At 47.8% G+C, this 123,276-nt stretch overlaps 2 protein-coding genes and 3 long non-coding RNA genes across 10 annotated transcripts; 2 read left to right on the top strand and 3 right to left on the bottom strand.

Moving 5' to 3' along the window:
- Nucleotides 1-12,301: 12,301 nt before the first annotated feature.
- LOC134736775 (uncharacterized) lies at nucleotides 12,302-16,441 on the bottom strand. The gene is made up of 2 exons (XR_010121020.1): nucleotides 16,343-16,441; nucleotides 12,302-14,268 (listed from the first exon to the last, which is right to left on the bottom strand). It is a non-coding gene; the product is annotated as an uncharacterized lncRNA (long non-coding RNA).
- Nucleotides 16,442-16,528: 87 nt separating this feature from the next.
- Nucleotides 16,529-38,076, top strand: IDH3A (isocitrate dehydrogenase (NAD(+)) 3 catalytic subunit alpha). 2 transcript variants are annotated; one of them, XM_055277586.2, is made up of 11 exons: nucleotides 16,529-16,665; nucleotides 22,486-22,548; nucleotides 24,824-24,907; nucleotides 27,335-27,449; nucleotides 28,827-29,014; nucleotides 29,478-29,611; nucleotides 30,745-30,847; nucleotides 30,954-31,018; nucleotides 32,665-32,749; nucleotides 33,828-33,980; nucleotides 36,623-38,076. In XM_055277586.2, the coding sequence occupies exons 1-11, from the start codon at nucleotides 16,639-16,641 to the stop codon at nucleotides 36,704-36,706; spliced, it is 1,101 nt and encodes a 366-aa protein (XP_055133561.1). In that variant the 5' UTR covers nucleotides 16,529-16,638; the 3' UTR covers nucleotides 36,707-38,076. The 2 variants fall into 2 exon arrangements, with proteins under 2 accessions (XP_055133561.1, XP_055133562.1); XM_055277587.2 differs by having other exon boundaries at nucleotides 16,532-16,665; nucleotides 28,932-29,014.
- A 301-nt stretch (nucleotides 38,077-38,377) lies between these two features.
- On the bottom strand, nucleotides 38,378-99,999 carry ACSBG1 (acyl-CoA synthetase bubblegum family member 1). 4 transcript variants are annotated; one of them, XM_055277582.2, is made up of 14 exons: nucleotides 98,623-99,999; nucleotides 75,024-75,124; nucleotides 60,678-60,898; nucleotides 60,106-60,194; nucleotides 59,680-59,800; nucleotides 50,538-50,618; nucleotides 50,299-50,448; nucleotides 49,800-49,976; nucleotides 48,583-48,764; nucleotides 47,086-47,316; nucleotides 46,136-46,353; nucleotides 41,890-42,029; nucleotides 41,098-41,344; nucleotides 38,378-39,065 (listed from the first exon to the last, which is right to left on the bottom strand). In XM_055277582.2, the coding sequence occupies exons 1-14, from the start codon at nucleotides 98,751-98,753 to the stop codon at nucleotides 38,980-38,982; spliced, it is 2,175 nt and encodes a 724-aa protein (XP_055133557.1). In that variant the 5' UTR covers nucleotides 98,754-99,999; the 3' UTR covers nucleotides 38,378-38,979. The 4 variants fall into 4 exon arrangements, with proteins under 4 accessions (XP_055133557.1, XP_055133558.1, XP_055133559.2 ...); XM_055277583.2 differs by having other exon boundaries at nucleotides 60,106-60,182; nucleotides 98,623-99,298; XM_055277584.2 differs by lacking the exon at nucleotides 75,024-75,124 and having other exon boundaries at nucleotides 60,106-60,142; nucleotides 98,623-99,145.
- Nucleotides 94,933-99,370, top strand: LOC134736774 (uncharacterized). Of its 2 annotated transcripts, none has more exons than XR_010121018.1 (3): nucleotides 94,933-95,003; nucleotides 95,191-95,296; nucleotides 99,244-99,370. It is a non-coding gene; the product is annotated as an uncharacterized lncRNA (long non-coding RNA). The 2 variants fall into 2 exon arrangements; XR_010121019.1 differs by having other exon boundaries at nucleotides 94,991-95,003; nucleotides 95,187-95,296.
- A 7,965-nt stretch (nucleotides 100,000-107,964) lies between the features above and the next one.
- LOC129481965 (uncharacterized) lies at nucleotides 107,965-109,391 on the bottom strand. Its single transcript, XR_008657557.1, has 3 exons — nucleotides 109,341-109,391; nucleotides 109,176-109,257; nucleotides 107,965-107,988 (listed from the first exon to the last, which is right to left on the bottom strand). It is a non-coding gene; the product is annotated as an uncharacterized lncRNA (long non-coding RNA).
- Between the last annotated feature and the right edge of the window lie 13,885 nt (nucleotides 109,392-123,276).

Raw genomic sequence — 123,276 nt, 5'->3', positions numbered from 1 at the left:
ATCAAGAGTGCCCTTCTTGCATCTGCTATTTTTCAAGTGCCTTTAACTCAAATACTCAATATGCCAGAGCAGCATATGTTGTGATGGCATGTTCTGAACTCCTTCCCCATCCACCAAATGGAGTCACCGCTATCTTTTTGGGGTCCAGCCCATACAACTGTTATTTCTAAACTCAAGACAACTGAATCAGTAGGTATTATCTCCATATTATAGGCAAAGAGATGGGCTGAGAGAGGTTCAGTAACTTGCCCAGGGTCCCACAGCTGAGAATTAGTAGAACCTGGACTGGACCCAGGCACTGGCTCAACATACCATTCCACAACTGCCAGTGGACTTTAAAGAGATCAGAATTTTTAAAAAATTTATATATATATAAAAAAATAGAGATGGAGTCTCACTATGTTGCCCAGGCTGGTCTCCAACTCCCAGGTTCAAGTGATCCTCCTGCCTTGGCCTCCCAAAGTACTAGGATTACAGGCATGAGCCACCATGCCTGGGCGAGATCAAGACTTTATGCTTTAAAATGCTTGGTTTGCTACTTTAGGATAGTGGTTCTGAAACCACCTGGGAGCATGTATCAAAATTACTTGGGAGGCTGCACCCCTAGAGTTTCTGATTTAGAAGGTCTGGGGTGGCTAAGAATGTGGGTATCAAAAGGGTTCCTGGGTGACGCTGATGCAGCTGGTCTTGGAACCATAATTTGAGAATGATTGCTTAGGCTGCTGAAGCTTGTGGGTTCTGATGGGAACAGGTCTCCATGTTTGGCAGATGATCCCTCGTGCTCTTAGTTTTCTTTTATATCTGAGGCTACTGGTTGGGGTTTTCCAATCTTATTTTGCTACTCCCTGGTGAGAACAGCAGCCATCAGCTAAACAGACATGTCACCCTGTTGAAATCACAAGAGTCTTCAGAGGCACCATCAATTGCTATCAGAGGGGTAAGAAGCAATTCATTAGCCTGGGGATTGGTGACCAACCTTCAGGGGTCACCTCACCATCTTTTCATCATTGTGGACACATGCAATAGGGGCCTCACCCATGGGAAAGAAGGCAGGATGTGTCCCCAGAGATTCGGAGAATGTGGAATTTTAGAGCAGAGAAGGCACATTTAAAAGATTCTCTCTTCTGTACCTCCCCTTTTTCCTGTGTTGGAGTTGGGGAAGAGGAAACCCTTTTGAAACCACATAACCACTATTACACAAGTTTTCCTTCTTCCCATCTTAGATTCCACATTGTGCATGAACAAGCCAGAATTCTGTGTGTTCAGATCCTGCTCTGGCGCATTCTTGTACAATTGCTAACATGCTGCTTATTTGCATACCAGGTGTTCCAGGTAGAAAATCTGGAACCTCTACAAAGAGGACTGTGTTTTTAGTCCTGGGAGCCCTTCCTCTCATAGGAGAGAAGTAGAGGCAACCAACTGGACTAGAAAATTCCTCTCAAAAATCCTTTTAGGCCAGGTGCGGTGGCTCGCACCTGTAATCCCAACACTTTGGGAGGCCGACACAGACAGATCACCTGAGGTCAGGAGTTTGAGACCAGCCTGGTCAACATGGCAAAACCCTGTCTCTGCTAAAAATACAAAAAGTTGGCCTGGCGTGGTGGCGTGCCTGTAGTCCCAGCTACTCAGGAGGCTGAGGCAGGAGGATCGCTTGAACCCGAGAGAGGCAGAGGTTGCTGTGAGCCAAGATCGTGCCTTTGCACTCCAGCCGGGGCGACAAGAGCGAAACTCCATCTCAAAAAAAAAAATCTTTTTAGATCATTATTACCATTGCCTATCTGAAGCTCTCTCTCATGAGCAATGTTGTGAGGAGGGGCAAGGGACACAATTCCCATGTTACAGATAAGAAACCTGGGGCTCAGAGAGGCCAAATGACTTGCCTGATGCCACCCAGCTGGGAAGTGGCAAAGCAAAGCTCTAACCTCGTTCTCTGATTCCAAATCTTGTGCTTTAGCTGCTCCCTGATGTTGAGTGTGGTCCCCGAGGAGCAGAGTGTGTGTGTTTGCTGGGAGGGAGGATGGGCTGAGGGAGAAGAATAAAACATTACTGATTACTTATCTAGTGCCCAGAATTGTATTGGATGTGCTATATTTACTGAATTTGATTATTCCACAATAGTCTTCTCAGTCTGTAGAGTTTCATATTATTATCCCATTTCACAGATGAAGAAATAGTTTCAGAGAAGGTGACTTGCCCAAATTCATATAGCTGGTAATAGGTAGATTTAAATCTGGGCTCTGACTCTTTTCTTTTCTTTTTTTTTTTTTTGAGACAGTCTTACTCTGTCGCCCAGGGGCATGATCTCAGCTCACTGCAACCTCTGCCTCCCAGGTTCAAGTGATTCTTCTGCCTCAGCCTCCTGAGTAGCTGGGACTACAGGTGGGAGCCACCACCCCCGGCTAATTTTTGTATTTTTAATAGACACGGGGTTTCACCATGTTGGCCAGGCTGGTCTCGAACTCCTGACCTCCTCAGCCTCCCAAAGTGTTGGGATTACAGGCGTGAGTCACCGTGCCTTGCCGGACTCTTCTCTTAATCACACAGTCTAGGACAGGGAAAGGTGGTTACCACTATTTAAAGGGGGCTGACTCCTTGTCAATTGCAGTCTTGTAAATAACATAACAGGAAAAGGCAGCAGGGGTGCCAGATACTCATTAAATGTTAGTTTTTTTTTTTTCATTTCTGATTCACACAATGAAGTTTATTTTAAAATTTGGAAGGAAAACAGGAATAAATGCCACCAAGTGCTTCTCTGGGGTGAGAGGTCATCTCGACCTGCTGCCCAAGTGCTTGTTTGTGATGATGATGCACTTTGTGATCAAGATGACCTCTCATCCCAAAGAAGAACTTGGTAGCATTTATTGCAGAACAACTCGATCTGCAAGTTGTTCTTCTAAGACTTAGAATCTAGGTAGATCTTTTTGTTTGTTTTTGTTTTGTTTTGTTTTGTTTTTTTGAGACGGAGTCTCGCTCTGACTGGAGTGCAGTGGCGCGATCTTGGCTCACTGCAACCTCCGCCTCCTGGGTTCATGCCATTCTCCTGCCTCAGCCTCTTAAGTACCTGGGACTACAGGCGCCCGCCACCATGCCCAGCTATTTTTTTGTATTTTTAGTAGAGACAGGGTTTCACTGTGTTAGCCAGGATGGTCTCGATCTCCTGACCTTGTGATCCGCCCATTTCAGCCTGAATCTAGGTAGATCTTAATGACAGAGATGGAAGATCCTTCAGCCCAAGGTCTGGGTGGGACCATCTCTTAAAGTAAATGAAGTCTGCAGCCTGTCTTCTAGTAGCCCTGTGGGCCCTGTGAGTCATTCCCCAGTCCTCCACTCAAATCCTTTACTATCCCACCTCTACTTTTTATCAGCTCAGGACCCCACCTGCTATCTTGGCTCATGAGAGTCTTCTCTATCTTCGGGGCAATTCAAATCTTACTCTTATCTTTACCTATAAAGCATTGTCATCTTGGCGTCTTCCCTGACATGGCTGTGATTTATAGTGTGTGAGCAGTTACTAGGTCTGCCTCAGTCTCTCTCTCTTTCTCTCTCTGTCACACACACACACACACACACACACACACACCCTGCAACCCCTTGTTTAACCTGACCTATATCCTAGCACTGAACAGCTTGTTTCTGTTTCTCCAGCATTTCGCACATAGTAGGTTCTTAATGAATATTTGGTGGATAAATAAATACACACCCTGGGACTATTTTTTTTTTTTTTTTGTCCTGAGGAGGATTATTTTTCCCTCTCAAACACTAAGAAACAGGAGGGCTGGGACCACATGTTTGTCTGTATCCCCAGACACAGAGGAATCTCCCAGGGTCTAGCACATGGTCTTAGCAAATGTAAAATCAACACCCTTTAAAAGAGTACATTTTTCTGGACCTGTTCATACATTTAATCAACTAGATCCCCAAATATTCTGACTTGAAAAAGATTTTCTTACTGGAGGATTTAGTGACCAGTCCTTTAGTGCAGAGCCAACAGAATGAAACCCCTTTCTCCCTTCCGGGAGCCTGACCTGCCCTAGAGCCTTCCCTAGAAGCTACTCTGGATGTGAGAAGTTATTGGCTCAAATGGGACCCCAACTGGATGGTGACTGTCTTGTTGAGGGAGGAGTGGGTCAATTTCCTCCACAAATCTGCTTCTTCTGGATCCTGTCCCACCCACCCTTTTGGGTGCCTTTGACATCTTTGGAGGCACCCTTGATTTCTCTCCTTTCCTCAGACCTCTCAGTCCATTGGCACAGCCGGTCATATCTAGAAGCCAGCCACTTCTTAGCACTCCATTGCTATCACTGTGGTCCAAGCCCCGCTCACCTCTCTCCTGTTATGGCCATATCTATCATGAAATGACCTAAACCAATTCATCCACGACTAGGTTCATTTTACTGCAGTAATCTCCAGTAATGAGTGGTAGGTAAGGGTGTTGTGTTTCCTTCCACAAACCTTGCTATGAGGGGGTCTGAGGCAAGCAAGTCTCAGACTGAAGTCCACACCTTGTACCATCACTTATCAGCAAACAGGTCCCCAACAGTCATATAACCTTCTCTATGAGCTCAGTGAAGGCCTAGCTCCCTGACCTTTTGCATATTTCAATAAGCTTCCCTCTTGAAAGATTTAGTTCAGGCTAGGTGCAGTGCTCATGCCTATAATCCCAGTACCTTGGGAGGCTGAGGCAGGAGGATCACTTGAGCTCAGGAGTTTGAGACCAGCCTGGGCAACATAGTGAGACCCCCATCTCTAAAAAGAGTACAAAAAATAGCTGGGCATGGTGGCATATGCCTATAGTCCCAACTACTCGGGAGGCTGAGGTGGGAGGATCACTTGAGCCTGACGGGTTGAGGCTGCAGTGAGCTGAGACTGCACCACTGCACTCCAGCCTGGGCAACAGAGTGATACTCTGTCTCAGAAAAAAGCGGGGAGGGATTTCATTCAAGGAAGATGCAAACAATATTTAAGGAGCAAGATTTGAACAACCTTCAATTTGGGATCAGGCAACTGCATCCTTACTCAGAAGCTTGAACCTGAGACCAGACGGACTCCTAAGATCAGACGGATTCCTAAGACCTAGACCCCATCAAAACTCCCTAGGTTTTTATGTCCTATCTGTCTGTATAAGGGCAGAGGTACTTGGACAACCCTTCACGTATTTAAATACCACTCATTTGATCAATGGACAATTATTTCCGCCATCCATTTTGCTAATGAACAGACCCTCTGCTGCTAGAATGGCATCAAGACAGTTGAAGCCCTTGTGGAAGGGTCTCTGGAGTGTTGGCTTCTGGGTAAAGTCCCAACTGCTTCTAGAATGGCCTCTCTCAAAGTGTGATCGTGGGTCTCCTGGGGTCTCTGGGATCTTTTCAGAGAGTCTGCAAGAGCAACAATATCTCATAATAATACTGAGACATTATTTGCCTTTTTCATTCTCATTTTCTCACAAGTGTAGAGTGAAGATTTCCAGAAGTTATATGGGTGTGTGATATTGCAACAGGTTGAATGAAGAAGCAAATGTGAGAATCCAGCAGTTTTCTATTTTGTTTTTGTTTTTGTTTTTTTGAGACAGAATCTTGCTCTGTTGCCCAGGCTGGAGTGCAGTGGTGTGATCTCTGCTCCCTGCAAGCTCCACCTCCCGGATTCACGCCATCATCCTGCCTCAGACTCCTGCCCGGCTAATTTTTTTGTATTTTTAGTAGAGACAGGGTTTCACCATGTTAGCCAGGATCGTCTCGATCTCCTGACCTCGTGATCCGCCCGCCTCGGCCTCCCAAAGTGCTGGGATTACAGGCGTGAGCCACTGCGCCCAGCCTGAGCAGTTTTCTATTAAGCCAAGCTATAAAGACATTTGCAAGCATGTAAAAACAATGCCACTCTTCTCACTAAATATTTTTGTCTTCAAATATATGATTGTTTTTCATAAAAGTCTGTTAACTAAGCCAACATATAATGGTTTTATCTTTGCAGTGGGTAGGAAGAACCCATCGGGTGATTACACTTGCCAAGCTTTCAGTATCAGAGAGGAAGGTGGGGGTGTCCGCAGGGTGAAAATAGCACCCCAAATGTCTTAGATCCTCATACTTTTTTTTTGAGGTGGAGTCTCACTCTGCCGCCCAGGCTGGAGTGCAGTGATGTAATCTCGGCTCACTGCAACCTTGGTCTCTCAGGTTCAAGCAATTCTTATGCCTCAGCCTCCTCAGTAGCTGGGACTACAGGCGCCCACCACCACGCCCAGCTAATTTTATTTTTTTGTAGAGATGGGGTTTCACCACGTTGTCCAAGCTGGTCTTGAACTCCTTACCTCAGGTGATCCGCCCACCTCGCCTCCCAAAGTGCTGGGATTACAGGCGTGAGCCACCGCACCTGGCCAGATCCTCATACTTTTTAAGAACAGGCTGCTTTCATTATCGAGAGGAGCTCTTCATCACACTTAAGGTGGTTTTGCAAGACCTCTGGGAGAATCCCAGTGAGCTGGGGTTCCTGTGTCTGTAGAGGCCTGGCATCATGGTTTACACAAAAGGAACAAAAGAAACTACCTGGGAATCCCTTAACCCTTCCCAAGCTCTATCAAGTCAGGTCACATTGATGTCTCTGAAGCATCTTGTCATAACATGAACTGTCTTCCAGAGCTATCTATGTGGCTCTGCCAGGCTACTATGGGTTCCTCAGAGGCAGGCCCTGAATGATTAGATGTTCATTTCTGTGTTTGGAGGATTGTTGGGAAGTTTGTGTAGGGAGGGTTCTCATTTAATCAATTTCCCTGCATCTTCTGATCTGATCAGCCCAGGAGAATGGGAGCTTCAGCAGGTCTGTGTGACCGCAACCATTCTTGCGTTGCTATAAAGAAATACCTGAGACTGGGTAATTTATAAAGATAAGAGGTTTAATTGGTTCACGGTTCTGCAGGCTGTGCAGGAAACATGGCTTCTGATGAGGCCTCAGGAAGCTTTTATTCTCGGTAGAAGGTGAAACAGGAGCTTGCGTAACACAGGTGGAAAGCAGGAGCAAGGGGGAGGTGCCATACACTTTTAAATGACCAGATCGCACTATAACTCACTATCACAAAGACAGCACCAAGCCATGGGGGATCTGGCCCCAAACACCTTCCACCAGGCCCCACCTCCAGCATTGGGGATTACACTTCAACATGAGATTTGGGCGGGGACAAATATCCAAAGTGTATCAAAGTCTTTTGTCATTCTATTAGCTTCAGCTTACTCAAACATCTTTAAAGATGTTATAAGGTGTCACATTAATCAGAGAGTCTTCTGAATTCTCTGTGGGAGTGTTAATAACTCCATTTTACAGGTGAGAGAATGGAAGGTAAAATTCACACATCTGGAGAGTGTCAATGTGAGAACTGGGACCCAGGTTTGCCTGGAGGATCTTCCACTATTGCCCTGGCACCTACACTGAGAATAAATGTTGTCCCTTTGAAAGGGGCAGCTAGTTCCTCTGTTCACCCCAGAGACTATGAGAATAGGCTTTCAAGTATTTACTCCATTAACCTTGCAGCCCAAGGCTCAGCTACTCTAGGAAGAGAGATGGACTGGGAGTCAGTATCTGCTTTGAGGGAAGTTTTATCACTGTTTTTATAGTGTCCTCTGAACTTGACCCATGGACTTAGGCAGATAGAGCAAAGCCAGTCCCTGCAGTATAAACAGATGGGAGATAAGTCAGGTCAATTTGATTTTATCAACACCCCGATTGCATTTATTTCCTTATTTCTGGGCTGGCTCCAGAGATGCTATCCCCAAATGGGCCTCCGGAGGACAAATCTTTGGGTGAACATTCACTAAGCAAAATAGTGCACTTATGAGTAAAGCACATGGTGACTTGGATGGCGTGCCATTACCTCCCCAGGACAGAGTCCAAACTGCTTGCCATGATAAGTGCATGTGGTCTGGATCCTGCCTTTCTCCACTTCTTCCCACCTGACCCTTTGTTCCTGGTATCCCTTCTGCCTGGCACTCCTTTTCCTTCCCTTCTTTCTGTTTTGAAAATTGGCCTCCCTTAAGTCTTGTCTGCTTGTAACAATCTCTGCTTTAACCCCCATGACACTCTCATCTCCCCTAGTTCTTGAGGTACCCCAGGCTTAGAGGACCCACAGACCCTGGAATCCATATTACAGCATTTGTTTCAGTGGATTGATATCAACTGTTTGAATATTTACCCTCTAAATCAGTGTTCTTATGGGAGGGATACTGCTCCCTAAGGAATGTTTTGAACTGTATGGGTGTTTTGTGGATGCAATGACAAGAGGGTACTATTTCCACTTAGTGCCTGGGTTTTGGGGATGCTGATGTTCTGTAATGCCGGGACAATCCTGCCCAGTGGAGAGTGTCTCATGTCCTGCAGGACCTTGAGGAGATCAACCAGATACTCCTGTAGGAAACAAACCTGTTTATAATGACCTGAGCTTGGAACCCAACTCTGTTTTATAAATAAACTCCTTTTTGTGTGATCTTAACATATGTTCAATTATCCAGGAATGCAAATCAAGGGAAGACTAAAACTTACTTGGTTCAAAACTTTAACAAGACTTGATCACCATTTTGGAGGTAACATCGGAGATGGCAACATGACTTGTGATTGAGAAAGAAGAAATTAACCCAGATGCCTGTGGCAACTAAGAATTTTGCTTGACCTGGCCTGGTGCAGCGGCTCATGCCTGTAATCCCAACACTTTAGGAGGCTGAGGCGGGAGGATTGCTTGAGCCCAGGAGTTCCAGACTAGCTTGAGCAACATAGCAAGACCCTATTTCTACAAAAAATTAAAAACTTAGCTGGGAGTGGTGGCTCATGACTGCATTCCCAACTACTTGGGAGGCTGAAGTAGGAGGATTGCTTGACCCTGTCTCAAAAAAAAAAAAAGAATTTTGCTTGACCCCATACAACACACCTGTATTCATCTGCATTTGTGAATGTCACCATCACTGTGATTCATGGTCTATTAAGATCTACTTTTTTAGCTCTTATTTTTAAATGTCAAAGATAAAAACTGTGGCCTGAATATTATCATACCTCTCTGAAATCCAAACTTACTTGTTATAAGTAGGTGCAAGCATGTGACTGCTTCATAATGTCTTTTAGAGTATTAGGCCTGAGCATTTATGTATTGAAACCCATTATTTTATTACAGTATTCCTTTTATTTCTCTTTCATATTACAGTAGCAGCATTATATTGATTTTGTTTTTTCATTATGTGTATAAGTGGTTTAGATTATCCATAAATTTCATTTCAGGATGGTAAAGAGGATATTCAAAATATTTGTTATAAAAAGGGAGCATCTGGCAGCATTGAGAACCACTCTAAGGTTCAGGAGGCAGGGACTATGCCTCCCCTGGGTCACTCCATTCTTCTTTGTGCCTAGCGTAGGGCCTGGATTATCACAGATACACAAAGAATCTTTTCTGAATGAGTGATGAAGGAATTGAGGCTGATACTCTGGTTCGGTAACCACCTAGGTAGGTGATGAAGCCCTCTGCTGAGATGGGAACACAGGAGAGAGGGCAGGTTTTGGGGAGAGTAATGAGCTCAGTTTTCACTGTGAAAGTTTGGAGAGCCCTGGAATTTCTAGGTGGAGGGGCCTGAGGGCCAGGGCTGTGCAGGCCTTAATTTCTCTCTCGAGGGCATGGAAGAGTGGAAAGTGCAAAGTCATAGTAACAGTTCATCTCTTTAATCAGTAATCATTGCCGAGTCTCTCCATGCAGGATGAATAGACCAGTGAGAGCTGCCCATGAAGTGTCTTCCTACTCCTGTGGTGATCTGTGTACCTGCCCAGACCCTCAGAGGCTAGGAGCTCCTCCAAGGTAGGGGATAGAAATCCTTTATCTCTAGCCCCTCTGACTTCCCGCCCCATCCTGACACAGTAGGTGGCTCGGCAATGATAGCTGGAGGGACCACACAGTAAAACCCATCTGTGGAAACGTAAGTATTCAGAGCAACTTTTTTTGGCCTGAAGGCACTGCAGTGGAACATTTGGGAGCAAGTTTCCCCAGGGCTCAGCTCCTTCCCGCTAGGCTCTGCCATGTCTCCTGTTTATTAACAGGGAGGCGTGACAAAGGGAAAAATCTCTTGATTGAAGACTCATCTCAGACATCTTTTCACTCCTCTAGGGAAGGGTGCAATTCTGGGCTTTAATGACGTATGACAGGGGGCGGGCAGTGGAGGTGTTGTGCATTTTAGGCAATACATGTGCTGCTAGAAAGTTGAGGTATAGGGACTTTTTAGGAACACAATTTTTACTGACAAGTAACATTTCAAGAACAATAAAGGAAATCAGAAAGAAAACCTATGTTCATAGCAGCATCATTCATAATAGCGAAAACAACTCAAACGGCCATCAGCTGACGAATGTATGAATAAAATGTGGTCTATTCATGTGATGGAATATAACTTGACCATCATGAGGAACGAAGGACTGACGCATGCTACAATATAGATAAGTCTTGAAAACATCATGCTAAACGAAAGAAGCCAGACACAGGAGACCAGATATTGTATGACTCTGTTTATATGAAATGCCCAGAGTAGGTGAATACATTGGGATGTAAAATAGATTGGTGGTTGCCAGGGACTGGGAGAGGGGAGATGGGGAGTGGCTGACAGAATAAGCCATATGGAAAAGCATTCCAGGCAATGGGAACAGTAAGTGCAAAGGCCCTGCAGTGGGAGGAAGCACGGCCTGATTAAAGAACAGCAAGGAGGTGGGTCGGCTTCAAGGCAGACAGTGGTGGGGGAGAGGCTCAGAGAGGGGCTAGCAGGACTAGACCCTTTAGGGCTTTATGGGGCACTGCCAGGACATTGCCTTTTACTTGGAGACAGAAAAGATGTCGCTGGCAGTTTTGGGCAGAGAAGGATGTATCTGTCTTATGTTTGAACACAATCCCTCTGGCAGGAGATGGATTTTAAGGGGTAGAAGCAGGGAAGCCAGTTTGGGGGCCACTGCGTTGGTTCAGCCAAGAGATGACTCTGACTTGGACCCTGGTGGCAGCAGCTGCCAAGGGGAAAAGTGTCCAAAACTGAACCTATTTTGAAAACAGCTGATCTTCAAGCTTTTGGCCTCAGCAACTAGAAGGCTGGAGTTGAATTTTATTGGGTGGGGGAATTCTGTGGGAGGGAGCAGGTTTCCTTCTACTCTTTGTTCACATACAAAAAGAAGTTATAAGAGAACATAGATAATAGTTTAAATTTTGATTTTTTTCTGAACATTCAACCATAAACATTTACCAAGATGCTAAAGTCTTCATAATAATCACTTTAAAAATGTTTTTTTTGGCCAGGCGCGGTCACTCATGCCTGTAATCCCAGCACTTTGGGAGGCCGAGGCAGGCAGATCACGAGGTCAGGAGATCAAGACCATCCTGGCTAACATGGTGAAACCCCGTCTCTACTAAAAATACAAAAAATTAGCTGGGCGTGGTGGCGGGCGCCTGTAGTTCCAGCTACTTGAGAGGCTGAGGCAGGAGAATGGCATGAACGCAGGAGAATGGCATGAACCCAGGAGGCGGAGCTTGCAGTGAGCCAAGACAGTGCCACTGCACTCCAGCCTGGGTGACAGAGCCAGACTCCGTCTCAAAAAATATATATATTTTTTTAATTTTATTTTTAAATTTTATTTTTAGAGATAGGGTCTTCCTCTGTCATCCAGGCTGGGGTGCAGTGGTGCAATCATGGCTCACTGTAGCCTCTAACTCCTAGGCTCAAGCAAGCCTTCCACCTCAGCCTCCCAAGTGGCTGGGACTACAGGTACATGCCACCATGCCTGGCTAAATTTTTATATTTTGTAGAGACTATGTCTTGCTATGTTGCCCAGGCTGGTCTTGAACTCCTGGCCTCAAGTGATCACCTCGCCCTCCCAAAGTGCTGGGATTGCTCATGTGAACCACCATGCCAGGCCATTGATCACTTTTGAAGGCTGCATGATGGTCCATTTCATTCATTTCCCCTAAATTACATAACTATTCTGTTAATCATTTAGACTGTTTTTTTTTCTTTTTAGTTTTCAAAATTAAGGATAATTGTATAATGAATATCTTTGTGTTGATGGCTTTTTCTTTCTGGATTTTTTTCCCCCAAGAGTTTAATTCTCAGGAATGGATTTACTAGGTGAAAGAGTAAGAACAGTTAATGTCTCTCTTGAGACACATTGCTAAACTGTTTTCCAAACAGATTGTGGAAATGTATAAGGCCAGCCAAGCAGTGCGCCATAAATTGGATGGTATAAGGCATTGCATTTTATTAATATTTTTAAATAAAAATAAATTTTTTTTTAGAAATTTGCATGCATTTGACTATTGTTAAGGTTGAACATTTATTTAAAAGTTTCTTTGGCTGTGAATTGATTATTCAGGTCCTTTTCCCATTTTGTTCTGTTTTATTTCCCCGAGACGGAGTCTTACTCAGTCACCCAAGGCTGGAGTGCAGTGGTGTGATCTCGCCTCACTGCAACTTCCACCTTCCAGGTTCAAGTGATTCTCCTGCCTCAGGCTCCCCAGTAACTGGGACTACAGGTGTGCACCACCATGCCTGGCTAATTTTTGTATTTTAGTAGAGAGGGGGTTTTACTATGTTAACCAGGCTGGTCTTGACCTCCTGACTTTGTGATCTGCCCGCCTCGGCCTCCAAAAGTGCTGGGATTACAGGAATGAGCCACCATGCCCGGCCTATGTTTTTTGTTTTGTTTTGTTTGAGATGGAGTCTTGCTCTGTCGCCCAGGCTGGAGTGCAGTGGCACGATCTCGGCTCACTGCAACCTCCGCCTCCCGGGTTCAAGCAGTTCTCTGCCTCAGCCTCCTTTGTAGCTGGGATTACAGGTGCCCGCCACCATGCCCGGCTAATTTTTTGTATTTTCAGTAGAGACAGGCTTTCACCATCTTGGCCAGGCTGGTCTTGAACTCCGGACCTCGTGATCCACCCATCTCTGCCTCCCAAAGTGCTGGGATTACAGGCGTGAGCCACCGTGCCCAGTCCCCTTTTCCCATTTATTTACTAAAGTCCTAATACCTTCTTTACCAATTTGTTGGATCTTTTCCTAACTTAGAGATAGGGATGAACCCTTTGCCAATCATATCTTTAATGAAAATAATATTTTAAATAAAGTAGTAAAACTGTTGAAATGAATGTTTCTTTTGTAACAAAAAATAAACATTTGGTATGTGAATAATTTATATTCTGTTTTGCTGATTTATTCACTTAAAAATTGCTATCTTGATTTTATTATTTATTTACTTATTTGAGACAGAGTCTCGCTCTGTCACCCAGGTTGGAGTGCAGTGGCGCGATCTTGGATCACTGCAATCTCCGCCTCCCAGGTTCAAGTGATTCTCCTGCCTCAGCGTCCTGAGTAGCTGGGACTACAGATGCACACCACCACGCCTGGCTAATTTTTGTTACTTTTGGTAGAGATGGGGTTTCACCATATTGGCCAGGCTGGTCTCAAACTCCTGACCTCAGGCGATCCACCTGCCTCGGCCTCCCAAAGTGCTGGGATTACAGGAGTGAGCCACCGCACCTGGCCTCTTGATTTTAAAATCTTTTTTTTTCCTTAGAGTGAAGCACACCTGGATTGGATAGTGCTTGTTGTTACAGGTAAGGGTGCACTTTCTAGATTCTTCTCCTGAGTGGCAAAGTTTTCCCACCGTCTTGTCCAAACATACTTTGCTGATGGTATCTCTGGGCACTACACAGTGCAAGGGACAAGGAAAAAGGGCTTTTCCAGAGGAGAGTGACCTGCATCTTGGAGGAACTCTAGAACATGTTCGAGGAATGGTGACTGGGGCTTCTGGAGCCAAGGGCTGACTCCGGGAACAGATCTCAGCTCAAGGTGAGGTCATTTCTGTTTCCTGCATGTCCCTCCAGCTGCTGACATTTTACCTCTTCAAGGACTGACTCAAATGCCATCTCCATTGTGGAATCTTCTTTGATCACCCCCCAACTTCCATCTGAGTCTTCTGAGTTTCTCCTTCGCTAGATCTGGAGGGTAGGAGTGGGTCTTGTTCATTTTTTGTTCTCACAGTGCACTTGCTAGAGACTGGCTTGGGAAGCCTTTGTAGATTGGACTGGCCCTCAGAGGAAGTTCAGCAGTTAGGAGAACTGCCTTAGTACTTAGGAAGCTTCCTAGTGTGAATGCCAGCATCATCACTTACTAGCTGTACTTCAGTTTTCTCATAGGGTTGTTGTGAAGATTAAATGAAGATTGGACAAAGTCAGTCAATGTTTATTTCACAATCACTGAGCAGCAAGTATTCCTTGTGTACCAGTCTCTGTTCCAGAAACAAAGTCATAAGAGATCATCAAGATTATCTCTGGACTTAAGGCATATCTTCTCTCTCTCTCTCTCTATTTTATTTTTTTGAGACAGAGTCTCGCTCTGTCACCCAGACTGGAGTGCAGTGGCATGATCTCAGCTCGCTGCAACCTCTGCCTCGTGGGTTCAAGTGATTCTGATGCCTCAGTCTCCTGAGTCACTGGGATTATAGGCATGTGCCAACACGCCCAACTAATTTTTGTATTTTTAGTAGAGACAGGGTTTCGCCATGTTGGCCAGGCTGGTCTCCAACTCCCGACTTCAAGTGATCCACCTGCGTTGGCCACCCAAAGTGCTGGGATTACAGGCGTGAGCCACCACAACTGGCCCAAAGCCTATCTTCTCAACGGCACACAGCAGAAGAGAATGTGATGTTTCCCAGGAGAGGTGGGAGCCAAGTGCTAGAGGGCTCTGAGTAGGGAGAGGGGGACACATTTGTGGGTCTTGGGGGCTTTTACAACTTTTACTACTTCCCAACATGTAAGCTGAGTCTTGACAAGGAGCTAGAATTTCAGCCAATAGAAGTGGGGCAAGAGGGCATTGAGGCTGAGGGAATGGCATGACCATAGGCATGGAGAGGTAAAATATGGGAAGCATTTGGGGGCTGGCCAGCAGTCCTAGTTGGCAGGTGCTCCAGGTCTTTGGGGCTGGAAGGAGTGGTGGGAAATCAGGCTGAAAAAAGACAGTGGTGTGAGAGGAGAGTGCAAGGGAGAGCCAGGAGGTTTCAGAGCCGGGGCGAGCCCTGGTCAGAGCTGTGCCTGAAGGGGAGGGCAGGTTGGCAGGTGAAGAGGCTGTTGTAAGAGCCTGCGCCTGAGGTGGTCTGGCCTGAAGGAACAGGGGTGACATTGGGGATGGAGGAACTGTGGGAGAACACTTCAGGATGGGACTACCAGGGCCTGATGAGGGGAAGGGTCCCAATGAAAAGGGGTTGATAAAAGCCCTCCTTCCTGACAAGGCCACAGACTTAGCTGCAGTTTATTATTTAGGTCATAAAAGCCCTTGGGATCACTTCTCTACTGCACTCATCACCTCTCTGGGTGGGTGGGCAGCTCCTCTCTGGATAGAACCCTTCCCAGGGTAGGGTAGCAGAGACCTGGTTTAAACACCTGACCTCCCCTGGCACCCAGCTAGAGGCCTGGCCATTAGCAGGAACTCAGGAGTTTGTGATGGACAGGGAGAGGACAAGGGGAAAGGTGAGTATGGATGTTATTTCTTCAGAGAAGCATTCCCTGACCTCCAGGTTAGGTTTGAATCAGGTCGCCTGATTTTGCCTTGCCATAGCTCCTTGCTCTTTTGCTTCTTGGCACAACAGTTTTAATGACATACGTGTGTGACACTTGATTGATGCCTGTCTTTCCTACTGGACACTAAGCCCCAGCACTTGAAACAGTGCCTGGCATCTAGTTGACCCTCAGAAATATTTGTTGAGCTAAATAGACAGATTAGTAGTTGCCTGGGATTGAGGACAGGAGCGGGATTGACTATAAACGGACACAAGGAACATTTTCATATGCTCAAAAACTGGATTGTGGTGATGGTTGTGCAACTGTTTACATTTACTAAAAATCATCAAACTGTACACTTAACAGTGAGTAAATGTTATGATATATAAATTACACTTCAATAAAGCTGGTAAAAAATAAAATTCGGCCAGTTGCAGTGGCTCACTTTGTGAGCCTGGGGCAAGCAGATCGCTTGAACTCTGGAGTTCGAGACCAGCCTGAGCAACATAGCGAGGCCCCATCTCTACGAAAAAAAAAAAGAAAAGAAAAAAAAAAAAGTTGGGCTGGGCTTAGTAATTACTTGATCCCAAGAGGTCGAGGCTTTGTAGTGAACCTGTTTGCGCTACTGCACTCCAGCCTGGGCGACAGAGCGAGACCCGGTCTCAAAAAAAAAAAAAAATCAAAATTTGTGGAATAAGAAAATTATGTGTCTTTCTCCATGGGATTGTAAACTGTATGAGGAGCGCTATATCCCCAAGATCCTAGAAGATTAATCAGCACCTAGTAGGTGTGGAACAAACGTCTTACCTTAACGGCGAGTCAATGAACTAGGGAGGGGAGGAGGAAGCTTTCCCGGAGATCCCGGCCCCGCAGTTTCCGGGTGCGCCTGGCGCTCAGCCGGGCCAGTCACAGAGAGACGAGCCCGGCGATTGGCCAGCGAAATGTCCAGGGGCGGGGCAGCGAGCGAGCGCGAAGCAATCCTGAGGCGGTCTCGGGGGCGGGGCGTTCAGGGGGCGTGGCCGTGCAGGGGCCGGCTCCGAGCGTGGGGTGGGCGCTTGCGCACTGCTGCTGCAGCTGCAGCTGCGGAGCCAGGAGGGGAAGCGATGGCTGGGCCCGCGTGGATCTCCAAGGTGAGCGCTGGCAGGCCGGCGTGTGGCAGGCAGGCTGGCCGCGAGAGCTGGCAGGAGAGCCGGTCGCGTGCCGGGTGTGGGCGGGCGCGCGGGCCAGACAGGGAGGCGGTGGCGGCCCGCGGGGACAGCTTGGGAGCCGGTCCTGGTCGCCCGTGCCCCGCGCTCCGTGGCCGGCTTGCAGTGTATGGGCCGCCCCGGGCCGGGTCAGCAGCGCAGAGGCGGGGACGGCGTTAAGGTCAAGGCGGGGGGCGCCGGCCCTGCTCCGGCCGAGACCCGGCTGCCGTCACCCGCATCCGTCCCGGCCAGAGCCCAGGCTTCGCGCCGAGCCGGGCAAGGTCACGGGAGCCTCTGTCCCGGCTCCGCCATCCGGGCCGCTTCCCCGGCTGCGGCCCTGCTGCCGGACTGATCCCCTCAGCACCGCCCAGACCTCTCATCCGCTGTCTGCGCGGCCCTTGGCCGGGGAACCGCAGGTGCCACGGGCACTGGCGTTGAGCTTGGGAGGTTTTGCCAGGTGAGAGAATCCTGGGGCCCTTTTCCCTATCAGATTGTTTTCCCTTTGGCGCTCTTCCCAGTCAGACCTCTAGTGCTCTTGTAGCTATTTCCCCTTCATAGGACATAGGGCATCTTACACCTTGGAATTACTGTCTGAACCTTCGGAGAGAGAGACCAGCAGAGCCTTCCTTTTACCTTTCGTTGGTGGGAATCCTGCAATCTGGAACGCTTTAGCTCTCCTTGGCAGCTCAGATGCCAGAGCTGGAAAGGGTTTCAGATCATCTATGAAGTTCCGTAGCTTCTCAATGGAACTAACCTGTGCCTGAAGAAGAATTTGCTCAAGGTCACACAGGAGGTCGGTGTCAGAGCTGGGAGAGGAACCTAGGTGTCTTGATTCCCATTTCCCAAGGTCACATAGCAAATGATGGGTACAGGCCATCAGGCCTCAAGTCTCCTGTTGCTATGAAAGGGTGGTCCCGAAATCTATAAACAATTTAACGTTTTTCTATAAGTTTGATACTACTTTTCTCCCCTTTTTTCGGTTTAAAGAGAGGTCCAGAGATGCACTGTTATTTAAGGAAAAGATCTCTGTACTGGAATTTAGGAGTCTCAGATTTAAATCCTAGCAATGCCACTGATTGGCTGTGTGACCCTAAGCAAATTACTAAACATCTCTAAGCCTTAATATGCCCATCTGTGAATATCTATACTTACATCACAGAGTATTTGAGTATTATGTAAAATAATGTATGTGAAAGCACTTGGTATGTACAGAAGGAACACAAAAATCTGAAGCTTTCTTAGTGTCTTAGAAGACAGTGGTTTTCATGGGCATCATTAACTGGTTTTTTTTTGTTCAATAACTAGATTCTACTTTGTCACCCTCTTCAGACCCAGATTTGCTTGTGATGATAACTCTTATGTCACATTTGCTCCTAAAAGTAAAGCAACTTCTGTGTCACTGTGAAAACTGAACTCAGTCCTTTAATCTCTGAACTTACATTTAACACCCAATTCATCTTGGTAGGTACATTTGCCTTCACAGTGAGGCACTAAAGCAACACTTGATAATGATTGTGCTGGTAAATTTGTTTTGCCTTTAGTGTGATCTGCATGAAAAAACTCTCATAGTAGGTATTCAGAAAGTGTTGGGTTGTGGAGTCAGAAGATGAGGTTCTCTGACATGCACTCCCTGTGTGACCTTTGGCAGAGTCATTTGACTTCTGGGCCAGCTTCTCACTTTAGGGATTGGAGCAGAAGGTGGCTCAGAGGCTGACCCCAGGATGGTGGAGGTGCTGAGCTGGATGTCGGTTTCAATCAGGGCAGTTCCTCTGTTGAGTTTCCATTTAAGATTGTTTGTGGCCAGGCATGATGGCTCATGCCTGTAATTCTAGCACTTTGGGAGGCCAAAGCGGGCGGATCACTTGAGGTCGGGAGTTCAAGACCAGCCTGGCCAACATGGCGAAACCCCATCTCTATTAAAAATACAAAAATTTGCTGGGTGTGCTGGCACATGCCTGAAATCCCAGCTACTCGGGAGTCTGAGGCAGGAGAGTCACTTGAACCCAGGAGGTGGAGGCTGCGGTGAGAGGAGACCATGCTCCTACCTGGGTAACAGCAGACTCTGTCTCAAAAAAAAAAGATTTTTTTTTTAAAAACCCATCTCAGAACCCGTGTACAACACTATTTACATGTTTTTAAGTTAAAAAGGAAATGAGTTGTGGATTAAGATGGCCCACGACCTGAAGTCCAAAGTTCAGGGTTTTGGTCCAGGCTTCATGAACCTGGCCTTAGTTTCCTCATCTGAAAAGTGCCACTAATGCCTATCTCTACAGGTTTTATATAAATAAAATGATGTGAGATATATATCTATATCTATGCGTATATATGTGTATATATATACGCATATATATATGTGTATGCATATATATATGCATATGAGTATTCTATAAAGTAGACGTCCTGCCATCTCAGCCTTTCATGTAGCTGGGACTACTGGTGTGTGCCCTACCATACCTGGCTAATATTTAAAATTTTTTTGTAGAGGTGGGGGTCTCACTCTGTTGTCTGGGCTGATTGGGCAGGTCTTCTGTCACAGAGACATAAGCTAGTTTTGTGTGAATGTCTTTTCCCTCTTTTTTGGGCTGGGAGAGGAGAAAGGACTGATGTCAATTTTTTTTTTTTTTTTTTTTTTTGGATACAGTTTCGCTCCTGTTGCCCAGGCTAGAGTGGAATGGTGAGATCTTGGCTCACTGCAGCCTCCACCTCTTGGGTTCAAGCAATTCTCCTGCCTGAGCCTCCCAAGTAGCTAGGATTACAGGCACCCACCATCACACCCGGCTGATTTTTGTATTTTTAGTAGAGACAGGGTTTCACCACATTGGCCAGGCTGGTCTTGAACTCCTGACCTCAGGTGATCCACTCACCTCGGCCTCCCAAAGTGCTGGGATTACAAGCATGAGCCACTGCGCCCGGCCTTTTTTTTTTTTTTTTTTTTTTTGAGATGGAGTTTCGTTCTTGTCACCCAGGCTGGAGTGCAATGGTGCGATCTTGGCTCACCACAACCTCTGCCTCCCGGGTTCAAGTGATTCTCCTCCCTCAGCCTCCTGAGTAGCTGGGATTACAGGCATGTGCCACCACGCCTGGCTAATTTTGTATTTTTAGTAGAGACAGAGTTTCTCCATGTTGGTCAGGCTGGTCTTGAACTCCTGACCTCAGGTGATCTGCCTGCCTCAGCCTCCCAAAAAGTGCTGGGATTACAGGCGTGAGCCATCGCACCCGGCCTCATGTCAGTTTTATGCTCTGCTTGTCACAAAGTAACCTTTAAATGGTGCTTTGGAAAATTTTATTTTACTTAAAGTTCTGGGTGGTTGTGATGACTTAGGTACAGTACTACTTTATTCTAAGATCATGCAAGAGAGATGACAAACATGGAAAAGACTGGTCATTAAAGAAGATCATTGCAAGTATTAAGGCTACTTGTTGGGTTGGAAACTCTTCAGATAAGATGTGACTGAGGCTGCACTCAGTTTTGTTTGTTTCTTTGTTTGTTTTTTTAAATGATTGAATACCTTCTATGAGCCAGGGACTGTTCTAGACACTAGCTACAACAGTGAACAAAACACAAATCCTTACACTCCTGGGTTTACATTGCTGCCCCCAGCATATGCAGGTAGGATGGGTTTACATTTTAAAATCAGTTGTTTGGGTCGGGTCTTTTTCATTCTTTCTTTCTTTTTTTTTTGTCCGTTACCTAGGCTGGAATGCAGTGGCATAATCGTAGCTCACAGAAGCCTCAAACTCCTGGGCTCAAGCAGTCCTGAGCTCAAGCCGACTTAGCCTCCCACGTAGCTGAGACCATTGGTGTGCACCACCATACCTGGCTAATTTTGTAGAGACAGGTTCTCACTTTGTTGCCCAGGCTGGTTGGTTGGGTCTTCTGTCACAAGGACATGAGTTTTGTGTGAATGTCTTTTCCTTCTTTTTTGTTCAGGGAGAGAAGAAAGGACACATGTCAATTTTCTTGTCACAAAGTAGCCTTTAAATGGCCTCCCTTCCAATAGCCCACTCGCTGGTGGATGAATCATGCCGTAGGATTAACATTTTGGCCAATGGTTTTGGCATTCTTTTGGATTTGGCCCTGTCTTATTTTCAGTGCAGAGTCATGACTATAGATACCAGAAGATTAGAGAATAAAATTCATTCATACCTTTCTTGGCTGTTGGTTGTTACATGCCAGTAAATATTTCAGCAAAGGTTCAGACCCCAGAAAAACATATCAAGCTAGGATATAACAAATGTGTCTTGCCCATGTATCTAGCAGGAGAAAAAGTTACTTTTTAAAAAATTTAATGCAGCCGGGTGCGGTGGCTCATGCCTGTAATCCCAGCACTTTCGGTGTCCAAGGCTGGTGGATCACCTGAGGTCAGGAGTTTGAGACCAGCCTGGCCAACATGGAGAAACCCTGTCTCTACTAAAAATACAAAAAGATTAGCCGGGCGTGGTGGTGCATGCCTGTAATCCCAGCTACTTTCGGGAGGCTGAGGCAAACCCAGGAGGTGGTGGTTGCAGGGAGCCGAGATTGCACCATTGCACTCCAGCCTGGGCAACAAGAGTGAAACTCTGTCTCAAAAAAAAAAAATTTAATGCATTTTAATATATTTGGTCTGTCTACCCAGATTCTTTTTTTATATTGTTTATAATAATGTAGTATGACTTTGTACCAGTTCTCAAGGACTAAGTTATTAAAGTTTATAATAAACCTTTAAAATTTATATTTCTGGTATATGATAATGTTAATTGGAGAGAGAAAAAAAAAACATGTAGCAGTGGTAATATCTTGGTGTGGTGGGATTACTGGGTAACTTTTATTTTTTGTATCTTTTCCTAGTCCCAGCAAACTGACAGTAATGACCACATTACCTATATTATCAGAAGAAGCAATAACTTATTTAAAATCTTTATTCTGTATGGCATGGGCATCAGATGGTATTAAATAAACTTTCTTAGATTTTACTATAAAGTGTAATTTCTTAATATTCGCAGAATAGATATAATGTATAATTGAAGGAGCACTGGACCAGGAGTCAGAAGACCTGTATGTGGGTTTCCATTTTGCCGATTATTCGCTGTGTGACCTTAGGCAAATCCTTTTCTTTGGGACCAGCGTCTCCACTTATGAAATAAGCAAGTTGCCAGGTGTCGTGGTGCACACGTGTAATCCCACCTACTCAGGAGGCTGAGGCAAGAGGGTCACTTGAGCCCAGGAGTTGGAGGCTGCGGTGAGTTATGATTGTGCCTTTGAATAGTCACTGCACTCCATCCTGGGCAACCTAGGGAGACCCCATCTCAAAAAGCCTAAAACAACAACAAGAAATACGTGAGTTGTGCTCTGAATTTCATGAGGAACATCCTGGCTCTAAAATTAATGGTAGTTTTCTTAGAATATATGTTACCCCTAAATTGACCTAATGGTCAAGAATGTTGGCACAAAATGATCCATTCATCTGAGAAAAATCTGTATGTTTGAGCTGAAAAAGTAGTTTTATTCTACCTTCAACATCTTTTGACAACTTATATTCGTTAAATTGACTTTGAAAATATACAGTACTTAAGTTCTCAATCTAAAGTAAAAATCTGAGTATTTAGGCTTTCAAATCTGAGATAGCCTGCCACATTGAGCTAATACATGAGATTTGTATTCCTGGGAAGCTACTGAATATATCTGTGCCAAGTTGCAGCATTACCAACCATCAGGACTTCCTCACTCTTGTTTACTGTATGTGGTTTAATTCTGTGTGTGATATTTCTCTGTTGATATTAATATAGGTCTCTCGGCTGCTGGGGGCATTCCACAACCCAAAACAGGTGACCAGAGGTTTTACTGGTGGTGTGAGTATAATTATGTCTTTTATTTTTTCCTTTTAGAAGTTTCTCAAGAAACATGCTCTAAAATATTTATTATATAGCATTTTATCTCCGTTCATTTAGAATTAGGGAAAGTTGGCCATATTTATAATGTATGCTGAAATTATTGGCTGACATGCACAAATCTGTTAGGTTACTTGCACATTTGAAAGAATTATCTTACAGCTGGCTATGTAAGTTTGTCACATTAATATCTTGAGGGAGCCTTGTTAAAAATAGAAAGTACTCTTGAGCCTGTTATTTTATTTCACAATCTCGTTTTGGTGAGACAGCTTTTTTCAAAACTAGTACAAGTTGAGAGAAAATTGTTGAGAAGCTTCAAAACCTGCTTTGCATTTTTATTTTATGAGCTTCCCTAAACCCAGTAGATCGAGTGCCAATTAGGAATGCCTCGAACGTCTATAAGCCTTGTAGGCTTATACTTTCCTTATATAGGCTTTGTAGACCATCACAGTAGTAGATCATCTATTGTTCATTAAATCTGCTGCTTTTAGAATTCCCAGCATCAGATTTCAGTGCTTTAAAAGCTGATACCACATTTTTAGAACATTCTAAGACTGTGGGTCAGTAACTTCCTATTTGTTTTTATCCCCACCCTGCCTTTTATGGAATCTGATTTGGATTTCATAATTCCTATACTCCCATATAACATCTATGCCGTGAAAGATTTATAAGACCATAGTACATTTTTTCCTCCATTTACTTTCTGTATTGTGGAAGAAAAGTAGATTTTCTGGTGACTTGATGACATTTATTATTACATGTTGGGAGAACAGGAAGAAGTAGCCAAAGCGTTCTTTTGGCTCTGCTTATGCCAGAAATGCAGGATGGGGCTTGCACTTCAAGCTCAAGGATAGCCATGCTAGCATTTCAAACGCATTCTGAAAGCTAATAAGATGATCATTGCTTTCTGCTATTATTTAATTTTCAGGCTATTTATTTGAAAAAAAAAATTAGCTTGATGGAGGAGGTTATTTTTGAAGAAATAAGAGGATATATTAATTTTTTTAAAGATTTCTTCAACCCGAGAATACTGGTATGAGCCTTAGCCCTGGCTAAGACTGAGGTGGGAGACTTGCTTAAGGCCAGGAGTTCGAGGCTGCAGTGAGCTGTGATCACACCTGTGAGTAGCCACTGCGCTCCTGCCTGGCAACATAGTGAGTCCTCATCTCTAACAAATAAAAATTGAAAATTAGAAAAATGAAAAAAATAAAAATGTTTCTTCAGTTGTACAGAAACTAATCAGAAATAATTAGTCCACGTATCTGGGCAGACATCATTGGAAGGCAAAGGACCAAGGAAACTTGAATTAGTGACTTTTTAAAAATGCAGTTCAAACAACTAGAATTGAAGAAAAGCCAAGCCCCTAGGTGGGGTAAAGTCCCAAGATGATAAAATATATGGTTCCCAAATGGAAAAAGAGGTGCTGATCTTCTCCCTTACATATTTTTATTTCTGCGTTTGAAATGCTGGCTTCGTTTTGCCTGAAGCCTCAGAATAAATCATTGCTGTTACATTATAAAAACAATAATTGTCATTCTAAGTGTGACTCAGGCTTTGCAGGTATGGTGACATATACTATTCTTTTTGGTTGCAGATCAACTTTGCCAAGCTTATGTAGATTACTCTTAGATTTAAGCAGACAGTTTTATAGAGGAACTAAGAAAAAAATGGAAGCTCTCTTGATAAAAAGTCTGATTTTCCCTGAGTACCAAAACAGACCTCAGTAATATTTTGGAAATGTGTCTGAAAGTGTTTTTGCAAGACTGAAGAAGTTGCGTGAGAAGCTTTCCAGGATCACAATGGAAAGGAAAGGAAAACACTTGCCTTCATGAGAAACCCTCTAAATTTTAGTGAGAGAACATTGTTAAATTTTTGTTGTTGTTGTCTTTCGTTTTAAAGGTTTGAATTAATTGGTCTCTTTACAGCTTGTCTGAAAAGAAATATCAATTAGGAAATCTACTTGGTAGTTTAATTTATTTTCGTTTTATGTAAAGAGTATCATTTGGGTTCTTTTTAAAACCTCTGAACTCAGGTAAAGAGTAGGATTGCAGAGTCTCTGGTCTGTTGATTCCCGCCTCCCCTTTGATGACCCTGGGGGAGGTATGTTTGTTTTCTTAACAGCATTTGAATCTTCCTGAGACATCTCATAAAGTAGATTTCTCTGTCAAAATATTCTTTTTTAAGCCTTCAAAAACAAAAATTCTTACTGTCTTCTTTGATGATTTCTTATGTTCAGGTTCAGACAGTAACTTTAATTCCAGGAGATGGTATTGGCCCAGAAATTTCAGCTGCAGTTATGAAGATTTTTGATGCTGCCAAAGTAAGTGGGCTTAAAAAATACATTTAATGATGATTCACTGAAAAGTTTTCTTAGCCAGTTGGATTCTGTGAACTTTTAGGATGCATTGTACCCATTTCTATGAAATTTAGTAAGGTCTGTTGTTAGTCTCCACAGATTGTCACTTTAACAGTGTGTGTCTCAGTGTTTGCTACTGCCATTATTTCTTTCTTTTTTTTTTTTTTTTTAAATTTAGAGACAAGGTCTCACTCTACTCCCCAGGCTGGTCTTGAACTCTGGGGCTCAAGCGATCCTCCCACCTTCACCTCCCAAAGTGCTTGGATTATAGGCGTGAGCCACCGCACCTGGCTGGCTGCTCCTGTTGTTGATAGTTTAAACTCCTTCATTGGCATCAGTTATATGTAATCAAAGTAGTACTGCAGTATTTGTGGATCTTTAAGTCCTGCTTGGGTTTAAGATCTTTTAAGCCCTGCCAAATCACCCACCTTTTTGCAAAAAATAAAATAAAGTAAAATAAGACTAGAATTGCTGTTTCAAAAATTTATATAGGCGCTTTTGAAATAATCTCTTTAAAATAAAATTTCTGATGTGTTATCAAGAATGGAGTGTTATTACTTCTAACAGCTGAGCCTTTGATACAGGTAGATAATTTAAAAATTCTGTAAGTGGATCCAGCTGTAGGCTGCTTGTGACCAGCACCGTGTCTGACTGAGCTTCTGTCCTAGGACGTGTTCAGTGTGCTAGCTGTACACACATGAAGGATGTAGGTAGAGAGAAAGGGATGTTTGTTTATACCTTCAACTGGTACATTCATAGGTTATGTAATACATACATATATATAGTTTTTTTTTTTTTTGAGATAGAGTTTTGCTCTTGTTGCCCAGGCTGAAGTGCAATGGAGCAATCTTGGCTCACTGCAACCTCTGCCTCCCGGGTTCAAGCGATTCTCCTGTCTCAACCTCCCAAGTAGCTGGGATTACAGGCGCATGCCACCACGCCTGGCTAATTTTTGTATTTTTAGTAGAGACAGGGTTTCATCATATTGGTCAGGCTGGTCTCAAACTCCTGACCTCAGGTGATCTGCCCACCTTGGCCTCTGCACCGGGCCTGGCCTATATTTTAAACAATGTAATATTGTTTTTTAAAAACAGCTTTATGGAGATATAATTCATCCTTTTATTTATTTTTTATTTTTATGTTTCATTTGTTTTGAGACATTGTTTCATTCTTGTTGCACAGGCTGGAGTGCAATGGCGTGATCTTGGCTCACTGCAACCTCCGTCTCCCAGGTTCAAGCTATTCTCCTGCCTCAGCTTCCTGAGTAGCTGGGATTACAGGTGCCCGCCACCACGCCCAGCTAATTTTTGTATTTTTAGTAGAGGCGGGGTTCCACCGTGTTGGCCAGGCTGGGCTGGAACTCCTGACCTCAGGTGATCCACCCACCTTGGCATCCCAAAGTGCAGGGATTACAGGCGTGAGCCACCACGCCGGGCCTAATTCATCCTTTTAAAGTGTACCTTTCAATCCAGTGGTTTTTAGTACATTCACAGAGTTATGCAACCATCACCACAGTCTAATTTTGGACCATTTTCCTCACCAAAAAAGAAATCCCATACCCTATGCAGTCACTCCCCATTTCGTCTCTCTCCCTCCCTACCCCCTCCCCCTTTTTCTTCGCCCATCCTAGGTACCCAACCGCTCATCTACTTTCTGTATCTGTAGGTTTGCCTATTTGGGACATTTCATGTAAATAGAATCTTATAATATACGGTCTTTTATGATTGGCTTCTTTCACTTAGCATGATGTTTTTAAGTTTCATCCATGTATCAGTACTATATAATGTTTCTGTGAACCATATTCCTCTGCTACTTATGATATTCTAATTATAGCCACAAGAGCCCTTGTGAAAAAAAATAAGTGGGCAGGTGGTAGCTGGGAGTGATGACTGGGCACAGATAATGTAGAGAATCCCTCTGGGCCTGCTAGAGAATGACATCACTTCTTGCATGCCAGGAACTTTCTGGACCTTTACTGTTTTTAGCGGTCGCATCCAAAGTTGAAAAAGGGCTGGGCGCGGTAGCTCACGTCTGTAATCCCAGCACTTTGGGAGGCTGAAGTGGGCAGATCACCTGAGGTCAGTAGTTCGAGACCAGCCTGGCCAACATGGTGAGACCCTGTCTCTACAAAAAAAATACAAAAAAATTAGCTGGGTGTGGTGGCACGTGCCTGTAATCCCAGCTACTCAGGAGGCTGAGGCAAGAGAATCGCTAGAACCTGGGAGGCAGAGGTTACACTGAGCCAAGATCGTGCCACTGCACTCTAGCCTAGGCGAAAGAGCAGGACTTATCTCAAAAACAAAGTTGAAAAAGTTTGTTCATCATTGCAGTACGAATGTCAGTTTCCTTTAAGTCTCTCCAGCTCACTGTGCTCTGTGATGTGGCATCTAGGCGCCTATTCAGTGGGAGGAGCGGAACGTCACTGCCATTCAAGGACCTGGAGGAAAGTGGATGATCCCTTCAGAGGCTAAAGAGTCCATGGATAAGAACAAGATGGGCTTGAAAGGTAGCACTGAAGTAGAGACGGGGGTTTTTACAGATTTCCGCTACGGGGGTTACACAGTTTTGAAAATTTATGCATTTAAACTGAATAAGGCCTGGCCATCTGTGAAGGTAAAGCCATTCTTTTATGAAGTAACTACTCATAGTAAGATGTTTTATTCATTTGGGACATTTTTTTCCCCCAGTAAAAACATTAAAGTATTACTGGATGATGCCAAATAACAGTATCTCTATTTAATCTTCAACTATGTATATCTTTTGCTTAATTTTTACATTTGTATATTTATTTACTTTAATTATTTTTTTGTGACAGAGTCTCGCTCTGTCGCCCAGGCTGGAGTGCAGTGGTGTGATCACAGCTCACTGCAGCCTTGACCTCCTGAGCTCAAGCAATCCTCCCACCTCAGCCGCCCGAGTAGCTAGGACTACAGGTGTGCTACCATGCCCAACTAATTTTTAAAAAAGTTTTTTGTAGAGATGGGGTCTCACTATGTTTCCCAGGCTGATCTGGAATACCTAAGCTCAAGCAATCCTTCTGCCTCTGTCTCCCAAAGTGCTGGGATTACAGGCCTAACTGAGCCACTGTGCCTGGCCTACATTTTTATCATTATTTTAATTAATACATGTTTAAGGTCATGATTCAAAAATACTAACATGTGGTAGATTTAAATTCAGCATAGGCTTTATTTTTATATTTTTTGAGAGTCTTGCTCTGTCGCCCGGGCTGGAGTGCAGTGGCATGATCTCGGCTCACTACAACCTCCGCCTCCCGGGTTCAAGCTATTCTCCTGCCTCAGCCTCCCAAGTAGCTGGGATTACAGGCACGCACCACAACGCCCAGCTGATTTTTGTATTTTTAGTAGAGACAGGGTTTCCCCATGTTGGCCAGGCTGGTCTTGGACTCTGACCTCAAGTGATCTGCCTGTCTTGGCTTCCCAAAGTGTTGGGATTACAGGCCTGAGACTGTAGGCCTGAGCAAGCATAGGCTTTAAAACCACAGACAGAACCAACATTGAATCTCATCTCTGCTACTTACTGGCTAGAAGGCTTGGGCAAATTTTTTATTCTTAGTTTATTTTTTCTTTTTTCTTCATTTTTAAATGACAGTAACAGAGTTGCTGTTGTACAGGATGATGATAAGGATTATATCATGTCAAGCACATGATTACAATGCTTGATCCTCAGGAAGTTCTTAAGATAAGAAATGCAGTTAATGTTCCAGAAAGCTCCCATGAGGAAGTTTTCCTCCTTTGTTTGAATCTCAGGTAGAGAGTGAATTAGCGGCAGAACACATTTCACAAGGTAGCCGAGGTGGGTTAGTAGGTCACACGTGAGACCAGGATGCCTTCTAGTGTCATCTGGGTTTTCTTCTGTATAACAGGCCCTTTAAAGACCCCAATAGCAGCTGGTCACCCATCTATGAATTTACTGCTGCGCAAAACATTTGACCTTTACGCGAATGTCCGACCATGTGTCTCTATTGAAGGCTATAAAACCCCTTACACCGACGTAAATATTGTGACCATTCGAGAGAACACAGAAGGAGAATACAGTGGAATTGAGCATGTGGTATGTTCACTCCAGATTCTTTTTTATTCCTGCTTGGACTGCTTTCTGTGCATCTGGGACCCCAGAGACAGATCTGCTTTATCTCTGTGAGGAGTTGTGGGTGTTTGTCTTGGTGCTGGGTGTCTGGCTGACAGTACTCAAACAGATGTAAGGCATGGTGGTTCAGGTCACAAGCTTGGGAATATGCCCTCTGAATTTTGAATCCCCCACTTCGCAGTTATGCTCTTCCGCAGATGACTGTCTCTGCATCTCAGTTTTCTTCATCTGTGCAGTGGGGCTCATAATGTTTACCTCTTAGGGCTGGAGTTAGCATGAACCCCATTGACATAGCAGTGTGTGATTAGTCATGCTAGCTGGCACTGTGCAGGCCTGCCACAAATGTTACTGTCTACTCCCCACCCTCTGTCTCCCACTGCGTTGCTGTCACACTCTTTCCAGTGAGGCGGGACTTCCTGTCTTGCAGATTGTTGATGGAGTCGTGCAGAGTATCAAGCTCATCACCGAGGGGGCGAGCAAGCGCATTGCTGAGTTTGCCTTTGAGTATGCCCGGAACAACCACCGGAGCAACGTCACGGCGGTGCACAAAGCCAACATCATGTGAGCTCCTTGAGGGGGCCAGCACCCCGTCTTGCTTTGTTGTGGGAGAGCAGTGACAGGGCTTTCCTTTCTCCTCTTCAGCTTGCTCCTTGATTCCTAATATCTTTGAAAAAGAACCTTGTAACAATGCAAAGATCCGGCATCTCTCTTCTGTCAGAGTCACCTCTTTTCTCCTCTTTTTTTTTTTTTTGAGACGGAGTCTCTTTCTGTTGCCCAGGCTGGAGTGCAGTGGCGCGATCTTGGCTCACCGCAACCTCCGCTTCCCGGGTTCCAGCAATTCTCCTGCCTCAGCTTCCCGAGTAACTGGGACTACAGGCACATGCCACCATGCCCGGCTAATTTTTGTATTTTCAGTGGAGATGGGGTTTCACCATGTTGGCCAGGCTAGTCTCAAACTCCTGACCTTAAGTGATCCGCTCGCCTTGGGCTCCCAAAGTGCTAGGATTACAGGCGTGAGCCTCTGCGCCCAGCCTGGAGTCCCCTGTTTACTGTGCCTCCCTGGGCGAATGACAGGAGCAAATGAGGAGGGGATGGTGATTCAGGTCCTGGAAGCTCAAGGAGGGACTGAGGGTTATCAGGAAAGGAAATTGGAGCCTCTGGGTCCCCAGATGCTGTGGCCATCAGCAGAGGCCACATAGCATACGTTTTAGAAGTGGAATAGTGGGAGGCTTAAAGTAGTGCTAACAATACCTGATGTGTTACTCTGGCAATTTAAATTCTCATCCAGAGGCTGTTAAAGTCCTCTGAATATATTAACAGTTTTCCTAACCTAAGAAAAGCATTGAACACGCAAAATAGTAAAACTATTTAATTTATTATGTTAACCTTTTAAAGCAATTTTAATAATATTAGTGGATATTTCTTCATTCTTGTTAGATAACACTATAAGAATATAGTCTTCTCTATTATGATCAAACTATTTTACATTTTTACTCTTTTATACTTTCAGAAGGATCCTAAAACATTTTCAGCTTATATTTTATTAACTACCTAAGAAATAATTTTATTGTAATTGAGATCAGATAGCTTGGCTTCTGGAACTTAAATTTCTTGAACTTACTTTACTTCTTTGATTTGATTCTTTTCTTTCTGTAAGACTTTTTTTTCAGCAGTTTTTATTTGATTAAATACAGGCGGATGTCAGATGGGCTTTTTCTACAAAAATGCAGGGAAGTTGCAGAAAACTGTAAAGATATTAAATTTAATGAGATGTACCTTGATACAGTATGTTTGAATGTAAGTATATATTCACACTTACCTGCTACTTTTTATGGTGAATAGTGTCTGTGTGTTGTGGGGATGCAGATTTTGATTACTAAATGCACAAATGTATTCCTTGTAGATGGTACAAGATCCTTCCCAATTTGATGTTCTTGTTATGCCAAATTTGTATGGAGACATCCTTAGGTGAGTCTGGCCGCAACCTTTTTATTTTAGCCTATGATTTACTTATAAACATCCTAAAATAATTATGGCTTAACATTTTCAATTGAGTATTATAAAAGAGAGTATTTGTTATAACATATGAATCGAATTCTAACAATTCACGTTGTGATATGAATGATTACATGTTGGGTGGCTTGTTCCTTCATTTATTTGCCAAATCATCGCTGGGCTCTTTCTCCCTAATCATTATTAGCTCATTCTTCCCAGTTTTTAAATGTTTGATTGATTGATTTCAAGGTTTTGTTATGTATAGCTAGGTAGGTGGGTGGTCATTGTTACTATTTTTTGGTAACTTTGACATAATTTCAGACTTACAGAAAAGTTATAAGAATGGTACAGAGAATTCCCTTGTACTCAGCACCCAGATTCCACATTCCCCAGATGTCAGCATTTTATCACATTTACTTTATTACTCCTTCCCATTTTCCCTCCCTTCCTCCTTCCTCCCTTCCTCTTCCTCCTCTCCTTCTTTGTCTGTGCTTCTCTCTCTCTCTCTCTCTCTCTCTCCCACACACACACACAGACATAAGATGTTGGCCAAATGGTGATTTTCTTTTTCTTTCTTTTTTTTTGAAGCAGAGTCTTGCTGTGTCGCCCAGGCTGGAGTGCAGTCGTGCAATCTCCGCTCACTGGGTTCACGCCATTCTCCTGCCTCAGCCTCCTGACTAGCTGGGACTACAGGCGCCTTCCACCATGCCTGGCTAATTTTTTGTATTTTTAGTAGAGACAGGGTTTCACCGTGTTAGTCAGGATGGTCTCGATCTCCTGACCTCGTGATCCGCCTGCCTTGGCCTCCCAAAGTGCTGGGATTACAGGCGTGAGCCACCGTGCCAGGCGTCAAATGGTGATTTTCTAAGGCTATTTTTTCTGTATTTATGAGTTGGCACGCTACTGTAAGAATGCTTTTCCTTCTTGTTTATCTGTCAATATGGACGTGGTTTTCTTTTTCTTTCTTTTTTTTTTTTTTTTTTTTTTTTTTTTTGTGATAGAGTCTTGCTCTGTCTCTCAGGCTGGAGTGCAGTGGTGCGATCTTGGCTCACTGCAACCTCCACCTCCCGGGTTCAAGTGATTCTCCTGCCTCAGCCCCCTGAGTAGTTGGTATTATTACAGGTGCACACCACCACACCTGGCTAATTTTTGTATTTTTAGTAGGGATGGGGTTTCGCCATGTTGGCCAGGCTGGTCTCGAACTCCTGACCTCAAGTGATCTGCCCACCTTGGCCTCCCAAAGTGCTGGGATTACAGGTGTGAGCCACTGAGCCCAGCTGTGGACATGGTTTTCTGTTTTATTCAGTGACATATCCATCATCATAATCCTGAATATTGATGCCTAGGTTGTCCTAACTTGGCTGGTGGGGGTCCCTTCACCATGTCTCCTGTGTCCTTTAGACACGGCCCTTCGTTCTTTGAGCCTTGCCTTGTTTTCTGACACAGTAAGATGCTTGAGGCTCATCTGTATTTTCCTAACCTTAGCCGTGGAATCAGTCATTTATCCAAGGAACGCTAGTTCCTTTTAGTGGAGAATGATAATTAAAAACTAAAATCTGGGTGCTAGGTGAGATGTTTTATTTTTAAAAACGTTCTTTGAAATGCTTTTCTTCCCCTAGTGACCTGTGTGCAGGATTGATCGGAGGTCTCGGTGTGACACCAAGTGGCAACATTGGAGCCAATGGGGTTGCAATTTTTGAGTCGGTAAGGACCCTGACACCTGAAACAGAACTCAGGTCAGAACAGCATGTGAACTCAGGAGGAGTTATCTCTATAAGTATACTTTAACTCCAGTTTTTCAAATTGTCAAAACAAAATGATGCTTTTTTTTTTTTTCTTGAGACGGAGTCTCGCTCCGTCACCCAGGCTGGAGTGCAGTGGCGCGATCTTGGCTCACTGCAACCTCTGCCTCCCAGGTACAAGTGATTCTCCTGCCTCAGCCTCTGAAGTAGCTGAGATTACAGGTGTGAGCCACCACATCTGGCTAATTTTTGTATTTTAGTAGAGATGGGGTTTCACCATGTTGGCCAGACTGTTCTTGAACTCCTGATCTCAGATGATCCATCCGCCTTGGCCTCCCAAAGTGCTGGGATTACAGGTGTGAGACATTGCACCCAGCCTGTGTTTGTTTTTATATATATGTTTGGGTGTATATATATATATATATGTTTGGTTTATCTCTTCATTTCCCTCCGGATATTTATTATGTATCCTTCCTTAAAATATTTTACCAAAAATTGACAGAAAAAGATTGTTGGTCCATATTTTTATACTTAAAAAAATTACTTTAGCTCTTTATTTCTCCAAGTCTTTATTTATTTATTTATTTATTTATTTTTGAGTTGGGGCCTTGTTCTGTCACCCAGGCTGGAGTACACTGGTGTGATCATAGCTCACTGCAGGCTTGAACTGCTAGGCTTAAGCAATCCTCCTGCCTCAGCCTCCCAAGTAGCTGGCACTGTAGTCAGGCACCACCATGCCTGGCTAATTTCTAATTTTTTTGTAGAAATGGGGTCTCATTATGTTGCCCAGGCTGGTCTTGAACTCCTGGCCTCAAGTGATCCTCCTGCCTTGGCCTATCAAAGTGTTGCAATTACAGGTGTGAGCTATCACACCCAACCCAGACTTTATTTCTTCAGTACGTATCGGATGAATTGCACGCAGTATTTTTCAGTGCATATTTTGTATTGCTGAGGAAAGATGGTTAAGACTCCAGCTTCCCCAGAAGAGGACTGTCAGTTCTTGTCTCTCCCTTGATGATGCTACTTTTCCCAATGTGTAGGTTCATGGGACGGCTCCAGACATTGCAGGCAAGGACATGGCGAATCCCACAGCCCTCCTGCTCAGTGCTGTGATGATGCTGCGCCACATGGGACTTTTTGACCATGCTGCAAGAATTGAGGCCGCGTGTTTTGCTACAATTAAGGACGGAAAGGTAACAGGAATCTTGATTTACTTGTGCTGGGTAAAATGCATTGCTTCCATGTATTTTATCTGAGTGAAAGGGACAGTGACAGATAATAGTTCTCAAGCGGGCCCAAGCATTTGATGTTGAACAAGGATTCTTAATGTGGGTCCCAGATTGAACGGGGTATGTGTGCACATGTGTACATTTTCTGAGGTGAGGATCTAGAGATTTCATCCAAAAAAAGTTAAGAAGCACTGATGTAGAGACATCAGTGTACAGTGGAAAGGTCAGTGGTTTGGGAGGCAGCATCAGGTGCATGCCCAATTATCCTATTGTTAGCTGTGTGACCTTGGCCAAGTTCAATGATTTTTTTTTTTTTTTTTTTTTTGAGACAGAGTCTTGCTGTGTCACCCAGGCTGGGGTGCAGTGTCATAATCTTGGCTCACTGCAACCTCCACCTCCCGGGTTCAAGCAATTCTCCTGCCTCAGCCTCCCTAGTAGCTAGGATTATAGGCGTGTGCCACCACACCCAGCTCATTTTTGTATTTTTTGTAGAGATGGGGTTTCACCATGCTGGCCAGGCTGGTCTCGAATTCCTGACCTCAAGTGATCCTCCTGCCCCAGCCTCCCAAAGTGCTGGGATTACAGGCATGAGCCACCGCACCCGGCCAAGTTCATTGATTTTTATAGACAACTTTTTCCTCTTGACAACAAACGTCTATTGAGTGTACCTTATAAGGTGTGAAGAATAAAATGATGAATAGGGTAAGATGCTGAGCCTCAAAGAGCTGGGAATCTAGTGGCAGATACAAATGCAGATGTGCCTGTAATACAGTAGTCTTATATGTTACACTGTGTGCATCTGTAATACAAAAGCAATACAGAAGTTTTATAAAAGTAATAACTAATATTAATTGAATACTTATGCAACTTTTAAGTTCTTTATATATCATCTCAGCAAAGTTTTTCTATAACTCTTTGAAGTAGATGCTATAATTCCATTTTATAGATGAGGAAACTGAGGTAGAGAGATTAAATAATTTGTCCAAGGTTTTACAGCTCCTAAATGACCAAGTTGGTATTAACACGCAGTCTGGGTCTTACCCAACAAGCTCCACTGCCTCCGTAAGCAACTGTGGCCTGCGGAAGAAGTGTGGCGGGCTATTCCGAAGTTAGAGGAGATAATGCACTTGAAGACTCATCCCTAATTTGAGGTCCTTTTTAACAAAAATTGTGAAAAATATGCATAACATAAAATTTGCCATTTTAGCCATATTTAGGTATACAGTTCAATAATGTTAAGTACATTCACATTGTAATGTAACCATCACCATCAGTCATTTCCAGACCAGTTTCATTTTCTCAAACTGAGACTCTGCACCCGTTAAACAGTAACTTTCTCTCCCCCCTCCCATCCTCTGACACCCGCCATTCTGCTTCCTGTCTCTATGAATTTGACTACTCTAGGTACCTCATGTAAGTGGAATCATACAGTATTTGTCCTTTGAGTCTGGCTTATTTCACTTAGTGTAGTATCTTCAAAATTGGTCCCTTGTTTTAAAAAAATTCTGTAATTTGAAATTACATCGTGTGGCCAAAATACAAGAAATTCAGGCTTGTTTTTAACAGCCTGATAGTCACATTGGAGGTCATATGATTTTCTTATTCTTTAAAGTTATATTTGGGAAGTTATAATCTACAGCCCAGTAGAGAGATGCCTGAATTACACAGTGGGCCCTTTTATTGTGTAGGATGGAAAGATAAAGAGAATTAAACATATTGGGGTCCGTATGCAGGAAAGAAAGGATAAGCTGGTAGAACCAGATTGGTTGTGTGGGAGGCTTTCTTTCCTAAAGAGGGAGGTTTAAGAGTTAATGATTTAGGCAGGTGTGGTGGTGCATGCCTGTAGTTGCAGCTATAGGCTGAGGCAGGAGGATCACCTTAGCTTCTGAGTTTAAGACCAGCCTGGGCCACATAGTGAGTGAGACCCCATCCCTTTAAAAAAAAAAAAAAAAAAGAGTTAGTGATTTAAATATTTCCTTCGTATTTGTTTCCCAGCCTCCAAAAATAGATCAGATACAAAAATTAGTTGGGTATGGTGGCATGCACTTGTAATCCCAGCTATTCAGGAGGCTGAGGCAGGAGAATCGTTGAACCCAGGAGGCAGAGGTTGTGGTGAGCTGGGATCGTGCCACTGCACTCCAGCCTGGGCAACAGAGTGACACTCCATCTCAAAAAATAATAATAGTAATAAAAACAAAAATGGATCAAAATATGTCTCAGGTCTATTCCTGAGACATATTTCCCAAGGATTTTTATGAAACTTCTTGTTTAGATTTGCTTTTATTTAAATATCCATGACCAACTAATCTGTATTAGGGTCTATTGTGTGAACAAAGGGAAAATTTTGGTAAAGCTCCCTGCCTCCCTTTGCATCAAGAACACCTTATTCTTTGCAGAGTGCTGTTATATACACTATGAGATTGGATCCCGATCCTCCTGGGCTGGGTAGATGGTGGTGGAGTGGTTCCTTACTTTGAAATGAGGAACTAAATGAAAGAGCAGCCAAGTAACTTGCCCAGGTGACATCTCACTGAGGGCTTTAAAATCTCCTTGGTTTAGTTTAGTTTGCAGATACATCTTTTATTTTTGCTTTTTCCTTTTCTCAGAGCTTGACAAAAGATTTGGGAGGCAATGCAAAATGCTCAGACTTCACAGAGGAAATCTGTCGCCGAGTAAAAGATTTAGATTAACACTTCTACAACTGGTATTTACATCAGTCACTCTAAATGGACACCACATAAACCTCTGTTTAGAATACCTATGTATGTATGCATTGGTTTGCTTGCTTCTTGACAGTACATTTTTAGATCTGGCCTTTTCTTAACAAAATCTGTGCAAAAGATGCAGGTGGATGTCCCTAGGTCTGTTTTCAAAGAACTTTTTCCAAGTGCTTGTTTTATTTATTAAGTGTCTACCTGGTAAATGATTTTTTTGTAAACTCTGAGTGGACTGTATCATTTGCTATTCTAAACCATTTTACACTTAAAATAGTTTCTCTTCAGCTGTAAATATCAGGATACAGAATTAACAAGAGAAAATGTCTAACTTTTTAAGAAAAACCTTATTTTCTTTGGTTTTTGAAAAACATAATGGAAATAAAACAGGATATTGACGTAATAGCACAAAATGACACTCTTCTAAAACTAAATGGGCACAAGAGAATTTTCCTGGGAAAGTTCACATCAAAAAGAGTGAATGTGGTATATTTCTAAATGATACGGAAAATAGAGACAGATTTGTCCTTTACAGAAATTACTGAATATGAATAAAAACTTCAGATCCAAGAAATATATAATGAGAGATATAATTTTTGTTAATAAGACAAAGGTAATATATTGGATACAAAGACACAAATGTATTGTGTGTTCAATTATTTTGTCTTGAGATTTAATATTCTTTCCAAGAGCGTTTAATAAAGCAGAGAGCTAGTACTTTGTTTTCATTGGATACATTTTCAGCATCATGAGTTGTCACAGCCTCTGAGCCCCTGATCTTAAGCCAGAAGGGCTGAGTGTATTGTAAACTTAGTCTTGCATGTTGCTATCTGAGAATGGACCACACTACAGCTGGTAGTTCTGGGGGTGATACTGCCGAAAGGCCTGAACATATGTATTTTGGCTGCAACTGAGGAACTTGGGATGCTATTTATTTTGTATTTCAGCAACTGCCCCTTCTCCTATCCCAAAGCACCAATTACTGCCCTCTGCCTCAGCAGTACCAGTATAAGATGACATTCCAAAGACTGGAGGCGACTCAGCCTGAGTGAATTCACAAAATTGTGCCATGCTGGGGCTTGAGCTTGAGGTTGGGCTTAGGCTTGGGCTCAGCTTTTGACCCTCAGGCATCTCCTTTCCCTTCCTGCCTTCCTCTCCCTTCTCCTCTGCTGCAGCATGATTTTCTTAATCTTCAGACACTCCTATTTTCATGAACAGTTACCCTCTGGCCCCACAACCAAAGACAACTCATGGCCTCCTTTGGCTGGCCCTTGTGTAACATTGCAAACCTGTGGCTATCAATCAGTGACTCTTGGGTTCAAAGTAATAAAGAATTCCAAAACTGAGATGTTTGCTTTCTCTACCTGTTTCCTGTTCAGATGCCTTCGGTCATTTTGGCTCAGCTTGCTACTGAGAATGGCTGCTTCCCGGATTCAGAGTGGAAGCAGGGCGGTCTGGTGGCGACAGGCTAACGTAGAGTTGGCTGCTTTTATGAGAATGCGCCACTTGACCCCATCCTGCACCTTTGTTTATTCCAGGGCACTAATGGTCACTCGCATGCCTGCTGTGCACAGTCCTGTGAGTTAAATACCCACTACTCTCTGCACTGGTCCCACCTGCTCAATTGACAAAAAAATGAGGTCCTTGTTGACAGTTCTGTTAAAAGGTTTAATATTCAAATTATACATTGAATAGAATCAAACAGGCAGCAGCAGTTTTATTAAGCATCAAGTCAGTTGGCATGTGTGTGGTGCAGGAGTGCCTGGTAATGGAATAATAGGGTCGGCGATGTCCACCAAGATTCCAGAGTAAGTCAGGTCGCTAGGTGAGTTGTAACGGATTGCTTTTCCTGCAGCACACATGAGCAGTATCAGCCATCTCTCTCCTACCCCCTCCACAGCCTGCTGCTGGCTGTCCTGTATGTGAGCTAGCAGCTTTTTAATCTACCTGGAACTAAGGCCAAAAATTATCAGCCCTTTCGTTCTGGAAGGAGAGCTGATCTCATTTGTCACCTGAACATAAAGCAATACTTAAACTGAATTAAAACTACCCACACGTGAAGCTTCTCGGAATTGTCAGCTATTGTTGGTGTAAGACCTGGTAAATGTAGAGCCAGTGCTGTGCCCTGACCTGGAGATCTAACAGACTTGCCACAAATGCCTGTGCCCAGACTGAAGAGACCTGGGGCTCAGGAAGAGGCTCGGAACGCCTGCCCTCTATTCTGTAGAAACTGCAGGCATAGGCCCTGATTACATTTTTTGCTGTTGGTAAAAGGAGTCAATGATATCTTTGTACTTCTCCAAAACTGTGAGCCGTTTCAGTTTCATCGTGGGACCTAAAAGGGAAATGAGAAGAAATGAGTGAGGCCCAGGCTCTGAGAACTCTGAGAATGTGTGTGGTAAAGAGTCAGTGAATCCTATATATAACTCAGGAATTAAGCCAGATAATCAGGACAGTCAGTAGCCAGCCTCCAAGACAGTGATCGCTCCTGGTATTCATATGGCTTGTGTGTAGTCTCCTGTGTTATACCATTGGTTGTGGCCAGTGGAGTATAGATGAAGGGTTGGTATGTCACTTCTGAGAATAGGTTATAAAAGACTGCAGTTTCTTTTATTTACATAGGAAAGTGGTGTAAGCTACATCTGCCTTATCCTTGACCTGCACCCAGTTTTGATCCTCAGTCCGTTTTCTCTGAAATGGATTTATTTGTTCCATCTCTTGAATGAATAAATTGTTGAAGCAATTAAAAAATAGACTAGGTTTCTGTCTTGGGCTTTCTCTTGGACCATTCTTCCTGGGCAAGCCGGCTGCAGGATACACAGGCAGCCCATGAGAGGCCCACTGGCCACACACGGAGGTTTCTGGCCAGCGGCCAGCAAGGAGCTGAGGCCTGCCAACAGCCACATAAGTGGGCGCGGAGGTGGACCCTCAGCTGCAAGTGACTGTACCCGGCTCACATTGACTGTAATCCCATGAGACCCAAGCCAGAACCACTCAGCTAAGCTGTTCCTGGATTCCTGACCCACAGAAATGTGGATAATGTTTATTGCTTTAGGCTGCTACATTTTGGGGGTCATTTGTTACACAGCAATGTATTAGATAACTAGATAACATCTCTGCATTTTTGTGAACATTTATACAATGTTGGACATTATGCTTTGATGGTTGTAATGGGCGCAGGGGAAGCCCAGGTTATGGGGAGCCTCTGCCATGGTCTTTATGAGAGGTCTTCCCCTAATTACTTTTCTTAACCTTGATTTACTCCCTCAAAAGCAAGGTTGAAAGAGCTCTGATTTGAGGTCCTGGGTAGCTTAAAGTGCCTAACTGACTCTGGACTGTGTAACTGGAAACTTTCTGTGTTAAAGTCATGGTATTAACCGCTTAGTGAGGACATCTTCTGTGTCTCTGACCTTGCATTCAATGTGCTGGCAGCAGACAGCCAGATAAGCTCAAGGTCTCTGACAGCAGCTCAGCATTACTGTAGACAATTGCATCTGGGTTCAGCCTTGATGAATTTGAGGGAATCACACTGGCATAACCATTTCTACCTCTCCTGTTCCGTGAACATCCCATGAACATCTCTTGGCTACAGCCAAGAGTGACTTCAACTGAGGCTGCACCAGAGCCCTCTCCTGGTTCTGTGGGCAGTGATCCAGAACAGCCTTATCCCTTTGTCACACAAGCTGACTTTCCAGATCACAGTAGTCTCACCCCTAGAACCACGTGACTCCAGCCTGAACACCAGCAGGGCCTTGGTGTTGGCCTGGTAGTTCCATTGTGATTTTCGGGGAAAACAGTCCCATAGTCAAGGTCAAGTTAAATGGCATGTTCAGATTAGAAAGTTCTAGCACATATCAGCCAGGCACAGTGGCACATGCCTGTAATCCCAGCACTTTGGGAGGCCAACGCAGGCAGATCACCTGAGGTCAGGAGTTCGAGACCAGCCTGAACAACATGGAGAAACCACGTCTCTACTAAAAATACAAAATTAGCCAGGCATGGTGGCCCATGCCTGTAATCCTAGCTACTCGGGAGGCTGAGGCAGGAGAATCACTTGAACCCGCGAGGTGCAGGTTGCAGTGAGTCAAGGTCGCACCATTGCACTCCAGCCTGGGTGACAGAGCGAGACTCCATCTCAAAAAATAAAAGTTCTAGCACATATCTTATACATTCAACAGGCTCCACATAACCACAAGCCCATGCACGGAGCCATCAATGTCCTCCAACAGGAAGTAGATGGGTGTCACCCAGATTCCTGCCATGACCTTCTCTTTGCCGTGGCTGTTTCATAACAGGCACCTTGTAGGCACTGCCATGGCCTCTGCCTTCCCACACAGCCCTTGCAACAGTGAAAAGAAAAAACCTACCCAACTCGCCACCCGAAATGGAGAAGTCTCTCTCGAGAATGGCCCACTTCTGGATGTGGTAGGGCCGGGCCGCTGCGTTCGTGTTGACCCTCCGGACCCCCTCTTCGATGGCCTGGTACACGGCCTCATCCTTCTTCCCTACAATCTCGGACACTGTGGTGGCTCTGCTGCCCACCCTCTGGCAGAACTCCACAGCTTGTTCAGTCAGATTATCAGTCGGGTCAGAGGTGTCTGGGTCCAGAGTGCACTGAAAAGCCAGAGATCAGATGAGGACCAAGCCTTACCCCACAAGATGTAAGCCCTGGTCCTGGAGGAGGTCTTACTGCTGTCAGCAAGGGTGTGAATCATGTGAACTCTGTTTCAAAGAGACGGTTCTAGAATGAGTAGCTGCTACTGTGTTGAGCCTTGTGTTATTGTGGAAGGAGCAGTGATCTGAGAATTAGAAGAGCTCCGTCAGTGACGTCATTGTCTGTAAAGCAGGGACCATAACTCCTGCCTGTCTACCACCCTGGGGTCCAAGTACCTGCAGAGAGCAGTGAGGGAGGGCAGCAGCACTTTGTAGACGGGAAAGTGCCAGTAACGTGTAAAGAATCATCACGGTGGCTTATGTGGGACAGAAGGAATTTCCACGTGCCACAGTTTTTCCTACAGTGCAGGCAGCACGGACTTGAGTCATTCCAGAATGAAGCCATGAGATCTGGATGTGCCCTGTGCTGAATGTGGCTTCTGCCAGCCAGACCCACAGACCCCCTCACTGGCTGCTCCTTCTGAGCTGGAGCCCCCCAGACACACCTTCAAGGTGAGCAGCATGGACAGGAACTTCCTCTGGTCCCCAATGAGCATGGCATTGCTGATGATGGGCAGCTCCATCTTCACGGCCTCCTCGATGGGCACAGGGGGCACATTCTCCCCACCAGCTGTGATGATTAATTCTGGGGAGGCAAAGCCAGGCCCCCGGCACAGAATGTAGTCCAGGTGCCCCAGCTGAACCACAACCCAAGCCTCAGCCACAACCCGGAAGCCTCAGCACAGCAGGCAGCACAGCTGGAGATGCCCCCTTTCTGGGAGCCAGGAAGCAGTGGCAGGCCCTCCAAAGCAACTCACACCTGCTTGGGGGCTGGTGGCAGCACCCCGACGACAAATGCTCACCCAAGGTTCCCTCTCCTCGGCTTGTCATCCACGACTCAGCCTGCTCAGACATCTCATCCATGGCCCCCTTCTGCCAGTCCCAGTTCCTGCCCCCAAATAGCCCGTGTCATTTCCCTTCCCTGCTTTTGCTTAATAACCACCATCCCTGTCACTCACACAGCACTCACCACCCATGCTAAGCACTTCACATACAGTAATTCATTTAATTGTCACAATAAACCTATAATGAAGCAGACACTCTTATTGTTTTGCAGATGAGGAAACTGAGGCACAGAGACGTTCAGTAACTTGTCCAAGCTCACATGCTAATAAGTGGCAGAGCTAAGATTTTAAATCCAGTCCATTTCCAGAGCCCATGCTCTCACCTGCCCTGCTAGGATGCCTCTCCCCTTGCTTGCGCCTTTCTCCCTGGAAGGTCCTCTCCCCTTCTTTCCTTCTGTCCAACAGACTGCCAGGCACTCAGTGCCCTAGCCTGCTGTTCTCTGATAGTACTGATGGCTTACTTCTAGGCTAGATGGCAATAAATTCAATAAAATAAATTTAACGAATGCACATTGACTAATTTTAGTGAGACTGTACTCCTGTCCCTCATCTCTATCTAATTCAAAAAAGATTAGTTGGTCACATTCTGTGCACAGGTCCTGTGCTGACATCAGGCACAGAATAGAACAAGGCTCCCCATGGCTGCAAGGAGCCCACAGTGCAGGGGGGCAGTGAGACAGAGGGAGGCACAGGGGCTGCAGGGCCAGGGCAGGGAGGCACCAGGCCCAGCTGCATGCTAAACATGAACGGGAGTTGGCAGGCAGAGGGCAGGACAGAAGCTGAAGCTCACAGGCCTAAGGGAACTGCAGGTAGCAAGCGAGGCAGAGGCTGGAGAGGAGCAGGGCAGATCTCAGAGGCCTCCAGTGCTGGCTCAGGAGCTGGATTGTGAGCAGGCAGGTGGGAATCACTGAATGGTGTGAGATCAAAGTTTTAGGGTACTCTGGTAGCAGGGGGGAAGAGTGGTTATTCAGGGGATAGGCTGGCTAGAGAGGAATCCATGACAAGTGTCTAGATGATCAGGGTTTGTCTAGGACAGCAGAAGTCAGGTGAAGAGGAAAAGACAGACTCTGGAAATGTGAGAAGACAAAAACCCAGCCTCCCCAACATATGCCTCCTCATTGCTACCTCATTCCTGCCCTTTTCTCCTCACTACCGCCCTCTGCATTCTCACCAGCATCTTTTACCATTAGTAAATGATTTAAAAAACCCTTAAGCAAACTAAGGCTAGAAAGGAACTTCTTTAATCCGATAAGGAACATCTAAAAATTTTTACAGCAAACATACTTTTTTTAAGATTTAATAATTTTTTTAAAATAAATAGAGACAGGATCTCACTGTGTTGCCCAGGGTGGTCTCGAATTCCTGAGCTCAAGCAATCCTCCTGCCTCAGCCTCCCAAAGTACTGGGATTGCAGGTGTAAGCCACTGTGCTCAGCCAAGCATACTTAATGGTAAGATAGTGAATGCTTCTCCCCTGAGATCAGGAACAAAACAAGGATGACCACTATCACCACTTCTATTCAACACTGTCCTGGAGGTCCTAACCTGTGCAATATGGCAAGAAAAAAATTCATCTGTCATTTGCAGATGATATAGTTGTGTCCATAGAAAATTCAAAAGAATACACACATTACTGGATTGAATATGTGGTCTGATCAAATGATCCACAAAAGGTCATTTGATACAAGGCCAATATACAAAAAGCAGTTGTATTTCTATATACCAGCAGCAAACAAATAGAAGACAAAAAAATTTTGCAGCAACATCTGAGCTGAAAAAAAATTTTTAAGTGATATTATTTAAAATACCATAAAAATTCTTAGAAGTAAATATAAAGAAAGATGTGCAAAAATCTCTACACTAGAAAACATAGGCTGGATGCAGTGGCTCACACCTATAATCCCAGCACTTTAGGACGCTGAGGCAGGAGGATGGCTTGAGCTCAGGAGCTCAAGACCAGCCTGGGCAACATGGCAAAACCCCCTCTCTACAAAAATAAAAATTAGCCAGTTGTGGTGGCTTGCACCTGTGGTCCCAGCTACTTGAGAGGCTGAGGCTGGACCGGAGGATCACTTGAGCCCAGGAGGTAGAAGTTGCAGTGATCCGAGATCACGCCAGTGCACTCCAGCCTGGGCAACAAAGCGAGATCGTTTCAAAAATAAATAAATAAATAAATAAATAAATAAATAAATAAATAGCACATTATTGAGAGAAACTTAAAAAGACCTAAGTAAATGGAGAGATTTATCATATTTGTGAATTGGAAGAGACAATACTATAAACATTTATTTTCCTCACCAAATTGATCTATAGATTCAATGAAATCAAAATCAAAATTCCACCCAGTTTTTGAGGAAACATATAATGATTCTAAAATTCATATGGAAATGAAAATGGCCAAGAATAGCCAAGGTCATCTTGAAGAAAAAGAAGACCAAGGCTGTAGGACTTAGCCGGATATCTATCCCTGTCATAAAGCTATAGAAATTAAGACACTGGGTATTGGTGCATGGATAGGCGAATAGACCAAGGGAACAAAATAGAGTCCACACATAGACCTCTCATAGAAAGTCACTTCAGTCACTTCATAAAGGACAAAGGTATCACTGCAAGGCAATGGGGAAAGGATGCTGTGTCCATTGGATATGTATTTGGAGAAAAGCTATTTGGACCCTTACCTCTCACTATACTAGTTCTAAAAGGAGGGCCGGCTCTGGTTGGATTTGGTTTTCTGGCTACTATCCTCCCCAGTGCAGGGATGTGGGTCCCCTCATCTGCCATTACAAAGAGGCACACTAGGCGGCACCCATGGCACATCCAAGCAGCCACCTGTTGCTCCTGGGGCCTCACTGGAGGGTACCTGCCAGGGCTCATCAGCCTGCACATCCCAGGGCCCAAACGCCACTGTGACCTTTTGTCCCTCCCTGGGGTGGCCGAGCCTCCATGGCCATGAGTTGGGTCCTGGGTACGGTCGCACACTGCCTGCGTGATGTCCACAAAGTAGTTTACCCACTCACTTAGCTTCAGTTTCCCCCATGAAGCCCTAGTGCGGGATTCCCACGTGGATGCTGCGGGCATGACACCAACTTGGGTGAAGCAGGCAGAACATCCTTCCACAGAGGCATCCCCAACTATTTCTGTCTCTGTGAGAAGTTTGTCTTATTTTAAATTTTATATCCAATTTGCATTCTATTCCCCATCATATCCGTGTTTGCATACAAAAATACATAATACTTATGCTCTTGAATCTTCTGGAAAGACTTGCCTTGTTTCTCTAGGGGTCTGATTTCCAGCTCCACCATTTACTAGCTGGGTGACCTTGGGCAAGTTACTTAACCTCTCTGGATGTCCTCATTAGCAAGTTAAGGTTAATAGTACCTGCCCCATAGGAGAGTGGAGTAAATAAAACGGTCACTAAAGGTGTGTGACACTTAATAAAGGCCCAAGACCAGCAGCTGGTATAAACAGTGCTGACAGTGGAATTCTGCCCCCACCCCACTGCAGCTGTCCAGGGCGCTTGCCTTGTTTTGTTTGTTTGTTTTGGTTTTGTTTTTGGAGGCAGAGTCTAGCTCTCTCTCCCAGGCTGGTGTGCAGTGAGGCAATCTCAGCTCACTGCAAACTTTGCCTCCCGGGTTCAAGCAATTCTCATGCCTCAGCCTCCCGAATAGCTGGGATTACAGGTGCCACCACGCCCAGCTAATTTTTCGTGTGTTTTTAGTAGAGATGGGGTTTCTCTATGTTACCCACGGTGGTCTTGAACTCCTGAACTCAGGCAATCTGCCCGCCTTGGCCTCCCAAAGTGCTGGGATTACAGGCATGAGCCACTGCGCCTGGCCTGGGGTGCTCACCTTTGAGGCGCCCAGTGATGTAGAGGAAGCCATCGGCATCCAGGCGGCCAGCATCGCCTGTGTGCAGCCAGCCTTCCTCGTCGATGGCCTCATACGTCTTGTCCTCCATGTTCAGGTAGCCCATGAAGATGGTGCGGCCCCATAGGCAGATCTCGCCAATGCCCTCTGCGTCCTGGTTCACCAGCTTCACCCGACAACCGGGCACCACCTTGCCTGAGCTGGCGAGGGAGGGGCCGGGAGACTGGTCAGAGGGAGCCGTCTCCTCCAAGCCCCCACTGGGGAGCCGGGGTCCCAACTGCTCGGTCTTCACTGATGGCTAGAAGGTATCCCCTCACAGGGCTTTTGTATTTTAACAGGGGACTTAGTGCTGAAAGGTAGAGCCAAGTAAAGGGTTTTAGGGAATGAAGGAAGGAAGGAACAAATGAAATGGTAATGGTAGAACTTGGAGCACTGTGATAGGCTGGCAAGGAGAGGAGATATTTAATCATAAGATGATCCTGCAAATCACTCCCCAGAACTGAGTGCCCTCACCGCCCATTAGGAGGCTGGCCTGGTCCCCCCAACTCCTACCCCAGCTGGCCCCGGGCCATCCGCTCTCCTGGAACATGCTGGAGCACACCCCACCCCAAAGAGGGAAGGGCCAGAGAAAAACTGCTCCACAGGTAGACCCCTGTTCAGGGGGCACCTGGGCTGTGCAGGCTGTTTTCAACCACAGACTCACACGACACGGTGGCAGAGGCCACTCCCACTAGACTGAGGAGGATAAGCTAGGGACTTGGCCCAAGATGGCATTGTTGGCTCTGAGGGGCTCCATAGCCCAGTGGCCAGGTCTCTGGGACCCAACTGGAGTGCAAAGAGAAGGGGGTCCCCAGGGCACTCAGCAGGCGGGCACAAAGTAGTACCAGCAAGGGCGCATGGGCATGCATGTGTGTGGCAGCCTCGAGCCTCACCTGTACAGCCGGTAGTTGTAGGGGCTGGACATGAAGTGGGGGCCTGAGGTCTCACTGAGGCCGTAGCCCGCATACAAGCGGATGTTGAGGCCCAGGAAGAAGCGCTGTGTCTCTGCCGTCATGGGGGCCGCTCCATAGAAGTTCTTCTGACACTTGGCAAATCCCAGTGCCTGGCGGACCTTGGCTAGCACCAGGTAATCTGCCAGTCTGGTTGTGAAGGGCTTCAGGTCGCTGGTGGGAGAGGGAGAATGGCTCACAGAAGAAATCACACACACACACACACACATTAAAAGGGTGGTATGGTGGTATTCAGTGAGAACACCCTGGCTTGGCCATTCCAGTTGTCTGTTCCAGTTGGTTGGTTTGAATATTGAGCCTGCCCGTGAACATGCATGCAGATGTAGGTATGCAGGCACATGGTTGTGTGCAAATATGTCTTGACCCAGGAAGTCAAACAGATTCAGCTGTGTACAGGCAACAACACAGACACATGCCATTTTGCACACACAATACACATGCACAGAAACTTGAAGTATGTATTTGTGTATACACATGTATAAACGTGGGACCCCAGTGAAGCCCACAAATGCTTTGTTCATGCATATTCTTTTTTTTTTTTTTTTTTTTTTTTTTTTTTTGAGACGGAGTCTCGCTCTGTCGCCCAGGCTGGAGTGCAGTAGCGCAATCTCGGCTCACTGCAAGCTCCCCCTCCCGGGTTCACGCCATTCTCCTGCCTCAGCCTCTCCGAGTAGCTGGGACTACAGGCGCCCGCCACCACGCCCGGATAATTTTTTCTATTTTTTAGTAGAGACGGGGTTTCACCATGGTCTCGATCTCCTGACCTCATGATCCGCCCGCCTCGGCCTCCCAAAGTGCTGGGATTACAAGCGTGAGCCACCGCGCCCGGCCTGTTCATGCATATTCATGTTTCGTGTCTGTGCAAATGAAGCTGTGGATGCACAGATATGTACACACATCTTATGAAACATACCATTTCACAGGTACATGGGGAATGGAAACTACTTCTAAATTGAAACCAAGCCAGATTTACGTCACTGACCCTCCATAGAACTATGTGGGAATTTTAAAAGCTATAGAAAGATAGAAAGGGCAAGATATCTGAGGAGTCACTTGGGATGTTGAAAAGGCTGGAAAGGCTAAGTCCTGATCACTGTGGCCCCTTCTCTAGCCACCTACTGAGGTCAGGAGACCTCAGGAGATTGTGCCAGAAGCTGCTCCCAGGGAGGTGAATTTCACTTCAGAGAAAGCAAGTTAGTCCTCCCAGTAAGAATCCAAAGGTGGAGCGACTGTCCCCAGCAGGCCCTGGGAAATGCATAGGAGCTCAAGCCCAGTCATTGATGGGGCCTCTGCACGGGGTCTCCAGAGCTGCCCGGCCACTGGAACCCAGACAGGCATGGCGTATCAGAGCCTCACTGTGTTTTGGGTTATGACCCAGCCCACTCTCTCCCCAGGCCTCCCGCCGTGGGCCCTCTGTACCTGCCAGGGCAGGTGAGGTTCTGCTCCAAGGTCACCGACATGGCCCACAGCAGCATCTTGCGCCGGATGAAGCCAGACTGAGCCGCCACCTCCTGGATGCGCTCCATGATCTTCTCCCACACCCGGGGCACCCCCATGTGTGATGTGGGCTCCACCTCCCGCAGCGTGTTCACCAGGCTCCCCTGTTCACACCAGAAGAGGCAGGTCTGTTGGGTCAGGGGCAGCTGGGGCCCAGGGGTCCCCTCTCACCAGCCAGGCATGCCGGCGGCACACACGTGCTCAACAGGCACCCACACACACCTGCACGCAAGGTGTGGCACATACTGTTTCCTCAATGGCTGTCACCTTGCTTTTTGCTCACAGAACCCTGGTGGCAGGCAGCGGTCAGGCAGTCAGTGCTGACCTCAGTCTCATCCCAGCCCTGAGCGTGGCAACTCTCCATGAGTCTAATTCAGACACAAGAATCCCATTCCCCTTGGCAGCATTTGGTTTGAGAACAGACAGGTGACACTTTGGGACACTGAGATGCTGGTGGAGGGAAACTTGCTGGAGGGTTTCTGGGAAAGTTTTCCTCACAGTTAAAATAAGTGTCCAAAGAACAGGTATATCTTGTGAGGCTGGGATTCAGGGAAGGGCTGTAGCCATCTGGTGATACTCTGAGGATGCCCATCCTTGACCATGTCACAAGTCCCGCGAACAACTCTGACTTGACTTTATGTAATGGCATCAGGTTTCCTTCCTTTTTTTTTTTTTTTTTTGAGACGGAGTCTCACTCTGTCGCCCAGGCTGGAGTGCAGTGGCGTGATCTTGGCTCACTGCAAGCTCCGCCTCCCGGGTTCACGCCATTCTCCTGCCTCAGCCTCCCTAGTAGCTGGGACTACAGGCACCTGCCACCACTCGCAGCTAATTTTTTGTATTTTTAGTGGAGATGGGGTTTCACCGTGTTAGCCAGGATGGTCTTGATCTTCTGACCTCGTGATCTGCCTGCCTCGGCCTCCCAAAGTGCTGGGATTACAGGCATGAACCACCACGTCTGGCCTAGTTTCCCTTCTTGTTTGGTCATTTGAGTCAGGCTGTGCCCATTGCAGCTGACAGAATTCTGACTGATACATGCACAGGAACAGCACACACACAAATGCACAGTCAGGGCCCACGGACACATGTGGACATGGCCTGGCACACAAGCTCAGATGGACAGACGGTAAAGGCAGACTGACCTTCAGGGCGTCGGGTTCGGCAAAGCAGACCTGGGCCCCCCACTGGATGCCTGTCCACAGGTCGTAGATCTGGGCGGCAATGTGGCTGAGGGGCAGGTAGCTGACTACCACCTCCTGCTGGACTTCTGCCGGCCGGATGTCACCGGCCTGGCTGCCGTACCGTGCCGTCCACGTGATCTGGAGGACAAGTAGATGGATCCCAGCAGCGTCCACAAGCCAGCCCTGGCGGTGCTCACAACTGTGGCCACGCTGGGGGCCAGCCCCAGTGTGGTGCCCCCTGTGGCATCTCTGCAGGCTCTGAAAACCCCAGGACAGGCCTCCCCTCCCCCTTGCTGAGCTCAGTCTGGGCCACAGATTGATGCGCTGTTCTACCTATCCCAGCTCCTAGAGCAGAGTCGCCCGAGAAGCTTTCCCAGGGGCTACAGGGGCAGAGCCATGGCCCAGATTCACCCAAAACCCCCTTGCACCCTCCCCCCCGCCCACCGGCCATCTGTCCTACATTGTCTTGACTCAGCATCACCCCCTTGGGGTTCCCAGTGGTGCCAGAAGTGTAGACTAGCACACAGCACTGGTTGGGCTGCTGGGTGTCAATGATGGCGTCCAGGGCTTCCTCAGGCACTTCATTCCCCAGCTCCATGAATTCCTCCATCTGTAGCCAGATGCAGGGAGCAGGCAGGCTAGGTCAGCTGGGTGGGCCCAACAGGCCTCACCTGGCGCCCAGGGCCCCGCTGCCCATACCGTGTACACATTGGCCATCTTGTTTGGAGGAGGTTCTTTATATATCACGACTGCCTTTAGATGTGGCAACTGTTTCCAGATCTGCATTGACAGGAAAAATAGATCAGGTTTCAGCAAGAGAAATGTCACCTTCTAAAAAGTACCCCATCTCCCTGCGTAAGTCAGCTTAGTAAAGGTCTCTGGGTGCCCCGTCTCTGACCTTTGACCCTAGCAGGACAACTGCCACCCTTCACCAATAGTTTCCCTCCTGAGAACTTGGGAGCAGTAAAGGTGGGGATAGCCAGGGGACTGGGGATGGCTCCCCATTAAAGGGAAACCACCAAACAAGCTGGGGCTTGGTTGAACAAACTATGATCCAGCCACACAATGGAGTAGTGCTATGTGACTGTAGGAGAAAGAGGGAGAGGAGCAGAGGGCAGAGGAGAGAGGGAGATAATTCTACATGCAGAGAGTGAGTGGTTTCTAGGATATATTATTAAGTGAAAAAAGGAAGTTTACAATATGCATATAGTGTGCTATATTTGTGAAAGGGGTGCAATGTAAATATATGTATGCAAACATGTATTTACTTATGTTTACAAAAAGGGGCCAAGTGCGGTGGCTCACGCTTGTAATCCCGGCACTTTGGGAGGCCAAGGTGGGAGGGTCATTTGAGGTCAGGAGTTCGAGACCAGCCTGGTCAACATGGTGAAACCCTGTCTCTACTAAAAATACAAAACTTTGCCGGGTGTGGTGGTGCATGCCTGTAATCCCAGCTACTCGGGAGACTGAGGCACGAGACTCGCTTGAGCCCGGAAGGCAGAGGTTGCAGTGAGCCGAGATGGTGCCTCGGCACTCCAGAGAGAGACTCTGTCTCAAAACAAACAAAAACAAACTCTGGAAGGTTAAACCAAAACCTGATTGAATTCACTATGTATAGGCAGAGAGGGAATAAAGGTAAGAAGAAAGGGATTGAAGCAAAAATTCTTTGAGTGTTATCTCACATGATTTTGACTTTGGAATCGTGTAAATGTCTTAACCATTTGAAAAATAAAGTTATATGTAAAAGGAAGCCAGGTGTGGTGGCTCATGCCTGTGATCCCAGCTACTTGGGAGGCTGAGGCAGAAGGATTGCTTGAGGCCAGGAGTTTGAGACCAGACTGGGCAATATAGTGAGGCCGTATCTTTGTGGGGGTGGGGCGGGGAACACTAAAAAATTTTTAGAAAGAGAAAAAATGAGTTCCTAAAACTTGAAAACACTCTGAAAGAAATGAGTTCGCCCAAGATCAAGGAACCAGAAGAAAAAAAAGAAAGAAATGAATTAGACCACATACTAAGTTAGTAACATAACCACACATACACAGAATTACATCAAGATCAAGGAATTTTATAATAGTGCACTTTGATTCCTCTTTTTCATTGGCACTTACTCTAAAGGCAAAAAGGAATTTTAAATTCTATGCAATAGTCTTATTGGTTTCTGGGGTTTTGTTTTGTTGGTTTTGTTTGTTTTGTTTTGGAGACAGGTTCTCGCTCTGTGGCATGATCATGGCCCACTGCAGCCTCAAACCCCTGGGCTCCCATGATCCTGCCTCAGCCTCCCGAGTAGCTGGGACTACATGTTCACACCACCACATCTGGCTAATTAAGTTTTTTTTTTTTTTTTGTAGAGACAGGGTCTCGCTATGTTGCCTAGGCTGATCTTGAACTCCTGAGCTCAAGAGATCTTTCTGCCTTGGCCTCCCAAAGTGCTGAGATTATAGGAATGAGCTGCTGTGCCTGGCCTTATTGTTGGTAATAATATTGATACTACTATTTCAAAATTATTTGATGTATACTGTAGGATTATGTTAATCCTATTAGGAACTAAGATTTTAAGGTAAAATAAAAGAAATACAAGAATAAAATTAAAAAAGTAAGCTAAAACCTCACAATAACATTTGAAAAGTTATAGAAATAACAGAAATATCAGTGTGAACTCCTGAGTTTTTGCTAAAATATATATTCCTGAGACTTCTGATTCTGATCACAAGGGAGTAACATCCATCCTTGCACTGTAAATACTAGGAAACTGGACAAATAGAAGAGCTGGGTGGGCCCAGCAGGCCCCAGCTGGCGCCCAGGGCCCCAGTGGCCATACGGTGTACACATTGGCCATCTTGTTTGGAGAGAAAGCAATTGATTTCAGATACTGGACTATAGACAGCTCAGGACTGATATCCCTGAGAGAGGGAAACAGATGAGGTGAGCCTCTAAGTGCGCCCCAGCCTTCTGCCCAGGGGCAATTTTTGGACTATGGGAGAGACAGAGAGAGGGAGAGGGAGAGGGAGAGAGAAAGAGAGAGAGAGAGAGAGAAGAATACAGAACCCAGTTGTCTTACTGAGTTGAGGTGACCAAGATCAGAACTCATGAAAGCTGAGGTGGCTAGAATTTGTGAGACAGAATACCAGCAGAGAGGAGAAAACGATATAGAGAAAGAGTTCTAGAAATTCTTTTAGGGTCTTTGATTGACTCCCCAACTGCTCAAAACTCCATGAAGCTGGAGGAAGACCAGTGACCAGGGCTGGAAGTCAAACAGCAGCTGATGTAGGAATTGCTCATGTTTCCCCCCACCAGCATGGAGGGACCCCATCAGGCATTAAGCAGAGCCCAGAAGGGTCATGTCTTAGTGATGAGGCTAAATTAGCCTTAGAGTAAAGGCTATCTAAAGGCCTGGCCTAAAAAGCCTTAAACATAGCCTCAAAATAAAGTTCAGAGAGAAAAAAAAAAATGGAAAAAAATTACCTGTGGGACAATATCAAAATATCAAATATACATGTAATTGGAGTCTCAGAAAATTTTTTTAATTGAAAAACAGTCTGAGAAATTTTCAAATATAAATTGGTGGATTAAAACTATAAATCTACCAATTTCAGAAGCTCAATGACTCCTGAGCAGAATAAACACAAAGAAAACCACCTTAAGATACAACATAACCAAATTGCTGAAAATCAATGAAAAAGGAAAAAAAATCTTAAAAGCAGCCAGAAAACCAAAACACTATGTGGAGAGGAACGAAAATAAGATATCATAGACTTCTTGTTAGAAATGATGCAAATGGAAAACATTGAAATGAAATATTTAAAGTGCTGAAAGAAAAAAAAACACCCTGTGAACCCATAAATCTAAATCAGATAAAATGAATTTTAAAAAAAGAACAGAAAAACAAGCACCTTTTCAGACAAAGACAAGCTGAAAGAATGTATTGCCATCAGACCTGTATTATAAGAAATGTTAAAGAAAAGTTCTTAGGGCTGAAAAGATGATATCAGATAAAAACTTGGATCTACATAAAGGAAGACAGAGTATCAGAAATGGCAAAAATGTGGGTAAATATGAAACATATTATTTCCTTCTTTAAAATTTTCTCTGAAAGATACTCAGCTGGGCTGGGTGCAGTGGCTCATGCCTGTAATCTTAGTACTTTGGGAGGCCAAGGTGGGCAAATTGCTTAAGCCCAGGAATTTGAGACCAGCCTGGGCAACACAGCAAGACTCTGTCTCTACAAAAAATACAAAAATTCAGCTGTTGTCATCCATTTTACTTCCATAGAGGTTATAAACCCCACAATACATTGTTATTACTCTTGATTTCAACAGTTGAGTATCTTTCCTTCTTTCTTTTTGTTTTTTTAAGGCAGGGTCTAACTCTGTCACCCAGGCCAGAGTGTAGTGTTGCAGTCACGGCTCACTGCAGCCTCACATGCCTGTAGTCCCAGCTACTTGGGAGGCTGAGGTGGGAGGACTGCTTGAGCCCAGGAGGTTGAGGCTGCAGTGAGCCATGATTGCACCACTGCACTCCAGTCTGGGTGACAAAGTGAGACCCTGTCTTAAAAAAAAAAAAAAAGAAAAAAGAAAGAAAGATACTCAACTGTTGAAAGCAAGAGTAATAACAATGTTTGTGGAGTTTATAACCTCTATAGAAGTAAAATGGATGATGACAGCTGAAAGGATGGGAGGGGAAGTGGAAGTATACTGTTGTATGGTTCCACATTTCTTGGGAACTGGTATATTTGAGAGTACACTGTGATAAGTTAAAGATGCACTTTGTAAAATCAGAGCAAACACTGATATAGTAACAAAGGATAGCTAATAAGCCAGTGAAGATCGAATGGAATACCCAAACAAAACAAGATAAAAAATACAAAAAAGTCAGGAAGGAGGAGAAAAGGAACAAAGAATAGATGGGACAAATAAAAAAATACCCAAATGGTGGATTTATACATAATTTCATCAGATTGGATAAAAGGGCAAGACTCAACTATGTGCTGTCTACAAGAAACTCACTTTAAATATAAAGACACAGCTAGGTTAAAATTAAAAGAATACAAAAATATATAATGCAAACAATTATCAGAAACCTGGAATGGCTATATTAATTTGAGGAAAAGTAGTTTTGGAACAAGAATTATTACCAGGGATAAGGAGGAACATTTCTTAATGATAAATGGTTAATTTTTCAAGAAAACATAATAATCTAAACATGTATATGCCTAATAACAGAGCTCCAAAATACATAAAGCAAAACCTAATAGAACTGGAAGGAAAAATAGATGTCTACAATAATAATTGGAGATTTCCACATTCCCTTTCTTAGTATTTGATAGAGCAAGAAGACAGGAAATCAATAGAGATACAGAAGACAACATTAAAATACTACCAACCAACTTGATTTAATTAACATTTACAGAACCTTCTAGCCAACAACTGCAGAGTACACATTCTTTCAAATATGCATGGAACATTCACCAAAATTGATCATTATTCTATCACACCTACTCCGTACAAACAGAGTGTCTCAGGTACCAAAGAGCCCCAGGTAATGAGAGAAAGTTCTTTCTTTGGAGAATTCCAGCCAATGAATTAGAAAATCAACATTTTGCTACCCCTAATAAAATAATTAATTTCAGGCAACATCATCAAGGCATGCTAAAACCATTAGGAGAAAGGTTGATGGGGAATGTCACAGTGGAAGAAGAGAAGGTGGTCGTGACCTGAAGCCCAGCATCACTGAAAGTGGTACCACCTGCCATCATGTGCCTCTTGAGGCGGTGCACTAGGAAGGACATGGTATCACCTATGGGGTGTTTTTGCCAAAAAAGTCCAATCTGAAATCAAGCCTTTAGATCTAACAGGAAATACAGAAGTTAGAGGAACAAGTTAACTGATAGCAAAAGGAAGCAGTCAGACAACCACAGAACATGAGACCTTGTACAAGATGACTCACAGAGTTACTGCAGTGTCTACGGTAGAAGTTCTCACACTTGAATGTGCGTCAGAATCACCAGAGGGCTTGTTAAATGTGAATGCTGGGCCCAAATACACTAAGTTTATGATTCAGTAAGACTGGGGTGAAGCTTGAGAATTTGCATTTCTAAGTTCCCAGATGATGCTAATTTGAGGACCACACTGGTCAATGGTAGGGCTTTGTTCTAAATTAGAAGGCACTTAAGAGACACTACCACATGCTGGGTCTGGTTTAGATCCTGATTCAAATAAACCAATGATGTGATGACATCGTGGGTATAGAGATAGAAAGTAGAATAATGGTTGCCAGGAGGGAATAGGGAGTTGTTTAATGAGTACAACACTTCCGTTTTGTAAGATGAAAAGAGTTCTGGAGATGAATGGCGGTGGAGCTTGTACAACAATCCGAATGCACTTAACACCACTGGACACTTAAAAATGGTTAAGATGGTATGTTTTTATGTTACATGTGTTTTACTACAATAAAAAATTGGAAAAAAGACATATGTATATTAGATGATATGATAGAATTATTTTACTTGTGCTAGATGTGATAAAGTTACAGAGCTTATTTAAGAAAGATTTCATATTTTTTAGAGATGCATATTGAAGTATTCAGATAACGAAGTGACATGATATCAGATATTTTCCTTCAAACATTTCAGCAAAAAGGTGAATTGAGAAGCAAGTGTGATGAAAACACATTGATGATCGGATCTGATGATAGATATATGGGGATTCTCTCTACTTTTTTGTTTGAAGACTTTCATAATACAAATTTGATTTTAGGCCAGGTGTATTAGTCTGTTCTCACACTGCTATAAAGATACTGCCCAAGGCTGGGTAATTTATAAAGAAAAGAGGTTTAATTGATTCACAGTTCTGCATGGCTGGGGAGGCCTCAGAAAACTTACAATCATGGCAGAAGGGGAAGCAGGCACATCTCACATGGTGGCAGGAGAGAGAGCAAGTGTGTGTCAGTGCAGGAAAAACTACCATTTATAAAATCATCAGATCTCGTGAGATCTCACCATTCACTCATCATCATGAGAACAGTATGAGGGAAACAGCCCCCATAACCCAATCACTTCCCACCAGGTCACTCCCTAAATACCTGGGGGTTACAATTCAAGATGAGATTTGGGTGAAGACACAAAGCCTAACCATATTACCAAGCATGGTGTCTCATGCCTGTAATTCCAGCACTTTGGATTGCTTGAGCCCAGAAATTTGAGACCAGCCTGGGCAACATAGTGAGACCCTGTCTCTCTAAAGAAAAAGTACAAAAGTTAGCCAGGAATGGTGCTGCAGACACCTGTAGTCCCAGCTACTCAAGAGGCTGAGGTGGGAAGATTGCTTGAGCCCAGGAGGTCGAAGCTGCAGTGAGCCATGATCATGCTACTGCACTCCAGCCATGGTGACAAAGTGAGACCTTGTCTCAAAAATTTAAACACCAAGATTTCTTTTAAATATTGACCTAGGGTGGTCATTTCCTAACTCTGGGCTTCAGTTTCTTCAACTGCAAAATGGGGATGGGGGGTGGTTGCTGACCCATTCCCAGCCCAGACACTAATGGGGACTGGGGGCCTCCCTCAGCCCCGTCTCACAGTGCCTCTGGCCTCCAAGGGCTGTAAGGAGCTGGCCACAGCTATATATTTCCTTCTTGTCCTCACTGGAGGAGGAGGGGCTCGCGCTGCCTCGGTTGCTGATTTAGGGTATTCAGAACAGGCTCTGGCACTTCGTTAGCTCTCCATAAATGATGCTTTGTGGACAGATGAGGCCCCTTGATTTCTCTCACAAATGGTTCTTACGGCTTCGTCTTAAGAACCTGCAGCACAGAGTCACTCTACTGCCACCTGCCAGGTATGGGACTTTGAGTAAGCCATACTTCACTGCTCTGGCCCTTGGTTTCCTTGCCTGTAAAATGGGTGAGAAGACCCATCTCTCAGGCTGCTGCAATGTCTGCAGGGCGCTCAGTGGAGCCAGTGTGCCATGAACAGCATCTATCCACTGCTGCTGCTGCTGGGCTGTGGTGCTGCTACCCGGGACTCTCCTTTTCCACTCCGGGTCTGTTTCTTCATATGTGAAATGGACAGAGGGTGGGTGTAGGATGGAATGCCTTTCAGTCCTTCCAGGTTCTAAAAGTTCCCTAAGTCTTAGACAGAACCCCTTTCTTTCTTGTCTTACAAGTGAAGACTATGACAATATAATGATTTAAAAGCACTTATATGGTGCTGCCATGGGTTGAATTGTCTGCCCCTCCACAACCTGCCGCAAAGAGAGATGCCAAAGTCCTCATCCCTGGTACCTCGAAGTGTGACCTTATGTGGAAATAGGGTCTTTATGGAGGTAATGAAGTTAAAACAAAGTCATTAGGGTGGGCTCGAATCCAATATTCCTGGTGTCCTTATAGAAATGGGAAATTTGGACACAGAGACAGACACAGAAGGACGACGACGTGAAGACACTGTGAGAACGCCAGCTGAGGATGAAGGCAGAGGCCTGGGTGATGCGTCGACAAGCCAAGGAACACAAAAATGGCCAGCCAACCCCAGAAGGCACCCCGTTCCAGCAGCCTTGGCAAATGAACACAAGCGCCCACCAAGAGCCAGACCCTGGTCTAAGAGTTACCCTCATACCAGCCCTTCCAGGTGACCTCTGCGGCTGTCACCATCCTCCCCAAGGCCACACTGCATTTGAGCTCTGGCAGGTCCAGCCCGAGTGTGTGTGTTCACCCACTTCTCTACACCACCTCTGGGTTTAAACCCTGCTTAGAGGCCTTTGCACATCTAGCCAGGGCAGCTCTGAAGTCTTCCCGAGGCTTCATTTTATTTTGCTGTGAGCCAGAAGTTCTTGGCCTGGGCTGCCCACAGCCTCACCTGAGGCTATTTTCAAGCTCACTCTGATTTGGGGATGCCCTCCAACAGGTTCTGCCTCAAGGGTCTGGGCTGCAGCCTGGGTCTCCCCCAAGGATTCTGGCGCTGCCCTGCTGGGAACCACTGGCCCCGCTTGCTTTTCTCTTTCAGGCTTCAGGAAACTTCTCCACTAGAAATGAGGATAGGCACCTGCTCTGGCTCCTCTGGGGATCCAGATCCCATAGTCTTGGAAGGTTGGAGACCATTTGTCCCACCCTCGGGTACAGATGGAAGCTGTGGCCCAGGTGACATCTCCAGAATCACAGGCAAGCCAACAAGTCAGTCTCTGAGGCCTCCCTTGGGATGCAGGGAGCCCTTGAATGCCTCAAAGGCTGTTGGGTTCAGCTGGGACACAGAGGTGTCCCCAGGCCACCATACCCCAGTATGGTCTATGCGGGGACAGAGCCAATTAGGGGTGGGCCTTTGATCAGGAGGCATCATCAATGCTCCAGAAAAGACCCCGCTGGCTCTAGAGGCACTCTGAGCTCCTGCTCTGCCCAAACTGTGTCTGACTTGGCTCAACCCTCACCCTGTGGCAGCCCTCGCCACCCCCCGTCACCCTGTTCCTCACCTAGACTTGAGTGCTCAAGATGTCAGAGCCCTAAGCCACTCACCTGCACATAACCCTTCCACTGCCAGAAGACCCCGGCCCCCACAGCTCTTGCTCCCCCTTAGGGGAGACCCTGTCCCAAAGAGAAAGCCATAGGAGGCAGTGGCTGGACAGGAGTCCTATCCAAGGCCTTATCACCACTTCTGGGGCATGTCCCTTGAGCCTCCATTTCCTTGCCTGTCAAATGGCTAAGTAGCCGTTGCCCTGCCTTGCTTGCTGTGTGTGCGTTAGAGGGTTGCTGTTGAGGATGAGGACACTCTGGATGGAAGGCGGGAAGGTTCTGTATGAGTTGGAGTGGAGGTGAATGGGGATACCCAGCCTCTGACCCCATGCCCACTGCCTCTTCCCCAAACCTTCAGGATCTTTTCCAGCTGCTTCTGCGTGTCGACCACGATGACATTGGCGCAGCAGTCATAAGCGATGTATTGGCAGGCCTCAGGGGAGCTGGTGGTGTAGATGCCGGTGACGATGCCACTGTAGGAGACCCAGGAAGATTCACCTTAGGGGAGGTGCAGAGGGGCCACCCCCTTCCCCCACCCCCACATCTGTAGCCCCCAGACCCAGAGAGCTCCCACAGCCTGGCAGGAGGGGCTCCCAAGGCACCTGAGCACCTCTGCCCCTGCAGAGAGGGCGCCAGATGCAGGTCTACCAGAAGGCCCCAGGGAGGAGGCAGGATGGTGGGGAGTGGGTGGGGGCTACTAAAAAGAGATAAGGACCCTCCCCTACCCTCTGCCCACTGCCAACACACTGGAGACCCCGTCCCTGCCCCCGTCACTCACCCTGCAAATACTGTGCCCACTGCTGAGAAGAACCACTCTGGGGAGTTGAAGCCGAGGATGGCCACACTGTGGGCCTGCTTCAGGCCGAGCTCCAGGCCAAAGGCAGACAGGCCAGGTCAGCCAGGCAGGGACTGGGACCCTCATGCCCCTCTCAGAGCCCCCACCCAGACTGCAGGGGACCTGCAGGCTCCACCCTCCCAGGGTCCCCTCAGTCAGAGAATCCCCTTGGAGGAGAAGGGGTTGGTCACTCAACAGCCCTTACTGTCCCTCCCAGGGCCTTCCCAGGAAGTCTGTCAGGCCCCTCAGCCCAGCACACTGGGCTTCCAGCGCCCCTGAATGTGATCACAAATTAAAAGTGAGTAACAAGTGCTTGGCACATGGTAGGGGCTCAGCAAATAAAAGCTCAGTACGGGGCCCACCATGGAGTGTCACCTCCATGCACAGTGACAGCTTTTACAGTTATTGTTCTAAGAGCCTTGCCCAGTGGGCAGTTGGAGAGGAGGCCTGTGAGGCCCAGAGCTGGCAGGCACATCTGGGGAGGGGCAAGGCCTTGCCATGAGGGGCCCCCTTACCTTCAGGAAGCCCTTGGCGGCTCTGCGGGCGAGCAGGTAGTATTGGGAGTAGGAGATGTGCTCCCACTTGTCCTGGCGCTTGAAGCCCAAAGCGCTGAGGTCCCCGTACTTGTCCAGGGCCTCGTAGAACATCCGATGCACAGTGTAGGGAAGCTGTGGGCAGCTGGGGTCTATGCGCAGGCGCACCCGCCCATCGGCCCGAGTCGTCCACAGCGCCTCCTCTGTGGGGTGGGGAGACCACAGCTTGGATCATGCCAGCCTGAGGTTGTCCTCAGGGGACACTTGTCCTGCCCTGGGCGGAGCTCGCAGCCCTTCTGGTGCTGACAATGCCTTGGGTACTGGGCCTTGAGGCTGGCAGGCCAGGGTAGGCTGGGGTAAGCTGGGAGACCACCTAGAGGAGGAGGTCTGACTCAGCCTTGAAGGAAGAGCAAAGTTTAGGGATGCCGCAAGGAAGAGGAGAGGAAATAACTGGAGGACAGATGGAAGTCCTAGACACACTGTTCCTTCTTTTATCCCAGTTGGAATTTGCCTCCCAAGGTTGGGCAGTGGAACTGTCAGATCTCCAGGTGCCTTCAGGGTGTCTGTCTTTCCCTACCCTCCTGTGAATGGGTTGGGGACAGATCCAACTAGACAGAAGGTCAAAGCACCAAAGAGAACGACCCTCCCGAGGGTCTGGAGGAGACTGGAAACCATCAGCCCTGCTCTCCAGCCTGAAGTCTCCCAGTCTCGGGAAATAACAACAATCTTTGCTCATTCTCCCCCTGCAAATGAAGTGTCTCATTTAGTCTTCACAGCATTGGTTTGGAGAGCTCCATTGCACAGATGGGGCAGCTGCAGCTCAAAGAGTTTCAGTCATTTATCGAAGATCACACATCAAGGAAGTGCAGGGGGGGTCAGGATTTGAACTCAGCTGTACCTGATTCCACAGCTCACACTTAGGACACTGTCTGGGGTGCCACCCAGCCTTTAAGAGTCAGAGGCTTACTCTGTGTGTGGTGGGTGGGAACAGAGGTTTTCCACCTAGTATGCAAGACTTGGACAAGCCACCGAACCACTGAGTCAGTTTCAGGGGGAAGATGAGGACTCAGTTCTCAGGGTGGACATGAGGATCAAGAGAAAGGGTGTATATGAAGAAGCTCTGACCTATGGCTGGTGCTCCATAAATGCACATTTTCCTTCTTCCTCTTTTTTCCAAATTTGCAGAGGAAGCTCCGATGGGTGGTCTGGACCCTTTGGTCCCCTGAGACCTCCTTTCCTTGGGGCAAGGGTGGTGGTTCCACCATGATGGTGAGAAGAGATGAGGGCTGGCCAGGACAGGTGGGGCTGACCTGCCACCTGCTGGCCAGACCCACCTCACCTATTGTCCTGTCACCGGTCCTTCCCTGAGGCAGACAAATGAACTAGATGAGCTTGTTCCTCCTCTTTGACACTCTTAGGTTGCATGCAGACTCTGAGGTTGGCAGAAAGAGGTAAAGATCTGGGGGCTGGGACAGGAGAGCCCATTCCTCCTCCTGGGGAGGGCCGGAAGTGGGGATGACAAGGACATATCCAGACCCAAACCGGATACATGGCAGCCTGCAGGAAATGCAGGCGGGGCAGGGGAGGGTGCCAGAGAGAAGATCCTATGTATGGCAGAGGCCAAGACCTTCTGGGATGGATGCCCCTGTCACTGGCCATGAGGGAGCCCTGAGCCCTCAGGGAGTGGCGTGAGTCAAGGCCACTAAGCCCCGTCCAATCACTCCTCAGACCTCTCCAAGCCTTGCCCCATATCCTGGGATGCTAGCCTGGCCCGCTGATCTGCCTCTTCAGAGCCTCTAACTGTTGCATTTTGCTAAAGTCCATGCCCAGACCAGAAAGTCAGGTACACCTGGGTTCAAAAACCTCAATTCTGCCTCTGCGTGCTGTTTGACCTAACAAACCATTCTCTCAGCTGCATCTTCATCTCCTGCAAATGTGAGGGGTTGACGAGGACATGGGGACACAGAAGCCCTCATACAGTGCTGGTGGGAATGAGACGGTACAGTCATGTGGGAAAACAGGTTAGCAGTTTCTTAAAGAGTTAAACATAAAACTACAGTACGACCCAGCAACCCCACTCTTAGGTATCTACCCAAGAGAAATAAAAACACATGTCCCCACGAAGACTTACACACAAATGTTCTTCACAGCATTGTTTATGAGTCAAAAAATTGAAACAACCCAAATGTCCACTGACTGGTAAATGAAAAACAAAATGTGGTCAGAGAGTAGAACGCTATTCAGCTCTGAAAAGGAACAAAGTGGCCCGGCGCAGTGGCTCACACCTGTAAACACGAGAGGAGACTGAGGCGGGGGATCACTTGAGCCCAGGAGTTCAAGACCAGCCTGGGCAACATAGTGAGACCCCATCTCTAAAAAAAAAAAAAAAAAAAAAAAAAATTAGCAGGGCGTGATGTTGTGTGCCTGTATTCCCAGCTACTTGGGAGGCTGAGGTGGGAGGATTGTTTGAGTATGGGAGGTCAAGGCTACAGTGAGCCATGATCGCACCACTGCACTCCAGCCTGGACAACAGAGTGAGACCCAGCCTCAAAAAAAAAAAATTAAATGAAATTAAATAATAAATTAAAAATATATAAAAAGGAATAAAGTATTGATAGAGGCTACAACATAGATGAAACTCAAAAACATGTTCAGTGAAAGAAGCCAGGTGCCAAAAAGGAAAGGCAGAAAAGATAGAAAGCAGATTAGTGGTTGCCCCAGGCTGGAGGTGGGAGTGGGGAGTGACCATGGAATAGGCACAAGAGATCTTTTTGGGGTGATGGAAATGTCCCAACATTGGATTGTGGGGATGTTTTGCAGCTATGTAAATTTGCTAAAAATAATCAAATTGTGCACTTAAAATGGGTAAATTTCATGGCATATAAATTATAGCTCAATAAAGCTACTTAAGAAAAACAGAGAGAGGGCCCGCATGGTGGCTCATGCCTGTAATCCTAGCACTTTGGGAGGCCAAAGTGGGCGGATCACTTGAGGCTACAAGTTAAAGACCAGCTGAGCAACATGGTGAAACCCTGTCTCTACTAAAAGTACAAAAATTTGCTGGTCGTGGTGATGCACATCTGTAATCCCAGCTACTTGGGAAGCTGAGGCATGAGAATTGCTTGAACCTGGGAGGTGGAGGTTGCAGTGAGCTGAGATCGCACCACTGCCCTCCAGCCTGGGCGATAGAGTAAAACTCTGTCTTAAAAAAAAAAAAAAAAAAAAAAAGAGAATGTTGACCCCCCCGCAAAGTGGTGCAAGAATCCTGTGCAATGGCCCTCAGAGCATGCCCAGGGCCTGGCATCCAGTTGCCTCTCAGTGGTTATTAGTTCTCTTCCCTCCCCTGGCACAGATTCCTCCTACGCCTGGACTACAGAAAAGGTGACTTTCTCCCATGGGCACCTCTAGAAGCTCACGCTCCTCTGTATTCACCTGTTCACCCAGGTTGCCAAGAAGAGCAGAGGCGAGTCTTGGGATCTCCAAGCCAAACGTTTTAACTTGAGCATTTATAATCTCTCTTTTTTCTTTCTTTCCTCTTTTTTTTTTTTTTTTTGTTGTTGACATGGAGTCTCACTCACTATATTGCCAGGCTGGAGTGCAGTGGTGCGATCTCGGCTCCTTGCAACCTCCACCTCCTGGGTCCAAGCAATTCTCCTGTCTCAGCCTCCCGAGTAGCTGGGACTACAGGCATGTACCACCATGCCTGGCTAATTTTTTTGTATTTTTTGGTGGAGACAGGGTTTCACTGTGTTGGCCAGGCTGGTCTCGAACTCCTGGCCTCAAGTGATTGACCCGCCTTAGCCTCCCAAAGTGCTGGGATTACAAACGTGAGCCACGGTGCCCAGCCACTATAATCTCTTTTTTTGTTTTTGAGACAAAGTGTCACTCTGTCGCCCAGGCTGGAATACAGTGGCAGGATCTTGGCTCGCTACAACCTCTGCCTCCTAGGTTCAAGTGATTCTCCTGCCTCAGCCTCCCAAGTAGCTGGGATTACAGGTGCCCGCCACCATGCCTGGGTAATTTTTGTATTTTTTAGTAGAGATGGGGTTTTGCCGTGTTGGCCAGGCTGGTCTTGAACTCCTGACCTCAGGTGATCTGCCTGCCTCGGCCTCCCAAAGTGCTGGGATTACAGGCATGAGCCACCGTGCCTGGCCTATAATCTCTTTTTAATGACAAAAATATGCATACTTGTTTCAAGAAATACGAAACAATTCAGCAGTCTATGACAGAAAAAGTGATAGGCCCTCTTTCTACAAATATTCATACAAGGACTTAGGTTTTATTTTGTTGTTGCAATTGCTTTTTATGAAAAATAAGGTGGCAGGGAAGACAGATCATCTTATTAATGTATTAATCACAGGTAGCAAACCCAAAATGCTCATGGGACCAGGCGGGTAGTGTATCAGCATCATAGTAAATAATGTATAGTAATACATAATAAATGAATGAAGTGGCCCAGGATTTGCAAATGAAACCAGAGGCAGTCTTCTTTTCCACGAAGAAATGAGCTCCCTCTCATTTTCCTTTAGACACATGGCCCTTGGAGTCCACCTTTTGTTTCTCTGCTTTTGATAGAGACGTGGAACAGCGCAATACTTTTCTTTTTTCTTTTGTTTTCTTTTCTTTCTTTCTCCTTCCTTCCTTCCTTCCTTTCTTCCTTCCTTCTTTCTTTTTTTGAGACAGGGTCTCACTCTGTCACCCAGGGCTCAAAAGATCCTCCAATCTCAGCCTCCTGAGCACAGCACTAAGCCCAGCTAATTTTTTTGTATTTTTGGTAGAGACAGGTGGGTGGGGGGTGGTTAGCCATGTTGCCCAGGCTGGTATCGAACTCCTGAGTTCAAACGATCCTCCAGTCTTGGCCTCCCAAAGTGCTAGGATTACAGGCATGAGCCACTGTGCCTGGCCATATTTTTCTATTATACAAAAAACTACAGGCCAAGTGCAGTGGCTCACGCTTGTAATCATAGCAATTTGGGAGGCCAAGGCAGGACTGCTTGAGGCCAAAAGTTCCAGACAGCCTGAACAATAGACAGAGACCTTGTCTCTACAAAAAGTAGATCTTATCTCTACAAAAATTTAGCCAGGTGTGTGAAGTATGTAAAGTAACGCATATGCTAATTAGATCGATTTGGCCATTCCACAAAGTAACTGGGACCATAGGTGCATGCCACCATTCCCAGCTTGATTTTTTTTTTTTTTTTTTTTTTAGTAGAGACAAGGTCTTGCTATGTTGCCCAGGCTGGTCTTGAACTCCTGGTCTCAAGCAATCCTCCTACCTTGGCCTCCCAAAGTGCTGGGATTACAGGTGTGAGCCACTGAGTCCAGCCAAATATATGTTTTAAATCATATGAATCAAATCAAACCTAGCCATTAGCCAAATCATCCATATTTAACGTTGCTGATATTAACATGCCTGCCTCACCGTGTGCATGCTGTGTGGCTGCGTTGTACTCCATGGTTGGGCCCTATCATAATTTACTCTGCCACTCTCCACTGAAGGACGCTCAAGTGATACCCAGCCTCTAGCCCTCCTTCTAGGTTTAGATTATTAGAAGGAGGTTTACCGGATCAAGAGAAAAGAGTGTTTAAAATCTTGATGGACATTTTGGACAGAATTCTTCACCTAATTTCTCCTCTCCCATCAGCTACATGGTTCTGTCTTTTTCCTGTTTCCTCTTCCATGGAGCCTGTGCTTTTGTGTCAGGTCATCTCACATCCTTCTTGGAAGGAGGGAATGAGGCATGGGAAGGGAAGGAAGGTTCGTAGGTCTGCAAGGTCAGTCTCCTATTAGCCCAGCTGTTTCATGACAGGGACAAGAGCCCTGGCCCTGGAGGACCCCTTGTCACCCTTGGGAAGGGTGACAAGGCCTCCTGGCCAGCTGCAAGACCCAGCCCTTTCTCTGCACAAGCTCAGCTGAGCCAGCAGGACCTGTCTGAGCCCCTAGACCAGCTGGAAGAGGAGATCCTGGTGGGAAGGAGGCTGCCCCTTCCCTCGCTGAGGCCCCGGTCATCTCTTGCTTACTGCTTACTGAGCCCCTGCCATGCGCCATGCCATTCTTTGCCCATCACCACTGTCACCTCCCAGCTAAAGAGTTGAGTGGCAGAGCTGGCATCCAAACCCCCACAGTTCCATACCCAAGTCTGCTCTGTTCCCATGGGGTGCTGCCTCTTACGGTGAACTTCAAGGAAGACCCTGGCACCACATCTCTCATCTCCTCTGGGAAAGGACTATCATGCCTCCTGCCAAGTCCTATGCCAGGTTCAGGTTGGGTGACCTTGGGCAGCCATGACCTCCAGCCACCGGCCTTTTCCCACATTCCTGAGGCTCCCGGAGTGACCTTGCTAAACCCAGGTCTGACCTGCTCAAAAGTCCCCGATAGCTCTCATTGACCACAGGGAGGCGTGTATACCAGGGCTTCTAAGGCAGGCCCTCCCCAAGGGGCTCGCTTACCTTTCCCAGCCTCAACACAACCTTTCCTTACAGCCGACCTGAACTGCTCTCAGTTCCCTTTGGTTCCCCGCCTCTGTGCCTTTGCCTGTGCTGTGACTCTGCCTGCAATGCCCTTCCCTCCATCACATATCCACACTTTACCCCCTTCCCTCCATCACATATCCACATTTTACCCCCTTCCCTCCATCACATATCCACACTTTACCCCCTTCCCTCCATCACATATCCACACTTTACCCCCTTCCCTCCATCACATATCCACACTTTACCCCCTTCCCTCCATCACATATCCACACTTTACCCCCTTCCCTCCATCACATATCCACACTTTACCCCCTTCCCTCCATCACATATCCACACTTTACCCCCTTCCCTCCATCACATATCCACACTTTACCGCTCTTCAAGGACCACATGTTGCCTCCTCACTAAAGACTCCCATCCTTGAGCCTAATGGAGGATGGGGTCATGGTCAGGGCTGCCTCTCCCACCAGCCTGGAGCTCTGGAAGTCAGATTGCCTCCTCTCTGGGTCCTGGCTACCAGCGGCAACCCGGCCTCGAGCAGAGGCCAGGGGCCTCTTCTTTGGGGGAGAATGAGCTGACCTCTGCCCCATCCTAGTCCTAGGAGGGCTGGAGACCCAGTGACTGTGTGTCTAGAGGACTCAGGCCTTCATCTCTCCCCCACCTCACCCTTGCCCCCCAGGGTGGCCAATGAGGACACAGGGCACATTGTGCTTAAGCACAGAGACAGGCTCACAGAGCAGGTATCTACCCAAGCGGGACACGCCAGCCTGCTTTCCCATCCTGCACCCCTGAGAGACCTAGGTAGGGCCTGCCCTGCTCAGTGTCCTTCTGACCTGGGCCCACCACAGTTCAGTGGCCTCAGCCTTGGGTGCCAGCTGCCAAGCTCACTCCTGCCCTTGAGAGCTGAAAGAAGGGAAGACAGATGCATCTTCTAGCCTGGGGTGTGCAATCCTCCCCGTTATTCTCATGTCCATGTGTTCCCACCTGTGGGCTCTGCTCACAGTGTGTCCTCTGCCCACACTGTGTCCTCTGCCAATCTCCCTCTCTATAGAAGAAGTCTCTGGACAATGAGTTAGAAGGGCTGGGCCTGGGTTTTAGCTACTGGCAAGGTGTGCCAAATGCAAGGCAGAACAGTCAGAAGGGGTTGCCCACAGCTGTTGAGCCTTGGACATTGGCCCTGCGACCCCGACCACATGCCTAAGACTGGAGCTGCAAGCCCTGGCCAAAGGCACATGAGGTTGCTGCGCAGGAGCACTGCTTAGTGGGAGTGCTCCCTGTAGGTGGTGACAGATAATTAGAGGCTCTCTCTTGCAGAGTTTGGGAGCGACTTGCAGAGATCAGGATGGCCAAGCTGAGATAATGGGGTGGTGGAAGTCACAGCATAGTGAGTGGAGTGCACAGAAGCAGGTGGTGGCAGCAAGGCAGGGAGAAACTGAGTTGCAGCAATGCTGGTTGTCACCTGAGCAGGGAGCCAGGAAGGTCCATTCTTCCCATTCCCTGCTAGCCTTTTTCTTTCTTCTTTTATGTTCTTTCCTATTATTATTATTATTAATATTTGAGACAGAGTCTTGCTCTGTCGCTAGGCTGGAGTGCCGTGGCACTATCTCGGCTGACTGCAACCCCTGCCTCCTGGGTTCAAGCGATTCCCCTGCCTCAGCCTCCCAAGTAGCTGGGACTACAGGTGCGTGCCACCACGCCCAGCTAATTTTTTGTATTTTAGTAGAGACGGAGTATCACCATGTTGGCCAGGCTGGTCTCGATCTCCTGACCTCATGATCTGCCCACCTCGGCCTCCCAAAGTGGTGGGATTACAGGCGTGAGCCACCACTCCCAGCCTCCTCCTAGCCTCTTTCTAAGCTTCTTTTCTTCCCTGCCTTTCCTCACAATAACCCACATCTCCTGAAGCCATCTGAATTCATCTCCTAACCTCCCTCTCTCCCTAGGTTTCTCCTAAAAGGAAAGAACTTGAAGCAGCAAAGGTACAATCAGGCAAACAGACAATATCCACTGTCTGGAAGGTGCAGTGCAGTGCAGAACACGAACTGGTATAGCTTTCTTGGGGGCAACTGGCAATATATATCCAAAGGCTTGAAACAGAAACATCCTTGCACTTAGCAATCATACTTCCTGGAAGTTACTCAAGGGAAGCAATCAGAGACATGTACAGCGAGACTGTGGAGATGGATATCTGTACAGCTCCGTGCCTATTAGCAAAGCCATTGGAAACAACCCGAATGTCCAACAGGGGACTGGTCTCCTATTCAGTTCATTATGGTAGAGCCATATCATGGATTCCCATGCAGCCATTAAAATAAAGTACAAAAAAATATTTAATGACATACGGAAATGTTCACAGGATAACATCAAATGAAAAGGGGACCAAAGAAAGGGCATACAGAAATGCATAGACCACACTGAAAAGATCTGTATCAACGTATTATTATTAAAAGGCTTAGCACATTGTGGGTATTCAAGACATCTCTCTCTCCCCTTTGTACCTAGACTCTGAGCTTCTGATGCAAGCATTGACCTTGCAATAAGTGTTTGCTGAAAGAATAAATCAAATTAAGCATATGATGCCTCTAGCTGCATCAGGAATATAGGCAGAGACCTCAGCCAGATGGGTGATCTTGGGAAGTTGGGGCAGGGAGTTCCCACACACAGCATATCAGAGGTAGATGGCCCTTTCACAGATGAGAAAACTGAATCCCAGAGAGACAGGGATGGCCAAGGTCACTGCAAAGTTACAGGCAGAGTTGGGACTAGACCTCAGTTGGTCCTGGCAGCTGCCTTGTGTCAGTAGTTCAGTGAATGGAAGCTTGGGAGTCCAAAGTCTACTCTCCCCTGGATGGTTTCGGGGTGAAGGACAGTGTGCCCAGTCCCCTGACTCTGCCACATGCTGGGCAGCTCAGAACCAAGCATGAAGGAGGGATGTGAGTGGGCCCAGGTCTGCTGTGGCACCTCTCAGCCTGCCTCTCTGCGGGTGGTTTCCTGTGGGTAGGAGAGACTTAGGAAATCAGGATGACTGCCAGTCCTTAAAGTAGTCCTCATCTCCCCTTTGTGCCCCATCAACAGGGGCACAACCATCAGCTCTGTGCCATGCCCAAACTAAGATCACTGCTGTAGTAACAGCCAAGAACGGGGCCAGGACACAGTCAAAGTCTCTCTTGCCCAGCAAGGCACCCAGATCTCAACAGGAGCTGACTCCAAAAGGCAACCAATGACTAGATCTAGAGCGCAGTGGAGAACCCAGAAAGCTCGCTGCCTGCTGCCAATGCAGCGCCACCAGTGCACTGCCCGCCCACCAAGTGCCAAGTCAGCTGAGAGCTGGGGATGGGCTTTCCCAGGCAAGGCTGGCACTCTCTGCTGCCTCCCTCTCCCTCTCCCGCTTCCTCCCTGTGCCACTTGTCTTGGCCTGACCCTGGCTTGTATCTTATCAATCCACCCTTTATGCTGAGAGCCACTGGGCAGGCAGTGAGCTGTGTTCTCTGGGGTTCTGGAATAAAGGCATCTAAAGAGCAAAGGCAGTCACTCAACTAGCCGGGAAGGAAAACGACACAAGAGCAGAGAGCAGGAGGCTGGGGCTGTTTTCTGTGGTCTATGGGAAAGGCTGCAGGAAAGTAGCTTATTGTGAAGATGGAGGAATAACTGGTGCTGAGGAAGAGGTGGGTCTCAGGTCTAGGACAGATCTCTCTCCGAGAACGGTCCTGCAGGGCACCGACCCCAAAGGCCCTCCTCCAAAGGCCAGGCAGGGACCAGCCCCAGGAGGGCCCCTCTCTCCAACACAGGACCCTGTGCTGAGGGCCAGCCCAATGCAAGGCACTCTCAGGGATACAGAAGAGGAAGAGGCCACATTGGCCCCAGAACATGAAGAGAAATAAGGACAAGACCTAGCACAGAAGGGTCTGTCAGCTGTTTGGTAGTTCCTCTGTGTCCAAGGGGAGAGGGCCCCTGCAGCTGCCACTCCCAGCCTTGTCGATGGCGACTGAAGAGCTCTGAGTTCTGGCCACCACAGCAGAATGACCCTGGGCCTCAGTTTCCCCATCTCAACTACAATTGGGGTAGACAAGACGTTCTCTATGCGTTCCTCCATAGTCATTGTTTTCGCTTTTTAACCCTGCCTCTAGGATTCCACCTGTCCAGGCCTGGACCACCGGGGTCAGGGACCTGAGATGGGCTTTACCTGCCCCTGTAAAAGTGAGCGTGCTCAGGAGATGTGCAGGAGACCTCAGGCTGCGTCTCCATCCGCTGGAGAGAAGCCAGGTCTGAGCAAGAACCTGGGCATCCCAGCCAGAAGCCCTGGGCTGGCCTGCCCCGGACCTGCCCCACATGGCAGGGTCCTAGGAGGGGACACCCAGGCAGTGTCTGAGGCTGTCCAGGCAGGGGCTGGGTGGGTGCCTTGACCCCTGTGGAAAATGTTTCTCTGAGGACCCCCAGAGGTTCCACTCATTTTGGCTGGCAGGGCCGGGATTACCTGTTTCCATAGCACGGAGAAGGAATCACTGGCACTCATTTCCTCTGACCCTTGGAAAGCCTTTCCTGGCGACCCCCATCAGAGGCTGCGGGGACAGGCAGGTCCTCTTGCCTTCCACTATCCCAATGGCCTCCTCCTGCTACCCGGCCTCAAACTGTGAGCTTCTTGAGGACAAGCATTGTATCAGGCCTCTTTCTGGCTCCCTAGCTCATAGCTCCAGCCTGAAACACCACCCCTTGCAACATTTGGGAAGGGTGGGAGTGACGAACTGAGGGAGGCCCAGCAAATCCCTTGACCCACAAAGGGCTTCACTGGACTGGAGACAAGTGGGGCTGAGCACCTAGCTTCCCAACTGCAAAAGCTCCTTTAGTGGGTGTGGGAGTTTCCTAGGGAGAAAGCGAGTGGGGAGCCAGCCCTGGCCAGCACCTCCAGCAGTTTCATCCCCAGCAGCTGCTCACCCCGGGTGCCCTCCCCTCTTTGTGGTCTCAATGCTGCCCTTCTCCAGCTGGGCTTCATGCTCTATCTAGAAAGGCCTAGAAAGTAAAAAGTAATGTGTCTCCAGGGCCCAGCACAAGGCTGCCTTTGTGTGAAGGTCAGATTCCAGTGTCTCTGTGGCCTGACTTCATGCAGCTGCTCCCTGGGAGTACAGCCATCTGGGCAGCTCAGAACTCAGCCTGGGGACCAGAGCTCAGGACCTCAAACTTTTTGGGAACTCAAAGAGATCTGGGAGCCTCCGAGGGCTCCAGAGTGAACACTGATTCCTATGTACAAGACTCCAAGAGCTCCCCAGAGGGGCTGCCAGGGTCTGCAGTTAGATGGAAGGGAGGCAGGGGCTGGCCAGACTTGGGGGGGCCAGACCTGGAAGACCAGACTGCATGATGCTATCTAGGTCCCAAAGAGGCAGTGTGGCCAGTTAAGAGTTCCAACTTTTACCAGCTGTGTGACTCTGAGAAAATCACTAACCCTGTCTGAGCTCCATTTCCTTTACCAAATGGGAATGATACATTTGCTTTCCCTGCTGCTGATACGAAGATAAAAGGAAAGAATACAAGAAAGTCCCTTAGCACAGGGCTTGGCTTTTCTTAGTCAGGGCACAATTGCGTGGGGAAGGAGGACTTTCAGCTCTCCTAATCCCATGAATCCCTCCTCCCCAGCAGTCTTTGATAGGGATAGTTGCCTTTTCTCAATCTCATCAAAAGTGCTTTGTGAAAGCGCAGCCTCAAGACCCCTCCCAATCTGTGCCAGCCCCAATCCCCTTTCTTGTACAGAGACTAGAACCCAGGGCTCCTAAGCTTCTAGGGAGTCCACGAGAAAGAGTCCAAGCTCCGCTCCAGGCCTGGCACGCGGTGAACACTCCGTCCATGAGAATCTGCAACTCACCCACGCTGTAGCGCAGAGGCTCCCCCTCCAGCCCCAAAGACACCAGGGCTGCAGGAGAGGGTGCTGGGCAGAGCACGGCCCGCGAGCCAGGTCTGTGGGAGCCCATGACGCCTGCTCAGCACTGCCCTGGCAGCACTTGGGGTTCCTCGGTGGCCTCCGCTCTGGGCGTCTGCTGACAACCATGGTGCCTCCTCAGCCCCTCCCAAACTGCCCCTTTCTCCTTGTCACCAGCCCTGGAAGCTGAACTCCCAAGGGCAGAGCACTCAGTCCAGACCTCTAGGCCTAGAGGGAGCTTGAGGTTCTGAGGACAGCTGGAGGTCCTTCTAATGCAGGAGGCCCACCTTCTCCCCACAACTCCCAGAGAGCAGCCCTCCTTCCTCAGCCTGTCCCTGCCCTTTACAGAGGACCTGTCTGCCCTCAAACTGGGGGTTCTTTGAGGGCAGGAAAGAAGATTGTCCATCTCAGTCTCCCTCACAGCCCAGCACACAGGGTGGAGGATCCTGGGGCACGCCCACCTTGGCCGTCCCTGCCAGCTTCCCAAAGTCCTGATACACTAGATTGTGATGGCCTTGTCACCTCCCTTGCAGTTGCCCACCCAGGCCCTGCCTCGCCATTAAACTCAGGGCCTTCTCCCTGTCCCCCATCTGGCCCCTGGCTGCTCAGATGCCTCTACTCCAGCCCTGTCTGAAGGGACCCTCTCTGGGACTCCCTCCCCTGCTTGTTTAAAATCTGCCCATGCTGCGTGTCTGCTGCTGCAGGGTTGCCAGACGACAGCCATTCAGATGAAGCCATTGAGGCCCACAGGGCTGGGGATTACATGTTTCTCCCTCGGGATGCCAGGTGCTTTTCTGGGGCTCCCAGGGACATGGAGCCTCCCCCACACTGGCTCCCTCCCTGCCCCTCGAATTGCAGGAATGCCTGTGCCATCACTCATACTCAGGACTTGCCGAGCTCCAGGGTTTTTCTGTGGCCCAGGCCCCTGGTGCCAACACCTGCTCTTTGGGCACCCCAGAGAAGGGATTATAAAGTCTGGGGTGTCTGAGCCTAAGCGAGTTGGTAGGACCTGACCCAGGTGGCTCAGCAAGTCAGCGAGATGCCTTGGAATCCTGGGAGGATGAACGTGGGAGGCTCCCGGGACCCAGCTGGCCCTGTTCCTGGCCTCTCTCCAGTATTTTTCAAACCATTCTCAGAAACCAGTTGGTCCTCTTCTTGGCCCAGTCCCTTCTCCTTTATCTCTGAGGCGAGGGCAGGGGGCATGAGAGGAAACACCCACCCCCACAGCTCAGGCCAGATCCCTGCCAAAGCCACCCAAGACCCTCGGCCTGCGAGAGGGGCAGCTGGTCCGGCAGCAGTGACCCTCTGTGCTGGGTACCTATTGTTTTCTTTTTGTTTTTAAATTTCTGTTGTTGCTACAATGTTGTTGTGCAGCCAATAAAAGTGCACAAAAGCTGTATTATTATTATTGTTATTATCATTTTGGTGACTCTTCAGAGTCAGAGTAAACAACTCTGCCTTCCTTAAGGCACAATTATTTCATGGTGGAGATCAAGAAAATAACATGTAATGTTTCAAGCCTCCAAAACAAACCTTTCTAGCCTGCACCCGTCTGCCTGCCCCTTGCCCCAGTTAACCAGGCCGAAAATCCCAAGGCATTGCTTATCTGGGCTTTCTCCTGTCCCTCAGCAACCCTGTGCTGGAGATCCAAGTTCCCAAGGCCTGGCCCCAGATGATGTCCTACCTGTCTATCTCTGGCCTCTCCCCAACTTTCTTGAAGAAGAAATCTCCCCATCCCCCATTCCTTTCCATCACGCCTGGCCCTGACGGCAGCCATGAAGGAAGGGGCTTGGTGGGGTCCCTGGGAGCATGGAGACCAGCAAGATCCCCAGCTCCTCCTTCCCGCAGTTCTGTGTGGTGGTCTCCCACACCACCCACCCCTCCAGCACACCCGGCACAGTGCAGTTTCCCGCCCTGCCCCACCCCGCAACCCCCAGCTGGCTTACCTGGAGCATCCCACTGGGCATTATTCACCTTCTCTGGCACTGAGAGCTCGAGAGCATGGTTCAGGGACTCTTTGGAGAGTGGCTGCCTGTCAGTCAGTGAGCTGGGGTGGTGAGGGGACCAGGAAAAACATTCATTAGAACGTGGGGGACTGGCCTGGGCTCAGGAACTCCGGCCTGGCACACATCTCAGCACCCCCAGGGGGACACTGTCTCCTGCAAATGCTGGGGCCGTCCACAGAGGAGACCCCAGTGGGAGTCAGGGGACAAGACCTCAGTGGTTGTAGGGGCTGACCCTGCCCCCACCCAGCCTCCCTGCAGGCTCTGAGGGCTCGGGAGAAAGGGAATTCAAGGCCTTCTCTGCTCTACTTCGTGGTGTGACTCTGGGCAAGTTCATGCCTCTCTCAGGGTCTCAGCGTCCCCACCTGGATGAGGACGGAGCCGAGGTCGGCACTGGAGGATTCTGAACACCACTCCTGGAGAGGGCAGACTTTTGGGGCGGGGCTTCCCCCACCTGTCACTCCCTGCACCTACCAGTCCCCAGCCACGCCCAGAAACTCTGAGTGGAGCTGCAGGTACTCATAGGGCTCTCAGGGGTCCTATTCCAGCCCCCAGTGAGAGCCTCCCCTCTTCCATGTGCTTGTGGGTGCACCCCATGTCTGTTCACTCCATGGAGAAGACAGGCACGGGTCCAGGGAGACCTGAGGCCCAGGGATTTCTACCTTCACTCCTGACCCAGATCCCCCCTCGCCTCCCAGGCTCGGTGACCCTGGCTAAAGGGTCTCCCCTTCTGGCCAGCCCGAGTTTCATGGGTTTCTGGGCTTTCATTATCATTTCAGCCTGACTGCCCTTCAGCACCATTTTTCCTCAGGGTTCACCTGGCTAGACCTCAACCTTCTAGATGGCCGAGCGGCTGGATTTCAGTACACACTTCAGGACTGCAGCAGGATTATACAACTCCAGAGACACATTTCACAGTCAACAACTATGTAAACAGAATCTGCTGGAGTTGTGCCGCATGCAACCTGTGCAGCTGGTCATGGTGTCCCTGAGGGTAGGACCCTGGCTCCAGGGAGTCCTGTCTGTTTGTCAGTCAGGGTGGGGCTAGCCCCATCCCTGCCCAGTTCCCAGGAAGCCGTGCCAATTACCTGCTTCTCACATTCAGCCTTACTCCTTGTCGGCACTGCAGGTTCCGAACAAAACTAAGTTTGTGAACACACCTAGGCCCACCTGGCAGCCGTCTGTTTAAGAACCTGAGATAGGTTTTAAAGCGAAAGATATCAGAAAGTTATGAAGGGAGGGGAATGAGAAGGGGGATGACTGGGGAACCGAGGTGGCGCCGTTCTTGGGAAATTTGTGAGCAAGGCCTGGGCCACAGGCCTGGAGCAGCCCTTCCATTGCTATGGCGACCCACTCCAGGGAGGTTGTGGAAAAACTGAAGAGATGGCAACGCGTGCTTCCGGGGCGAGGCCTCCTGTGCTGAGCAGACAGAGGCGCCCGAATGCTGCCAAACTCGTCCTACTGACTTTGGATCCTTGGTTACAGCTCTCTGGGATAGCCAGGTAGAAGCTGCCTCCACTTTGGGCTGCAATGTTACCAAATGGCCTCTGAGCTCTGGGTTCAGGCAGTGACAGCCAACGAGGGACACGTACACTGCTAGGTTCAGAGGCCCGCACTGTGATCATCTGGGGAAGACTGTGAACTTGGTTGATGTCCATGCCCCATCTCAGCCTGTGTTCTCAGAAGACGGTGGACAGCAGGGTGGACAGCACCCCAGATTAGAGTTAGCAGCTCTAATCAGCCTCTGAGATCACCAGCTGGGCGGCCACCTCCACATTAGCCAGGCAGGAGGCTGTCCTTGGCTGTAATGTCCCACCATCTGAACTGCTTCATCACAAACAAACCTGTTTTTAAATCCTCCTAATCAAAAGGTACGGGCAGCACTTCTCTCCCCACAGAAAATTAGTGTAAACTGGTTCTGGTTTTAAAATAACTGCACAAAGACTAAATGAAAAGACAGCCACCAAAGGAAGCCATGGGTCAAACGTACTTATCGTAATTAGAACCTTCTGTTTATAGGGACGATGAGGCTGTTGGCAGCACCTTCTTGCTGCGGGTGGGTGCCTTTTCCTGGAGGGCCAGCACCCAGTGCAATGTCAAATTTCTTGTTGCTCAGACACTGATATTGTCCAGCAACCATGGTCAATGAGAGGGTGGACCCTGGCCCTCTGCCAGTATCAGTTTAACAAGAACACCTTCCTTATCCCTGTGGCTGGCCCAAGGCACTGATTCAACTCTCTATGCCCTATGCTTACAGAATTTGGGGCACATGATTAAGAGAATGTCAAAACCTAATTTTCCAAATGAATTAAGCCTGATCTTTTCCTTACTAGGGGCTTTGAGAGGTGGTCCCTTTGAGGAGCTGTCATCTGAAATAGAATGTGCTAAACCTCCAGTAACTTCCTGCTCACTCAGAGTTATAACCAGTAACAGGCTTTCCTGACCTGACTTGTCACACAGAAACAAGTGAAACTGCTCGGGCCATCTGCCTCTCCTCATCGTGAGTGCTGTCTCACACTCGTTGTTGTTCGTACTGCTCGTCTTTCAGTTTTTATTTTGTATGTATGTATTTATTTATATTTTGCAGACAGGGTCTCGCTCTGTTACCCAGGCTGGAGTGCAGGGGCACCATCACCACTCACTGCAACCTCAAACTCCTAGGCTCAAGCAATCCTCTCATCTCAGCTTCCCGAGTAGCTGGGACTACAGGCCCGCACCATAAAACCTGGCTAATTTTTGTATTTTTTGTAGAGACAGGATCTTGCTATGTTGCCAGGGCTGGTCTCCAACCCCTGGGCTCAAGTGATCTTCCTGCCTTGGCCTCCTAAAGTACTGGGATTACAGGCGCAAGCCACCATGCTCGGCCATTTTTTAGTTTTTAATCCTCCCTCTGTGACTAGCAGTCACTTCTTGCTACTTTCAGTGTGCTGGCTTCTAGCAATTCATCTCACTCCTACATTGCCATTTCTTTTTGTAGCAGAATAGAAAACAAGCTCATTAGAACTATAGGTTACATCGGGGACATGTTCCACAATGGAACCTATCAGGTTTTCCTTGAAGAAAAGAAGCTGAGGTTTGGGGAGCCGCCCCTACTCTGTCTTGACTCCTCAGAAGCATTTTGGGCCCTTCTCCTAATTCTTGCTGCTATTCTAGGAAGGATAGGTGGCCGTAAATGATCCTACAGGTGAGTTGATGTTACTGTCATTGTGAGTATCATGAGCACGCCGAAGGCGATTAACATATTATTCCTATCATTCTGGAAAATTATGCTCCTTCTGGAAGGCAATACTCCAGAGGTTGGCAGAAGTCACCTAACATGATTGAATGACAGTAATGGTGGGAGAATGGCCTGAGGAGGCTGACTGGCTTCTGTCTGCATTTTGAATTCCCAGGAGGAAGAAGAGCCTGCAAGGGTGGCCCTCTTTCACCCGGATGAGAACAAGGATTCATCCTCTGACCTCAGCTCACATAAGCACACTTTAAGCTCATTGCCTTGCTCTCCTTTCACAGAAAACAAAAACACTTTATCGGCACCTACCCAGCAGCATGGGAACAAGAAAACAAAGGGCGTGTTTGAGCAAGTATGATGTAAGATGTGTGTGGGGGGCAGAGGAGCCTGGGAGTGTCTGCACTGCGCCTTTCTCTTAACCATCTCTTGGTGGATTGGTGTCTCCTTACTCCTTCTACCTTGCCAGAGGAGCTGATGGGAACCATCTGCACACAGAGCCTCCCAAGCCTCCTTCAACTCCTCCTCCAGGAAGCCCTCCTAGATTTCCCCAACACCCTCTCACCCCTATGGCCCTTGGACACTTAGGTTTGGGCTTTGACGGTCACACATAGCTTGAGAGCTGGCGCCACTTCTGATTCAGCTCTGTCCTCTGGCCATGAGTACTCACTGTTGGAACTCAGTACATGTTGGTTGGACCTAAACCTTCTCAAGTTGTCACTATGTGTGTGACACATAAATTGAGAAGGACCCTCATTTCCCATGTGAACGCTTCATGGATGAGGATCCGTTTCCTATTTATTTCTGTTGCCCTTTCTTCTCACTCAGCCTTCGGCAGCCAGGCCACTGTTGTGTATGAAGTAGGTGCTCAATGAATGCTTTCTTGAAACAGGATAGCATCAAAATTCACCAGTCTGTCTGCCTGCTTGGGCACAACTCACTTTACTAGTTATGTGGCCGAGTCACGGTTCCTCTCTGGCCCTCGGTTTTCTGCCCGTATCCTGTGGCTATTGCAAGGAGAAGGTGATATATGAGAAGTGCTTAGTACGTAGTCAGCTCTCATCATTATTACGCATGAGCTTTCACAGATCTTTGGGGGCGCAAGAAGAAAAAGATAACTTGGCAAGATTGAGAAGGTGACCAACAGAATGAAAAAACCCTAGACCCAAGTCTGGGGGTCCAGGTTCCGGGCCAACTACTTTCCCTGGGAGACTGGCTGGGGAGCGGGAGGCGGGGGAAGGTGGGCTCCTTGTTCCTTACGCGGTCCTCAGGATGGAGCTGGCAGACCTGAGCAGGAGCACCTCTGGCATGGTGCCTGGGGGGTGGCTGCGATCTGTGAGCTCGCCCAGGAGAGAGCCAGAACCTCAGAGAATGTGTCACGGAGTCCCCCCCCGGGAGAGCCACAGCAGCCCCAGAGAGGCCCAGCTCCACCGGACCGCCCTGCAACAAAGATACAGCGTGAGTCACCGCTGGCAGCCTGGCTGGGCGAGGGGACAGCTGCCATCTTTCCTGGCCATGACTCATCTGCTCCTGGGGTGGGACACCCTGCTGTAATTTATGGCCTCGTAAACCCAAACACCCTCAGATTCAATGGAGAATGCCTCACAGGAGGTGGCTGCCTTGGGGCTGTGGTCTCCATACCCCACAGCCAACTGATGAGCAAATAAATAAAATCTCCAAGACTCCTGCTCTGCAGAGACTTCTGGCTACCATTCACCAGCCTCCCCATCTCCCCATCACTTCTGGTAGTTCCCACCTCTCTCTGCTCAGTGGGCAAAGCAGAATTGACTCCCCAATGGCTGGAGAATGTTCTCCGTGGAAGGTGTTGCCTAACTAGTTCCCCATATCCTAAAATCCCCAAACAGGGAGAGCAATGCCTCCTCCAAACCCCACAGTGCTAGTCACACAGGCCTGTGCACAGCCCGATGCTCCCAATAGCAACAGTATAGTCTGCGATGGTGATTCACACTGGCTTCCCCATCACCCTGCGCGGTGGACCCCACGCCCCCTGCTTCTCTTTGGTCTGCATGGACTGCCTCACCTCAAAGACCGGGCCTCTGGCAGCTCCCTCCTAATTCCCAGTTCCCAGCCGGAGGACCCCCATAGAGGACTCACGGTAGAGGGTGTGCCTGGGGGTCTGGCTGCCCCAGGGTGCTCACCTTCCTCCTTCTTGCACCTGGCAGGCACAGGGCTCAGCATCCCCTCTGCTCCCTCAGCTAAGGCATGCTGAGTATGGGAGCCAGCGGCTGTGGATGCCCCAGGTTCTGGGTGATGAGGCAGTGGGGTTGGGCATGAGTGGGGACCCGCCCCAGCCTGCCCTAGGGCTGCTGTCGAGGTGTGGCCCCAGATACCTCTGACCTATATGGCACAGGACCCAGTTGCCCACCTGTGTGGCTCTTACATAAGAAGGGAGGGCAGCAGGAGAAGGACCTGCCATTGTGGGCAGGAGAGGCAGTTTTTTGGCCGTCATCCTTGGCAGAGCCTCGGGAGACAGTTCCTGCCACTGGGTCCCCCAGGCCTGGGCGAGAAGCTCGTCTTTTTGTTTGGTTGGGTTCTTTACTAAGCACATGTACTATGCCGAGCGCCTTGTGTTGGCTTCTCCCATTCTCTCCATGGCCCTGCAATGTAGGTTTTATTAGTAGTCACATTTTCCAAAAAAGGTGATAGAACGCTAGACTTGCTCAGTGTTGCCCAGGCAGCAAAAGGCAGAGCCAGCATTGTGAACAGGGGTCTCCACGGCCTGCTCTGAAGCCAGGATGCTACATACACAAGGTTACCCAGTATGTGCATGTCATAAAACTCAGCCAACCACCCCAGCTCCCCCCATTCCCACAGGAGAGCCCCTATTCCATGGTAACAAATAGCCCTGCACCTTGCCCTGTGCCTTCTAATACCCCCTCCACCCTCCACCTCCTCCTTCACTACAGGGACTAGCCGGTCTGTGGCAGCAGCCAGCGCCCACCAGCATCTTCCTGCTTCCTGGAGTTTCCTGGGGGCCGTCCCTGGTGATCTGCCCACGTCTCAGTCCCCTCTCCCCCTTAGGGAGCTCACACACTCCCTCATCTTTAATTATTACCTGCAAGCTACGACTCCCAAATTCCAAACTGCCTCTGGCATGAGTGAGGGTTGGATGAGGTGAAAAAATGGAGGCAGCCCTAGCCAGTGTTAGGGGGAAATTTTAAGCCCTAATTATTATTATCTTTTCAGACAAAGTTTCACTCTGTTGCCCAGGCTGGAGTGCAATGGCCCAGTCTTGGCTTATTTCAAACTCCACCTCCCAGGTTTAAGTGATTCTCCTACCTCAGCCTCCTGAGTAGCTGAGATTATAGGTGTGCACCACCACACTTGGCAAATTTTTGTATTTTTAGTAGAGATGGGGTTGGCCATGGTGGCTAGGCTGGTCTTGAACTCCTGACCTCAAGAAATCTGCCCGCCTCGGCCTCCCAAAGTGCTGGGATTATAGGAGTGAGTCACCGGGCCCAGCCTCAGCCCTAATTTTAAGGGCAAGGAGCAGGGTACAGAGGCAGTAATTGGGACAAGGGTTGTTCAAGGTCCTCCACCTAGTCAGATGGCAAACGACTGTCAGATTGCTACCCTAAACTGGTAGGTCAATGCCAGCACTCTAGCTTCGAGAGAATTCTACCCTTCACCAAATTTCAATTACACCTCAGCAATTCTTGCCTATTGCCACTTCAGGACACCCTAACAGTTTGACTCGAGTACTGGTCCTGAGCCTCTGATGCATTAGGACCCCTTTTGAGAAGCTGCTGGGAGCCCCCCCATAGACCCCCACCAATGCACTTTGCACCCCAATGCTGTTTTTTGTTCTCACAGGACTTCTTGCTGTTTTTTGTTCTCACAGGACTTCGGAAGCCCATGCTATATTAACGACCCCAATCCTAGCGAATCCCAGAAAGGAATTCAGACCTCTCCTTTGTCCTGAAGAGCTAAAGATGAACTTGTTTCTCTTCTCCTCCTCCCTCTCTTCTGGTGAGGGCTGAGCCATGATGTTAATGAATGGAATTGTCACTGATACTTGATGTTGGTAGAGAATGAAAATAGAAATGTCCTCAAATGTCCTTCAAGGCTAGCTCTGGATGCACAGTGCCCAAATTGATGAGGTTTGAAAACCTCAACAGTGGCCAGGCACGGTGGCTCATGCCTGTAATCCCAACACCTTGGGAGGCTGAGGCGGGTGGATCACCTGAGGTCAAGAGTTCAAGACCAGCCTGGCCAACATGGTGAAACCCCATCTCTACTAAAAATGCAAAATTAGCTGGGCATGGTGGTGCATGCCTGTAATCCCAGCTACTTGGGAGGCTGAGGCAGGAGAATTGCTTGAACCTGGGAGGCAGAGGTTCCAGTGAGCTGAGATTGTGCCATTGCACTCCAGCCTGGGCAACAAGAGCAAAACTTCGAAAAAGAAAGAAAGAAAAGAAAAGAGAAGGGAAGGGAAAAGAAAAAGAAAGAAAGAAAGAAAGAAAAGAAAAGAAAGAAAGAAAGAAAAGAAAGAAAGAAAGAAAGAAAGAAAGAAAGAAAGAAAGAAAGAAAGAAAAGAAAAGAAAAGAAAAGAAAGAAAAGAAAAGAAAGAAAGAAAGAAAGAAAGAAAGAAAGAAAGAAAGAAAGAAAGAAAGAAAAGGAAGGATGGATGGAAGGAAGGAAACCTCAACAGTTATAATGCCAGCACATGACTCATTCCAAGATCAGGAAGGCTTAGGAAATGTGTAATCTACCCTTTCGTCTTCTTACAAAACCCACTGGCTGACCTGCTGTGGTAGAGCCGCCTATGACATTCTTCAGACCTTGCCTCCTCTGGGAGGGACCTCAGCCCTCCTGCTTCTTCCTGGAGCTGCCCTGGCTGATCTCCTCCCAAGGCACTCAGCATTTAGAAACTGGGTATTGCTTTTTTAAAAAATATAATGGCCTGTCATGAAATAAAAATGTGAATTAAGTCCTTATTCCCAAAGTTGGAATTGATTTCTCCCTGCCCCAGTGACTGACAGTTCCCTGAGGATCCTCCTTCCTTCCATGAGTATTAATTTAGCACCTCCTCTGTGCCAGATGTTGCATGGGATGAGGGGGTAAAGTGACAAAAATGGACACGGTCCCTGCCTTGAAGATTTAGAGATGATGGGATCGATTAACAAAGATTCATTCTTTGCAGGGTTGCTGGGCCCAGGCTTGGGGAGGGGGTATAATGATGTTGAAGGAAGAAAGCTGGCAAGAAGTAAAGGTCTGATTATTTCATGGGAGACAGTATGGGAGGCTAGTGCAGAGGAGAGGAGTCAAGGCCAAGGTGATAGACGTGGGCTGTGGACCATCCCCAGTCTTGGTTTTCCAGCTCACATGGGTAAGGTTTTGGGTTGAGCAGAAATCTGCTAGGGACCTATAATCTTTCAGAAAGGGTGAGGGCAGGGGTGGTTTAACACATATCCCCGTAGAATCTACCAGAAAGAACATATTTGGAGCAGGTACCCTGGAGCCCTTGACTGACTGAAGCCCCCAGCCCAAGATCCCAGCGGAAGTGTGTTTGCTGAGAGGCCTCAGCACCCAAGGCTCATCTCAGCTCCACCTTGGCTCCTGCCTGGGCGGGTGGGGCAGCCCAGCCAGCTCACTTCTTACCCAATTGGCAGTGCTCATAGTGTCCAACTCTGTCATGCCAAATCCCACAGCCTGCTGTATACAAATAAATGTGTCAGACATCAAGTTCCACTCCAAAGCCCTAAAGGAGTTGGCAAGCAGCCTGGCCGTACCCAAGACAAAGTTCTCTGGGCACCAGAACATCTGGCTTCTAGCCCAGGCTCTGTTTCAGTTTTGTGACCTTGGGCAAGTCCCTGGTTCATTCTGGGACTCTGTTTCCTCAGATGTCACAGATAAAAGGCCTTCTCATTTTCTCTCTGTGACTGGTCATCTAGGGCTCTGGGCTGGAATTCTGCTGCAGCAGGTAGGGACAAGTCTGCAAAGTTGGGTGTTGCCAGGCCCCCAGGCCCAAGAGGGCAGAAGAAAACCAGACAGGAATAATCACAGTACTAGCTAGTAACTAACACATACCCAGCACTGCGTGTTGGACAATGTTTTATGCACCTTACACATGCAATCTTCGTAAGAACCCAATGAGGTACTATCACCACCCTCACTTTACAGATGAGGAAACTGAGATACAGAGAAATTATTGAAATTGCCAAGGTCCTTTGGTTAGCAGAGTCACAATATAAACTTGGGCAAGTGGGTTCCAGAATTTATGCTCCTAACAAGCCAGCCATACCCAATAGTCTCAGGCCTGTTGGGTGACTGGGGTGGATCAGGATAGGGACAAGGAATGGGGAGGTACAGAGAGTGGGGCACTTCAGGGTCCTCTAAACCCCTGCATCCAACCATTCATCATCAGACCCTTTTGGAAAATGTTTTATTTTATTTTATTTTTTATTATTATTATTTTTTTTGAGATGGAGTCTTCACTCTGTCGCCCAGGCTGGAGTGCAGTGGCGCGATCTCGGCTCACTGCAACCTCTGCCTCCCGGGTTCAAGCGATTCTCCTGTCTCAGCCCCCCGAGTAGCTGGGATTACAGGCACGCGCCACCACGCCCGGCTAATTTTTGTATTTTTAGTACAGAGGGGGTTTCACCACATTGGTCAGGCTGGTCTCGTACTCCTGGCCTGGTGATCCGCCCGCCTCAGCCTCCCAAAGTGCTGGGATTACAGGCATTAGCCACTGCGCCCGGCCTGGAAAATGTTTTATATAAACAATGTGCGTATATTAAATCATAATCCAGGTGTTTTCATATGTTGTATTGATGACAGACACAGAGAACTGCCAGTTGGTGCTTTTGGTCACCACAGGAAGGGCAGTGTGATGCTCAAAGCTGACATAATTCCAGCCCAAAGCAAAGGCTACTAGAAAATCACCATCTCCCCATTGCTTGCCATTTTCATTCTAAATACCACAAGCACAACTTTAGGTACTCCTCTCCTAGGAGGGCCTTACTTAACCCATCTGTAAAATGGGGGAAGGGTGGATGGGACGGCCTGTAAGTCCCAGCTCTCATGATGGGTGATTCTCTACCTTTCTTCCAGGGAGATGAGAAGAAAGAACACTGCCCATTCCTCAGACTCCAGAGGAACTTTATGGGGGTGGGGGTGGGGGGTAGGGGTGAAGCTGGGGTGAGGCTTCTGCCAGTGGGGGCATTGTGGGGGCATTGTGCTCTGCAGTGGGCTGGTTCTGGCTCACTGACTTGGTCCCTGCCATGGAGGAGCCCAGGGTTTAAAGAGGAAGATAAAGAAACACATACACAGCCTATACACGTGAGAGGCAGCTCTGAATGTGACAGGCAAAGGGGTCAGGCAGTGGGGACACAGAGCAGAAGGAGCCTGGCCTTTTAGGGTAATATTATTTCACTTTTTAAAAAGTGAGAACTAACATTTGCTGAGCACTTAGTATATGCCAGGCACTGTTCCAATTGCTTTACACAAATTAATTCATTTGATTATCTCCTATCAAGTGGGTACTGAATTATAATCCCTATTTTATGGGGAAATGGAAGCATAGAGAGATGAAGTAACTTGCTAAAGGTTATACAGATAGTAATGGGGATGGTTGAGTTTCAAATCGAGGCAATCTGACTTCAGATTGCATCTCCCTTTTTTTTTTTGAGACAGAGTATCGCTCTCCATTTTTTTTTTTTGACGGAGTATCACTGTGTTGCCTAGGCTGGAGTGCAGTGGTGCGATCTTGGCTCACTACAACCTCTGCCTCCCGGGTTCAAGCAATTCTCCTGCCTCAGCCTCCCGAATAGCTGGGATCACAGGCGCCCACTACCATGCCTGGCTAATTTTTGTATTTTTAGTAGAGATGGGGTTTCGCCACATTGGCCAGGCTGGTCTCAAACTCCTGACCTCAGGTGATCTGCCCACCTCGGCCTCCCAAAGTGCTAGGGTTACAGGCGTGAGCCACCGCAGCCAGCTGCATCTTCTTAACCACTACTATCTGCACTGCCTGAATTTAGGTGAAGCTCTATGAGGTCCTTGGCACATCTCCACACAGCTCAGCAACACGCGATTTCCTAGGAAGCAATTGACTGGAATTGCTTAGCACAGTGGCTAAGATACTTGGTTATTGTGCATGTATTTTTACTTGGTTATTGTGCATGGTGGTGCGTGCCTGTGATCCCAGCTACTTGGGAGGCTAAGGCAGGAGAATCGCTTGAACCTGGGAGAGGAGGTTGCAGTGAGCCGAGATTGTGCCACTACATTCCAGCCTGGGTGACAGAGTAAGGCTTGGTCTCAAAAAAAAAGAAAGTGAACTTGAAGAGAAAATAGTAGAAATTATTCAATCCAAAGGGTAGAGAGAAAAACTATTTTTAACTTGAACAGCACAAAACATTGTTGAATGAAATTAAGGAAGATCTAAATAAATGGAAAGACATCTCATGATCAAGAGACTTAATACTGTTAAGATGGTAATGCTCTCCAAATTTACCCACAAGTCAACACAATTTTTATCAAAATCTTAGCTGGCTTCTTTGCAGAAATTGACAAGCTAGTCCTAAAATTTGTATAAAAATTCAAGAGACCTGGCCAGGTGCAGTGGCTAATGCCTGTAATCCCAGCACTTTGGGAGGCCGAGGTGGGTGGATCACGAGGTCAGGAGATTGAGACCATCCTGGCTAACACGGTGAAACCCCGTCTCTACTAAAAATACAAAAAATTAGCCGGGCGTGGTGGTGGGCGCCTGTAGTCCCAGCTACTCAGAAGGCTGAGGCAGGAGAATGGCGTGAACCTGGGAGGCGGAGCTTGCAGTGAGCTGAGATCATGCCGCTGCACTCCAGAATCTCGGCAACAGAGTGAGACTCCGTCTCAAAAAACAAACAAACAACAACAACAAAAAAAAATTCAAGAGACCTAAAATAGTCAAAACATTCTTGAAAAAGAACAAAGTTGAAGGATTTGCACTTCCTGATTTCAAAACATATTGAAAACCCACAGTAATTAAGACAATGAGGTACTGGCATAAGGACAGACATATAGGTGAATGAAATAGAATTAAGAATTCAGAAATCAATTCACATTTACAGTGAACAGATTTTCAAGAAGGCTACCAAGACAATCCAATGGGAAAATAATTGTCTTTTCAACAAATAATGCTGGGACACATGACAAAAATAAATAAATAAAGATTCTTTCCTCATACCACACACAAAATTAACTCAAATGTATAAAAGATCTAAATGTTAACACTAGAACTGTAAAAATATTAAAAGAAAATATTAAGAAATCTTTTGTGACCTTGTGTTAGGCAAGTTTCTTTTTAGATAAGGTTAAAAAGCGCACAAACATTAACAAATAAATTGGACTTAATCAAAATTAAAATCTATGTGCTTCAAGGGACATCATCAAGAAAGTGAAAAGTTAACCCACAGAATGGGAGAAAACATTTGCAAATCATACATGTGATAAGGAAATTATATCTAGAATATATAAGGAACACTTACAACTCAATAATAAGAAGAAAAATAATCCAATTAAAACTGAGCAAAGGATTTGAATAGACATTTCTCCAAAGAAGATATGCAAATGGACAATAAGCACGTTAAAAAATGTCTGGCATCATCGGCCACCAGGAAATGCAAATCAAAATCACAATTAGATAGCACTTCATGGCCAGGCGCGGTGGCTTATGCTTGTAATCCCAGCACTTTGGGAGGCCGAGGCGGGCGGATCACGAGGTCAGGAGATCGAGACCATCCTGGCTAATACGGTGAAACCCCGTCTCTACTAAAAATACAAAAAATCAGCCAGGCGTGGTGGCGGGCACCTGTAGTCACAGCTACTCGGAGAGGCTGAGGCAGGAGAATGGAGTGAACCCGGGAGGCAGAGCTTGCAGTGAGCCGAGATCGCGCCACTGCCCTCCAGCCTGGGCGACAGAGCGAGACTCCGTCTCAAAAAAAAAAGATAGCACTTCATGCCTGGTAGGATGGCTATAAATAAGAAAATAAGAACAGTGTTGGCAAGGATGTGGAGAAATTAGAAACCACCTATACCGCTGGTGGGAATACAGATACTTTGGAATACCATCTGGCAGTTCCCCGAAAGGTTATACATAGAGTTACCATATGATCCAGCAATTCCACTCCTTTGTATACACCCAGGAGAAATGAAAACAGATGTTCACACAAAGACTTGTACATAAATGTTCACAGCAGCACTTTTCATAATAGCCTAAATATTAAAACAACCCTGAAGGGGGCCCTGCCCCTCCACACCTGTGGGTATTTCTCATCAGGAGGGACGAAAGACTGAGAAAAGAAATCAGACACAGAGACAAAGATATAGAGAAAGAACAGTGGGCCCAGGGGACCGGTACACTCAGCATGTAAGGACCTGCACCGGCGCCGGTCTCTGAGTTCCCTCAGTATTGATTACTATTTTCACTATCTCGGCAAGGGGAGTGCGGCAGAACGGGGTGAACAGGGTGATGGGGGGGAGAAGATCAGCAGGAAAACATGTGAGTAACAGAATCTGCGTCATAAATAAGTTCAAGGGAAGGTACTGTGCCCAGACGTGCACGTAGGCTAGATTTATGTTTCTTTTTACCCAAACGTCTCAGTGTAGCAAAGAGGAACAGAGCAGTATTGCTGCCAGCATATCTCGCCTGCAGCCACAGGGTGGTTTTCTCCTATCTCAGAATAGAACGAACAGTCAGCTTTACACGAGACATTCCATTCCCAGAGACATGTGGGAAACAGAGGCCTCAACTGCAAAGAGGCCTTCCTCTTTTACTAATCCTCCTCAGCACAGACCCCTTACAGGTGTTGGGCTGGGGGACAATTAGGTCTTTCCCTTCCCACGAGGCCATATCTCAGGCTGTCTCAGTGGGGGGAAGCCTTGGACGATACCCAGGCTTTCTTGGGCAGAGGTCCCTGTGGCTTTCCGCAGTGCATGGTGTCCCTGGTTAATAGAGAATGGAGAATGGCGATGACTTTTACCAAGCATACTGCCTGCAAACATATTGTTAACAAGGCACATCCTGCACAGCCCTAAATCCCTTAAACCTTGATTCAATAAAGCACATGTTTTTGTGAGCACAGGGTTAGGGCTAAAGTTACAGATTAACAGCATCTCAAAGCAGAAACAATTTTTCTTTGTACAGATCAAAATGGAGTTTCTTATGTCTTCCTTTTCTACACAGACACAGTAACAATCTGATCTGTCTTTTTTTTCCCCACACAACCCAAATGTCCATCAACTGAGGAATGGGTAAACAAAATGTGGTATGTCCACATAATGGAATATTATTTGGCCATGAAAAGAATGAAGTACTCATACATGCTACAACATGGATGAATCTTGAACACGTTATGTTAAGAGAAAGAAGCCAGTCACAGTAGATCGTACATTGTATTGGTCCACTTAAGTGAAATGTTCAGAATAAGCAAATCTGTAGAGACAAACAGTAGTAGATTTGTGGTTTCTTAGGGCTAGGGGGATTGAGGAGAAATAGGAAGTGACTACTAATGGATATAGGGTTCCTTTTTAAGATAATGAAAATATTCTAAAATTAAGGTTGTAAGGCTGGATGCAGTGGCTCATGCCTGTAATTCCAGCATTTTGGGAGGCTGAAGTGGGAAGATTGCTTGAGGGCAGGAGTTCAAGACCAGCTAGGCAACATAGTGAAACCTTGTCTCTACAAATAATAAAAAAATTAGCCAGACATGGTGGCAGGCGCCTGTGGTCACAGCTACGTCGGAGGCTGAGGCAGGAAGATCACTTGAGCCCAGCCAGTGAGCCAGGTTTATGCCACTTCACTCCAGCCTGGGTGACCGAGCGAGATCCTGTCGCAAAATAATGATTTAAAAAAGATAATATTTTAAAAGCAACCAAAGCAGAGGTGAGGTGGGATGGGGTGGTGAGGACACATTACATAAAAGGAAACTGATAGAAATGATAACTGACTTTTCATAAGAAACACTGAAGACCAAAAGATATTGTAACAGTATATTTCAAAGTGCTAAAATAAGTAAATGATCAAGCCAGAATTCTTTTCCAGTAAATATATCCTTGAAAAATAAGGTGAAAGAATGACATTTTTATTTAAATAGAAGATGGGAGGATTTGTCACCAGGAAACTGCTGAGGTGGCTTGAAATCTTACCTGCAAATTCTTTAACACTTGCCCCATCAATAGGTAGACTCTAATTTCCCTCTTTTAGAATCTGGGCTGGCCTTATGACTGACTTTTAACTAACACAACATATGGGAAGTAACCTACATGGCTGCTAAGGCTAAGTCATAAAAAGCAATGCAATTGCCACCTGACTCTCTCAGGGCACATGCTTTTTGGATCCCTGACCCACCATATCAGACGTCTGGCTATCTTGAACGCGTGATGTTGGAGAGCATGTGAAGAAGCCACACAGAAATAGAGGCGCTGAACAATGAGAGCACATGGACACAGGGAGGGGAACAACACACACTGGGGCCTGTTGGGGGGTGGGGTGGGGGGAGAAACAACATCAGGAAAAATAGCTGATGCACGCTGGGCTTAATACCTAGGTGATGGTTTGATAGGTACGGCAAACCACCATGGCACACATTTACCTATGTAACAAAGCTGCACATCCTGCACATGTACCACAAAACCAAAAATTAAAATAAATTAAAAAAAATAGAGACATGAAGGGCCCAGCTATTCCAAATCCTAGCTTAATGAGTCTTCCTATCTCAGGCACCAGATGTGATAAAGACGACTTTGACAAGTCCCTAGCCTCAGCCACCAGCTGCCATGTCACAGACACTCAAATAGCTTATGGAGAGGCCCATTAGTAAAGAGCTAAGGTCTCTGGCCAACAGCCAGTGTGGTAAGTTGAAAATGTCCCTCAAAAGTTATCCACATAGTGTTACGATGTGACCCAGCAAATTGAAAGCTGTTAAAATTAGCTTATATGGCGAAAACTTGGAAGAGATTTGAAGATGTAATTAAAGGAAGGATCTTGAGACTGAAAGATTATCTTGTATTATCCGGTTGGGCTCTAAATTCAATCACACGTGTTCTTACAAGTGGGAGGAAAGAGAGATTTGACATGCACAGAAGAGAAACAATGTGACCACAGAGGCAGAGATGGGAGTGATGCAACTACAAGACAAGGGTGGAATGCTGGAGCACCAGGAGCTGGAAGAGGCAGGGAACAGATTCTGTCCAAGAGCAGTCCTCCTGACACCTTGACTTTAGCCCACTGAAACCAATTTTGAACTTCTGTCTTCCAGAACTGGGGAAGAATAAATTTCTGTTGTCTTAAGCCACCAAGTTTGTGGTCATTGTTATAGTGCCATGGAAAACTCACACGTCTGGTGAGAAACAGGCTTGTCAACAACTTCGTGAGTGAGGTTGAAAGCAGGTCTTCCCACTCCAGATGGCTGTTACCCTGGCTGACATCTGGACTGAAACATCATGACAGACCCTGAGCCAGAACCACTCAGCTAAGTTGCTCCTGAATAACTGACCAATGGAAACCATAAGCAACAATAAGTGACTGTTATTGATTTAATGCACTAAATTTTTGAATTATTTGTTAAGCAGCAATAGATAACTAGAACACCTTCACTACAAAAAATGCTATAGAAATTTATTCAAGCTGGGCCGGGCACGGTGGCTCACGCCTGTAATCCCAGCACTTTGGGAGGCCAAGGCGGGTGGATCACAAGATCAGGAGATCGACACCATACTGGCTAACACGGTGAAACCCCGTCTCTACTAAAAATACAAAAAAAATTAGCCGGGAGTGGTGGCGGATGCCTGTAGTCCCAGCTACTCAGGAGGCTGAGGCAGGAGAATGGCATGAACCCAGGAGGCGGAGGTTGCAGTGAGCCAAGATCGCGCCACTGCACTCCAGCCTGGGCGACAGAGGGAGACTCTGTCTCAAAAAAAAAAAAAAAAAAAAAAAAGAAAGAAAGAAATTTATTCAGGCTGAAGACACTTGTCCCTGATGGAAACATGAATCTACAGAAAGGAATGGAGATCACTGTAAATGCTAAATATATTGGGAATAAAATAAGGATCTCCACTCTTATTATCTCTACTCAACATTACATTTGGAGATCCTAAAAGATGCCATAACGCAAGAATTAAAAGAGGAAATGACTGGAAAGGAAGAAGTAAAACTTTTTATTAATAGATACCAAAATTTTGAACATAAAAGTTTTAGGGGATCTACAAAAAAAAAGTGTTGGAATTAATAAATAAATTTAGTAAGGTTGCAGGATATATGGTCGATATTAAAAAATCAATTATATTTATACTAACAGCAACTGACTAGAAAGTTAAATTTAAAACACAGTTTTGGCGAGGCATGGTAGCTCACACCTGTAATCCCAGGTGTGCCTAGAGACAGTGGGTTAGCTTTGGGCCCAGATCCTGACTTCAGGTCAGTTTGAGCTCTGCTGCCCCTGGCTAAAATCTCTGCAGCTCCTGCAAGGACCACAGCTGGCTTGGGCTGACTTGCATCCGGAAGTTATCCAGATCCATACTCAGAAGTCTATGACCAGGGTTGGTTTGCCCTAGAGACTCACACTTTCCACGGATGTGCCTGACCCTTTGATCTTGGGCTCTTGACACCAGCACCTTGATGTCCTGTGGCTTTTACATGATAGTCTCAAATCTGCCGTTCCCACTGGCTTTTAGTTTCTTGAACACTACAAGCTCCATCCCACCTCGGGGCCTTTGCACATGCTGTGCCCATTTCCTAGAAAGTTCTTCCCCTAGCCAACTCCTACTCCTGTTTCAGGTCTCAGTTTAAATGTTGCTTTACTAGGAGAGCCTGCACCAACCCTCAAGACCAAGTCAGATCTTTGTTATATTCTATTTTTTTAATTACCGACATTTTAAAAAAATGTTTTTATTGTGGTAAAATACATATAACATAAAATTTTCCATTTGAAATATTTTTAAGTGTATAATTAAGTGGCATTGATTATATTCCCTCTATTTTTCTTATTCCTACATGGCACCTGTCACAATTACAGTTTAATTGTATAATTATTTGTTAATGTCTGTCTTTCCTGCAAGCATGCAAACTCCTTAAGGTAGAGACTTGTTTTTGTTTTCTGTTATATTCTTCAGTGCTTAGCGCAATGCCTGATTATTCTACAATAAATAATTTTGAATAAATGAATGTATTCTTGAGAAAAACAGAGAAAAACAATAAAGAAACCAAAACAAGAAACAACTGTGTTTCTATATAACGGGAAGTGGGCAGTGGGAGTGGGAAGAATTTCAGCACTAGAAAGCCCAGATAGTCCATGTTTAAGGACACCTGTGTTCTTTCAGTGATATGCGCCTTACGATTGCCCCGGTAGGCTGGCACACCCCAGAGAGGCGGAGTGCACTCCCTATCATCCTGGGAAAGCTCTGACAGTGGGAACAGCCTTGCTCATGGGGCTTGTAGCAGCCTCCTGCGACTGTTCCACATCCCTGGCTCTTAGGGGGCTCCTCTCTGCACCCAGTCTCTGGGTAGGCAGTACTGGGAGAGTCAGCTAGGAGCCCAGAGTGAGTGTGGTCAGTTTAGAGCCTGACAGCCCTCCCTGGGCCAGATGGGATGCTTGGAGCTCCCAAGTCCTGGCCTCCTGCCTCCACCTCACCCCTAGTCCGGTCTGTACTCACTGCTGCTAGATTCACAAACCCCAAACCAGGCTCTCCCCAGGCTTCTGCTGCTTGCACCCCTCCCAGGGCTCCTGTCTGCCTCCTTCTTTGAGCCTGGCTGCCCTTAGTCTGGCCACGTCAGCCCCTCTAGGCCCAGGAGTTAGCCGGTCCCCAACCTGACCAGTCTCATGGCCACCTGTAACATCTCCACAACCACGCCTTTGGTCAGCACAGCGCCCTGCTTGCCATCCAGGCATCCACAGCCTTTCAAACACAGGATGGACTGTCCTCTTCTGAAGTTCCTTCCAAGCCCTTCCTCCACAATGGGCTTCCTTAGGCTCAGGGAGACCGGTGTCTCCACCGGACAGAGGGCTTCCCAGGGTCAGGACCCAGGCCCTGGGCAGGCTCAAGGGGTGTCCCTGATGGAGGGCATGGTCTACAGTCACAGCCTAAAGGGCACAGAACACAAGCTGTCAGAGCAGGGCCAGTGTCAGCTCAGGCCGCACGGGTTTTGCCTCTCCCGGCCCTGGCCTGGCTGTTTCCTCCGGACACCTGCCCCAGTCACCGGGATCCCGCCCTGCATCTGGTGTGGCGGGAAAGGGAACTCTCGTGGGTCAGGCCAGGATGCAAGCCCTCCTCGGGCTCTCAGCCTCCCCTTTCTTCCACCTCCTGTCTTCCCCTCTGCAACACTGGGAAGCAGGGGGAAGATAAGCCCCTCTCAGGCTATGGAGGAATGCAGACCTGCCTTTCCCCAGGAGCAGCCGCCATGGCCGCAAGGTCAGGGCAAATGGGCAGGTCTGAGATAGAGCCCTTCTGATATGGTCTGGCTGCGTCCCCACCCAAATTTCATCTTGAATTCCCATGTGTTGTGAGAGAGACCAGGTGGGAGGTAATTGCCTCATGGGGACAGGTCTTTCCCATGCTGTTCTCATTATAGTAAGTCTCACGAGATCTGATGGTTATTATAAGGGGGAGTTTTTCTGCTCAAGCTCTCTTGTCTGCTGCCATGTGAGATGTGCCTTTCATCTTCTGCCATGATTGTGAGGCCACCCCAGCCACATGGAACTGTAAGTCCCATAAACCTCTTTCTTTTGTAAACTTCCCAGTCTCGGGTATGTCTTTATCAGCAGCGGGAAAACAGACTAATACACCTTCCCTCCTGGAGTTGACCTGGAGGAGCAGAGAAGCAGAAAGGGGCATCACAATGGTCGCAACAACGATCTCTCTGCCTTATTTATTTATTTTTTGAGACAGGGTCTTGCTGTGTCACCCAGGTGGAGTGCGGTGGTGCCATCATGGCTTGACCTCCCAGGCTCAATTGGTTCTCCCACGTCAGCCTTCTGAGTAGCTGGGACCACAGGTATGTGCCACCATGTCTGGCTAATTTTTTTTTTTCTTTTTTTGAGATGGAGTTTTACTCTTGTTGCCCAGGCTGGAGTGCAATGGCGTGATCTCAGCTCACTGCAACCTCTGCCTCCCAAGTTCAAGCAGTTCTCCTGCCTCAGCCTCTCAAGTAGCTGGGATTACAGGCATGCACCACCACGCTTGGCTAATTTTTTTTTGTATTTTTTTTAGTAGAGACAGGGTTTCTCCATGTTGGTCAGGCTGGCCTCGAACTCCCAACCTCAGGTGATCTGCCCACCTCAGCCTCCCAAAGTGCTGGGATTACAGGCGTGAGCCACTGTACTCAGCCTTTTTTGTATTTTTTTAAGCAAATTCTTGTATTTTTTGTAGAGACAGGGCTTCGCCATGTTATCCAGGCTGGTCTCGAACTCCTGGGCTTAAACAACCACCCATTTTGTCCTACCAAAGTGCTAGGATTACAGGTGTGAGCCACTGTGCCCAGCCTATTTTTTATTTTTATTATTTTTTTGAGACAGAGTCTTGCTCTGTAGTCCAGGCTAGAGTACAGTGGTCATAGCTCATTGCAGCCTCACACTCCTGGGCTCAAGCGATCCTCCCACCTCAGCCTCCTGAGTAGGTGGGACTACAGGTGCACACCATCATGCCTGGCCAATTTTTAAATTTTTAGCAGAAACAAGGTCTTGCTTTGTTGCCCAGACTGGTCTTGAACTCCCGCACTCAAGCAATCTTCCTTCCTTGGCCTCCCAAAGTGCTAGAATTACAGGCATGAGCCACTGCACCTGGCTTTTTCTGACTTTAGAACAATGTTTTACAAGAATTAAGTTCTTTCCTCACAGCTGCTCTGCAAGAATGTCAGAGCAGGTTTAGCTTCCCTGTTTGACAGATGGGGAAACTGAAGCTCAGAGAAGGTGTCTTGCCAAGGGTCACAGAATGGGTTAGGAGCAGAGCTGGACTGGAACCCAAGGCATGTGACCTCCAGCCTGCTACTAAGAGTGTTCCAGGATGTCGCTATGAGGGTTACTATGCCTGTGATGGGTAACTCTTGTGCTTTGAAAACATTTTCATACACATCAGCTGATGGAATCCACCCAATTTTTCTGCAGTGTCAGTGAAGTTCAGGCGTTTTATATTTATTTGTACAGAGGACGCTATTGAGGCTCAGAGAGGTTAAACAATGTATCCAAAGTCACTCAGCAAGAAAGTAGTAGAACTGACACTCCATCTCTTGGGTTTTTAGCCTTTCTCTTTCCCTACGGGGTCCCAAGACCCATTTACTCTTTCAGGAGGGAGTCCTTCTCTGCACAAGCCTAGGGTTCTGCCTCAAGTTTGCCTACCTTCCTTCAGTGATGTCTGCAAAACAAGCCCAGTCCTCTGTGAGCTTTGCAGGGCACACAGAACCCTCTGCCACCCCTTTTCACCACAGGCCTGAGATACGGGCTCCTGTGGCCCTGAGCCCCTCACTCATAGGGAGCAGAAGACCCTGAGATCCTGCAGACCTTGATTTTGTTTTCAAGAGCTCCCCTGGCCCTGGCTGTCCTCATGCCTGTCTACCCCTGCTCTGGACACATTTATTATCTTTTTTTTTTTTTTTTTTTTTTTTTTTTTTTTTTTTTTTTTTTTTTTTTGAGACGGAGTTTTGCTCTTGTGGCCCAGGCTGGAGTGCAGTGGCATGATCTTGGCTCACTGCAATCTCCACCTCCCGGGTTCAAGAGATTCTCCTGCCTCAGCCTCCTGAGTAGCTGGGATTACAGGCACGTACCACCACCTGGCTAATGTTTGTATTTTTAGTAGAGACAGAGTTTCATCACATTGGGCAGGCTGGTCTCGGAACTCCTGACCTTGGGCGATCCACCCGACTCAGCCTCCCAAAGTGCTGGGATTACAGGCGTGAGCCATCATGCATGGCCTCTGGACATATGTCGATGTGCTCCTCTGAGCATCTCGCCTGGCCTTCCTGCTCTCTGAGCCCCCAGGCCCCAGGGAGGAGGGGAGGTGCCAGGACACCAGGGCCCAGAGGAGATCCTGAATCTGGCCTTGGGTGAGGAAGTCAGTCCAGCTTTCCTCCAGGGGCCCTTGACCCTCTGTGCATCTGACCTATGCCCAGGGAGGGGCTGGCCCTCATGCTCTTGGAGGCTTTGCAGGGAGGAGTCCCTGCTTCTGGAAGAACAGGAGTCCACTTTGGCTTAGCAGGGTTCTCTGGAGACCCAGGGCAGGGCCCAGCTGCCAGCCCTCGAAGGGGACTCTGCATCTCTGAGGCGCATTAACATCTGTTCCCATTTCCCTCTATCTTCCTTCCCCATAACCTCCCATCAGGACAGTGGCCGTAGTCTTGGTAGCTCAGACACTGGCAATTCCTCCCCATTACTACAGAGGACTTGGACCCTGGCATTTAGCCCCTGTCCTCCCCGGTTCTATGCTCCCGCCACCCAGACCTCTCCCATCCCCGAACTTCCTGTCTTGCTTTGTTAGGTCGTTCTCTCTGCCCACTGCTCTTGGCTCCACTCTGACCGTCAAGGTCCATCTCAGGCGCCCCAGTTAGAAGCCTCCTTCTCTCTGCCCCTTCGTCTGAGCCCCTCCTGGACACAAATCACAGATGTTGGGGTCCTGGAGTTCCGCGTGTGTGTGTGTGTGTGCATGCGCGCGCGCACGCGCACGCCTGCCTTCTTCCTGCCTCCTGGCCAGGGCATCCCAGGGCTGGGACTGAGTCCCACCTTCTCAGGATCCCCTACTCCCTGGAGGGACAGGGCCTGGGCCAGGGTGGGCATTGGTGAATGCCTGACACGTTGAATCCGCTTCCTCTGAATCACAGATTACTGGAATATACACAGTGGAAGGGCTTTAGGGAAACCTCAGCCACTGCACTCATATTCAGACAGGGAAGCTACAGCCCAGAGAGGGCAAAGAGACTTGCCAAGGTCATGCAGCAAACTGGAGCGGGAACCTCTGGCTCCCCGCCAAAACTTCTCTGTCTTTGACCCCCGCAGGCAAAAGGCCCCCTTGAGGAGACAGGTAAACATTCTTCTTTACTGAAAAATTCCTCCTCCATCCAACTGAGATCCAACGGGTCTCCAACTGCAGCCCCAGCTCATACCCCTGGGATGTGCCTCATTCTTTGATGAGCCTTTCTCAGCCATGCTAAGTAGCCCTCCAAATGACCAGTTCTTCTTCCATCTTACGGATCGCCCAGATCCTTCCCTTCATTTCCCAGGTGAAGAAACTGAGGCTCAGAGAGAGAAGCAGCTTGCCCAAGTTCACACAGCAGAGCAAAGTCTAGAACTCGGCCCACAGGTGCAGTGTGCAGAAACCCAACCACTGACTTACCTGGTTTTCAATTTTTCTTGGGTGGTCCCCACAATCCTGTCCTGCCGGCTCTCCTGTGGGGTCTCTCTGCTGTCCAGCATGCTGGGGTCCCCGTGTGGGCAGCCGTATCCAGCTCCAGAATTGCGTGGCATCTGCCTCAGACTTCCACTGAAGACAGCTCAGTCACCCACTGTGAGAGGCTGGCCTTGAGTGGGCAGTGGGGGCGGGCATGGGGCAGGGGAGGCGGCAACTAGAGTGACCCAAAGAGGCTCATTTCCTCTCTATTTTTAGAAGCTCAAAAAAAAAATTGCTCCTCAGTGAAGTTTCTCAGAATTAAAACTTTCCTTTTCTTTGTGGTTTTGTTTCACTCAAGATGAGGAGAATTTCAATGAAGCCAGTGTTCTTTTTGATGCAAATCCGCTCCGCTTCTCCCAGGAGGTCTGGCCAATGGGCTCAGGGCTTCTGGGCCCCCAGAAAACCTCCTCACTGGCTTTAAAAGGTCATAGTGGTTCTCAGCACAAATCCAGACCCAGATCCTGAAGTGGCTGCTACCCCTGGCTGCATACACTCTGCAACCTTGACTTGCGGTCTGCCAAATGCTGCCCTGGGAGGGATCTCACCCACTCAGTCCACCTTCCCCAGGTCCTGCATGGAGGCTGGAGACCCGAGAAGGGAGCCCACCCTGGGGGAAGGAAGGAGACATTTCCAACGCTGAGAACTGCCACATGGTCTATAGAAGGATTTGCACTGATGACATGATAGAGGCAATCGACGAATGTGACTTTCCAGGGACACCTGAATAGAAGCCTGGATCTGCCCCTTCTTCTAAAGGAAAGAAGCATGTTAAGGCGGGTGGTGGGGGGGCATTTCAGGCAGCCATAAAGAGACAGGAAATTCACACAGGACAAGGCCTTTTTCTGCATACCAAAAGTCTCCCCTCTAAGACCATGTATGCATTCCCCAGGGCTGCTGTAACAAAGTTCCACAAACTGGATGGCTTCAAACAACAGAAATGTATTCTCTCACAGCTCTGGAGGCCAGAAGTTGGAAATGAAGGTGTGCGCAGGGCCACACTCCCTCTGGGGGCTGTGGGCAGACTCTTTCTTTGCCTCTGCCAGCTGCTGGGTGTCACTGGCCATCCTGGGTGTTCCTTGGCTTGCACGTGCATCTCTCCAGCCTCTGCCTCTGTCCTCACGTGGCTCTTTCCTCTGTGTCTATGCCTTAGTCCATTTTCTGTTGCTGTCACTGAATACCTCAGACTGGGTAATTCATAACGAAAATAGGCCGGGTGCGGAGGCTCATGCCTTTAATCCCAGCGCTTTGGGAAGCCAAGGTGGGAGGATTGCTTGAGCCTAGGAGTTCAAGACCATACTGGGCATCATAGAAAGATTTTGTCTCTTCAAAAAATAAAACAAAATTGGCTGGGTGCCACGCCGTGGTGTGCGCCTGTGGTCCCAGCCACTTGGAAGGCTGAGGTGGGATGATCACTCAAGCCTGGGAGGTTGAGACTGTTGTGAGCCATGATTGCATCACTGCACTCCAGCCTGGGCAACCAGAGTGAGATCCTGCCTCAAAAAACAAAACAAACAAACAAATAAAAAAACCACCAACACACACACACACACACACACACACACACACACACACACACACACACAAGAAATTGATTTCTTAAAGCTCTAGAGGCTGGAAGTCCAATATTAAGGTGCCGGCATCTGGTGAGGGCTTTCTTGCTACATCATAATGTGGAGGGCACCACATGGTGAGAGGGCAAGAGCGTGGTGCCAGCTCAGGTCTCTCTTCCTCTTATAAAGTTTCCAGTTTCAACATGGGACCCACCCTGATGACCTTGCCTAATCCTAATTGCCTCCCAAGGGCTCCACCTCCAACCAACATATGAATGTTGAGGTTAAGTTTCCAACATACGAAATTTGTTGGAAATTTTCCCACCATAGCAGTCTATGTTCCTATTTTCTCTTCTTACATGGACACCAGTCATTGGAGTAGGGCCTTCCCTGATGCCAAAGACCCTCATCTTAACTAACTATATCTGCAGAGACTCTATTTTCAAAAAAGATCACATTCTGAGGCTCTGGGTAGACATGAATTTGCTGGGGGATGCAATTCAATTCCATATACATTGTGTACAGGAGGTGTTAGTGGGGATACCTATGAGACGTCCCCAAGAAGAAATAGGTCCAGCTGGGCCACAGGTGATGCTGTCTGGTGAAGGCAGGTGACTGAGAAAAGCTGGGCTGCCTTCTAACAAACTCAGGGCACAGGCTGCAGGCCCCCAAATGCTGCCTTCCTAATGCTGTTGAAGGTACACTGAGCACGAGGTCTGGGGTCTGGCTGCAAGGCCTGAATCTCCCACTGACACGCCCTCGACCACGCTGTTGGGCAGATCTCTGCCCTCTCCTGGCCTCAGTTTTAACTGCTTGAATCATGAGGGTGATGGCCTAAGGTGGGCCAAAGTGGCCACCAGCTCCAAATGGATGGGAGAAGGTGATGGGGAGCCCTTTGCCCATGGGCTGATTGGAGGGATCGAATGAGACACCACTGTAAGTGACAAGTCAGTGTCTCCCCACCCGAGGAGAACCGTAATCAGAGAAAAAGACATAGAATGCTCAGCTCTGAAGTTCAAAAGCTTTGGTCAAGATGAAAGCCTGGGAAGGTTTGGAAAAATGTGTAAGTTCTTCCTTCCCAACCCCCCTTCCTTCCCCATCCCTCAGATTCTTAAAGATCCAGGGAACCAGGAAGGGGAAGAGAGTTCAAACAGAACCAAGGCCCTGGGGAGGGCCTTAAGAAGACCTGCCTTGGGCAGATCTTCCAGGTCTGAGCATATCAGGGACCTGAGATGGCCCAAGAAAGTGACAGGGCCCCAGAGTGCTCAGCACAGGCCACAGAGAAAAGATGGCTTCAAGGAACCACGAGCAAAAAGGCCCAGCAGACCCCCTCGCCAGGGCAGGCAGTGAACTGAGGGTCAGGTGGCTGCTGGAGGAGAGAGTTGGTGGGCTGGCAACAGAGGCTGATGGGAACATGGTCATTCTGCAGTCACTGCAAGGAGGGCTGACCCCACCTGGGAACCAGGACAAAGGGAATATATCAACAGAAGCTCAAGGCTCAGGACATGGTGCTGAAAAGTTCAGGCCGTAGTGGAGTCTGATTCGGCTGAACTTTTTAAATGGTTCATTTCATTTTGAAAAATAAATACAAGCAACATGCCAGTTATTCTGTTTGCCCCAGATTCCCTCTCTACTCTCTCCCCTGGTTCTGTCCCCAGAGCTGCCCTGTGTGAGCATCTCGTGGGCTCCCAGCCTCTGGCCTCTGGTTGTCAGGCCAATGCCAGGTGGTGGCAGGACAGCAGAAGGTAGAGAGAAAGAAAGGTTGGAGTTTTTATTCCCCTCCTTCCCTCCCGGCTGGCCACACTTTTGGCAGCAGTTGCACCCTTGTCCTTCTAGCAGCAGCCCCTCCAGCCAGCTCTGGCCTCAGGGGGAACAGTTCCTCCCCAGCTCCTTCAGGTCAGAAGTGTCTAGCTCCCTGAGACTGCCTCACCACCCCCTGTGGCTCCCTTAACACTGTCCTCACCTCTCTGTCCCTTCATTAAGTTCTTCACCTGCCCCTTTTAAGGGGGCCATCTCTTTCTTGCAGAACCCTGATTGATACAGTGGAACATGAAAATGTACAAAGGGGACTAACTGCTTGATGGGTATTGTTAGGTAACAAGAGCACCCTAATGGTGCTGGTTCCGGGTTCTTCTTCCTCCCCAACACAGGCCCGCCAAAAGGAGCCAATCAGAGGTCACGCCTTCCCGCCTCAGCCTAGACCCAGCCCCTCAGCCAACCAGCGACCCCCATGTAACATCCCTAGGCATAAAAGACAGAGGCTGCAGAGCCTTCGCTCTTTTTCTTCTTCCGCTTCGGCTTTCCCTCAGACTCCTCCAATAAAGATCTCTTGACTGCAACCGGTGTGGCGTGGTCTGAGTCTGAGCCTACAGAGTCACCCTTTCATTGGTGCCGTGACTCGGATTGGGACTCCCCGCCTTTGGTGGGACCCCAATCCCTCTCAGGCTCAGACCAGGCCCCGGTCAGTCTTCGCCCATTTTCCTGTTCGCCACACTCTTTGCCCACCACCGGCCTCATCTCAGTAAGTTTTCCCCTCCTGGGCCTACCTCTCGGGCAAATCGCCAGACCGTAGCCACTCCCATGAAAAACACATTTCGCCCAAGGCCCCTACGGCAGTGGTAGGCCCCTATCATTCACTTCCCCTCCTCGACCTGCAGGGAACGGAGTTTTCTCCCTCTCCGCCTCGCCCCTCCGGCCTGAGCCTCCGCCCCACACCATACTGTTGGCTACATACAAAATTCTGGTACCAGGTGGCTCACGGTCCTTCGGCCATCCTGTTGGCCCTTCAGTCCCTTCGCCTTGGTGACGACCAACCGAAGGCTCTGAACCTGGTTACAGTGTTCGGCTAATTAGGGGACGCCCTGTTAGCCATCACTGCCCCTTCTCCCACTATGGGAGGCTCCGCATCCCTGCCGGCCGACTCCCCCCTAAAATGCCTTCTAGACAATCTGGCTACCCTAGGCCTTGCCGCCGACCTCAAACCTAAACGCTTAATCAAATTCACAACCCCTTAAACAACCAAAATAAATGACCCATTTATGGGCCTCTAAATATTGTGAACGAACAGGAGAACGGGAAGAGATCCCCTATGCCCACAGCCCCGTATAACCCTTAACATCGTATCGCTCTCCCTCGGACTCCTCCAATAAAGATCTCTTGACTGCAACCGGTGTGGCGTGGTCTGAGTCTGAGCCTACAGAGTCACCCTTTCATTGGTGCCGTGACTCGCATAACCCTCAACATCTTATCGCTGCCCCCACCTTCCCCCGATCTTAACTCCATATCACCACCCTCAGCCCCACCATCCGGCCCCCGCTAGGCCAGCGGCAGCCCCACCCCTTACCACTTGCCCCCAACCTCTCTTTTCTTTCCCCTTCCTCGGCAACCTCCGCCTCTCAGCCCTCCCACCACTCGTTCCAGATCACACCTCTCCATCCTCGCCCCTCTTACAGAAGTTGCAGGGGCAGAAGGCATTCTTCGTGTCCATGTTCCCTTCTCTATGGCTAACTTATAAACGCTTAGGCTCTTACACTTCTAACTCCGCCTCTAACACCCTCCTTCTCAAGAAGCGCAGGCAGGTCTAGGAGCAGGCCCGTACTTATGCAGATCAGGTTCACTAAACAGCCCCAGCCCTACCCATCGGGGCGCAGGCAGTCCCCGAACACGACCCTGGCTGGGACTATAACTCCCAGAACGGTGTCTTGGCCCGAGACCACTTCGCCACCTGTTTAATAACAGGTCTCCGCAAGCAGCCCAAAAGGCAGTCAATTTTGAAAAACTTCACGAAATCATTCAGGAAAAACATGAAAACCCGTCCGCCTTCCTCGCCCGCCTTACACAGGTACTCCAACAATACACCAACATAGACCCCGAAGCCCCTGACGGCAGGCAATTTCTCATGTCCCATTTCTTCACACAAAGCTTCCCAGACATTCGGGCCAAACTAAAAAAGCTAGACAGAGGTACCTTTACCCCGCAGACCGAGATCCTTGCCACCGCATTCAAAGTCTACCACAACCGTGACGAGCAGGCAAGGAGGCAAAAGTGCCAGATGTTGGCTCAGGCCTTCAAGGCCTCAACCCAGCCTATCAGACGCCATGCCTCTATGTCCACCACTCACCGCCAACCCCCTGGACCCTGCTTTAAATGTGGGAATGAAGGTCATTGGGCTTGTGAGTGTCCTAATCCCAGGCCACCCAAAAGACCGTGCCCCAAGTGCCAACAATCCGGCCACTGGGCGACCGACTGCCCCAGCTCCCTCGGGGGAGCTGGGCCAGACCCCCGTCCTGAAGCCGATCTCATTGGGTTAGCGGCCTATGACTGACGGGGCCCTGGGACCTCTTCCCCGACACACACCATCACCACGCAGGAGCCCAGGGTGCCTCTTACAGTGGATGGGCGTCTCGTCATTTTAGTCCTTAACACTGGAGCTACTTTCTCGGTTCTGCAGGAGTATTGGGGCCCTGTCTCCACCTCTGGCCCTCCCATAGTCCAGGCAGCACAAGGCCAGACCATACGCCCAATGTCTACCCCTCCTAAAGGCTCCTACCACGACCCTGAGGAACGACCACTTCCTCCAAAAAACGCAGGTGAAAGAACTCATACTAGATAAAATGATCTCGTTTTCCAGAGCACCCTCTTTACCTTCCTATTTGCTCTTTGCCTATATATCCCTCCTAATTCCTTGGATACCTCATACAACCACCCCTCCCCTTCCACTAGCTCCTAATTACCTCTACAAGACTCTCAACTTAACTCACACTCTGTTAAACCAGTCCAATCCTTCCCTGGCAAATGACTGTTGGCTGTGTATCTCTCTATCAACCTCTGGCTATGTTGCCACTCCCATTCCCACAAAAAACTAGGTCTTCACCAACTTGACCTACCACCCTCGTTATGAAGGAAAAGACCCTTTCCAACTTCTAAACATGCAGTCATTAGCCGACTTCCCCATCTCTGATACGACCAAAAATACCATGACAGGACGTGCAACCCAACTTTTGCTTTCTTACATTTCCAACATCACCCGTTACACAAACAATAAAAAGCCCATACACAGCCCTGTAGCCACAAATACTATTTTAACTTTCCAAGCCCCTTTATGCATACAATGCAACCTGTCATCTGGCCTGCCTCTAGGGCACCTACCACCGCATCAGTGTAATTACACCTTACAACTTCAAGCCCCAATGGATCATGCTAGCTTTCAAGTCACCCAAACAGCTCAATTCAACCAGCCTGTCTGCTTCTCTGGGCCCCCCAAAATCATCACCTCCTCCCTACTCAACAAACAGTCCGGGTTCTGTAATGGCAGACATACTCCCTGCATGACCATTCACCCCTGGACTCCCTGCAGCAGTGCCCCCACCACTAGTGAGTGCCTTCTCATCCCCTCTTTCAATTGCTCTCTCGAATGGCTCCCAGTAGATACAAAACGTTTTTTCCTCCAATGGGAAAATAAAACACAGGGAGCCACTCAGTTTACTCCCAACACCCCTTTCCAGCCGCTCACTGGAGCCACCTTAGCAAGTACTCTAGGAATATGGGAGAATGAAAACAACAAACTCACACGCCTTTTTAACATACATAACGAGTTCTGTCCACCCAGCCATGGCATATTCTTCTTATGTGGAATGTCAACCTATATCTGCCTCCCCACTAACTGGACAGGCACCTGCACCTTAGTCTTTCTAAGCCCCCACATTGACATTGCCCCAGGGAATCAGACCTTATCAGTACCCCTCAAAGCTCAAGTCCGTCAGCGAAGAGCCGTGCAACTAATACCCCTACTTATAGGATTAGAAATAGCCACTGCCACAGGGACTGGAATAGCCGGCTTGTCCACGTCTTTATCCTACTACCACACCCTCTCAAAAGATTTCTCAGACAGTTTACAAGAAATAACAAAATCTATCCTTACTTTACGATCTCAAATAGACTCTTTAGCAGCAGTGACTCTCCAAAACCGCCGAGGCCTAGACCTCCTCACTGCTGAGAAAGGAGGGCTCTGCATCTTCTTAGGGGAAGAGTGTTGTTTTTACACTAATCAGTCAGGGATAGTGCGAGATACTGCCCAGCGTATACAGGACAAGGCTTCTGAGATCAGACAACGCATCTCAGATTCTCGTTCCTTCTCCTGGGACACTCTAAAAATGCCTCTTTTAGCTTGGGTCCTACCGTTTCTCGGACCCCTTTTAGGCATAGCGGCCTTGTGTATTCTCCTCCCTTGCCTAATAAAGTTCATACAACAACGAATCTCCTCCTTATCTAACCAGACTTTTAACCAGCTTCTCATTAGGCACTACCAACTCCTAGCAACCGAGGAAGAGTACCAGGACTCCCGTACCTACGGCCTCCACCTCCAGGACCTGTAATTTCTTAGATTTCCTCCAGGCCCTCCAAGAAGATATGTGGCTTATAGCAGATCCTTCCCTGCCATACGGATGGCTCGCGTCCATAGATGACCTCTACTTACAAGGGACATTTTTAGACTTCACACCCCGGGAAGTGTTCACCTTCAGCGCCGTCTTCTTTAGCCTCCTGCTGTTGCTCTGCCCCTACAGTCCTCCAGTATCCCTTCCCCATAACGCCCCCGTTCAGCAGGAAGTAGCCAGACAAACAGCGACGCCCGCCTTCCCACTTCTTAAAAAACAAAAAAGGGAGGAATGTTAGGTAACAAGAGCACCCTAATGGCGCTGGTTCTGGGTTCTTCTTCCTCCCCAACACAGGCCCGCCAAAAGGAGCCAATCAGAGGTCACGCCTTCCCGCCTCAGCCTAGACCCAGCCCCTCAGCCAACCAGCGACCCCCACGTAACGTCCTTAAAAGACGGAGGCTGCAGAGCCTTCGCTCTTTTTCTTCTTCCGCTTCGGCTCTCCCTCGGACTCCTCCAATAAAGACCTCTTGACTGCAACCGGTGTGGTGTGGTCTGAATCTGAGCCTACAGAGTCACCCTTTCAGGTATGAGGTCTCCTTTTGGATGAACATGTTTTGAATCTAGATAGAGATGATGGTTGCACAACACTGTGAATGTATTAAATGCCACTGAATTGTACACTTTTTTTTTTTTTTTTTTGAGACAGGGTCTCATTCTGTTGCTCAGGCTGGAATGCAGTGGTGTGACCATAGCTGGAATGCAGTGGTGTGACTGTAGCTCGCTGCAGCCTCAAACTCCCAGGCTCTAGTGATCCTCCCACCTCAGCCTCCTGTGTGGCTGGGACTACAGGCATGTACCACCATGCCTGGCTAATTTTTAAATTTTTTTTTGGAGAGACAAGGTCTTGCTATGTTTCCCAGGCTAGTCCTGAATTCCTGGCCTCAAAGGATCCTCCTGTCTCAGCTTCCCAAGGTTCTGGGATTATAGGTGTGAGCCATCATGCCCAGCCATGAACCCTACACTTTAAAATGGTGAATTTAATGTTATGTGAATTTCACCTCAATACAATGTTTTAAAAGGTAAAAACGGCTTCACAGTAAAAATTAAATTTTCCTCCCACTTTTCTGTCCCTCTCCCCACCATCCTTCACTCATTTTTCCTCTCCAGAGCCACCACTGTTAAAACTTTCTTTTTTGCATCATTCTAGAAATATCTTGGATATATACAAATGCTAACATATGGCAGACACAGTTTCGTATCTTCTTATACTTGACAACATTTGCTGGAGAACTTTTCATCTTTTTGCCTGGAGAACTTCCTGGTTCTCTTTTTTGGGGGTATGCACAGCATTTCACGGAGGGTCTGGCCCGAGATGCATTTCAACAGCCCTGCAGGATGAACATTGAGGTTGTTTTCAGTGTTTTGCTGTTACAGACGAAGCTGCGATGAAGAATCTTATCCTTGCGTGGTTCGTACTTAAGCTAGTCTACGTCTAGGATAAATTCCTAGAAATGGGACGCTAGGACTTGACTGAGTTTAAACTTGAAAATGACAGTTTTTGTGAAACTGTTATGAGGGGGTTCCTTGCTTCCAGAGCTCCCAAGATGGTGGTGGGCGGCTTCCAAGATGGTGGCAAGCCTCGTGTTCTCTGACCTGGGGTTCTTGGCCTCATGGATTCCAAGGAATGGAATCTGGGGCCATGTGGTGAGTGTTATAGCTCTATTAGAAACCGTGGGTCACGGAAGAGAACCGTGGAACCCAGTGACTAGTGTTGAGCTCGATTAGGATGAACCCGGGCCCTTAGCTGTGCAGGAACAATGGCAAGCCTTTAGCCCGATCGGGAGAGGCAATGGGTGCCTCCTTGGATCAGGAGCACAGCAGACACCCTGCGGGATCCAGAGGGATGGCAGTCAGTGAAGCGCCTGCAATGGCGGCAAACAGCAGTGGTGGATGGCGAGCAAAAGCTCAGCTTGAGCTGTAACAAACATGAACCAGAAAAGATTTGCAAGATTTTTTTTTTTTTTTGAGACGGAGTCTCGCTCTGTTGCCCAGGCTGGAGTGCAGTGGTGCGATCTCCGCTCACTGCAAGCTCCGCCTCCTGGGGTTCACGCCATTCTCGGCCTCAGCCTCCCTAGTAGCTGGGACTACAGGCGCCCGCCACCATGCCCGGCTAGTTTTTTTTGTATTTTTAGTAGAGACAGGGTTTCACCATGTTAGCCAGGATGGTCTCAATCTGCTGACCTCGTGATCTGCCTGCCTCAGGCTCCCAAAGTGCTGGGATTACAGACATAAGCCACCACGCCCCGCCAGTTGCAAGATTTAATAGAGTGAAAACAGAGCTCCCATACAAAGGGAGGGGACCCAAAGTGGGTAGCCGTTGCCGTTGCCGGCTGGAATGCCTGCGTTTATATCCTGATTGTTGTTCCTCCTGCTGTGCTCTCAGGCAATAGATAATTGGCTATTTCTTTACCTCCTGTTTTTGCCTAATTAGCATTTTAGTGAGCTCTCTTTATTACTTGATTGGTTGGGTATGAGCTAAATTGCAAGCCCCGTGTTTATAGGTGGATGTGGTCACCTTCCCAGCTAGGCTTAGGGATTCTTAGTTGGCCTAGGAAATCCAGCTGGTCCTGTCTCTCAAAACGAACAGATTAAATGTCCTGCCATTAGGAGGAAGGGTGGAGAGCTGTAAAATTTTCTTTTTCCATTGAGTTACAGAAAATAAAACTGCAGTTTTGCCCACCTGAGTTTGTTGATCGCAGAAGTTTGTGTCTGCTCTGTGTGTAAGGCAAAATGCCTCTGCACCAGCCTCTACTGTCACAGAAGTGATTGCTACCCTCACTGGTTTTCAACTTCAAGAATTGGCTAGGTGCGGTAGCTCACGCCTAGCACTTTCGGAGGCTGAGGCAGGTTGACTGCCTGAGCTCAGGAGTTCGAGACCAGCCGGGCAACACAGTGAAACCCCGTCTCTACTAAAATACAAAAAATTAGCCAGCGTGGTGCTGTGCACCTGTAATCCCAGCTATTCCGGACGCTGAGGCAGGATAATTGCTAGAACACGGGAGGCAGAGGTTGCAGTGAGCCAAGATCACACCACTGCACTCCAGCCTGGGCGACAGAGTGAGACTCCATCTCTTAAAAAAAAAAAAAAAAAGAATCAAGACCACTATTTTCCAATCAATTTCTTTATCACCTTCAATAGTTTTGCCATATTTGCTTTCCTCTGGGGTATTGTACATTGTTTACTATTTTTCAACTCCCTTTTATAATTTAAAAATGAAATAGCTTTATTCTAAGCAATTGAAGGACTTGTTATATAAATATATAAATACAGATATTTCCCAATGCATGTTGAAATTAACATGAAACTACCTTTTCTTCTTTCTTTTTTTTTGAGAGATCGAGGGGGTCTCATCATGTTGCTCGGGCTGGTCTTGAACTCCTGGGGTCCAGCAATCAGCCTGCCTCCCACAACAAAGAGATATTAAGTGTTTTGTTTTTGTTTTTAAAAGCCTTTAAAAAGGCTTGGGTGGGAGCATCATTGATCTATGTTTTCAGCATTAGCTTTTCTGGGCCACTTTTTTGTTATCACGCGTATGTATTACCAGGAGACGATTTTTTTTTTGTTTTTAAATTTCGAAATACTGCACCTGGGGCTCTGGATTGAGGCCTCGCAGTCGTCTCTGGGTGCAGGACGAGCAGGAGAACAGTGGGCCTCTGCTGACCCCTGCTGGCCAGAGCGCCTCCCATCCGCCCAGGTCTCCACAGGACTGGGATCTTGTGCCACTGCCTCCATCCCCAGAAACAGCGTCCTTCCTCCCCTGCCCCCAGAAGGCCTCCGTCAGCCACCGCAGTGTGCTCTGGACATCGAGTCCGGGGCCCAGCTGGGAGACCCTTGTGCTCCAGAGGACGCTGAGGCTCTGGGCTGCATTCGTGTCCCCTCTGGCCCTATCTACATCAAGTGGGTGGGGTGTGAGTCCTGGGATCAGAGTATCCTCCAGCTCTAGATAAAACCCGACTTTGGAAGGCCAAGGTGGGCAGATGACCTGAGGTCAGGAGTTCGAGACCAGTCTGACCAACACGGTAAAGCCCTGTCTCTACTAAAAATACAAAAATTAGCCGGGCGTGGTGGTGGGTGCCTGTAGTCCAAGCTACTTGGGAGGCTGAGGCAGGAGAATTGCTTGAACCCAGGGGGTGGAGGTTGCAGTGAGCCAAGGTTGTGCCACTGCACTCCAGCCTGGGTGACAGAGTGAGACTCTGTCTCAAAAACAAATAAATAAAATAAAATAGATAAAACCCAGAGATTTTTGGAGATTCAAACTCCTCTCCCAGGGACTTAGATTCTCTGAGCTGTGGGGCACCAGGGCAGAGCTTTCCTGAGAGGAGGGGCAGAAGAACGTAGCAAGAGGATTCTAATGTGCCAGGACTGAGCTGGGAGTGCGCAATGGAGACCACGGAGGATGGAGCCCTTTGGAGGATTAGGGAAGAAGGAGGAAGGGAGGGCCAGATGTCTGGGCAATCTCTGCAGAGGAGGCACCTTCTTTTCTCACCTGGAAGGACCTGGATCAAGGGCCACGTGACGCATATTCTCCAGATCTGCACCATTTGGGGCAGGGGTGGAACACACTGGTTTTTGGACTTGCTCCATGACCCAGGCCAAGTCACCTCTCTGAGTCTCAGTTTCCTCCTCTGTAAAATGGAAAGTCCTGATTGCCAGGGGCAGAACCCCTAACTGAAACCAGCAGAGACAAAAAGGACCACGAGATGACGGGTGCAGTGCAGGACACGGTTAACAACTAAATATGAAGGGGCAAGGGGTGCTCTGCCACTGGGAAGGATCCCCTCTCTCCACCTCCCTTATGAGGGAGTGAGTCTCATGGCTCACTCTGCACTGGTTCCCTCCTGTGGAGAGACCAGGGATAGGAAGAAGACAGCCATAAGTTCCCCGGCTTTCTCCCCTCAACAGAATGGTCCAAGGTGCAGCACACAGAACGTGTCTGGGTCACCTACATGACATAGCAAAGAGCTATGTTTCCTTGTGCAATGGTGAACAGCTCAGAAATGCAACTACCTTCTATTTGCTTTCCTTCCTTTTCTGCCTCATGTCCTTTTTATTTTTCCTGATTCATGTGCCCTAGAATTCCACTTCCAATAAAGCCTTAGGACATAAGCTTTGCCTTGGGCTCTGTTTTCTAGAGCATCTGGGATGAGATAGACACTTATAAGCTGTTTGACCTTGGATACATGACTTAACTTCTCTGTGCTTCAGTTTTCTCATTTGTAAAATGGAGTCATAATGATTCCTAGCTCACGAGGTTGCAGTGAGTTAAGTCTACTGAAGGCACTTACAGTAGTACGTAAACATCCAGTTAGAATTCATTGCCGGGTGCAGTGGCCTACACCTGCAATCCTGGCACTTTGGGAGGCTGACGGGGGGATTGCTTGAGTCCAGGAGCTTGAGACCAGCCTAGGCAGCACAGCAAGACCTCATCTCTACAAAAAAAAAAAAAAAAAAATTAGTTGGGCATGGTGGCACGTGCCAATAATCCCAGCTACTCAGGAGGCTGAAGGGAGGAGGATTGCTTGAGCCTCGGAGTTTTAGGTTGCAGTGAGCCGAGATTGTGGCACTGCACTCAGCCTGGATGACAGAGCAAGACCCTGTCTCAAAAAAAAAAAAAAAAGCGTTCGCTGTTTTTAGTACCCTGGGGCCTGAGAATGCTCTGGACACTGGGACAGAGGCAGCTCATCGGGAAAAAAATGGAGATTTGAATGACTTTCTCCAGGGCTCTCATCAACGACAGAGCCACGCAGCTGAGGATGTCTGTTGCTACCCAGGCTGCACCTCCCACACTGGCTGCCCCTGACCTTGGGCAGTGGCCTGAGGCTGGGGAAGGAACACTGGATTGAGAGTCAACAGGACTTGGTTCCAGCTTGCATGACCCTGGGGGAGGCCTCCACATTTCAGAAGCCCAGTTTCCTCACCTGTAAATGACTACGTTGATTGAACACAAACCCAGTGAGCGCTTAGCCCAGATGGGGTCTGTGAATGTCACACCTGGCAGGGCTTAGAAACACTTCTAGCCTTCTGCCTTCCTTTTACAGATGAGAAAACTGGGGCCCTGAGAGAGGAAATAGCCTGGCCCGGGCGAGGGAGAGGGCTTGTGGATTAGACAGGGACAGAGGAGGTGTGGCAGGGGGAGGGAATATGCAAATTCCTTTCTCAGCGCCTGAGCGCTGGCCTGGGAATAGCTTCCTCTGGCACAGACCCCCAACATCAGGGACCTCAGAAAGCGATATCTTTTCTGAATCTGGGGACCCTTCCAGCCTCTGCCTGGGCCAGCAGATGTGGCTAGGAATGGGGAGCCAAGGCCCAGGAGTCCTGGCAAACGGCCCAGACAGCCAGAAGCCAGGGTCAGCACAGGCTGGGGCAGATCAGTGCTGCTCAACGAGGGGCTGGACAGCCAAGCATGGAGAACTTGCTCCCCTGCTCAAACCCCATGTCCTACTTAATGACAAACTTCTAAGGCCAGGAAATGGGGGGCTGGGGGAGCATCTTCAGCTGAGCCAGGCTGGGCCCCTGAGATTCTAGCTGAGTATTCCCCCCACCCTCCTTGTTGATGTCCAGAGGGCAATTGCTGGGAAGAAAGGAGTGCCCAGATGAGTTTGCACTCAGGTGTGAGAGATGCTTCCTGGACTTCCAAAACAAGGGAGGAGAGGGGAAGGAGGTGACACTGGTGTCCAGAGCCATGCCAGACAATCACCTCGAAGGCTTCATGTGTGCTTCATGGCAGTCCTGCCAGGAGGTATTATTATAACCCTCCATTGTGCAAATAGGGACACTGAGAGGGCTGGGGCATGCCAACGTCCCATAGTAAGCCAGTTTCAGAACCTACACAGGCTGACCTCTGACCCAGGCCTCTACCTCCAGGGCCAAGGGTGGGGCAGGAGCTCAGAGGAGGGCTCTGCAGCCGTAGGGTGATGAGTGCGTGGTGGTTGCATTGACAGTGGGAATGGGCCTTTCTCTGCTTGTTCTCAAGGAGCGCAAAGGAACTCATCGTGCACGGCACAGTTACAGCTGAATGAATTCGTGCTCTTTTCTGTCATGATACCCAAGGCTCTAAAAAGGCTTTTTTATTTTTTTTCCTTTTCCCAAACAGGAATCTGATCACCCCAACAGACCACTCTTGCCTGGTAGGACTTTGGGAGCTTCATTCTTTATGACAGTCTCTCTCAGGCAGAACCCAGCCAGACCTTGCCCCCACTCCCAGAAAGGTAGAGCAAAGCCCCTATCACAGGCTGGAGAAGAGCTGCCATCCTGGCTGCTTGGGAAGAGCTGGGGTCAGCACTGATCAGCCGTCTCTGAGGACTCAGGAGGGTCCTTGGCAAGAAGAGTCCTCCCATCCCCAGGAACCATCAGCATCTCTAACTGACATCCTTCAGGGCCTCACCACCTGGGTAAAGAACATTCATACTGCAGGGCCATGGAGGCCAAAGAGAGTGACACAAACAGAGAGAGGGGGTGGGGAGAGTCCTTGAGTTGCTACTTTTGAGGGATGGGCCCAGGTAGAGATGGCAGACGCCCCACTGCCTCCTCCCACTCCAGCTTCCCACATTTATCTCCTCTGGGAAGCCTTTCTAGATACCCCCACATTCCCCAACTTCCTCATATAGTCCATGGAGACTCCTCCACTCCCTTCTACTCTCAGCTAAACTGCCCCTTCTGCTCAGCTTGGGGCCACAGGAGCCTGGCTTCTCTGCTGGCCTCGTGGTCTGACCACACTCAGATAGATGCGCGTGAGTCAATGTGACCATGTATCCATCCCTCCATCCCTCCAACACAAATTAACAAGCACCTATGATTTGCAGGGAACACCTTGGGGACACAGGGATGAATAATACTGGTGTACTTATAAGGAGTTACTAGGAACTCCAGCTAGGAAGTGAGCCTTAGACATCAACAGCGAATGAAACAATACTGTTTTGTAAATCAAGTTTTTCTTGTGTCCCAGGCTCTGTGCTAAAGCACTTTATGCACATTCTCTCATTCAGTTCTCAAGCAACCTTATCAAAACCACTATTATCATTTTTTATAGACCAGGACACTAAGACACACAGATATTAACTTGCCTAAGGTGGCCAAAGGGGCAGTAAATAACACAGCCAGGCTTTGCACCTAAGCAACACCACCTGTCAGAGCCACCAGTTGCGTATGGGACTGAGGAGAGACGGCCACTCTCACTGGCAGGATCAGGAGTGGCTTCCTGGTGAAGGTGACTTGTCAGTGGCACCAGGATTGAAGGCACTGAGTTTTGGGCCATGAGAGTTCTAGGAACAAAGATAGAAAAGTGCAAGGCACATGGAGTGACGGAGGAGGATGGTGCCAGGCCAGGAGAGGAGGGTGTAGACCTGGACTGAGTGGAAGGAAATGCAGGTTCATAGGCTTGAGGCCTTGCTGCCAGGCTAAAGTTTGGGGCTTGTGGTAGGCAGAATTATGGCCCCAAAGATGTCCATGTTTGGTTGGGTGTGGTGGCTCACACCTGTAATCCCAGCACTTTGGGAGGCCAGGGTGAGAAGATTGATTGAGCCCAGGAATTAAAGACCAGTCTGGGCAACATAGTGAGACCCTGTCTTTACAAAAAATTTAAAAAGAAAATTAGCTGGGTGTGGTAGCGTGCACCTGTAGTCCCAGGTATTTGGAAGGGTGAGGTGGGAGGATCGCTTGAGCCAGGGTCGCGCCACTGCACTCCAGCCTGGGTGACAGAGTGAGACTCTGTCTCAAAAAAAAAAAAAAAAAAAAAGAAAGGAAGGAAGGAAAAGAAGAAACTTGAGCGTATGTTAGCTTATGTGTCAAAAGAGACTTTGCAGGTATGATTAAGGAATTTTTTTTTTTTTCTTTTTTTTGAGACGGAGTCGTGCTCTGTCGCCCAGGCTGGATGGCACAATCTCGGCTCACTGCAAGCTCCGCCTCCCGGGTTCACACCATTCTCCTGCCTCAGCCTCTCCGAGTAGCTGGGACTACAGGCGCCCGCCACCACGCCTGGCTAATTTTTTGTATTTTTAGTAGAGATGGGGTTTCACTGTGTTAGCCAGGATGGTCTCGATCTCCTGACCTCGTGATCCTCCTGCCTCGGCCTCCCAAAGTGCTAGGATTACAAGCGTGAGCCACCGCGCCCGGCCATGATTAAGGATTTTGATATGGGAATAGTATCCTAGATTGTCAGTGGGGCACAAGGTAATCACTATAGTCCTTACAAGACGGAGGCAGGAGGCTCAAAGTGAGAGAAGATGTGACGATGGACACAGAGTTAGAGAGGGAGACTTGGAGATGACACATTGCTAGCTTTAAAGATAGAGAAGAGTGGCTGGGCACGGTGGCTCACGCCTGTAATCCCAGCACTTTGGGAGGCTGAGGTGGGCACATCATTTGAGGTCAGGAATTCGAGACCAGCCTGACCAACATGGTGAAACCCTGTCTCTACTAAAAATACAAAGAAAATTAGCTGGGTGTGGTGGTGCACACCTGTAATCTCAGCAACTTGGGAGGCTGAGACAGGAGAATCACTTGAAGTTGGGAGGCAGAGGTTGCAGTGAGACTAGACTGCACCACTGCACTCCAGCCTGGGTGACAGAGCGAGACTCCATCTTGAAGGAAGGAAGGAAGGGAAGGAGGGAAAGAAAGAAAGAGAAAAAGAGAGAAAGAGAAGAGGCCATAAGCCAAGGAATGCAGGTGGCCTCTAGAAGCTGAAAAAGCAAGGAGATGGATTATCTATCCCCTAGAGCCTCTGGGAGGAATACAGCCCTGTGAACACCTTGATTTTTAGCTCAGTGAGACTTGCTTTGGATTTCTGACCTGTGTGATAAGTGTGTGTTGTTTCAAACCACTAAGTGTGGTCATTTGCTAGAGCAGTTACAGGAAATTAATACAGCACTCTTACCTGAGCACCACGTGGGCACTGGGGCTTCCAGCAACATTGTCCGATTGGCATTTTAGAAAGCTGGATTCAAATATTTACCAAGCTTTCTACATGCCAGGACCATGCTAGGCCAAGGGGAGATAGTGCAAAAGAGAGGTGCAGCCCCTGCCTCGGGTGGGGCTTTAGCATCATTGGAGGCCACTCCAGCTGCCACACTGGATTAGAGGACAGTGCAGGATGAGCAGATTATCACTAACTGGCAGCCCGAACAGAAGCAGTTCCTAACTGGCAGCTGCAAAGCTTTTCTTTAATTGAGAAAAGACTTATCTGAAGGGCTCGGAGGAGCGCACTTTTCAACAGCTATGCCAGAGCCAGCCCAGCAGCCACGTGGCTCCAGCAAATTTATGCCATGGCTGTCCACTGCCCTTTCTCAGCAGGGCAGCCTGAGGGTCTCATAGGAATGAGGGGTGGGGGCCACCCGAGGTTTCTCAAAGCACCAAGCAGGAGTCTCCACTGGTGGGAGCAGTGTGCTGGGAGAAGGTAAGAGGGGCATTGAGGTGCCACCCCCAGCCCATACCCCAGTTCCACTCCCAGGGGTATATCCAAGAGAAGTGTGAACATACATGTGCTAAAATATACACCCCAGAATGTTTGTGGCAGAGCCGTAATAGCCTCAAACTAGAAGCAACCCCAATGTCCACCAAGAGTAGAATGGGTGGCTAAAGTGTGGTATGTTCCTACAACCGAACACTGAACAGCAATGAGAATGAACGAGCTGTCATGAAACCCAGCAACATTGATAATTCTCACCAACTTGATATTGAGCAAATGAAGCCAGATACAAAAGATCTATTACATGGATCTGTGTACTTAATATTCACAAAGAGGCAAAGTGAATCTGCCTGCTGGAAGTCAGGATAGGGTTCCCCTGGGGTAGTGGAGGGCACAGTGATTGGGAGATGGCACAGGGGCTTCTGGAGTGCTGGCAATGTTTTCTTTCTGATTCAGGGTGGGGCTTAAATAGGAGTGTCTGCTTTGTAATAATTTATTGTACTACACACTTATGGATCGTGCATTTTCTTCGTGTACCTTATATTATGATGTTTATTTTTTAAATTATTAATGAACGTACTACAGTGCTGGGGGTTATTTTGGTGGCTATGTGATGTAGGAGGCATTGGCTTAGAGTTAGAAGGCCCAGGTTCTGGCCTTAACGTGCCTGGATTATGATGCTCTATCCATGAATTGGGAGAGTGTATATGTGGGTTATATGATTTTTGCAGAAATTCAGCAGAATGCTGGAACCGTAGCTAACCTGAGTCCTTATTTTAAAGAGAGAGAGAGAGAGTCCAAGACTTTGTTGGAACTGGAGATGTTTTCCTGCTTCCTTGTTAGAGTGGTCATGCGATGATTTGGCTCCATTACTAACGGCCCAATTATTTGACCTTGGCCTCAGAGACAGGTGTGTGGTGGACTGGAAAGAACATGGTGGGTTTTGGCAGGGTCCCCACTTTGGTTGTTCATGAACTTGGGCAAGTTACTGCACCTCCCACACTCCTCCTTCTGTTACTAGTAAAGTGCAGGTGCCCATGCCCACCCTACTGGACGGATGGGAAGATGAAGTGAAAAATGCCCCCAGCTGTTGGAAGCGGGGAGCCCTGGGAAAGCAGACCCCACCTTTACAGATCACAGGAACCTTATCCTGAGAGCCTCACCTCACCGAGGGGGGCCTCAGGCCTGACCCTGCCCATGGGGCCCAAAGAGTGGGGATTGGGGAGGGATCCCAGCGTGAGGGGGCTGCTCTATGGCCCTCTGGCGAGGGGCCTGGGTAATGCCTTGGGGGTCTGTCATCCCTTCCATGTGGTTTCCCACTGCCTTGTGCGAACAGCAGATGCCAGGAAAGCCTTGATAAGCTGAATGGAGGTCCAGCCTTTCATACTGTGCTCAGCTCAGTATGAGAGGACATGGGAAATGGGTAACCATCTTGACGCATTAGAAACAGCTGGAGGAACTGCTGGAGTTGAAGCTGAGTCACTCAGAGAAGACCCCAGGGGCCATGGGCCACTGCTTTTGCAAATCTAATGGGCTCTCTGGATTTTCTGGCCTTTTGTGTGGAGGCTAGTGTTTCTCCGTCTCTGATTCGTTCTCAGAGAATCCAAATCTGCTTATTTTAAATGGTTTGCTTTTCTAACTATATAAGGCACATATGTTCCTGTAAAAAAAATTGAAATGCATAGAAAAGCAAAATAAGAAAATAAGGCTGGGTGTGGTGGCTCATGCCTGTAATCCCAGCACTTTGGGAGGCCGAGGTGGGTGGATAGCCTGAGGTCAGGAGTTTGAGACCAGCCCAGCCAACATGGTGAAACCCCACTTCTACTAAAAATACAAAAATTAACCAGGCGTGGTGGCGTGTGCCTGTAATCCCAGCTACTTGGGGGGCTGAGGCAGGAGAATCACTTGAACTGGGGAAACAGAGGTTGCAGTGAGCTGAGATTGTGCCATTGTGCTCCAGACTGGGCGACAGAGTGAGACCCCGTCTCATTAAAAAGAAAAAAGAAAGAAAGAAAGAAAGAAAGAAAGAAAGAAAGAAAGAAAGAAAGAAAGAAAGAAAGAAAGAAAGAAAGGAGGGAGGGAGGGAGGGAGGGAGGGAGGGAGGAAGGAAGGAAGGAAGGAAGGAAGGAAGGAAGGAAAGAGAAAGAAAGAAAGAAAGAGAAAAAGAAAAAGTAAGACTTGGCCAGGTGCAATGGTTCACGCTTGTAATCTCAGTATTTTGGGAGGCCAAGATGGGAGGATAGTATGAATCCAGGAGTTCGAGACCAGCCTGAGCAATATGGCAAGACCCTGTCTCTACAAAAAAAAATTTTTTTAATTAGCTGGGTAGGTTGAAGCAAGACTTCAGTCCCAGCTACTAGGGAAGCTGAGGCGAGAGGATCACTTGAGTCTGGGAGGTTGAGGCTGCAGTGAGCCATGACCGCACCACTGCACTCCAGCCTGGGTGACAGACCAAGACCTGTTTCAAAAGAAAAAGAAAAGAAGACTCACTCATCATTTCATCATCTGGAGACTGCTATTGTTAACATTTTTGTGTATATCCTTCAGATTTATATATGTGATCACCAGGTATATTTGATCAGCCCAGGGTGTTTGGTTGCAGGCAACAGAAACTGGCTCTGGCTAGCTACATTAGTTAAGGCACAGTTGGCTGCTGTACTAGGAAAATCCCCAAATAACAGTTGCTTTATACAACAGAAATGTATTTCTTGCCCACATAAAGCACGACACAGTGGTTCCTGCTGGGTAGAGGGGAGTGGAGGCAGCTCTGGATCACAGTCACTCAGTACAGGACCCAGGCCAAGGATGGCCTCACCCATTCAATGCCTGGCTTCCTAGGTGACCAGCCAACATGTAGCTACCAGGCGGGCGAAGAGAGCGTGCAGAGGATTCTGCGGACCTGAAGGAGTGTCCGTACTGTTCCTTCTCTTTCCATTGGCCAGAATTCAGTCACATAGCCATACCTAACAAAAGGCTGTTGGAGGACTCGCAGAATTGACAGGAGGCTGGGGCACCAGGCTTGAGATTGAGCGGTTTCCAGGGAGCTCCAGGGAGTCAGGAAGCAGGAAGCAATACACATGGCGACCACCTCGTGAGCCAGGCAGAGCCCACGTGTCACCCCCAGCCCCACCACAGCTGCCAAGAATCGCCTCTAATTCCTCTTGGCTCCTCCAATTCCCCTTGGTGTCACTCTCTCAGGATCCAGTGTCCTAGAAGAACGCATCTATTTTGTTAGGAATCCCCAGATCATGCCCTCGTCATGGGAGGCAGGCATTTCCTATGGCTGGGCTCACCCCCTCCCTCCCCAGGAGAGATAATTTCATTTTTCTTCCGGTTTTATTGCAGTAGAATTGACCAAAAAAAGTATATATATGTAAGGTGTACAATGTGATAATGTAGTATATGCATATATTGTAAAGTGATTACCCCAATCAAGCTAATGAACACATCCATCCGCTCATATAGTTACTTTTTGTGTGTGTGGTGAGGACACTTAAGATCTACTCTTAGTGAATTCCAAGTATGCAACACGCTATTATTAACTATAGTCACCATTCTGTTCATTAGATCCCCAAAATTTATTCCTCTTACAGCTGAAGCTTTGTACTCTTTGTCCAATATCTCCCCTTTCCTGCCCCCGCACCCCTCACCCCTGGCAACCACCATTCTACTCTCTGCTATGAGTTTGATTTTTGAAGATTCCATATATAAGTGAGTTAAAGCAGCGTTTGTCAATACCGACAAATAGACAATTTTCTGAGGGCCTGTTGAGAAAGAAGATTGGTGCTGGACAGTCAAAAATCACAATGTTTTCTATCATCTCACTATACTGTGTTATTGGGCCTGGGATCCTGCCCATTCTGCCAGTGCCCCCACCCATCCATGCACCTGCCGAGTGGCCATAGCCGTCCTGGGTTTCTACAGCCACAGAGAGAAGTCAGAGCACCTGGGAAATGGAATTGCCCAGAAGCCTCATGGAAAGGAGCCATGTGGAGTCCAAGGTGGCTCAAAGCTGTAACGTCCCACCAAGGTTTCCATGTTAAGCCCCCAAATACACCAGGACAACTTCCCCAGCCCTCTCCATCACCAACACAACCCGTGGCTGACAAAAAGCAGTGAAAGGAATAGGAAGAGAAAGGCTACGAATGCAAATTTCAGTTTGGAGGTGCTTTGTCTTTTATTTTATTTTATTTTTTGGTAGAGGCAGGGTCTTACTATGGTGTCCAGGCTGGTCTTGAAGTCCTGGCCTCAAGCAATACTCCTGCCTTGGCCTCCCAAAGTGCTGAGATTATAGGTGTGAGCCATTATGCCTGGCCTGAGGTGTTTTGTCTTTAGGGAACCTCATTCCATGATTAACGAGGTCCTTGACACACTCCGAATTACTGTTTGAAACAGTAAGTGCACAAAAAAAATACTCAACACTGTTGGTTTCTAGGAAAATGCAAATTTAAAAACATGAGCTATGACTACACATTCACCACAAATGGCCAGAGTTAAAGACAGATGACCTGGTCCAGTGGCTCACACCTGTAATCCCAGCATTTTGGGAGGCTGAGGCAGGAGGATCGCACAAGCCCAGGAGTTCAAGACCAGCCTGGGCAACACAGTGAGACCTTATCTCTTAAAAAAAAAAAAAAAAAGGCCAGGTGCGATGGCTCACACCTGTAATTCCAGCACTTTGGGAGGCTGAAGCAGGCAAGTCACTTGAGGTCAGGAGTTCGAGACCAGCCTGGCCAACATGGTGAAACCTTGTCTCCACTAAAAATACAAAAATTAGCCAGGCTTGATGGTGTGCATCTGTAATCTCAACTACTCAGGAGTCTGAGGTACAAGAACTGCTTGAACCCAGGCAGAAGTTGCAGTGAGCCAAGATCGCACCATCGCACTCCAGCCTGGGTGACAGAGTGAGACTCAGTCTCAAAAAAAAAATTATCCAGGCATGGTGGCATGCACCTGTGGTCCCAGTTACTTGAGAGGCTGAGGCAGGGGGATCACACTAGCCCAGTAGTTCGAGACCAGCCTGGGCAACATAGCAAGATCCCATCTCTAAAAAAGAATTATCCAGGCATGGTGGCATGCACCTGTGTTCCCAGTTACCTGAGAGGCTGAGGTGGGAGGATAACTTAAGCCTGGGAGATAGAGGCTGCAGTGATCCATGATGATGCCACTGCATCCCAGCCTGGGTGACAGAGTGAGGCCTTGTCTCAATAAATAATCTCGATAAACAAATAAAAGATACTCTGTAGTGCTGCCAAATATTCAGAGCAACTGGAACTCATCTACATTGCATACATATTCCATTGTATACAATGAAATAACCATTTTGAAAAACTGCTTAGCAGTTGTGAAATAATAAGAAATATACATATTGGTTTCTGCCCCCAGTTCCTGGCCCAGAGCTACTAAAACTCTCGTAATTTCCTTAGGAAAATAGGAGTGCTAGGAGGATCTTTTGTTCTAATATTTAGTCTTTGACCCAGATTCCTAACACAGAGCTCCTATATCCCAGGGAATGTCCTGGGTGATAGGACCGACTTTTGTTCTAATAAAGTGACTCTTGATGGGCTCCTGAATAGCCTTAAGATGAGAGCTGGTTGCCAGGAGAACTAGCCGTGTGATTAAAGAATTGGAACTCGGCCAGTGTGGTGGCCCATTCCTATAATCCCAGCATTTTAGGAGGCTGAGGTGGGAGGATTGCTTGAGCACAGGAGTTCACAAGACCAGCCTGGGCAACATAGTGAGTGAGACCTTGTCTCTACTAAAAATAAAAAATTGGCTGGGTATGGTGGCGTACACCTGTAGTCCCAGCTACTCAGGAGGCTGAGGCAGGAGGATCACTTGAGCCCGGGAGTTTGAGGTTGCAGTAAATTATGATTGAGCCACTGCACTCAAGTCTGGACAATATAGCAAGACTCTGTCTCCCTCAAAAAAAAAGGAACTCCCAGCCCTGCCTCCCTGACCACCCTGGTGGAGGGCAGAAGGGCTGGAGATTGAGTTAATCACTAAGGCCAATGATGTAATCCATTATACCTATGTAATGAAGCCTCCATAACAGTTCAAATGGACAGGGTTCGGAAGAGCTTCCAGACAGCTGAACACGTGGAGGTTCCTGGAGGGTGGTGCATGCAGGGAGGGCATGGAAGCTCCGCTCCCCTCCCCACAGGCCTCGCCCCGTGCATCTCTTCCACCTGGCTGTTCATCTGCATTCTTCGT

Source organism: Symphalangus syndactylus, chromosome 5 (assembly GCF_028878055.3).
Source record: "Symphalangus syndactylus isolate Jambi chromosome 5, NHGRI_mSymSyn1-v2.1_pri, whole genome shotgun sequence".
Lineage (NCBI taxonomy): Eukaryota > Metazoa > Chordata > Mammalia > Primates > Hylobatidae > Symphalangus > Symphalangus syndactylus.
Note: the sequence above shows the minus strand (reverse complement) of the source record. Positions and strands in the feature narration are given on the sequence as shown.

Excerpts from the sequence above, each read along its gene's own strand:
- IDH3A (XM_055277586.2), top strand. The coding sequence starts at position 16,639 with ATGGCTGGGCCCGCGTGGATCTCCAAG. Across the intron at positions 24,908-27,334 it reads AGATTTTTGATGCTGCCAAA|GCGCCTATTCAGTGGGAGGA; the intron begins GTAAGTGGGCTT and ends TGTGGCATCTAG. Across the intron at positions 30,848-30,953 it reads TTGATACAGTATGTTTGAAT|ATGGTACAAGATCCTTCCCA; the intron begins GTAAGTATATAT and ends TATTCCTTGTAG.
- ACSBG1 (XM_055277582.2), bottom strand. The coding sequence starts at position 98,753 with ATGCCACGCAATTCTGGAGCTGGATACGGCTGCCCACACGGGGACCCC. Across the intron at positions 46,354-47,085 it reads TACAACTACCGGCTGTACAG|CTCAGGCAAGGTGGTGCCCG; the intron begins GTGAGGCTCGAG and ends CTCCCTCGCCAG. Across the intron at positions 39,066-41,097 it reads CATTTCGGGTGGCGAGTTGG|GTCCCACGATGAAACTGAAA; the intron begins GTAGGTTTTTTC and ends TTTCCCTTTTAG.